Here is a 122,500-nt window from a genome sequence, read left to right on the forward strand (position 1 = left end):
CCTTCCCTTCCCTTCCCTCCCCTTCCCTCCCCTTCCCTTATCTTCCCTTCCCTTCCCTTATCTTCCCTTCCCATCCCTTCCCTTATCTTCCCTTATCTTCCCTTATCTTCCCTTCCCTTCCCTTATCTTCCCTTCCCTTCCCTTCCCTTATCTTCCCTTCCCTTCCCTTCCCTTCCCTTCCCTTCCCTTATCTTCCCTTCCCTTCCCTTCCCTTATCTTCCCTTCCCTTCCCTTCCCTTCCCTTCCCTTATCTTCCCTTCCCTTATCTTCCCTTCCCTTATCTTCCCTTCCCTTATCTTCCCTTCCCTTCCCTTCCCTTCCCTTATCTTCCTTCCCTTCCCTTCCCTTCCCTTCCCTTCCCTTCCCTTCCCTTCCCTTATCTTCCCTTCCCTTCCCTTATCTTCCCTTCCCTTCCCTTCCCTTCCCTTCCCTTATCTTCCCTTCCCTTCCCTTATCTTCCCTTCCCTTCCCTTCCCTTATCTTCCCTTCCCTTCCCTTCCCTTATCTTCTCTTCCCTTCCCTTCCCTCCCCTTCCCTTATCTTCCCTTCCCTTCCCTCCCCTTCCCTTATCTTCCCTTCCCTTCCCTTCCCTCCCCTTCCCTTATCTTCCCTTCCCTTCCCTTCCCTTATCTTCCCTTCCCTTCCCTTCCCTTCCCTTCCCTTCCCTTCCCTCCCCTTCCCTTATCTTCCCTTCCCTTCCCTTCCCTTAGCTTCCCTTCCCTTCCCTTCCCTTATCTTCCCTTATCTTCCCTTCCCTTCCCTTCCCTTCCCTTCCCTTCCCTTCCCTTCCCTTCCCTTCCCTTCCCTTCCCTTATCTTCCCTTCCCTTCCCTTCCTTTCCCTTCCATTCCCTTCCCTTCCCTTATCTTCCCTTCCTTTCCCTTCCCTTCCCTTCCCTTCCCTTCCCTTCCCTTCCCTTCCCTTCCCTTCCCTTATCTTCCCTTCCTTTCCCTTCCCTTCCCTTCCCTTCCCTTCCCTTCCCTTCCCTTCCCTTATCTTCCCTTCCCTTCCCTTATCTTCCCTTCCCTTCCCTTCCCTTATCTTCCCTTCCCTTCCCTTCCCTTCCCTTCCCTTCCCTTATCTTCCCTTCCCTTCCCTTCCCTTCCCTTCCCTTCCCTTCCCTTCCCTTCCCTTATCTTCCCTTCCCTTCCCTTCCCTTCCCTTCCCTTCCCTTCCCTTCCCTTCCCTTCCCTTCCCTTATCTTCCCTTCCCTTCCCTTCCCTTCCCTTCCCTTCCCTTCCCTTATCTTCCCTTCCCTTCCCTTCCCTTCCCTTCCCTTCCCTTCCCTTCCCTTCCCTTATCTTCCCTTTCCTTCCCTTCCCTTCCCTTCCCTTCCCTTCCCTTCCCTTCCCTTCCCTTCCCTTCCCTTCCCTTCCCTTATCTTCCCTTCCCTTCCCTTCCCTTCCCTTCCCTTCCCTTCCCTTATCTTCCCTTCCCTTCCCTTCATTTCCCTTCCCTTCCCTTCCCTTCCCTCCCCTTCCCTTATCTTCCCTTCCCTTCCCTTCCCTTCCCTTCCCTTCCCTTCCCTTCCCTTCCCTTCCCTTCCCTCCCCTTCCCTTATCTTCCCTTCCCTTCCCTTCCCTTCCCTTCCCTTCCCTTCCCTTCCCTCCCCTTCCCTTATCTTCCCTTCCCTTCCCTTCCCTTCCCTCCCCTTCCCTTATCTTCTCTTCCCTTCCCTTCCCTCCCCTTCCCTTATCTTCCCTTCCCTTCCCTTCCCTTCCCTTCCCTTCCTTCCTTCCTGCCTTCCTTTCTTTCTCTTTCCATCTTTTTCTCTTTCTTTCCTTCTTTCTCTCTCCCTCCCTTCATTCCAGCCTCCCTCTCTTCCATCCTCTTTCTCTCTCTATCTCTTATGTATTACCACCAGAGTTATAGCAGGGGCTCCATGACATATCCACTTCCGGGCGGCCATATTTTCTGACTTCCTTCTTTCCCCCTTTTTTTTTTTTTTTTTTTTGCTTGATAAGACAGAGAGAAATTGAGAGGTAGAGATAGAGAGGAAAGGAGAAACAGAGACACTTGAAGCTTCATGAAGCTTCTCCACTGCAGGTAGGGACATGGGGTTTGAACGTGGGTCCAACACAGCAACATGCTTGCTTAACCGGGTGTGCCACAGCCCAGTCCCAGAGTTTGTCTTTTCAGTCTTTTCTCTCTTGTATAATTTTCTCAGCAGTAACGTACCTGCTGTGATCGCACATGATCTTAGCTACTTACTCACAAAGCCTTTGCTCATCAAACAATGGCTGACACCGTAGTACCTATATGCTGCACATCTATAATTAAGGTTGGAGCTTCAAAACTGAGTAGGCTAGAACATTCTCCTAATCTGTGCTTCTTCCATTTAAAACTGAAAGATCATTAAGTTGCTTTAGTTGGTATAAATAGTATGCATGATAAAGACCCTGTTAACATTGGGTGTTTTTTTTTTCCCTGTATCTATCTTCTTTTCCCTTTCTTTCTTTCTTCCTTCCTTTCTCCTCCTTCTCCTTCTCCTTCTCCTTCTTCGTCTTTTCTAAATAACAGGTACCTAGTAATTTTAACTATCTGAAACATGTAAAAACAATGGACTGCAGTTGTAGTTTTCCTATCTTCTGCATATGCACTTTGAAATTAGGTTGCTCACTTCACTGTTAGATTGTAAGACACCCAATGAATTAACAGCTGAAATTTCAAAGAAATAATCCCCCAACAATTTAATAAATCTAAAATCCCCTAAGGTTCAATAAGGGTACCTGGCAGAGAGAAAGGAGATTGCCAAGTCTGTCTGCCTGAGCTATATTTTTCTTAGGGCTTCTCTACTTTCTTTCTTTCTTTTTAAATTTTATTTATGTATTTTCCCTTTTGTTGCCCTTGTTGTCTTTTTATTGTTGTTGTAATTATTATTGCTGTTTTTACTGATGTCATCGTGGTTAGATAGGACAGATAGAAATGGAGAGAGGAGGGGAAGACAGAGAGGGGGAGAGAAAGACAGACACCTGCAGACCTGCTTTACCACCTGTGAAGCGACCCCCTGCAGGTGGGGAGCTGGGGGTGGGGGGACTTGAACCAGGATCCTTAAGCCTGTCCTTGTGTCTACTTTCAAATTATTGCTGCAAATTTACTTCCCAACACCTACTGAGTTCTTCAGATATTAATTTCAGCCTTTCCTCTTATTATTTACATGGGAACCAAAGATCTTTCCCTCTGATTGTTAACTGGCAAAAACTGAATTCCTTTGGGATCTCTCTTTTTTTTAGCTGAATATTAATAGAGGACAAGGGGAAACCAAATTAAAAAATGTGGAAGAGAAAAGTTTTAGCCCTGATAAGATAGAAGCCATTCATGTTTACCATATCTATCATCCCTTTGAATTTGTTAATCTTATCTTGCTGACCAGTTAATTAGCTCTAGAAGCTATCTAGGGTAGTGATACCAGTGGATAACTAACCAGAAAGAAGAAGTGGGTGGGTAGGACATTTAGGTAGGTATTGCTCCTACAGTCTTCATCTCTTTTATTTATTTATACTTCTGTGTGAGTTGGCCTCCGAAGAAAATTCTCATAAGCAAAGAATTTTTAGTCTTTACACAGACCATGAAGAGCTAGCTGTTTTCTGGTTCATATGTGACCAAATACCTGCCAGGAGTATTGCTAATTATGTGTAAATTCCACAAAAGAAAAAACTTTTGGGGGGCTGGACGGTAGCACAGGGGGTTAAGCACACATGGTGCAAAGTGCAAGGACCGGCGTAAGGAACCTGTTTTGAGTCTCCAGCTCCCCACCTGAAGGAAAATCGTTTCACCAGCGGTGAGGCAGGTCTGCAGGTGTCTATCTTTCTCCTCCTCCCTCTGTTTTCCCCTCCTCTCTTGATTTCTGTCTGTCCTATCCAACAACAATGATAGCAATAACAACAGTAAGGATAAACAACAAGGACAACAAAAGGGAAAAAAAAATAGCTTCCAGGAGCAGTGGATTCATAGTGCAGGCACCGAGCCCCCGCAATAACCCTGGAGACAAAATAATAATAATAATAATGATAAAATAAAAAAGAAAAGAGATTTCTGTATTATAAAACCACTTCCTGATTCCTCATAGAATCTCGGAAGTCTTCTTAATTCAGAAGTTCACCCAAGAGGGAGAACAAAAAAGAAGTTCACCCAGTTACTTTAGTAGTATAGTATTGGAACTTTCATTTGGAATAATGAATAATCATCTACTGTCAAGCTTTTCTTAGTTCCAGATTCCTCTTGATGTGCATAAGAGCATCTTGGTCCTTGAGAGTTCTCCCTAGGGTTTCATTTCTTCTCTTTCTCTAAAGAAGAGAGTCTAAAAGTTAATACCACCACCACAATTGCTCAAAAAATCATCCTGCTTTTATCAACTTTTTGTGTTTGCTACATTCGTTTCATCACAAAGTTCTTTGTGATGTGATTCCTGTTGCATAGGCTATGAAAAATATTTCTTGCCTGGGAAAGCAGCTTAATAATCATGCAAATGATTTTCATGCTTGAGTGTCCAAGATCCCAGGTTCAATCCCCAGCACCACCATTAGCCAGAGCTCATAGGTAAATAAATATGTAAATGAATAAGTAGAAAAATGTCATGGAAAAAAATTACTAAGAAGCTATAAGCAAGTACACTTAGAAAACAGAAAATGCATTATCCTGGGGTTTGAGCGGTGGTGCAGCGGGTTAAGCGCATGTGGCACAAAGCACAAGACCGGCGTAAGGATCGCAGTTCGAGCCCCGGCTCCCTATCTGCAAGGGAGTTGCTTCACAGGCAGTGAAGCAGGTCTGCAGGTGTCTTTCTCTCTCCCTTTCTGTATCCTTTCCTCTCTCCATTTCTCTCTGTTCTGTCCAACAACAGCATCAATGGCAACAATAACAATAACAACAGTGACAACAACAAGGACAACAAAAATGGAGAAAAATAGCCTCCAGGAGCAGTGGATTCTTAGTGCGGGCACCGAGCTCCAACAAATAACCCTGGAGGCAAAAAAAAAAAAGCAATAAAAGAATAATAAAAAGAAAAAAGAAAATGTATTGTCCCTTGTGGAAAAAAAAAAGATTATAGGTAAGGAAATATTCTGAGAGGTGCTATATAAAAGTCATCTAGTTTAGTTTAATAAAGCCTTTGTCAGTCTTATTTAACCCCCACCCCCAAATAACTTTTACCGTATCATATTTCAGTAAGTCCAGGAATGAATTTTGGGGAATATTCCAATAATTTTCCTAAAACATTTTTTCCCCTTCAACTCATTCTATTTTCTGCCTCTAGAATTATTTTTCTAAAATTATATGGTTGATTGTATCATGCCTGTGCTTGAAAATCCTAAATGGTTTTGCATTACCCATAAAAAAAAATGCCAGCTTATGGTTATTGTGTTAAATGCTTGAAAATTTCTCTGCAATTTCTCTTTATCAGTTGCCCTGGTGAAGTGGAGATCAGTTCTGTGCACACAGTAAGCACCGCATGAATGAATCCTCTCCTCAGCCCTGAATCTCTGTTTCTTCTATATTCAGAGTCTCAACTTAGCCTGATTCCCTTCCTCTTTTTTTTTTTCCACCAGGCTTATCTGTGGGGCTCATTGCCAGCACTACGAATCTACCACTGCTGGCTGCTATTTTTCCCCCTCTGACTTTCTCTTTCTTTTCATTTTATGTTACAGTATACAGAAAAATTGAGAGGGAAGGGGGAAATATAAAGAGAGAGAGGAGCTGGGTAGTAGTGCACTGAGCAAAACGCACACAGTACAAAAACAAAGGAGCTACTCAAGGATCTTGGGAGTCCCTGGCTCCCCACCTGCCTGGGTGGGGGATGTCGTCTCCACAAGTAGTGAAGCAGGTCTGCAGGTGTCTTTCTCTCCCTCTTTCTGTCTTTCCCTCCTCTCTCAGTTTCTCTCTGTCCTATCCAATGGGGTGGGGGGTGGGGGATCCCCAGGAATAGTGGATTCATAGCACTAAGCTCCAGAGAAAGAGAGAGAGGGAGAGAGAGAGATCTGCAGACCTGCTTCATCACTTGGGAAGCATCCTCCCTGTAGGTGGAGAGCAGGGGCTTGAACTCTGGTCCCACACGTTGATGTGTGCTCTTAACCAGGTGCACCAACACCCAGGCTCCCCATTCCCCAGTGCCTTTTCAACATCCACACAACTCCCCTGGTGCTGGTGGTGTGGCTGCGGTGCTCCCATATGGTCCCAAAGCTCAAACCCAGGGTATTAGAGCAGCAAAGAACCCCTGGGTGAGTTCCTGGATTCAGCATAATTAAATTGTTCTTATTCGCCCCTTGAGGATTTGAATGCAGTTGTCACAGGAGGAAAAAAAAAAAAAGAAGTAACTAAGATGTTCTTAAAATGCTGTCACTTGGGAAATCTTGTGAGCATAATTATTTTCTAATTTTAGGTCTATCAAAGTCAAAACCTGAGAGGATTCAGGACAGATGTTCCCCACTCCAAGATGATCTAGTCCTTCCCAGTCTGTTTCTCATTTCTAGGAATTTGTTATTCAAAACTTGTCTTTTGTTTTGCTCTCTCTCAAGTGTTCAGATTTGGTGAAGTGAATACACAATTGAGCCATTAAGACTTGCTAACTGCATTGATTTGTCTTTCTCTTGCATTAATGATACATTGCAACTTGTCTCCAGAGAATTAAAAGAAAAAAATCTTTTAGGAAGGGGAAAAAAAAAAAAAAAGGAACCCTCCTATTTTATTTCTCAAACAAAGACTTGTCGTGTGGCCTGAAGATTCATCAAAGTCATAATTACATTTCATGCGTCTGTGTTGAACTGTCTGACATCTGTAAGCATTTGAGCCTGGCACGTGTTTTCCTGAATTTGTACTCTTCCCACACCCCCACCCCCACCTTTTTTTTTTTTTTTTCTGACTTGCTTTCTAGTCTCAGAGGATTCCTTGGTGAGGATAAGCTACATTTGATACTCTGCACCTTTAATTGTCCTGGCCACATAACAAGGTTGCTTCTAACTTGGAGCTGTCCCCAAGCCAAAATAATGATGGAACTATTTTTATTTTTATTTACTAAACAAGCTAAGAGATAACACTTGCCATTAACCTTGGCATTTGTCAGATCCTCCAGCAACATCAGCAAGTTATTGTGCCTTATTCACAAGTAACCAATTCCATTTTAGATGGGAAGGATGGATTTGAGAGGTTTAAAAACACCGGGATGATAGGCTCTTTATCTGAACCTTATCTAAATGATCTGGACTTCCTTTCGAGTCTCAAATCTCAATGACTGGACTGAAAACCAGAAAGCAACTCTCTCCCTATGCTTTTTTTTTTTTTTTTTTTTTTTTTTGCCTCCAGGGTTATTGCTGGGGCTCAGTGACTGCCCCTGCAGCTACAGACAGACTATGACCCACATAGTCAACGACTGCCACCTCTCCAGATTCAAAGGAGGTCTCGAAACTTTACATCAGGCTCAACCTGACGCTGTTGACTGGCTAAGGAAGAAGGGCAAACGCTAGAAGAAGTGCCTGCACCATGAATCCACTGCTCCTGGAGGCCATTCCCCCCCCCCCCCCGTTTTGTTGCCCTTGTTGTGGTTATTATTGTTGTTGTTGATGTCGTTTGTTGTTGCATAGGACAGAGAGAAATGGAGAGAGATGGGGAAGACAGAGAGGGGAGAGAAAGATAGACACCTGCAGACTTGCTTCACCACTTGTGAAGCGACTCCCCTGCAGGTGGGGAGCCAGGGGCTCGAACCGGGATCCTTATGCCGGTCCCTGCGCTTTGTGCCATGTGCGCTTAACCCGCCGCGCTACCGCCGGACCCCCTCACCCTAGGCTTTTTAACCTCAGAGTTTTTAAAGAAAACTAATTGGCTCAGGGTTTTTTTTTTTTTTTTTTTTTTTTAAATGTGAGCTTTTGGTATTTAATTAAATCACAGCCAACAGATTCTCCCTTGATTTTAAGATGACATGTTCCTCTGGGTCCAAGAGAAAGCATAATTTAGGAACCATCTTTATGCCCTATATTAACACATGGCAGAACCCCCAACTAAGAAGCTTTAGCTAGTTTTATCACACAAAAAGCTGAAAATTAAATTAAAAGGGAAAAGGCAACATTTTCTACGTTCCAAGTTAGGGTGAGATGTGGCAATCAATGACAATTCTTCTCATTTTATCATAACCTCAAAGTAATAGGAAGTGAAAGCACATAGAGTCAGACTCTCCCTGCCCCGTTTTCAGATTTTTTTTTTTAAGATTTTATTTATTTATGAGAAAGATAGGAGGAGAGAGAAAGAACCAGATATCACTCTGGCACATGTGCTGCCGGGGATCGAACTTGGGACCTCATGCTTCAGAGTGCAAAGCTTAATCACTGCGCCACCTCCCAGACCACTCAGATTTTTTTTAAAGACGCATAACGCTTGTGCAAATTCACTTTCTTGCTTGCGAATCTTAGTTTCCAGGTTCAATTCTGCTGGTGATCACCACAAGCAGTGCTCTGGTAAGAAAATAAAAGCAAGAGGGGCCGGGAGGTAGCACAGTAGGTTAAACGCACATGGCACAAAGCCCAAGGACCAGCGTGAGGATCCCGCTTCGAGCCCCTGGCTCCCCACCTGCAGCGAGTCGCTTCACAGTGGTGAAGTAGGTCTCCAGGTGCCTTTCTCTCCTCCTCTGTCCTATCCAACAACGACAGCAATAACAATAAAAACAACAATAACAACAACAACGATAAACAACAAAGGCAACAAAAGGGAAAACATAGCCTCCAGGAGCAGTGGATTTGTAGTGCAGGCACGGAGCCCCAGCAATAACCTTGGAGGGGAAAAAAAAAAAAGCAAGCAAGAAGAAAATTGAGGAGTCATACCAAACTATCCTTGAGTTTCAGCAAAATACTTCTCTTACTTTATTTATTTCCAGTTTTCTTTGTCCTCTTGCCTCCTTGCCATTGTTTTCACTTTGTAGACATTGTCTAGAGTGTGTTTGATATGTCAGTTACTACCTTTGCATTCATGTTGAAAATAGTGGTGTGTTGTTGTTTAGTATATTGTGTCAGATTTGCTGTAATTACTCTGCCATTTCTCACCCGTTCTCCTGATGCTTTTGAGATGTCTGTCTATTATTTCTGATGTGTATGCTTAAATCCTTTATAGAACCCTAGCATCTCATGAAGATAGGGTCTATGGCTGAATGTTTTCAAGAACTGCTTTCCAAACAGACTACTCTGGTTTATTCATTCACCAGATTATACAGCCATGTTTGTTTCTCCACTTCCTCAAGCAAATACAGGTATATGAGCAAATGAATACACAGAAACATCATTAAAATAAGACTTTATCTGGTTATTTAATTAAGAATTTGGGTTTTTGTGGGATTAGGATTTGAAATTTCTTTTTTTTTTTTTTTTGCCAATTGTCTATTTCAATATTTTTGATCATTTGAATTGTTTTTTTTTCTCTTTGAAATATGAAGTTCATATAAATGAATTTGAAGTTCTTTGATAAAATTCTTGACCTCAGGAGAACTATTGCAGTTTCCAAAGGAGGGGATGGGGCACACAGAACTCTGGTGGTAGGAAGTGTGTGGAGTTATATCCCTCTTCCCTCGTAATTTTGTAAATCGATATTAAATCACTAATAAAAAAAGAAAGTAATTTTAGATAATATCCATTATTCAGTGACCATTATTTTTTTCTTTTGTAAAAGGTGAAATATTGATGCGATCTGAACAGGAACCAGAGTATCATTTTTTTTTTCTCTTGTGAAAGCTAGAGATAGAGCGAGAGCGAGAGCGAGGGAGAGAGAGAAGTAGCAATACATTCAGTACTGATGATAAACTCTCTTTAAGACTCCCAGAGGGTTAAAGAATAGGAAAACTGTCAGGGGAGGGGATGAGATACAGAGATCTGGTGGTGGGAATTGTGTGGAGTTGTACCCCTCTTATCCGATGGTTTTGTCAATGTTTCCTTTTTAATAAAAAAAATTTTTAAAAAGAAGTGTCATTATGTACATGTTAGGGTTGGGTGGAGGCACTTCTGGTAGATTAGATGTGTTACAATGTACTTGGGGTTCAAGTGCAGTCCTTATCTGAAATGCCAAAGAGTGATAGATGGTGAGTCATTTCCCAATTCTCCACATAACTGAGAAATGTGAACAGGGGTAGATGGCATAATGGTTATGCAAAGAGACTCTTATCCTTTAGGCTCCTAAGTCTCAGGTTCATGGTGAATTTACCTTCCTTATGCCATGGATGGAGCTCAAAGATATCATGGTAAGTGAGATTAGTCAGAAACAAAAGGATGAGTATGGAATGATCTCACTCATAGACAGAAGTTGAAAAACCTGCACAGCAAAAGAAACTACTACCCAAACCAAGAGATCCCTCACAGAATGGGAGAAGATCTTTACATGCCATACATCAGACAAGAGTTTAATAACTAAAATATATAAAGAGCATGCCAAACTCAACAACAAGAAAACAAATGACTCCATCCAAAAATGAGGAGAGGACATGGACAGAATATTTGCCACAGAAGAGATCAAAAGGCCGATAAACATATGAAAAAATGCTCTAAGTCAAGTCATTGATTGTCTAAGAAATGCAAATAAAGACAGCAGTGAGATACCACTTCACTCCTGTGAGAATGACATACATCAGAAAAAATAGCAGCAACAAGTGCTGGAGAGGTTGTGGGGACAAAGGAACCCTCCTGCACTGCTGGTGGGAATGTAAATTGGTCCAACTCCCGGGGAGAGCAGTCTAGAGACCCTGCAATTCCTCTCCTGGGGATATATCCTAAGAAATCCAACATACCCATCCAAAAAGATTTGTGTACACATATATTCTTAGCAGCACAATCTGTAATAGACAAAACCTGGAAACAACCCAGGTGTCCAACAACAGATGAGTGGCTGAGCAAGATGTGGTCTATATACACAATGGGATATTACTCAGCTATTTAAAATGGTGAATTCACCATTTTCAGCCCATCTTGGATGGAGCTTGAAGAAATCATGTTAAGTGAAATAAGTCAGAAACAGAAGGAGGAATATGGGATGATCTCACTCTCAGGCAGAAGTTGAAACACAAGATCAGAAGAGAAAACACAAGCAGAACCCAGACTGGAGTTGGTGTATTTCACCAAAATAGAAGACTCTGGGGTGGGTCAGGGGGAGAGTATAAGTCCTGGAAAAGGATGACAGAGGACCTAGTGGGGGTTGTATTGTTATGTGGAAAACTTGAGAAATGTTAATGCGTGTACAAACTATTGTATTTACTCTTGAATGTAAAACATTAATCCCCCAATAAAAAGAAGATGATGCAGAAGAAGGAGGAGGAGGAGGAGGAGGAGGAGGAGGAGGAGGAGGGGAGGAGGAGGAGGAGGAGGAGGAGGAGGAGGAGGAGGAGGAGGGGGAGGAGGAGGAGGAGGAGGAGGAGAGGAGGAGGAGGAGAAAAAGATGTTGAAAAACAAGACCAGAAAGGAAAAGTAAGCAGAACTTGGACTGGAGTTGGTGGGGGAGAGGGTTTAGGTCCCAAAACATGATGGCAGAGGAGGACCTAGTGGGGGTTGAATTGTTATGTGGAAATGTTTTGTATGTACAAACTATAGTATTTTACTCTTTTTTTTTTTTTTTTTTTGGTCTCCAGGGTTATTGCTGGGGCTCATTGCCTGTGCTATGAATCCACTGCTCCTGGAGGCTATTTTTTCCCTTTTGTTGCCCTTGTTGTTTATCATTGTTGTTATTATTATTATTGTTGTCATTGTCATTGGATAGGACAGAGAGAAATGGAGAGAAGAGGGGAAGACAGAGAGGGGGAGAGAAAGATCTGCAGACCTGCTTCACTGCCTGTGAAGAGACTCCCCTGCACATGAGGAGCCGGGGACTTGAACCGGGATCCTTACGTAGCTGCGCTACATAATTGTATTTTACTCTTGACTGTAAACTATCAATCCCCCAATAAAGAAATTCAAAAAGCGATGGTCAGTGCTGCCAGTATCTATCATTTTCTTCCTCTTTCCCTTCCCAATTTCTCTAGCCTCTGTCCTACAGCATTTTGGTTGAAAGCAAGTTTTCTGGGCCCAAGAGACTATGTCCTTGACCTGCTACTTCTTTTTTTTTTTCTAACTATTTCTTTTTTTTTTAAAAAAAATTTGTATTATCTTTATTTATTGCATAGAGACAGCCAGAAATCAAGAAGGAAGGGGGGTAGAGAGAAAGAGGGACAGAGAGACGCCTGCAGCACTGCTTCACCACTCATGAAGCTTTCCCCCTGCAGGTGGGGACCAGGGACTCGAACCTGGATCTTTGTGCACTGTAACATGTGCAATCAACCAGGTGCGCCACCACCCGGCCCCCAGACCTGCTACTTCTTAGCTAAAAGTCACCTTTGGTCTCTGGGCTAAGTTTCTTCATTGGTAAGTGAAGATTATGTTAGTGCTGATCTCATTAGGACACAGTGATGTTGAAATGAGTTAAAATGGGCAGCATCTGGTATGGAAGCATCTGGTATCAAACCGTGACAACTCCTTTTTTTTATTAAAAAAAATTTTTTTTTTTTTTGCCTCCAGGGTTATTGCTGGGGCTGGGTGCCTGCACTACAAATCCACTGCTCTTGGAGGCTATTTTTCCCACTTTGTTGCCCTTGTTGTTGTCATGATAACTCTTATTGTAATTGTTAATATTAGGAAATGGGAAGTCATTAAAGATTCTGATGTGGTTTGCCCCAGGTCAGAAAACAGGTCGGCAATATAGGTGAGAATAGACTTAAGGTTTCCTGATGGTTGCCTAGAAGTGCCTCAGCTTTTATTGCTTTGTGGAAACTTGTTTGAAAATTTTTTCTTTCTTTTCTTTTCTTTTCTTTTCTTTTCTTTTCTTTTGAAATGGCCTTTCCTGCAGTGTTTTTACAAGGCCCATTTAATGTCAAGCCAATGAATCCTATAGTGGTCTTAATGAATGTATTGGCATCGTACACTCAAATGCTATTTGCATATATTTTAAAACGCAGGGATGTTTGTGCACCAAGCACCACATTTACATAAAACACCATGAGGTAATTTAGAGCTTCTCGATTCTGTCAAGTGACATTAATGCACATTTGCTGCTTTTTTTTTTTTAAATCTGGTCAGATATGCTACCATGTATTATTCTGTGAAGAAAGGGCAATTCTTCATTAAATATTTAAACCACAGAAAAGAAGATGAGGTACTTCTAGGAGTTGTTGGTCTCTTGGAAACTAAGAATAAAATAAAGAAGGATTCACAGAGAGGTTTATTAACCCTCAACAACGTAAACAAGGATTTTTCTCTCCCTTCCTTTCTCTCTCTCTCTCTCTCTCTCTCTCTCTCTCTCTCTCTTTCTTTCACCACCAGACTTATCGATGGAGCTCAGTGCTTGCGCTATGAATCCATTGCTTCTGATGGCCACATTCTTATTTTATTTTATTTTTTAATTTGATGAACAGAAAGACTTTGAGAGCAGAGGGGAAGTTAGAGAAGGAGAGAAGAGAAATACCTGCAGCATTGTTTCACTGACCACGAAGGTTTCCCCTTGCCGGTGGGGACCTGAGGCTTGAACAATGGTCCTCCTGCTTGATAACCTGTGCTCAGTTGAGTTTACTACTGCATACCCTCTTCTTTCTCAATTTAAGTTTTAATTTAAGTCCTACCTGCTGGGCCAACTCCCAGTACTGTGTCTTTTTCAACTGAAAATGTATTAAAATATACATTATTTTGGCTTTTCAAATGAGAACCAGGGACGTCAATAACATTTGCTCACTTTTGGATATCATAATACCTCAATGTGCCTATAAATAAATTATTTTAAAAGTGAAGAATTAGGGGTGGGAGCTGGGTAGTTGTACACCCATATCCCCACCTGCAGAGGGCAAGCTTCAAGAGAGGAGCAGCTGGACTGCAGGTGTCTCTCTTCTTCCACTACCACTCTCTCTTATTAAATACAAGAAAGAAAGAAAGAAAAAAGAAAGAAAGAAAGAAAGAAATTAAGAAAGAAAGGAAGAAAGAAAGAAAGAAGAGAGAGAGATATGGAGAAAGTAGTTGATTTATAGTGAAGCACAGAATCCCAGAGGTAACTCTGGTGGAAATACAAAAAAAAAAAAAAAGGTGAAGATTTGGGCCTGACAAAATAGCCTGCTTCCCAACCAGGAAACCCAGGTTCAAGACCAGCTCTCACTGCACTGAAGGGAACTTGGGTACTGTGGCCTCTTTCACATGCATCAATCTCTCTCTGCTTCTCTGTCTCTAAGAGAGAGAGAAAAAAGAAGAATTGATAAGGGGTTTTTCTTTGCTTCAGACTTTGTTCCTTTTTGAGACAGATGCAGAACTTGCATCACAATTTGACCCATTTGGAGGACTTCACATCCCACCCACTGTGTGGCTCTGTGTGTGTCAGGTCTGTGGATTACGGACCTCTTTGAGGACAGGAAACTGCGTGGCAAACCCTCAATCAGAACTGGCCGGTGCCAAGAAAAAAAAAAAAAGCCATAAGAATTTGTGTTCAGTGAAAAATAACTAAAGTTCTTGATTAAAGAGGCGCTAACGTTGTTAAAGATTCAGAGAACATAAGAAAGGCCTTCCAGAGGACCACTTCTTAGGAGAATCATGGGAAACGTGTGGGTCGAAAGAGAGGCTGTCTAGTGACAGTTGGTTTGCCGGTCTGTCATATGTGGCTTTGAGTTGTTTAAATTAAAAGGTAAATTATCTCATTAGGTCTAACATCACACCCCCACCTCCTAAAAAAAAAAGTTAGGGTTTTACCAATTCATTTGTTCTGTTTTCCATTTATACCCTTCAAATACTGAATGCAAACTACACAGCCCCCCTACCCTTCATACTGACCCAGTATTAATCTTTTTTTTTTTTTTTGCGGGGTGTTTCCTTCAAAACATTGACAACATAAAGAAGGCATTGAGAGTCTAAATTGCTTGCTTTGAGCATTGCAACACAAACACAAAATACCAAAATACCTGCTGCCCCAGAATTCCCTTTGGGCCTAATTCTAGGACCTCTATTATTTGGGTTATGACTCCACTTTGGCTAGTAACTATTGAATAGTACAGAAATAAAAAGAAAATATAAAACCAATTCATATATATATATATATACTCCCTAAAATGTATGCTTTTTCTATTTATTTATAAAAAGGAAACATTGACAAAAACCATAGGATAAGAGGGGTACAACTCCACACAATTCCCACCACCAGATCTCTGTATCCATCCCCTCCTGTGATAGCTTTCTTATTCTTTAACCCTCTGGGAGTATGGACCCAAGGTCATTCAGGGATGCAGAAGGTGGAAGGTCTGGCTTCTGTAATTGCTTCCCTGCGGAACATGGGTGCTGACAGGTCAATCCATACTCCCAACCTGTCTCTCTCTTTTCCTAGTGGGCAAGGGCTCTGGGGAAGCAGAGCTCCAGGACACATTGGTGGGGTTGTCTGTCCAGGGAAGTCTGGTTGGCATCATGCTAGCATCTGGAACCTGGTGGCTGAAAAGAGAGTTAACATATAAAGCCAAACAAATTGTTGACCATTCATGGACCTAAGGGCTGGAATAGTGCAGATGAAGAGTTGGGGGGGGGGTCCTCCATTTTGTAGATAGCTAGTAGGCATATTTTAGTTATATTCCAAAGGGCCTGTGGCTATACTAGTTTTTTTTTTTTTTCCCTGAGCTTGAAATCTGATAGGCTGGTGGATCCAATTTATTGTCTGGGGAGATGATGTCATGGCTATCAAAGGACCAGAAAGCTGGATCAGGGAAGAGAGTAGCTCCCTTATATGGGAAAGGGGTATAAATATTGTTGACTGTAAACCCCATTGATTTGATGTGACCTGGGGCACATAATTAGTTTAGGAGCCTGTGTGACCTCTGCATCCCTGTAGATCTGAGCTCACATTCTGTGGTCATGAGTAGGAACATTCCAAGCTGCCCCAGTATTGACCCATCTTCCTCAGGTGTAGCATAGAGTATGTTGTCCATCCTCCCTTCCAAGTATGGAACATTCTTTACCGTTGTTGATCCAATAAAATGTATGTTTTAATGGTTTTGAAATCTAAAGGCCAAGGTCCACTTATTTCTTCCTTTTTTTTCAGATTCTGCATTTTTCCCAATCTTTTTTTAAAAAATTATTTATTTATAAAATGGAAGTATTGACAAGACCATAGGATACGAGGGGTACAATTCCATATAATTCCCACCACCAGAGCTCCTTATCCAATCTCCCTTTATAGCATTCCTATTCTTTATCCCTCTGGGAGTATGGACCCAGGATCATTATGGGATTCAGAAGGCAGAAGGTCTGGCTTCTGTAATTGCTTCCCTGCTGAACATGGGTGTTGGCAGGTTGATCCATACTCCCAGTCTGTCTCTCTCTTTCCCTAAGGACCATTTATTTCTTCTTCTTTTTTAATTCAACTTTAAAAAAAAAATCAACTTTTTAAAAAATTCAACTTCCTTTTTTGTACTTCAACCAGAAAAACAAACTATAAGTATGCAAAAATTTATCTCAATCTGATTGTTATGAGAACATTAGGACCAGAGAGAGCCCTGAAACCCCCATTACATAAAATCGGTTTCACTTGGTCTAATACTTACTTAAAAAATTAATTCAAGAAAACAACAAATGTCTAAAATTTTCTATGCATGTCATTTTAAGGACCTACAGTATAATTACCACTGACCATATATATTTTTTCAACCAGCAAATTCACAAACCAAGTTTTAGGTATTTTTAAAGGTAGAACTTAAAGTATTCATTTCCAAACTAAAACAGATTTAATAAAAAAAAAAATCTCATTAAACCTGGAAAAAAAATAGAGTGTTCGTTGATAAATGCTTTTGTTCCAAATGGATGAAATAAACCCTGGTTTTGGCTCCAGTATTCAGTAGCTGGCATCTAATTAATTAGTTATAAGGGGTGGAATGACGCGGCAAAGCAGCTTCCTTTCCTCCTGATTATGGCTTGCATTCTGATGACTAAATTGTTGGTTGTGTGCTCCTTTAATGACAGACTGTGTGTGATTAATGTCTCACATCTATTTTTCTTTGTCTCCTTCACATAAAAGATGTCACAAAATCAGTAGCACCAGTCAACATGTAGTTTCTACTACATGTTGACTGAGAGGGAGGAAGAGAGGGAGGAAGAGAGAGTGAGAGGAGAGAGAGAGAGAGAAATACCCTCCACCGTTCATTGTTGTGGTTGATATTTTTTGAGTGTACTTGAACCTTAAGAACAAAATGAAAGGTCATAGCTGCAATTATCTGTTACTACCAGTTCAACTTGAATTGTAACTACACATTTTGAGCTTACCAGTACGTCACCCAGATGAGACCATTTGCACGGAATAGTCCACTCAAACTACTTGCTTCTTAACAAAACACTGCTGAAAGATACATTGTTTTCTGTAATTGACACAAATTACAGCTATTTAATGGCAGTCCTGCACATTGTTGTGTGTTGATACCCTCAGGCAAACGCACCTGATTTAAGGAACATTTGTTGAAATGCATGAGGAAGTGACATTCCTTTATACAGCTAATATAAATATAACCTTATGGTGCCCTTGGCTGATAACTTTGTTAGATTAGCTTGTTTACAAAGAAAAGAGATTAAATTACCTTAAAAAAACTGATTTATGGACAGCTTGGTATGTTTTAGGAAGCAAGCCTTCTCTGAGGACCTTGTTTTATTATCACAATTTTTGTGCTGGACTCTTCCTCCATTTTCATCCCCTTGGAAATCAACTGCCACACTAATTCCATAGAGCTTTCTATTCCTTGAAATGTCTGTTGTCCGCTTGGCCCTTCATAGCCACCTCTGCCTCAGCTTGATTAGCCAAGGAGATGGTGCAAGAGTAAAGCACACTATTTGCACATGAAGTTCTGAGTTTGATCTCCAGTCCCACATATTTTTTAAATTTCTTTTCTTTTTCTTTTTTTTATATTTATTTATTCTCTTTTGTTGCCCTTGTTGTTTTATTGTTGTAGTTATTATTGCTGTCATCGATATTGGATAGGACAGAGAGAAATGGAGAGAGGAGGGGAAACAAAGAAGGGAAGAGAAAGACAGACACCTGCAGACCTGCTTCACTACCTGTGAAGTGACTCCCCTGCAGGTGGGGAACCGGGGACTCGAACCGGGATCCTTAGGCTGGTCCTTGGGCTTTGTGCCACCTGTGCTTAACCCACTGCGCTATGGCTGGACTCCCTCAGTCCCACATATTTTATAGTGATGCTCTGGTTCTCTGTTGATCTTCTGTATTAATAAATAAGTAAATATTAAAAACAAAACCATTTTTTTTTGCCTCCAGGGTTATTGCTGGGGCTCGGTGCCTGCACTATGAATCCTGAGGCCATGTTTTCCCCCTTTTGTTGTCCATCATCGCTGTTGTTATTATTGTTGTTATTGCTGTTGTTGTTGTTGGATAGGACAGAGAGAAATAGAGAGAAGAGGGGGAGAAAGGTAGACACCTACAGACCAGCTTCACTGTGAAGCAAGCCCGCTGCAGATGGGCAGCTGGGGGTTCAAACCGGGATCCTTGACCCTGTCCTTGTGCTTCGCACCATGTGCGATTAACCCACTGCACTACTGCTCGACCCCCAAAAACAAATTCTTTCTTAGCTGGTTCATTCTTTCTCCAAGCTACCAGGTGTGCCACCACCCGGGCTGGACTTTATTATTATTATTATTATTATTATTATTATTATTATTATTATTATTATTATTTACATCTAGAGATAGAAAAGTGGTGAAGTGGGGCTACAGGTGGCTCTCAAATTCTCTCAATTTCTGACTGTGTCTATCCAATAAATAAAGAAAGATATGAAAAAAATTCAAGTGTTACAGGAGGTGGTGCAGTAGATAAAGCACTGGACTCTCATGCTTGAGGTCCTGAGTTCAATCCCCGGCAGCACATGTAACAGAGTGATGTCTGGTTCTTTCTGGCTCTCCTCCTGTCTTTCTCATGCATTAAAAAAAAAAATCTTTTTTAAAAAAAAAAGGAAAAAAAAATCACTGAATTTGGAATGGGCAAACCCAGTTCTGAGTTTGACTATATATATCCTTGTCTATTTCTTGTTTTTTTTTTCTTCTTTTTTTTTGCCAGGGCTCGGTGCTTGCACCAGGAATCCACTGCTCCTATGAAACTATTTTTTCCCCTTTTGTTGCCCTTGTTGTTTTATCATTCTTGTGGTTATTATTGTTGTTGCTGTCATTGGATAGGACAGAGAGAAATTGAGAGAGAAGGGGAGAGAAAGACAGACACCTGTAGACCTGCTTCAATGCCTGTGAAGCGACTCTCTTGCAGGTGGGGAGCCAGGGGCTGGAACCTGGGTCCTTCTGCCGGTCCTTGAGCTTTGTGCCATGTGCGCTTAACCCACTGTGCTACAGCCCGACTCCCAGCCTTGTCTATCTTATGCTATCTTATGCTCGTAGATTTTGTATTTGTCCAGTAGAGATAATATTGCACAATATTATAAATAATATTTTAAGTTACTAGCCCGTATTTAGTCCCACTTTTTCCAGAAATGAAACTAACCGTAAAATCTATGGGTTTTAGTATTCCACATCCACTTACCAATAATGTGGTCTGGGATTTTCTGTGAATTACTGCTTATCTCAGGAATGTAAGCCAGGGTTCACGAGGCAGAAGTTGCCATTGAAAAGGAAAAAAGCAAAGAATAGTTAATAGGGTCCAGAGGTTTTATTTTTGGAAGACCTGCAAATAACATATACAAAAAGTCTAGTCCTGCATCTTAAGATTAATCTATGTAGACAAAATAAACCAGAAACATAAGTAAGTTCCCATGGTGGGAAAGGATATCTGGATAATTGTGTCTTTGCTTTTCTCATCTTCTAAAACCACAGTAGCTGATTTAAATAGGGGACAAAATCAATTTTATGCTTCGCTTTTATAGAAAGAGGGTACTTGCTTGCAGGGTGGGGGGTGTCTAAGAAAGTAATCTATAAGGAAAGAAAACCCTCTGATATAATTAACCACTCCTCCTTCCATTTTTTGGATAAAGGAAAAGGTTAGAAAGAAAAAAGCAGAACGTAAAGTTCATTTAGTGAATGAAACTATTCAGGTTTTTTTCTATTAGTCCATCGTTATTTTAGCTAGTTGCATAATATCAAGTTTCTTAATTATTTAGGTAGCTTGAATATATGCTTTATTCTCTTATACACAATAACTTTCTTCCTACACACAATAGACCAAACTAATTCTTGATTTATAGCTCTTATTTAGACCAATAACCACCTCTGTAGAACTCTCTTCCCTTTGAGTAAAATCAAGCTTTAAGAATGATAATTAACCCGTTCTTTCAATAGCTGTACATTGTTCAAAGGTAAGGTTAGTGTATTGTCAGGATTCGAGGCTTCTTGTTCACCCTTTCTCTGAAGGACTGGAAGTATTGTATTGTATTTCTTTTAGTATTTTGTCAGAGGGGGAAAACAGTCCCTTTAAATGCTGAGGAGCTTTGAATGTTTAAGAAAATGGAGAAATCTTGAGGTTACTGGCTTAGCTATGAGTGAGAAGGAAGACAAAAAAGCCACAAATTGAAAGGATGAATTTTAGAACTCAGTTCTATTTAGGAGATGATTCTTGAACACATTCTGTGCCAGCAACTTGGTGAATACAGGGGGATATACTGAAAGGAGTGACATTTCTGAGAGCTGAGCTATTTATTTATCTATCTATTTATTTATTTACTTATTTATTTATTTATTTTTTCCTCCAGGGTTATTGCTGGGCTCGGTGCCTGCACCATGAATCCACCGCTCCTGGAGGCCCCTTTTTTCCCCCTTTTGTTGCCCTTGTTGTTGTAGCCTCGTGGTTATTAATTATTGTCATTATTGATGTAGTTCATTGTTGGATAGGACAGAGAGAAATGGAGAGAGGAGGGGAAGACAGAGAGGAGGAGAGAAAGACAGACACCTGCAGACCTGCTTCACCGCCTGTGAAGCGACTCCCCTGCAGGTGGGGAGCCGGGGGGCTCGAACTGGGATCCCTACGCCGGTCCCTGCGCTTTGCGCCACATGCGCTTGACCCACTGCGCCACCGCCCGACCCCCAGAGCTGAGCTCTTTAATGTTGAGAAGTTTAGGGTAGGTTAGTGTAATAAAAGAATCTCCAGGCATCAGTGTCCAGACAATCTACTGCATGCACACTTTCCTAAGATTAATCTTCCTAAAATTAGACAGGGTATAACACCTCTCCACCTCCTGATTATAGCTGCTCCTATTCTACATGACAGGGGAAAGCATTCTCTCCAGGTTTCCTTTTTCTTTCTTTCTTTCTTTCTTTCTTTCTTTCTTTCTTCCTTCCTTCCTTCCTTCCTTCCTTCCTTCCCTCCCTCCCTCCTCCTCCTCCTCCTTCTCCTCCTTCTTCTTTCTTTCTTCTTCTTCTCCTTTACTATTTTATTTATTTATTTTCCTTTTTGTTGCCCTTGTTGTCTTTTATCCTTGTTGTGATTCATGTCGTTGTTGAGAAATGGAGAGAGGAGGGGAAGACAGAGAGGGGGAGAGAAAGACAGACACCTGCAGACCTGCCTCACCGCCTGTGAAGCGACTCCCCTGCAGGTGGGGAGCCGGGTTCCTGTTTTGAGCCATGGGTGCTTAACCCGTTGTGCTACCTACCACCCGACCCTTCTCTCCAGGCTTTTATTCACCTCTAGGTAACAATGATCGTAAGAAAAAATGACTGAGGACCCAGTAACAAATTCATTTCCAAGTCTAGTGACGCTCAGTGACCTGCTTAAAAATGAATGGAATTCTCAATGAGTGGAAGGTGGGTGGGTTATGACAAAATTATTTTTGGATGTACATCACTAATATTTATGGGGTGTGAAGCACAAAAATGGGTCTCCTCAATTTTTTCTGAAACTCACAAGAATTTAGCAGTAGTAATAAAATCTCGGTATTATGTGAAGGAATCTGGGGAGTGAGGACAGAGAGGGGGCTGAGGAGAGGGTTTGGGGGCCCTGGTGTATAATGGTGGAAAAGAAATTAAGTTGCAGGGGGGGTATGGTGGTGCCCCTGATTGCACATACACATTATAATGCGCGAGGACCCGGGTTCGAGCCCCTGGTCCCCAACTGTATTAGGAAAGCTTTGGGAGTGGTGAAGCAATGCTGCAGGTGTCTCTCTCTTTCTCTCTCCCTATCTCCCCCTTTCCTCTCAATTTCTGGCTATCTCTATCCAATAAATACAAATAATAAAAGAACTTACGGCAGTCAGGAGGTAGCGCAGTGGGTTAAGCGCATGTGGCCCGAAGCGTAAGACCATGTAAGGATCCCGGTTCCAGCCCCCCGGCTCCCCACCTGCATGGGGGTCGCTTCACAGGCAGTGAAGCAGGTCTGCAGGTGTTTGTCTTTCTCTCCCCCTCTCTGTCTTCCCTTCCTCTCTCCATTTCTCTCTGTCCTATCCAACAACAATGACAGCAATAACAACAAAACAACAACAATAAAACAGCAAGGGCAACAAAAAGGGAAAATAAATTAATTAAAAAAAAGAATTTACATTGGGGGTGACCGCGTTTTGTGATGGAGATGAGAAATTATACCTGCGTATCCACAACTGTACAATAAGCCTTTAACCCTCAATAAAATGATTAAAAACATTTAAAAAATCACAGAAAAGCATATAAAAATAAGAATGAGAATGACTTTGTTACAATAATAACACATAATTTTTCATTCTTTGAATTTCTGCTTGTATAGATAGTTCTTTTTTTTTTTTCTATTTCTTTTTCTTTCTTTTTTTTTTTTTTTACCAGAGCACTGATCAGCTCTGGCTTATGGTGGTATGGAAGATTGAACCTGGGACTTAGGAGATTCAGGCTTGAGAGTCTCTTTGAATAACCATTATGCTATTTCCTCCACCCAATAACACACAATTAAGCCTTGTATTATTTCACCAACAGTGAGCAGTCATTCATAACATACACATTTAGGAACATAACAGATTAAAATATTCCAGTCAATTTTTTTTTTGCCTCTAAATTTATGTTGGGGCTCCATGCCTGCACCTCCTCCTGGAGGCCATTTTCCCCACTTTTGTTGCCTTTGTTATTGTTATTATTATTTTTGTTGATATTACTGTTTTTGTTGTTGGATAGGACAGAGAGAGATGTGGGGGGAGACAGAGAGAAGGAGAGAAAGACACCTGTAGACCTACTTCACGGCTTGTGTAGCAACGCCCCTTGCAGGTGGGGAGCCGGGGGCTCGAACCGGGAGCATAAATACAGTCGTCACATCTGCCTCTTTGCGGCCCCTTTGGAGTGCGGCACTTGTGACCAGCAGCAGCCTGCCACTGGGCCCCTCCCAGGTGACCTCTCCCTCAGAAGCAGCTGCGTCCTCAGAAGAGCCTCTCGAGCGAGACACCTGCAGCACTGCTTCACCACTTGCGAAGCTTGCTTCCTGCAGGTGAGGACGCGGGGCTCCTACCTGCATCCTTTAGCACAGCAACATGTGTGCTCAACCAGGTGTGCCACCTGGGCCCTGACTTCCATGGTTTTTGGACTTGTGGAGCTCTAACCTGCTGGGCTAACTCTCTCTGACTTAGATGATCACTCAGTTTGGCCTCAGGCCACGGGTCTTTCTTCTTCAAATCCCACTGATGGGTGGGTGTCTTAGGCCCAGGCCCTAGTCCAGCTACCTTCTGGCCACAGTTTTTCCTGCTAATTGCAATGAAAGATGGTAAAGGCAGTAGCCCCCCGGGGGTCCCCGGGACCACATCCCACAGTCTTTTACATTGGTGCAATACACCATATCTTGTAATTTTGTAAATGAATATTAAATCACTAAAAAAAAAATCAACCTATTTCTAAGTGTTTTCTCTTAGTTATGAAGTCTCAATGTTTGCAATAATAGCAATGATGATTATAATAGTAGCTATTGTGATGTCGCAAATCCAATGCTTGGTATCATCTAGAGTCTAGTCCTTAATATATGCTACAATATAATTCAATAATTTGTCTCTCATATTCACTCCTCCTGGCTCTTTATAGAGAAGTTGAGTCCTGGTAAAAGAAAATATAATTTCTTCCATAGTATTACTTCCTAGGGCTGTTAAAGTCTTGATGATTTTCTTTAGTACTTTACTTTAAAAGGATTTTTTTTTTTTACCTTTTTAGTGTATCAAATGGCTTCTAAAATTATCACAGATTCTAGACTGACAATGAGCAAAATAGACACTGGTCTTGACATCAAGTGCTTATAACTTAATTTGGTTAGAAGAGCATGTCGTGTGGCCAGGAATTTGTCGAGAAAGTGAAGTCAAGGCAACATTTTTGGAGCCTGCTTTTTTTTATGGTGGCCATAGTATATGGAGCCATTCTTTTCATTGAATTCTTCCACTTTTGGGAGAATGTGTTGCTGCTATTTCTTTTACGAAGTATGCCAGGAACACTTCAGCTGACTGCACCCTTACTGGCTCCTACTGCTGAGTGAAACCTGGTAAAATAGTTAAGATGTGGGAGTCGGGCAGTAGCCCAGTGGGTAAAGCTCAAGGACCGGCATGAGGATCCCAGTTTGAGCCCCCGGCTCCCCACGTGCAGGGGAGTCGCTTCACAGGCGGTGAAGCAGGTCTGCAGGTGTCTGTCTTTCTCTTCCCCTCTCTGTCTTCCCCTCTTCTCTCCATTTCTCTCTGTCCTATCCAACAATCAATAATAACTACAAGACAAATCAGTGGTAAGACAAATCAGTGGTAAGGAGAAGATTATTTTTCTCAGACTGAGGTTCTGAAATTACCGGCTTCTTTCACTCATCTGAAATCCAGTCAGTTTCAATCAATGGGCTTCAGATTCCAAAATGTGCATGTTATTATAGGGATGACATCTCAGACTAGGAAAAACATCAAAACAGCCCTGAAAGATTCAGCAGGGTGACATGGGACAAAAATTTTGGTCCTAAACAGGTATCTATTTAGGCACAAGGTTTTCTTTGGATTCAATCAATTTAATTATCTGGCTCCAATCTCTTAGTCCTCTCCTTCTACCCGTTGCTTTTACTCTATTAAATTGACTTCCTGATAAAGAAATCTGAGTAATTAGACAGCGTTATTCACCAACACAGTGTCAGGCGAGGACAGATTCTTCAGCCAATCAATTAGCATTCAGCGAACACACAGTGTGGGAGATTTGAGAGTTGTCTTAGACAAGGCCAGTGTTTTCAAGAACTCACCATCTGCTTTTGGAAAACACATTTCATCTCAGCTAAGATAAATAACACAATGTGGAAATGGTTAATACAGATAAATACTCCAAGAAGTTGCAATCCATCCTCAGCTCCAGCAGTCTAGTAAGAGGTCATCAAAACAAAGTTCACGTGATCTTTTAGTCAACTGGATTTTAAACTGTTGTAAAATAATAATTGGACATTCAATATGAATGCGTAGAAGACTCTAATTTGCTTATCAAAAGAAAAAAACATACAGTATAGAAAGAACACTTAATCTACAGGCCATCGATTTAACTGAGGGCTAGCTTTAGACAGGCTGAAAGATAGTTATTCTAACTTGCCTGACCACTAGGTCTGTTAATGCCAAACTATACCTGTGATATTTTAACTGGAAGAATTTGTCCTTGAATACCGGCTATGAGAGTCAATATTTACAGCTAGGCAACTAGCAGTCCAAGAGAATAGAAAGGTGTTATCTAAAGACATTCAGATGGAGGGGAAAGTATGGAAGATAACTCACTCTGACTTTCTTGGAAGAATGGGCAGTACGGAGATTTCACCCTCCCACTCCGATGATGATACTGTGGAGTTTGGGCTGTCTAGCGTCACCTCTGACTCCCCTGAACGAGTTCTGTCAGAATTACTATTGTAGTCCAAGCATTCACAGGGGAACACCAACACAGGCAGATTGGTGGCTTGTATCATGCTGGAAGTCAGCCACTGTTCAGAGGGTTAAGATTTTCCAAAAAGCAGGAAATGATTTGACAGTACAAACTTTCTGAAGAAGTGTGTGTGTGTGTGTGTGTGTGTGTGTGTGTGTGTGAGAGAGAGAGAGAGAGAGAGAGAGAGAAAGAGAGAGAGAGAGAGAGAGAGAGAGAGAACATATAGAGCTGGGACCTTTTATGGGTACAATTTTAAAGTTCTGACCTAATTTTTTATTCATTCAGGTAGATAGAGGAAGAGATATAATGGCAGTGAAGATTGCCCAGTACCATGGTAACTCACATGAGAAAATAAACTAGGCCCCAGGACAGGGGTAGAGAGCATAATGGTTATGCAAACAGACTCTCATGCCTGAGGCTCCAGAAGTTCCAGGCTCAATCCCCCGCCCCACAGTAAGCCAGAGCTGAGCAGTGCTCAGCAAACAGCAATAGCTTTTGTGCTATCTCTTCAGTCCAGAAGAAACATTTTTTTTTTCTTGAATTGCTATGAAATCTGTGGATATTAGCAAAGAAAAGGAAAGAAACCAGGGACATCTACATCTGGGTATTTCCCCATAAGATACTCAATTCCTAGACTATCTACTATCTGTCTTTAGATGCTCATTGATTTCCACTTATTATTAATTATTATTTTTCCAGTGGGGCATGTTAAACTAAACTCCTCTGTCTCTGTTCATGCCTTTCTCATTCCTCAGAGGAGAATAATTTATCAGAATGTTGAATTTGAGGGAGAAAATCTAGGATCACAGGGAATCTCCTCTTTCTTATTTCCACTTAAAAACGACGTAGCTCACAGAAAGAAGACATGTCCATCTGGACCTCATGGTCCTTGTCTGACAAAACAGACCCCAGTACTGGGAAGCCTGTCTTTGTCCTGTGCTGTGGGGGTTAGGGGCATTCGACTCATTCTAGGCTCACTATTAGGAAGTCTGTGGTAATCACATATCTAAGCCACATTCTCCAACCCAGTTTATCAGTACACAGCAGTTATTTTATCTCTACTTTCCGCACTTCATTGTTTCTCTCTTAATTGTGAAGTTTTCTCCTCAGTAGATAATTATTACTATTTATTATTCTTTAGTCAACAGGGTTATCCCTGAGGTGCTATGTCTGAACAGTATCACTGATCTTTTCCTTTCCGTCTTCATAGAGGGTTAGAGACACACAGAAAGAAAAGAGAAACAGACAGAAAGGAGAGACACCTTCAGCACTGTCCATTACTTGTGAAACTTGCCACCTGCGCCTGGGGCTTCCTCATGCATGACTGCATAGGCTTTATGTCTCCATCACTGAGCCCCAGTTGCTAGATATTTACACTTAGGTTAAACTAGCAGTGGGATTACAGAGAGATGGCATTCTGTTTGAGTGAAGAAGAGCCTCAGAATACCCTCCCAAAAATGTCACTACTGTCAAAGCCTTTGTCGGCACAGGATAGAAGTTACTGTAAAAGTTGGACGCGTGATAAAAACAGCTTCTGTCTCCTCCCTCAGCATGATCTGATTCCCAGGTCAAATGCTTTAAACAAAGACTGGCATTGGAAACCAGCCAAACTATGATTTCACAGACTCAATTCTACACACAATGGGAATTGTTTTCTACTAAGGAATCATTCTTAAGGGGGTCGGGCAGTAGCGCAGTGGGTTAAGCGCACGTATTGCCAAGCGCAAGGGCCTGCGTAAGGATCCCGGTTCGAGCCCCCCAGCTCCTCACCTGCAGGGGAATCGCTTCACAGGCGGTGAAGCAGGTCTGCAGGTGTCTGTCTTTCTCTCCCCCTCTCTGTTTTCCCCTCCTCTCTCCATTTCTCTCTGTCCTATCCAACAACGAACGGCATCAACAACAACAATAATAACCACAACAAGGGCAACAAAAGGGGAAAAATGGCCTCCAGGAGCAATGGATTCATGGTGCAGACACCGAGCCCAGCAATAACCCTGGAGACAAAAAAAAAAAAAAAAAATCATTCTTGAGACAATTATGTGATCACTCAAAGCTACTGGCCTTTACTTTATCATTAGAAAACTCCAAACAGGCGAGTCGGGCGACAGCGCAGCAGGTTAAGCGAAGGTGGCGCAGTGCAAAGGACCAGCATAAGGATCCCTGTTCGAGCCCCCAGCTCCCCACCTGCAGGAAGGTCACTTAACAGGTGCTGAAGCAGGTCTGCAGGTGTCTCTCTTCCTGTCTTCCGTTCCTCTCTCCATTTCTCTCTGTCCTATGTAACAACAACAACTTCAGTCATAACTACAACAATAAAACAACAAGGACAACAAAAGGGAATAAATAAATACATATACAAAATTAAAAAAAAACAACCTCCAAACAATGCATGGGACATCAAGTAAAGGAAGCTTTCCATTTCTCATACCACAGGGACTGGCTTGTATTTCATTATTGTGATTTAGATGAGTCACAGAAAGATTGGTATATGGTTTGTGATTCAAAATTCACACTATACTGGCTGCCCATGACACATTGTGGACATTACCTCTGGGGTCACTGGGAGTGGTCCTAATTATAGGGGAAACATCCTCACTTATCCGGGGTGCCACAGAATTACGTGATTCTAAGGACTCCGAGACACGGGAGCACAGCGTTTTCTGTCACCGGGGATGACAGTACCCTGTTTCCTACCAGATGCTTCCTGCTACAAACCCAGACCTTCCTCTTGGTATTTCCCGGGACTTGAAACCATTACATTCTCATTTCATCTCCTCAGTTTATGTTGTCTTCTCCACAATCCTAATAGGAAAGCCCCATGATCTAAAAGGAAAAGTCAGAGAGTTACATACGCAAGGTAGGGTAATTATTATAAGCGCTACTCATCAGACTCTCCGGTCCACTGAAAAGAACTAGGATGACTGTTAAAAAAAAATCTGTCCGTTTCTATCATTTACCCCACCCATTAGCTTGTAATCCCAACAATTAGGCTTTTATTCTGTTTCAGGGCATGGGCATTTTCATTTTTTTTTGAACTGTGACAAGAGTACCAGACAACAGATTTTCAATCTGTCAGCCCACTGCATTTTATTTTCAAACTGTAATCATTTCACCAGCTCTTCCCACATGTCTGGGGGCCCAGATGGTGACATGTTTATTTTTATTTATTTATTTATTTATTTATTTAATTGAAAAAATATATATTTATTCCCTTTTGTCACCCTTGTTGTTTTATTGTAGTTATTGATGTCATCGTTGTTGGATAGGGCAGAGAGAAATGAAGAGAGGAGGGGAAGACAGAGAGGGGGAGAGAAAGACAGACACCTGCAGACCTGCTTCACCGCCTGTGAAGCGACTCCCCTGTAGGTGGGGAGCCGGGGGCTCGAACTGGGATCCTTACGCCGGTCCTTGCACTTCACACTTTGCACCACGTGCGCTTAACCCACTGTGCTACCACCGGACTCCCAGTGACACATTTATTAACTGAGTAGTCATTCTCTGGAGATAACTTTTGTAGTTCCTTGTTAGAGCATGGATCTTGTCTTTTTTGGGACTTCTAGACCAGACCACTGTCTGCCTTTGCTAGATGTTCTTTTTCTTTCTTTTTGGAAAATAAAAAAAAAAAAGCATGTATGTTGCATGTATGCTGAGGAATAGTAGTTCTAAGAGATTCTCTTTTTGAAAGAGCGTCTGCCAGGTCATCCTCACAGAAAAAAAAGATCTCAGGAGACAAGTGTCCTTGTATTCACGAACCAGAAACCATTTCGGATTTCCAAGGCTTCATAAAGTCAAAATGTCACAACATAATTCTATGCTTCTTTTTGTACCCAGATAATGACTTCTACTTGCCAAAATGCAGGATAGACATCCTATCTAAATGTACTTACTGCATTTTCACGCCAAGTGAAATGAAAAGAAAGCATATTTTTCTGGTGACTGATGCTATTCTAGATGGCGGTAAGTGTAGCATTTGTAAAATACGGTGGCAGGCGCTTGAATTTTTTTAAAAAAATATTTATTTATTATTTATCCCCTTTTGTTGCCCTTGTTGTTTTATTGTTGTAGTTATGATTGATGTCATTGCTTTTGGATAGGACAGAGAGAAATGGAGAGAGGAGGTGAAGACAGAGAGGGGGAGAGAAAGACAGACACCTGCAGACCTGCTTCAATGCTGCACTACCGTCCGACTTCCTAGAATTTTATAAATAAGAGTGAAGAACGATAGAGATTAATAGATAGTGGTCAATTTCAAGTTTTATCCATTAGAGACATTCACAAATAGTAAATACAAAAGAGGAAACAGCTAACATCATCTGTAATGTTTCCTGAAGACAGGGCATTTTTGTACGGAAACGGTCAAGACATTTATAGTGATATTTCTTTGTATTCAGTACATATAGATAGTGACTCGAATTAAATGTATTTGAATTTATGGATATTGCTTTCATTTTTATATGGGAGATTAACATTTTTAACTATGTGCTACACATAGATTTTCAGTCTGTGCTTTGGAACATCGTAAATTCTAATTCTCCCTAGTCGAAACATAAGTAAATTCTTGATTCCTAAGCTGAACCCACATCATTTAGAAACTGACGGGAGGTGGAGGCACAGCACTCTAAGTGCACGTGGTGCAGAGGGCAAGGATAGGCTTAAGGATCCAGGTTCGAGCCCCGGCTCCCCACCTGCAGGGGAGTCATTTCACAGGTGGTGAAGCAGGTCTGCAGGTGTCTGTCTTTCTCTCCCCCTCTCTGTCTTCCCCTCCTCTCTCCATTTCTCTCTGTCCTGTGCAACAACGAAGGATGTCAACAACAACAATAATAACCACAACAAGGCTACAATAAAAGGGGGGGGGGGGAATGGCCTCCAGGAGCAGTGGATTCCTAGTGCAGGCACTGAGCCCCAGCAATAACCCTGGAGGAAAAAAAAAAAAAAAAGAAAGAGACTGATTGCCTTCATCTCGGACACTTCAAGTGAAAAGTGCAGTGGTACTTTTAATTACTTTAGGTGGCCAATAGAAAGCATATAATATTGGGGGCCAGGCGGTGACACACCCAGTTAAAAATAAACACATAGAAAGCATACAATATTAAAAAAAAAGTCTTTTAAAATTCTGTTTGGTAGTCTAAAATTTTTGAGTTCCTGTCTCCCTTATATACACACTGTTTTGAAAAAAAGAAAGATAGAAAGAAAGAAACTTATCTGCCTTAGAAAAATAAGAGAAACAACTAGTCAGCTCTCACTTTTGATACTTGAAAAGCAAATTTAGTTTCTGGAATCCTCATGTTCCAAAACCATTTTTCTTTTTCTCTTAGGGGAATATAAATGGGCCATCCAAACAATATGGCCACGTTGGTGGGGAATCTTAAAGCTAGAATTTAGTGAAATGCTTTTTGAAAATATCCACTTTCTTGGTTTACTCAGTGGGTCACCACTTCCAGCCTTTCTAGGGACGGAACACCTGACCTTTTAGTAATAACAAGATCCAAAGGACAACAGGTAATTTTTTTTTCTAGCTAGTAGACTTTCTTTATGGTCTGACTTCTTTTACCTGTTCTTTTAAAAAAATATATGTTGCAGTGTTTCATTTGGCAGAAAACAGCTATTCCAAATTTGTTGCAAATTACCCATAGAGATAAACATATTGAGGGCATTTTATTTGAAACTGCTGCCTTTCCAGTTTCTCAAGCTGAATTGATGCTTGAAGAAGAGGAAACAGCCAACTTAGTTTGAGAATTGGCTAAAAGGATACACACGCCAAGGTTCTAGGAGACTTAAACATTTAAAAACACATTTTTTTTACAAGATTCATATCCAATGCATTTAAAATAATGCCAATGGGTCTTAACTTTGTAGTGAATTCTCAAAGCGCAAGGATTAGCGTAAGGATCCCGGTTTGAGCCCCCGGCTCCCCATCTTCAGGGGAGTCTCTTCACAGGCGGTGAAGCAGGTCTGCAGGTGTCTGTCTTTCTCTCCCCCTCTCTGTCTTCCCCTCCTCTCTCCATTTCTCTCTGTCCTACCCAACAACAATGACATCCATAACTACAACAATAAAGCAACAAGGGCAACAAAAGGGAATAAATAAGTGAATATTAAAAAAAGAGTGTGATTACATCATATTTGACCAGACTTATCAATTCTGTGTCACATCCCCCCTTCATTTGCATGGCACTATGTCTTTGCTGCTAACATTCGCTATGGTTCTTCTCTTGTATTTATCTATTTATTCATATGGCTGATCTTTTTAGTGATATTTGAAGATCTTGAATGGTTTCAGCCTCTCATAGGAACTTCAGAATTGAATTTGTCTGTCACAAACTTCAATACAGTTTGTGTTCCTGTCTTTACTTTCCCCCGAGGCTGTACTATATAGGAATAGTTGGGGGAGTAGGGGTTAAGATTTAGATCTCCAATTCTCAGACATCACATCCCAAATTATGCAAACATCTCTGAATTGGAGATCTAAATCTTAACCCCTACTCCTGCTTTCTCTAAGTAATGTCTCACCCCATGGGAGCAGAAACCGTGTGATAGAGCATGGTGACAGTGAGCTTTTACTGAATCCTGCTTTGATACACACATTCACACAACTCTTTCTATACATCAGATAGATGAATCCTCATATTTTCAGTGACTTCAATTCATGAATTAGACTATTAAGGATTAAAGTTCAGAGAGATTAATATCGTGTGTATTCTCTACCCAGAAGGTTGACTTGAAGCAATTTTGAATTATAGATTTTTTTCTTTGTAATCATAATGAAGATTTGAAGAATGAGATATTAAAACTCACCCCCCCACACACACACATGCCTTCCTGACTTCTGTCAGATGCATGTGGAATCAGAAAACACACAAAGCTAAAATAGCATTCTGTCTTTGGTAATCTCTATAATCTGCATCTGTACTTCATTTCAGTGATCCAACTCAACCTCTTTTTAAAAAAAAAATTGAGAGAGGGGGCCTGGCAGTAGTGTTAAGAGCACATAGTGGGAAATTTAAGAACCCTCTCCAGGATCCTGGTTCGCGGTGTCCCAGGCTCCCCACCTTCAAGGGAGCCGTTTCACAAGCAGTGAAACAGGTCTGCAGGTGTCTGTCTGTCTCTCTCTCTCTCTCACACTCTCTATCTTCCCCTCCCCTCTCAATTCCTCTCTGTCCTATCAAATACATTTTTTTTTTGAGAGGAAAAAAGACAGAGAAAGATCACTGCTCAACTTTGGTTTACAGCGGTGCTGAGGATTGAACCTGAGGCCTTGAAGCCTCAGAGACCTCAGGCATGGAAGTCCAGTTGCTACGTTTTCACTTTGCTACTTACAACTCACTTTTACACACCTGCTTTTAGACTTGCTGTATCCTTAGATTTGCTAGGGGACTTACTGGTCTCATAAGCCAAATCCTTCTTTTTTTGTTATCTTTATTTATTTATTGGATAGAGATAGCCAAAAATCAAGAGGGAAGGGGGTGATAGAGAGGAAGAGAGACAGAGAGACACCTATAGCCCTGCTTCATCACTTGCAAAGCTTTCCCCTTGCAGGTGGGCAAATCTTTCTTTTAAAATGTTTATTTTTATTTATCTATTGGATAGAGACAGGCAGAAATTGAGAGGGAAGGGGGTGACAGGAAGGGAGAAAGACAAAGAGAGAGAGAGACCTGAAGCCCTCCTTCACTACTTGCAAAATTTTCCCCTTGCAGGTGGGGAGCAGGGACTCGAACCCAGGTCCTTGTGCAATGTAACTTGTGCTCAATCAGGTATGCCACCACCCGGCCCTACCTAACCAAATCCTTCTTTATTCTTCATCTTCCTTATTTGCAACAGAGCCTCGTCCTGCACTGGAGTGTGGCTTAAGAAAAAGTTCTTCGTGAATCGGGTGGTAGCTCCGTGCATTAAGCACAGGTGGCAGAAGGATCCCGGTTCGAGCCCCCGGCTCCCCACCTGCAGGGGGGTCGCTTCACAAGCAGTGAAGCAGGTCTCAGGTGTTTGTCTTTCTCTCCCCCCCTCTGTCTTCCCCTCCTCTCTCCATTTCTCTCTGTCCTAACAACAACGATGACATCAAGAACAACAACAATAATAACCACAACAATAAACAACAAGGGCAACAAAAGGGATTAAATTAAAAAAATGTTCAAAAAAGTTCTTCTCCTTAAATAAATATATAAATGGAAGGAAGAAAGAAAAGGGTTATTCTTGACATCTAGTTTTCCAGTCTTAAAAACAGGTTGAGGTCTCCTAATTTCTTTGCCTTTCCCTCAGCCCTAACTGCTCTCGCCAGCGTGTAGCCCCAGGCTTCAAGGAATAATAGTGAAATATATACTTTTGTATCTGTGCTTATTCTATGCCTCAGCTGAAGGGATTGGCTCAAATTTTGACAAAATGAGTATAAGTTATAACTTATCCAATTAAACTGTAAGGAAATGCATGTCTTTCAAGAATGTTTAAATAGCAAATCTAGGCAAAACTCTACCAAAAGAATAGAACATTCCTCACCCAACAAAGACTTAAGAAGCATTTTTTTTTCTTTGAACAGAGAAATGGTTTTTTATTCTAAAACACATCGAACCTCAAGCTGTAAGTCATTAAGTCAACACAAATTGAAAGCGTTAAAATGTCCTTCAGTTTGATCTGTCATTTGTTGAATTTGGAAAATATGCTACTGTTACTAAATTTGTTTTAGGATAAAAATCCAGGAAAAAGTAACCAACATTTTCCACTTGTCTATTCCATTAGCCCATGTTAAAATAAAAGTAAAAACAAAGGGGGAAAAAAAACACAACACCCTCACATTACCAGTTTTTCAGCCAAAAGAAAACTACTCACATAAGGAATATGAACATTTTCAAATGCTAGAAGAGGGATTTTACATTTTGGGAAGGGTGTTAAGGTTTATGCTTTACTTCTAAATATAGTTGAGCCTGGGCTCTTGTAATTAATCTCTGAGTTTCCTGAAGATATCCTCTAATATCTGGGGGGAAAAAAAGTATTTCCTGTACTCCAAGTATTTTAATAGCTCTTCTAGTGAACAAAGAATGGTCACTATTATTTTCAGTGCAATGTGCCAGTATTTTGGGAAAGTTGTTTCTCATTGTTTCAGCATTATGTCAACATCTGAAAAAAAAAACAGACTTTTTTTTTTTTTAATTAAAGGATTAATATCCAAGTCACGGGTAATAGAAATCTCACCAGTATTTGGGTGCCTTGGGCTTATGACATTGAAACAAGTAGCTCTATTCATTATTAATAAAACTACATGGGTGTACTTAAACAAAATATCAAAGTCCTGGTTGAGTCTTAAGGACCTAGTAGTTCCATGATATAAGGCCCCTCACTGCCCTTTTATGATTTTTTCTGCAGAACTCTTCATAGAATTTACAGCCTTGTAATCAGTAGGGTCCTATAGATCAAGGTGTAAGCAGAGTAAAATATGTTATGTTAAACAAAAATAGTGAAACCCTCCATTGTGGCATATAAATTACTACTTCTCCCCCACTTTTCTGCTTTCAAAATTATAGCATTTATCTGACACCAGTTTTTATATGGGAGAAATCCAATTACTTACATTTATTTAAAAGAGAGTTGTGGCTTAAAAATATCATTACTCTGGCGTTAAGCTTATGAAGTCTACTGTGGCCGCCCTTGAGCATTGTGGGAAATGTTGGCTGTCCAGCATGTTAAAAAAAAATATTTTCCTGGGAGTCTGAGTGGTAGCACAGTGGGTTAAGCGCACGTGGCGTGAAGTGCAAGGACCGGCTTAAGGATCCGGGTTTGAGCCCCCGGCTCCCCACCTGCAGGGGAGTCGCTTCACAGGCGGTGAAGCAGGTCTGCAGGTGTCTTTCTCTCCCCCTCTCTTGTCTTCCCCTCCTCTCTCCATTTCTCTCTGTCCTATCCAACGACAGCAACAACAACAACAACAATAACCACAACAATGATGGGACAACAAGGACAACAGAAGGGGGAAAAATGGTCTCCAGTAGCGGTGGATTCTTGATGCAGGCACAGAGCCCCGGCAATGACCCTGCGGGCAAAACAAAATCATTTTCCTGCGATGTGTTTGTGAAGAAATTAACAAGGTAATGGGTGCCATTTAGTAAAATTTATCATAGCGGTAGAGTTAAGTTCCACTTCATTTAAAAAGTTATCTTTTATTTATTTTGATTTCAATGACCATAGACAGAGAGGGAGAGAGAAAGGGAGGCCAGGCAGTGGCACACCTGGGTAACTGGACACAGTACATTTTGCTAGGACCCAGGTTCAGGCCCTGGTCCCTAGCTGCCAGGGGAAAGTTTCTTAAGTGGTGAAACAGGGCTGCAGGTTTCTCTCTTTCTCTTTCCCTTTTGATCATCTCCGGTCTAAATTCCTCTTTCTTTTCATCAAATAAATAAACAAATAAACAAATATTTTTAAAAAGAGAGTGACTTGCAGTAATTGTTCATCCCTTGTGAAGCAAGCAGGTAGAGACAGGGTGCTTGAATGTGGGTCCTGGCACATTATAACATGCACTCTCGACCATGTGCACTACTGCCTAGTCCCCCATTTCATTAAAAAATTTTTTAAAAATATACACAGCAGAAGTTGCTCCTCTTTTTTTATTTTTTAATACTTATTTTCCTTTTTGTTGCCCTTGTTGTTTTATTGTTGTTGTTATTATTGATGTCCTTGTTAGATAGGACAGAGAGAAATGGAGAGAGGAGGGGAAGACAGAGATGGGGGAGAAAGATAGACACCTGCAGACCTGCTTCACCGCCTGTGAAGGGACTCCCCTGCAGGTGGAGAGCCGGGGCCTGGAACTGGAATCCTTACGAGGGTCCTTGCACTTCGCACCACGTGCCTTAACCCGCGGTGCTACCGCCCTACTCGCGTTTTTTGCCAGGTTTTAATGCCGTTTTCTAATCAGCCAAATGGACTTCAGCTTTGTTGTTACTGGTAGCTATTCAACATCAGGTTCTTGATATCTTCCAATAAAACAATGCTTGATAATGTTTAGCATTGCTTTTCTTTCTTTTTAGATTGAACTTTCCCCAACTTGTGTAGCTTCAGTTAAATTATCCTCAGAGTAACTTGATTACTCTGAGATTAGAGTAAGGAGAAATCTTGGGTCCGTCTCTTAAGAATGTTCAGGCCACCTCAACATGCTTCACCTCAGACTGTGTCCAGAGACTTCACGTGTGGAATGACAACCTTTCAGCTTCATTACTCGGGTGAGACCTTTCCTTTTATAGTATACTCTAATTTCATCTCAGGTGGTTCACTTTCTAACAAAGTCCCAAAACCTAGATATACACCAGTTTCTGTGAGAGAGAGCATATGTGCACAGGTATCCATAAACTACTGCAAAATATATACCTGAAAGCAGAAGTACACTAGAGTTTGCAGTGAGTACCCCCCTAACACTTCCTCTCCACTATTCCAAGCTTGGGATCCATGATTGCTCAACAAATTGTTTGGCTTCATATGTTAACTCTCTTTTCAATCACCAGGTTCCAGATGCCACCAGGATGCTGGCCAGGCTTCCCTGGATTGAAGACCCCACCAATGTATCCTGGAACTCAGCTTCCCCAGAGACACAACTTACTAGGGAAAGAGAGAGGCAGACTGGGAGTATGGACCGACCAGTCAACACCCATGTTCAGTGGGGAAGCAATTACAGAAGCCAGACCTTCTACCTTCTGCAACCCTCAATGACCCTGGGTCCATGCTCCCAGAGGGCTAGAGAATGGGAAAGCTATCATGGGAGGGGGTGGGTTATGGGGATTGGGTGGTGGGAATTGTGTGGACCCTCCTACCTTATGTTTTTGTTCATTAATCCTTTCTTAAATAAAAAATTTAAAAAAAAAAGAATGTTGAGGAAGGAACTGTGGGTCGATTAAGCATCTGGGCTTCTGTTTCCGCCACTACATTGGGCATTTGACATCATTTGTACTTCAGAAGAAGCTGGTTAGAAAGGTGTCACTGACTCATTTAAAAGAAAACTCGGATTCAGAAGACTTGACTCAAAGCTGCCTAGGTGAAGGCAAATCTTGATTACCTAACAGCGTAGGTCCTTTCTGTGCTGTGTTCTTGAGAGCGCACTCAGTGTCACACAACATCGATTACCTGTTGTTTCATTTTGCTTGTTTTTATTTTGCTATTGTTTATTTTGTTGTTTTTATTTTTTTGACTTTGAAAAGTATTGGCAGGATAGAGACTGTCTTATAATTCAGTCACAGTGTTTTGATTCTCTGTTAAGTGGTTTAGTACAAACTCAAGTGCATTATATGCTGAAATGAATCTCCCCCATGCTATAGAGCAAAGTGTTTCAGAGAATTCCATAATTTTCCCCATTTTTTTTGCATCTCTGTAAAGACAAGAAGATTTCATTGATTAACATAACTGATCATAAAAATCCACCACTGTGTTGTGTTATGAAAATTTTGCAGAGCAATATTGTCCATGGCTGACTTGTCATGCGTTGGCAATACCTGTCCTGGGAATAAGATATGAGAAACAGCCAGTAAAAGAAAGATGACCTATCTTACCTCTGCTATTAGTAATAGTATTCAGAATGCCTAACAGTAATTAGAAATCGGTGCCCCAAGGCTCAGACTAATTAGGTGTTCTCTCACATTCTAACAAAGGGCTCTGGAACAGTTTTTCTTTTGTTCATCCTATGACTTTTGCAAGTTTATCACTTTTGTTCAAGGAAACAAAAATACTGTGAAGGAGGTTAGTAGAGATTGGGTTAGTGCACATTAAATCCACTCAAGTTTATATTTAGGACATGGTTGTTTCCTGAGTTAGCATGAACCTTATTTTTCTTCCAATGCCATTTTCATTTTTGCCAGGAACTCTAACAAGCTGAATAAATATGTAACGGGGGAGGGTGGAGAATCTTGGAAGTGGGTGGACAGACTAGTGACTCATGACAGGGTCAGAGGCTCTGCTATTTTTTTTTTTAGAAACAGATCTCTCTTCCCTGGCCGCTGGAAGGAGGAAGTGATGATGGAGGGCAGTTAGCTCCAGAGCAACAAGGTCTGGGCAGCGGGAAGGTCAGGGGTTAAACATGTGTTATCTCAGCTATGCTGGGTGCAATAACATCAGGCATCAGCAGAATGATCTGTCGAGGCAATTAGTCAAATGGGCCTGGTGGTAGCCCAGATAGGAACAGCTCTGTTTGCAGTTTTGTTTGTCAGTTTGAGATAAGAATTCTTGTGAACCTTTTTGTTACCTTGAGAAAGTAGACACCTGGAGAATAAATATAAGACAAAGATATCTTTAAAAATGGATATTAGCACTGCTATATACAAATAATGTCAAAAGACATAAATTATGGTGATGTTGTGTATGATATAGCAAATCCTAACAAAGGGATTTTTTCAAAGTTAAACCAATTGACAAATAGTATGATTATAGCAATAACTATCCATAGATAATTATTGCCTTCTTAAACCCTAAGATAGCAGGAACCTCCTGCTTCTTCTATAGAGCCTATATGTCCCCCAGTCCTAGAACCTCTAGAATGGGGCTCACTTTCCTGCATGTTTCTCTCAATTCATACCAAATGATATTACATTCGCTCATCCTAACCTAATCAACACAATGGTACCACCTCAGCATGCTTCACTTCAGACTGTGTCCAGAGACGTCAGGCATGGAATGTCAGCCTTTCAGCCTCATTACTCGGGTGAGACCTTTCCTTTCATAGTATTCTCTAATTCCATTCCAGGTGGTTCACTTCCTAACAAAGTCCCAAAACCTAGATATAGACCATGTCCCATGAGATAGAGCATATGTTCACATGTATCCATAAATTAGGGCAAAATATATACCTGAAAGCCTAAGTACACAATAGTCTGCAGTGAGTCAGTATAAAGTTCCTAATGAAATCTTGTCTACTTAGACTTAGATACCCTCCTCACCTACTTCCTATTACTCTTCCCTCAATAAAACAATAGCAAAAATGGATATTAGAAAATGACTGTTGTTACCAGCTGGGATTATGACAAACTTTATTTCTGAGATTAAAGAGAAAAACATTATTTATTTTCCTTTATTTGTGTTTATTATTTTAGTTTATTCTTCCAAGATTAAAAATCATAAAATTGAACTTTTTATTTGGGGGAGGGGTTCATCCGTGGAGCTTGACAGGGATGCTATTGGAAGTGGGGAAAATGGTGTAATTGATTGTGTTCTTTTTAGCTTTGCTGTTCTTTCTTTCTTTCTTTTTTTAAATTGCATTTAGACATGATCTGGGAACTGAGCAAGATAGTCCAAACATTAGTTTCTCTTGATTCCTGTTGACATCTTTTTTTTTTCCTCTGATTTCAAAATCCTGGAAAATACTGACAAAACCTTTCTTTTGTCTTATTGCTAACATACTAAATCAAGCAAGAGTCATAAACTCATGAGGATTTTTCCAAGAACTATCTATGACTACTCTTACTCATTATAGAAACTCAGAGTCGGAAACTTTCCAAGTTATGGTTGAAGACCTGACATTTTCTATGCACTGAGGATATTAATGTGAGTATGCAATGAATTTTCATTTTTATCCAGTAGAGTAGAAGTTTTTATGGCCTTATGTCTTTAATCTGCGTAACTTCTTATTAAAGAAATCTAGCATATTGGAGATGTTTACCCAATAAGTGTATGTTGAATGTATCATATAATACATGTTGTATTAGCATCAGTAGAAAAATAAATTACAAACTTCTAATTATTTACACCAGCTTTTATAGATATATAAAATGTTACATGCTATAACCAGAGCCATAGGAACTTTAAGAGTTTTGAAAAAAAAATAGTATAAAATGAAATCCAATAAATATATTTTATCTTCAAAATTGATTTTACTGGTGATTAGAAAATTATATTCTACTCTGGGTAAAGTAATAAGTTTGAAATCAATTCATGGGACTTTATTCTTTTCATCATAAAAGTTTAATCATCTGAATTTTTAAAAGTAATAAATAAGGGATTGGAGCATTTCCCCTTTTGCCCTCAGCTTAGCTTCTTAAAAGAATTGAGTAGAATCCAAATTTCACTTGGATCTGAACCACACTTATAGAAAATAGCAATAAAAACATCAATAAGTATTCTAAATACTTTAGTCTTTGCCTACAAACTGCCATAAAACAGCTCCATTAATTTTTGCTAATGGTTTATGCTTTACAGCTATGGTGTCAGTAATCTATCAAACATAACAAACTTTCTGTAAACACTGTCTGTTCTTAATGTGATAAAAAGCGCAAAAGACAAGAGCTTGAAAAGCCTTAACAACCAGCTGCTTTCAGCTTTTTCTGACTAAGGCTAATGAACTATTTCATAGGAATAATTAAAAAAAGAAACCCTGCTAAAAGTAGATTTTAATGCTGGTAGGTAAAAATATTTCACTACACATTTAGGATTGGGCTGGAGAGATTGTGTAATAGTTATGCAAAAATGTTTTTATGCTGATAGTACCAGAAGTCCCAGGTTCAATTCCTAGCACCACCATATACCAGAACAGAGTATTTCTCTGGTAATAAACAAGTAAACAAACAAATAAATAAAATAAAACAAATGAAAATAATTAGGATATGTTAAATTGCTCATAGGAGAGCAGATAAGGAAATACTCATCAAAAAAATCTGACTTTTAAAATGCTTTGGGAGCCGGGCGGTAGCATAGCAGGTTAAGCACACATTGTACGAACTGCAAGGACTCACACAAGGATTCTGGTTTGAGTCCCCGGCTCTCTACTTGCAGGGGGGTCGCTTCACAAGTGGTGAAGCAGGTCTGCAGGTGTTTCTTTCTCTCCCCCTTTCTTCTTCCCCTCCTCTCTCAATTTCTCTCTGCCCTATCCAACAACAATAGTAGCAATAATAACAGCAATAACAATAGGAAAAAAAATAGTTTCTAGGAGTGGTGGATTCATAGTGCAGGCAGCCGAGCCCCAGAGATAACCCTGGAGCCAAAAAAAGTGCTTTGACATCTAGATTATTCCAGGATACTTTGTAATCATTATTTTATAGTGTGTGTAGACTGTACCATACTTTGAGATAGGTTCTCATGATCTTAACATTTAATTACTAGACAGTGTTGTGCATAAAATGAGTAATAACAAAAGTATTGGTTCAAAGTGGCCTGAACTAATCTTAAGATAACATAGGAAGAGATTTTAAGATGATGGATGGAGCCTGAGGACAAAAAACACAGTGACAGCCTGGATAAGTTGGCTAGTGATCAAATAGTGATATCTGGAAAAATCAGATAGGTATAGGAGACACTATGAATTAGTGTCCCAAGGCTAGGAGATGATCCAACAAGGGAAGTGTCTACATAGCCACAATCTTATAAAATAATTAATCAAGAAGCTTTGGAATATAGGTTACTGAAATACTAACTTGTCATCACTATTCTACATCTACTTCCCTTTATAGAGGGAACTCTAACCATGGCAACTTTAAGCCAAATTCAAATTTTTCAGAAGGTATGGGTGACCTCAGTTTGCTGAACTGATCAAGTGAATCTGAAAGTTAATTTTCTTTCTTTCTTTTCTTATTTTTTTTTCCTGATCTTATCTTCATTATATTTAATGGACAGAGACCGCCAGAAATTGAGAGAAAGTGAGTGGTAGAGAGGGCAAGAGAGACAAAGAGACACCTCCAACACTGCTTCACCACTCACAAAGCTACCTCTCTTCAGGTGGGCACTGGGGGCTCAAACTTGGGTCCTGCATCCTGGTAACATGTGTGCTTAACCAGATGTGTCAGCACTTGGCCCCTGAAACTTAATTTTTTTTTTTCCCCAGATAGCTTCAATCATATGGGTATTAGTATATTATGTCTTTATTCTCTCTCTCCCCCCCACACCTCTTTTTCCATATATACATATATATATATGTATATTCATGACCTTATTTTTAAGTTACTGATGTGATTTACAGAATATGCCAGACCTTCCTATAATGTTTTGGTTTCTCAGGTTTCCAAGTATAGATAGCTATACTTTTGTAGATCAAAGTATCCATGTTATAATAAGGAGTTTATAGTTGCAATAAGATTCTAGGGTTAGAAATGTACATAAATTCATATCTAGCTTATCTCCTGAGTTTCAGGGACATCTCTAAGGTTTGGAACTTGAAATACATGTACTATTTTTCCTAGGCCATCTGAAAAATAGAAACATTCCTAATTATTTCAAGCCATACAGTGGTGTAGAAGTGTAATTAACTCAGATGTGGTTTTTCACACCCAGTTAGAGGATATTTTAGCACCAAGATAATTGGACCTAGAATCACTTGGGGAGTGTAAGCAAACACGTTTATTACAACATGTTATTGTCCTATATACATAAAGAGGATGGTCAAGACATCCAGGAAAATGTTTCTCATTATTGAAACTATATATCAAGGCTCCATCAAGGCTATTTCTGTTTAAATTTCCTAACCCTTTGCTATGACCTCTGTTTTTTTTTTTTTTTTTTTTTTTTTTTACTAATGATTTCTTCATTGTTTATCAAGATAATTTCCATTCACTTTCCATGATAGTTAATTATGGCTTGGGGATTGATTGTAAAAATAGAGATGGAGGTATAAACCCCATTCTGGATTTTTCAAATACCACCAACCATTGATTCTAAAAACTCCCTCAAGAAGATTGAGTTTAAAAGAATGGTCAGAGACCCTGAAGACTGGGAGCTTTAGAGAAATGAAGATTCTCATATCCCTGGCCCAGAAGTATTGACACTACACTTCAAATGTATCCTAGATAAACAGTACAACATCATGTGAAAGAATTAAACTGGTCATTTATCTCATGCCCCCCACACAAATTAATTCAAATAAATTAATGACTTGGAGGTCAGATCTGAAGCGATAATACACATAGAAGAAAACACAGGTGTTATGAATATTGACATCAGTCTCAGAAATGTTTGGTAAATAGACTCCAAATGATAAGAAACACAAAAGTGGGAATAAACTAATGGGACATCATCAAAGTAGAATTTTTTTTTTTTTTTTGCATGTGGAGAGAAACTTGGGTCAAACTCAAAAGGCATCTACCGAATGGGAGAAGATATTTGCATATCAACCACTGGACAAAAGCTTAATATCAAAAAACACAAAGAATTAATAAGATCCAGTTAAATGATACAACCCAGTCAAAAGATATGGAAGACCTAAAAAAAAAAACCAAAAAACAAAAAACACTGATCTAAAGAAGATACAGCAGGCAGTGATCAATAACTTCCTATAAGCAATTTATTGTCTCTTTTCATAAGGCAATTGCTAGAAGAGGGAGAGAGAGAGAGTGAGAGAGAGATAGATAGATAGAGAGACAGAGACAGACAGACCACTATATATATGAATGAGACCCTTTAATGCTTGTTGCTGAGAATGAAAATTGGTGTGATTGTTTTGGAAAACAGCATCAAGATTTTTCAAGAACAGAAATGACATGATTCTGCTGTCCCACCTCTGGATACTGACACTTCAACTACAAAAACACTAGTTAGAAGAGATCTATGCGCACACGTGCTTGTAGCAGCACTGTCAATAGTATCCAAGGACTGGAAATAACTTTAATGTGCACCCCCCATGAATGGATGAAGGTGTTGTATGTATGTTTATTCATGCAATATATATATATATATATATATATATATATATATATATATATATATATGGTATTTACATGTACATGTCTCTATACAATAGATCATATTTACACACATATAACTACATACAATTCTTCTTCTTCTAGCATTTGCCCTTCATACAATGAAATGCTAGAAATGTTACTGAGTCTAACACAGGATCATTGACCTTTCTGAGTGACTAAGTCTTGGTACTGCTTTCAAAGTTCCTATATTCCAGGCCTGGGCAGTTGAGACATAGAGGAACGGTTAGGAGACAGGAATAAGAAAATCACTCATAAGAAAATGTGCTATCTCTCTCTCTCTTCTTCTCTACCTCTCATTTCCCTCTCGATATCTGACTGTCTCTGCCCAATAAATGAATAAATATAATTTAAAAATTAATAATGAATAAAATATGCTCTATACTTAATTTGATTTAGATAGCCTCATGGTCATGCTTTTCAGAACATGAGGTAGCAAGAAACTTTATTCAAGGTAAGTCTATCTTTTTTTTTTTTTTTGTCCCTCCAGGGTTATTGCTGGGCTCGGTGCCTGCACCATGAATCCACCGCTCCTGGAGGCCATTTTTTTCCCCCTTTTGTTGCCCTTGTTGTAGCTTTGTTGTGGCTATTGTTATTGCCCTTGTTGACGCAATTCGTTGTTGGATAGGACAGAGAGAAATGGAGAGAGGAGGGGAAGACAGAGAAGGGGAGAGAAAGACAGACACCTGCAGACCTGCTTCACCGCCTGTGAAGCGACTCCCCTGCAGGTGGGGAGCCGGGGGCTCGAACCGGAATCCTTACGCCGGTCCCTGCGCTTTGCGCCACATGCGCTTAACCCACTGCGTCACCGCCCGACCCCCAGGTAAGTCTATCTTGACAAAGCACTCTACAAGTCTATCTTGCCTGGTCCCTAATATCTTTCTTGATAAAATTGTCTACTTTTCAACAAGATTATACTATCATAACTTCATTTAAAGATATTTAATACTCTCTACTTGGTGATTACATTATTATTACTGATAATGATTAATAATAATTATTAAACAAATTCCCTGTAGTAACTTAAGTATAAATTAGCAAGTTCATGAAAAAGTTCTCCATGGTTTGCCCCACTTTTCCAGCTTTACAGAAAGCCAAAATAATATTTTTCCAAGCGTTACAGATTTAATTTTCAATAGCACATATCATTTCTCAGTAGAAGAAAAAAGGAGAAAAGCAACCAGGAAACATGCATACGGTTTTGGGCTTTGGGACTCACTGAGGAGAAATCAAAACTTCTAAATATTGATCTTCATTGTTAATCTCCTAACTATTGATCGCAGTTTTTCTGTCAGGAGCTTGCAATGATGCCATCCCAGACTGATCTCGGCCAGCATGATTTCATATTTAATCAGCTCTTTGATGTAGAAAAGTGTTAAAAGCTTATTATTGAACCCAGATTCCTGGGGTTTTCTCTCCTACTCTGGACTTACTTTCCTCCACAATTGCAGAGATTATTAAAGCCCCTGGAAGGCACACTTCCTTCCTTAGTTCTATGACTTTTGTCATTTAAAAAATTATATTTATTTTCCCTCTTGTTGCCCCCCTTTTTTGATTGCTGTTGTACTTATTGTTGTTGTTAATGATGTTGTCGTTGTTAGGACAGGGAGAAATGGAGAGAGGAGGGGAAGATAGAGAGGGGGAGAGAAAGATAGACACCTGCAGACCTGCTTCACCACCTGTGAAGCGACTCCCCTGCAGGTGGGGAGCCGGGGGCTCCAACTCGGATCCAACCTGGATCCTTCTGCTGGTCCTTGCGCTTTGTGCCATGTGTGCTTAACTCGTTGTGCTACCGCCTGACTCCTTGTCTTTTATTTTTTTAATTATCTTTATTTATTTATTGGATAGAACAGCCAGAAATTGAGAGGAAGGAGGGTGGATAGAGAAGGAGATAGTCAGAGGGACACCTGCAGCACTGCTTCACCACTTGTGAAAATTTCCCCATGCAAGAGGGGACCCCAGGCATGAACCCAGATCCTGGACATTGTAACATGTGCTCTCAATCAGGTGCGCCATTACCAGGCCCGACTTTTGTCTCCATTCCATGCCTTCCTCAACCAGTCAAGAGCCAGAGCAAAATTTTAACATCTTGACCCTGTTTGAACGACACAAAACTAATTGTCATATAGCATTGGGGAACTAGCTGTCGTCTTATGACTTCTCTCTTTGTCACTCAAGGCATGAACTTCATGTTTGGGAACCCATTCTGGGACACTTCTGTCTGCAGCAGGTGAGGTAAGACATACAAAGGGCACCTCAGAAATGAAACACAGAGTAGTTTGATTCTTAGAACCCAATCCTCATGAAACTATAGAATTTTATTTGACTGATTAATTTATTTTGAAAAGCCAAAGCGTCATACGTGGGTGATTTCATCTCTTCCTGGGTTCCTTCTCTAGTTAGAGGCAGTGAGACACCACAGCACCAAAGCTTTTTTCCAGGGCACTGCCATGTGCTGTCTGAGTTCAGAACTGAGCTGTGTGTGTATGGCGAGTCATGAGTCTTACCCACTGAGACATCTCTCTGGCAGGAAAATAGGGATTTTTAATGTGTGACTCAGTAAAAGACTCTTTGAATACTTATTCTTTGATCTATTCCTCTTAGTCTGTGTGTAGCGGTGTGTACCTCTGTTTTGTTATTATCGTTGTTGTTACTGGGGGATGAAGCGTTTCCAATAATAAGTAATTCTAGAATAAAACATCCCTTAGAAAAAATGCAGGGAGCACAGGTAATGACGGTTTTTTAACACAAAAGGGAAACATTCCACAACAGTGTAAGACAGATAACTTCTCCATTCCCTTTGTGAAATGTTACGACATATTGGGGTCTTGTTCTTCAAGAAAGCTCATTGGTAACAAGGCAAGTATCTTGGGGTTTCTATCATTAGATGTACAGCTGTTTAAATAGAAGAGGCTTGGTCTAGTGGCCTGGAGAAACACTTGCTCCCCACAGGATAAAACCAGTTTAACTTCTTAGGGCACCAAAATAAAAACCCAGTGGTGAAGGGTAGACATGCAGCTTCCTGGGCCAGTGGGGGGTGGGAGTGGGCGGGAGGGATGGGTCACAGTCCTTTGGTGGTGGGAATGGTGTTTATGTACACTCCTAGCAAAATGTAGACATATAAACGAGTAGTTAATTAATATGAGAGGGGGGAAATCAATTGTATGTCTCAAAGTTTCTCAAAAGACAAACTGAATCTTTTTAATATGTAGGCTATGTATTTGATATGCGGACTCTCTCAAAAGCCTAGACCAAGTAGATCAGAAGCATCCAATAGCACAGCTATATACAAGATACTGGATACTGTACAGCAAACCATAACAAAGGGACTTTTCAAAGTTAACCCAATTAACAAATAATGTGATGATAACATTAACTATCGATTGTCTTTTGGAACCCTAAGACAGCAGGAACCTCACATCTCCACTATAGAGCCCCTACTTCCCCCAGTCCTGGAACCCTTGGATAGGGCCCACTTTCCCATATGCATCTCCCAATCCAAACCAAATACTATTGCATCTGCCGATCACAACCTAACCAATGCAACGATTGCCACCTCAACATGCTTCACCTCAGACTGTATCCAGAGACTTCACGTGTGGAATGACAACCCTTCAGCTTCATTACTTGGGTGAGACCTTTCCTTTTATAGTACACTCTAATTTCATCTCAGGTAGTTCACTTTCTAACAAAGTCCCATAACCTAGATATACACCAGTTTCCGTGAGAGAGAGCTTATGTGCACACGTATCCATAAACTACTGCAAAATATATACCTGAAAGCAGAAGTACACTAGAGTTTGCAGTGAGTACCTCCCTAACACTTCCTCTCCACTATTCCAAGCTTGGGATCCATGATTGCTCAACAAATTGTTTGGCTTCATATGTTAACTCTCTTTTCAATCACCAGGTTCCAGATGCCACCAGGATGCTGGCCAGGCTTCCCTGGATTGAAGACCCCACCAATGTGTCCTGGAGCTCAGCTTCCCCAGAGACACACCTTACTAGGGAAAGAGAGAGGCAGACTGGGAGTATGGACCGACCAGTCAATGCCCATGTTCAGCGGGGAAGCAATTACAGAAGCCAGACCTTCCACCCTCTGCAACCCTCAATGACCCTGGGTCCATGCTCCCAGAGGGCTAGAGAATGGGAAAGCTATCATGGGAGGGGGTGGGTTATGGGGATTGGGTGGTGGGAATTGTGTGGAGTTGTACCCCTCCTACCTTATGTTTTTGTTCATTAACCCTTTCTTAAATAAAAAATTAAAAAAAAAAACAGTTTAACTTCTAAGGAAGTGGAAATGAGCTTCAGGAATAGTTTCCCTAGCAGTGGGAATTGACAGAAAAACGACAATGCCAAACAGATTTCAGTACAGGCATCCTTAAGATAATAATGCTTCTTCTTCTTTTTTTCCTGTTCAGTTTTCTTCTGCAAGCTCACCTGATCCAGCAAGTGCACAGCTTGCAAAAGTACAAAATAGTTCATCAAATTTCTGTGAAAATAACCTCTCTTGCCCTCATATCACCACCGATTCCCTTAGTTCTTCGTTTTTTTTTTTTTTTTTTTAAACCCACGAGATAAATCTTGGGAATTTTCTCTGAGTCCCTGGAGCTAGTTTAAATCTATGCTTCTGTGAAGATAATCTGATTTTACTGTAGCACTTATTGTGTCAGTCTTCAGAAGGGATAACTCAACAAATACGGTTGACTGTAAATGGATAGAAGCATCAGTGTAGTGAGGTTTCTGGCATTTGGCATATTTGTTCCTGCTTGTTTGAGAGTGAGCGAGCCATCTTTCCTCATTGGTTTTTTGAATCTCTTGGCTGCTAAACACCTACATGATGCTACTCAGTTACATTTTTCCAACTTTATAGGTCCAATAGACCTTAGGAACACAGCTGAACAAGGTTAACTTTATGTCACATCCCTTGTTTTTTGTTTTGTTTGTTTGTTTGTTTGTTTTTGCTCTCAATGCTTGTTCTAGTTGCTTAAGTCTTTTATTGAGTCTTTCCTCGTCAATGTCCTTCACTTTTCCTGGAATCTGAGGAAACTCCATAGTGACTGTTCAAATTTGTGCAGCATACTAGTCTTGAATCTTAAATTTCATAAAAGTTACTTTTCCGGGAGTCGGGCTGTAGCACAGCGGGTTAAGCGCAGGTGGCGCTAAGCACAAGGACCCACATAAGGATCCTGGTTCAAGCCCTGGCTCCCCACCTGCAGGGGAGTCGCTTCACAAGCGGTGAAGCAGGTCTGCAGGTGTCTGTCTTTCTCTCCCTCTCTCTGTCTTTCCCCTCCTCTCTCCATTTCTCTCTGTCCTATCCAACAACAATGACAACAATAATAACTACAACAATAAAACAACAAGGGCAACAAAAGGGAATAAATAAATAAAAATAAATATAAAAAAAAATTAAAAAAAAAAGTTACTTTTCCCTGTCTACTGGCTACTTAAGATTTATAGATATTTCTTAAGGAACAATGGGAGTATACATTCTTGAGGTGTTTGTTACAAATAATTCCAACATTAGAAGATACATCAGGGGCAGGGCTCAAGTTACAGTGTGCGAGGACACAGGTTCAAGCCCACGGCCCCCACCTGCAGGGGGAAAACTTCACGAGTGGTACAGCAGGGTTTCAGGTGCCTCTATGCCTCTGTCCCTCTCTATCACCCTTCCCCCTCGATTTCCCTATGTCTCTAGCCAGTAAATAAATAAAGTTAATTTCTTAAAAGCTATATCAATTGCAGTTAACCTTGCAATATTTCTACTTACTTAGCCTTGTAAATATTCCAATCATATTCTTGTATACAATTAAATCAGGTGAAGTAGGTCTGTTCTCTCCCCCTCTGTCTTACCCTCCTCTCTCCATTTCTCTCTGTCCTATCCAACAGCAATGACAATAACAACAACAATAAAACAACAAGGGCAACAAAAGGGAATAATAAATAAATAAAATTAAATCAGTAGAAATTATATACTAGGACATTAATAACTTGGAACCCAATTCATTTATTTATACATCAGAACAATGAGATGTCCACTGTAATAGTATGTTCTAGAAACAGTCAAGAAAGACTCACTTTATTAATAGTTAGCTACGGGAGTCGGGAGGTAGCACAGCAGGTTAAGCGCAGGTGGTGCAAAGTGCAAGGACCAGAGTAAGGATCCAGGTTCAAACCCCAGCACCCCACCAGCAGGGGAGTTGCTTCACAGGCTGTGAAGCAGGTCTGCAGGTGTCTGTCTTTCTTTCCCCCTCTCTGTCTTTTCCTCCTCTCTCCATTTCACTGTCCTATCCAACAACAACGTCAATAACAATAATAACTACAGTAATAAAACAAGGGCAACAGAAGAAAATAAATAAATAAATACATATAAAAAAAGTTTGTTACAAAACATGAAGATTACAATGTGTAGTCCCATACCACACCCACCATGAAAGTGCTGGATCCCCACTCTTGAACCTCCCACATTTCCCATTTGTCTTTCCCTGATGTTGTGTTTGGCGGGTATCAAGAATATTGTGTCTGAATTACAATGTCTGCGAGAGTCTTTCAAGTTGGTCTTGGTTCACCAACATTGGGCCACGCTGCTCTATTTTGCTCTCCTTTTCTGTGTCTGGTTTTCCCTTGTTGTTGTTCTTGGTTCTACTCTACTATAGATCATCTCCTTCAAAGTTGCAATTCCTTAGCTAATTCTTTTTACATTTTGGTTGAGCTTTCAGGTGATTCTTGTTGCTTTTCCTAGTTGACTGGGGAGAGTAAACATGGCTACCTTTACTCTATAGCCTTGCCTCCGGAAGTATCTGAGACTTCCTTTAGTATGTCCTGTAAAACTCACATTAGTACCAATCTATGTTTCTAGCTGTACCTCATGTGACGTCATATGGTGAAATCTTTTCCAACAGGGGTTCTAAATCATTTGTTCTCAACAAAATCAAATTAGTAGAGTTTTACATGTATTTTTTTTGAGTATACATTAATTTTGCTTTGCCATGAAGCATACCTCAGATTGAACTTCTCTTTTAGAATATGACAGTACAAAATATTTTCTTTCAAATGTATAATAGAGTACTTTCTACGGAATAGATTTTAAAAATAATTCTTTTTTTTTTTTCTCCAGCTGCCAGAAAGCTCCGATTCAAAAGTCAAGTGAGTGACAATATTACTTTTGTTTTCCCTAGTGGTTGGAACATTTGCACCATTCTTTATAGCTTTAATTTCCTGTACTTATTCTAATGAGAATTTTCTTGTAAATCTAAACTCTTTTAAGAGAAAGGAACTATAAAGAAATAAATGAAATCAGATCATAATGTCCCAAACACTTCCTTTTGCCACTCAATGGCTTTATATTGGTTATTAACATCTGCATGAGTTTTCAAAATATTTTAACCCACTGGGTAGCTCAATACTCTTGTACCTCAAGGCACTTCAACATCCAGTAAACTTTCACTACTCCATCATTCTGTGAAATAAAAAGTCAGAGCTGAGAAGCATAGACAAAGGTAAGAGAAAGACAAAGTTAATTCCTAAAACATGATTTTCAATTTCAAACATAGAAAGCAAAAAAAAAAAAAAAAAAAAAGCACCAGAGATCTATTAGTAATTGATTTGAAATGAACTGGGGTCAGTTCTGCTGAAGAGGTACATGTCACATGGAGAAAAGATGAAAGAAATCCTCTCTGGTTTGGGGTTTATAGCTCTGCTTTTGTAACTCAGAGAAAACGCATCACAAACCGGGCTGCCAGTTGTTTTGTGTTTCACGTGGCAATCGATAATTCAGGTAAACATTAACTCAGAGTAAAGCCTGTATCTTGGTACTTAACACGTCTGCAAGGCTGGGGAGGGCGGTCTTTTCCTAGGGAAGACAAGATCTGTTTTTATCAGTCCTCTTAACAAAGTAAAAGCCACCTGGTACATTCCCATTGAGTCCTCTTGTGTGCCTGCATCTGTCCTGATCAGATCAGGGGGCTGACACTGTCCTCTCTCTAGCACTTGGGTGACCCCCCAGTCACCTGAGATCAACATCCAATTCTGTTATGAAACACATTTTCAACCTTGGGAAGTGGAGAGGGCCCCATTCCTTGATTAGATGCCACCAGTAAAGCAATTTACAGGGAGTTAAGTGGATTGACATTTTATTTTGAAATAAAATTAGATTTCTAAGATAAGAGTTGAAAACATGAGTTGAGTTAATTTTTTTTTCTTTTTTCTTTTCTTTTCTTTTTTTTTTTTTTTTGCCTCCAGGGTTGTTACTGGGGCTCAGTGCCTACACTGTGATTCCACCGCTCCTGGAGGCTATTTTTTTCCCCTTTGGTTGCCCCGGTTGTCTTATCCTTGTTGCAGTTATTATTGTTTTTATTGCTGTCGTTGTTGTTGGCTAGGACAGAGAGAAATGGAGAGAGGAGGGGAAGACAGAGAAGGGGAGAGAAAGACAGACACCTGCAGACCTGCTTCACTGCCTGTGAAATGACTCCCCAGGGGCACGAACTGGAATCCTTCCACCAGTTCTTGCACTTGGCGCCACGTGTGCTTAAATCTCTGCGCTACCGCCGACTCCCAATTTTTTTTTTTTTTAATCACATCCTAACTCTACCTTTTGCTATGTTTAAAAACAGCTATATCTGCAAAGGTTTTCTGTAGTTGCTGCTAAATAGAGGCAGATATATGACTGCTATTTCTTCAATCTTGTAGTTTCTGTCAGTATCTACCATTCTCAGTAATGAGAAGCAATCCAATCTGCTAGCTGAAGTTTCGGGAGAGAAAATGAGGTGTCTTTTGAACACATCAAGTATTTGCCGAAATGCAAATAGAAATACAAAGGGGATTTGCAGAAATATTTTCTCCAGATTAATATTTGTAGTAAAACTCTTGACACAATTGTGCCAAGCGTATCATGCTCTGATTAGCTATTTGTTAGGTGTTATAATCTGTATTTCCTCCTTTCTTTTCCCCAGTGTATAGAGAGGTGGGGCATTTCCATTGGGTTTACCATAAATTTCGTTCAATGATTTTGCTAAAATCAACTTTGCTTTAAGTAATAATAGTTTTCTTTACTAATCATTTTTTAAAAGACTATTTATTTATGATAAAGATAGGAGAGAGAACCAGATATCACTCTGGCACATATACTGCTGGGGATTGAACTCGCGACCTCATGCTTGAGAGACCAAAGCTTTACCACTGCGCCACGTCCCCCCACCACTACTAATCATTTTTTATTGAGTCCAAGCAGTTAAAGGATTATATAAGTTCTAGCTCTACCTTGTCACAAAAAAGTGAGACTTTCTATTTTTAACATGCCTACAATTTTTATCGGCTTTTTCAATCCAATCAAAATTGATATGGGGGCTGGGGCTGCTTATGGCGCCTATAGGAGAATTCACATTGGGAAGAATTCACAGTGGGAGCTGGGAACTGGTTTAATCAATACACGGTTTATTAGGGTGAAACAGGGAGAAGGCAAAATCAGCACTTAGCAAGGGTTCAGCATATACTCGGTCTATCTTCTTCTAGCTTTTGCCCTTCTTCCGTAGCCAGTCAACAGCGTCAGGTTGAGCCCGATGTCAAGTTTCGAGACCTCCTTTGAATCTGGAGAGGTGGCAGTCGTTGACTATGTGGGTCATAGTCTGTCTGGAGCCGCAGGGGCAGTTCGGGTCGTCTCTGGCTCCCCGCCATGGAACATAGCGGCGCACCGGCCATGGCCTGTTCCATAGCGATTGAGGAGGGCCCGATCATAACGTGCTAGGTCAAAGCCGGCTTGATGCTTGCAGGGGTCTGTGATGAGGTGTTTGTTCTTGACCTCAGCTGACTGCCAGCTCTGTTTCCAAGAGTCTGGAACAGAGAAGTTCAGTGTAGGCGTAGGGGACCAGATTGGGTGACGAGACGTCAAGCGCTGGACAGGGTGGGCGAAGATATCCGCGTATATTGGCAGGTCCGGTCGAGCGTAGACGTGGGAAATGAACTTAGATGATGCCGCATCCCGACGAATATCTGGCGGGGCGATGTTGCTAAGAACTGGCAGCCATGGAACCGGGGTGGAACGGATGGTTCCAGAAATGATCCTCATGGAGGAATATAATTTGGAATCGACCAATATAATTTGGAATCGACTTCATAGACTCGGTCTACGAAGTCTGAATATGGTGATCAAAGCTTAATCCCATAAGATCAACCATGATCAGCAGGGTCCCACTGGTTCAGTTCCCAGGAGAGGCAGACATGGGTGTATGTATGTATGTATGTATGTATGCATGTATGTATGTGTATGTGTGTATGTATGTATGTGTGTGTGTGTGTATGTATGTATGTATGTATGTATGTATGTATGTATGTATGTATGTACATATGTCTGGGGCACCTCCCAGGAGAGGCACCGACCAGGAGAAGAAGCCGCAGCCAGAGCCCGAGACTTCCAGCCGCTGTCCTTTTAAGCCTATTCAGCCTACCCACAATGCTTTGCACACCGGCAGTCTGGATTGGCCTCCAGCCCGCCGTGCGCCTGCGCAGATCACTGCCCACGCCGTCAGCCTCCTGTCGCCAAAGTGACGTCAGCGCCGGGCGGCGGCCTATGGCGTCACCACATTGTCTGAGTTCAGTTTCATGATTTTTAATACAACTAGCGAATGTACAAGCATCACCACAATCCAGCCTTAGAATGTTTCCATCAAAAAACTAACAAACAAACTAACAAACGGTGTCCATCACCGTCCTCATGCTTCAGCTGTAAGTGAATGGAAACATTTCTACATTCTTCCAGCATCCCCTGGACCCCTGTAGTACGCTCGGTATACAATATCGAGGCATGTACGAGGAGCAAAATGAACAGAGTGAACTTGCGATGAACTGGAAGAAACAGAAGGAGAATTGTGAGAATTATGTCTGATTGATAATAAGTAAGCATTCAGAGGGAGACAGGCAGGGCTGTGACTTCATGGGGCACACAGGTGACAATAATGAGAATAAATATCTTGGTGCTCTGACCACTTTAACCACTGAGAATGGACTTACAGCTGTGAAATCCGTGCCATTTATTTGGGTTATTTTTGCTTAGTGTCACTCTGAGTACTACTCTTAGGGTTCAAAAGCGTGGTGGGGCAAAATGACAGCTAATGACATTTTGCAACAGAAATCCATTACTACAAGATTATTGGAGTACTTTACCTATATTTGGATTGAGTTTTAAATGATTGATTTTATTTACTTACTTATTTTACATTTTTTTAAAAAAAATTTTCTTTTTTAAAATGTTTATTTATTTTCCCTTTTTTTTTGTTGCCCTTGTTGTTTAATATTGTTGTGGTTACTGATGTTGTTATTGGATAGGACAGAGAGAAATGGAGAGAGGAGGGAAGTCCGAGAGGGGGAGAGAAAGACAGACACCTGCAGACCTGCTTCACCGCCTGTGAAGCGACTCCCCTGCAGGTGGGGAGCCGGGGGCTCGAACCGGGATCCTTCCGCTGGTCCTTGTGCTTTGCGCCACCTGCGCTTAACCTGCTGCGCTACCGCCCGACTCCTTATATTATTTTATTTACTTATCTTTATTGCCACCAGGGTTATTGCTGGGGCTTGGTGCCTGCACAACAAATCCACTGTCCTCGACAGCCATTTTCTCTTTATTGCCTTTATTTGTTTTTAATCTTGTGGGAAAGACAGAAATTGATAGTGGAGGGTGAGACAGACATGGAGAGGGAGAGAGAGAGACACCCACAGACAGGATTCACTGCTTGTGAAGCTTCCTCCCTGCAGGTAGGGGACAGGGGACTCAATCTTGGTTTCTCAAGCACGTTAATGTGTGAGCTTACCTGGGTGTGGTACACTGGTCCTCCTCAAATGTCATTAATTTTAACTGTTAACCTTTGTCTCCTCTTCCTCCTCCTCTTCCTCTTCCATCTTTCTTCCTTCTTTACCGATAGAGTTACCACTGGGCTTTGGCTCCTGCATGACTCCATTATTCCCATCATTAATTGTTTTTTTCCATTTTCTTTTGATATCTTGGAGTTAGAGAGAGTGTGGGAGACAGAGAGACATCTACAGCACCACTCAATTAAAAAATATTTACTAGCTAGAGATAGAGAGAAATTGAGAAGGGAGGGAGATTGAGAGAGGGAGAGAGGAGAGGGAGAGGGAGGGAGGAGACGGCGATGTCTGCAGCCCTGCTTCACCGTTCGTGAAGCTTTCCCCCTGCAAGTGGGGACTGGGGACTCGAACCTGGGCTTGGTAATAGGCGCATGACCACTTCATCACTCTTGATGTTTCCCTCCTGTAGATGGTGAATGGGAGCTTGAACCCTGGACCTCACTCTACCAGGTCAGTTACCACCCAGCCCTGTACATTTAATCATTTAATTAACTTATTCACGTTAGTATTACAAATCTTTAAAATGGATCTCTTTATGTCATACCTAATAGCCTTGTGAGACAGTAACCTTCTAATCTCACTTCATAGACGAGGAAACTCAGGCCCCAAGAAATAAAATAAATAAGCAGACAAGAGACAGGACCCAGTTGGACATCCAGGGGGTCTGGCTAAAATCCAAGAGATAGTTCACCCAGTAGGGTGCATACCTTGGCCAGGTGTGTGACCAAGAACCCAAGGGAGTATCATGACGGCAGCAGGCTGAGTGCAGGCGCTGTGGTGGTCCTTCATCTCTGTGATTCCAAACCCCAGATGTTCTGGATGTAGTGTTACCCTCTTGGTTTTAAAATTTGAGAGAGATTCTGATCTAAATGAAAACTTAGACCCAGGAGAGGTGGAATTGTGTACACATGTGAAACTCTAGACTCCTCAAAAAAAAAAAAAATACTAATGAAGTGAATTAAATCATAGTACAATGCAGTTCACGTGGTCACTGAATTCTATATACTTTTCCCCATCTATGTCACTTGGCTTACAAGATCTGACTAAATAAGAGGTTAACATTTTTGTAAATGTTACCAAGGGGTTCATAGTGGTTAAATGGTATGGGACCGGAAGAGAGACACCTTTATGCTCAGTCCGTCTCAATCTGGATGCCCTACCAGTAAAGCAAGTCAAAGTGTTGGTATAAAGTGCAAGATTTGGGTGAGCATGAGAGGAAAGGAGTAAACAGGGGCTATGTGCACACATGTGAGTCTGTATTTTGAATGTATCTTTTATGGCAAAAAAAAAAAAAAAAAACGAAAAAACAAATAGCATTTGATTTCTGCTAATGAATTTGCATGCCTGTTAGTTTAATATTTTTCCCATTCCCCTTTTTTTTTCCTTTAATGTTCTCAATTAATATTTTCCTTTCTGGGCTTCCTTTACTACCATGTTCACCATATATTCTTTTTCCATATGTGTGACAACTACTTCTTGGTCTCTAAATAGATATGAGACTAAACATTTAATAGCCATGTTTTTAGAAGTCCAAGGAGACTTCTGTGGGAACTACCCCGTGGTAACTTCAGTTTTAAGTCTGACAATCTATCCTGTCTGCTTTGCAAACTTGTGCATTTCCCAGAATCTAGGGTCAAAATGGGAAGCACAGCTAAGGCAGTTGCTTTCTTGGTTTTAAAAGTTGAGAGATTCTGAACATTAAATGGTCTCTGTAACAGTAAGCTAGGCAAAGGGAGCCCCACAAGTAAATGCATGTCTATGTTTTCATCATCCTGGGTGACTAGCGTGATTTTGGCAATAGTGTGTCAAGTCTCTGACATATATGCTATTTAGTGAGTAAAAAGAGAAAATGAAAGGAAGTTGTAATATTATTGATGACAACAAGCAATGTATATTAAGACTATCTCATTGCAACGGTATGCCAGCTTGAAAGATCTAGTTAATGTGAATGGATTTGTCCATAATAAATGACTTAGGAACATCATAACTAAGATGTATTTCTCATGAAAAGACAGGAAAGAGGATACATTTAAGTTTTTTTCCCCAAAAAAATATCTAGTTCTTATTAACTTTTATCTATAAAATCACGTGTTTAGACAATGTTGTGTTTCTTTTTTTAAATTTAATTTAACTTCATTTTTATTTTATGTACTTATTATTCCCTTCTGTTGCCCTTGTTGTTTTACTGTTGTAGTTATTGTTGTTGATGTCGTCGTTGTTGGCTAGGACAGAGAGAAATGGAGAAAGGAGGGGAAGACAGAGGGGGGAGAGAAAGACAGACACCTGCAGACCTGCTTCACTGCTTGTGAAGTGACTCCCCTGCAGGTGGGGAGCCGGGGGCTCAAACAGGATCCTTGTGCCTGTTTTTTTTTTTTTTTTTTTTTTTCCCTGAGCCTGAAATCTGATATGCAGGTGGATCCAAGTTATTGTCTGGGGAGATGATGTCATGGCTGGGAAAAGGAACAGAAAGCTGGATCAGGGAAGAGAGTAACTCCCTAATATGGGAAAAGGGTATAAATATTGTTGACTGTAAACCCCATCGATTTGATGTGATCTGGGGCCCATAATTAGCTTAGGAGCCTGTGTGACCTCTGCATCCCTGTAGATCTGAGCTCATATTCTGTGGTCATGAGTAGGAACATTCCAAGCTGCCTCAATATGGACCCATCTTCCTCAGGTGTAGCATAGAGTATGTTGTCCAGCCTCCTACCATTGTTGATCCAAGTGAGCCTTTCTATATTGAGAGGAACTTGTTGAGTAAATGTCCATATCATTTCACTTTCTCTCTCTCTCTCTCATATCCAGGGTTATTGCTGGGGCTTTGTGCCTGCACTCACAATCCACTACTCCTAGAGGCCTTTCCCCCCCATTTTTTTTATTGGATAGAACTGAGAGAAATTGAGAGGTAAGGGGAGGATAGAGGAGGAGAGACAAAGGTGGACTCATGCAGCCTGTTTCACTGCTTGTGAAGCATTCTGCCTGCAAGGGGGTGTGGCGGAGCCAGGGTCTCGAACCTAGATCCTTGCACAGATCCTTATGCTTACTGTTATGTATGCTTAATTGGAGGCTTCCATTTCCAGGCTTTTTGAGAGAGAGAGAGAGGGAGAGAAAGAGAGAGAGAGAGAGAAAAGAAGAAGGAGGAGGAGGAGAACAAGGAGAAGAAGAAAGAGGAGGAGGAGGAGGAGAAGGAGAAGGAGGATAGATAACACCTCTTAAACTTGCCCAGGTGCCATGGAGGCCTAGGCATCCAGCTTGGCCCTTGGCCCATGGGCATGGCACCCAGGCACCCTCCCAGGTTTGCTACCTTATAGACTCATCATTCCTTAACTTCAAATATGTCTTCATAAGCAACTTTGAATTCTTTATGGAACTTCTTTGAGATCTTCCAAAAAACTCAAGAGTTCATTTAGTCTCTATTTGGTTTATGCCTAGAGTTTCAAACAGCTTTGCTTACCTCTAAATTTCTCATCATTAAAGGCCAGAACCTCATCCTGAAGGCCTTATTAATCAACTAATGCTTCTTCTTCTTCTTCTTCTTCTTCTTCTTCTTCTTCTTCTTCTTCTTCTTCTTTCTTTCTTTCTTTCTTTCTTTCTTTCTTTGTTTATTTATTTTACCAGTTCTATTGGTGGTGCTGCAGATGGAACCCAGAACCATTTTAATCCCCAGTTCCCCCATCAACTTTGACTTGCACCCTTTGCATCTTGGCTTGATGTTGATACTCTCTTCCAAAAGCTCTATTATAAGGCGCCAGCACTTTTATGATCCTTGTCCACTATAGTAGGTGAAAATGGACTGTGAAAACCAACAGTTCCCATATCTCAAATACTACAAATGAGAGAAGATGGATTAGTCTCAGTGCTGCATGACAGTTGATTGGAAATTGTACTCCACATCACCTCACTACAAAAGTCTGGTGGACTGTGAACTACTTACTGAAGTATTCCAGTTGGGCAGACAGATCTAAGAGCTCTGAAGAACCTTGCACTTGAACGTAGACCCTACCTCATACACAAAATGTGGAGAGCAGAGAATATTTGCTGAATTACTTTCAAGACAACTGCAAAGACATCCACATTTGGGTTTGACTGGAAGTTTTCAGACTTATTAAATGATATGTCTTACCCTTAAGTAGCCCAGTTCTCTTGAATTGCTCTTTGATCGTCCTCATCTATAGAAATACAGTCTTTTTTTCTTTTTTTTCTCCAATGGTTTCTAGTAAGCAATCATTAACCACAGAACTAATCTCATAGTTTCTGCTCGGATACCTTACTAGTCTTACTGCAAGATTTTTGCACTATTTGTCCTCAGATTAATGAGCATTGCCAGGAATTCAGGGTTAAGAGCTGCCAAGTCCCATGCTACACCTCTGTAGGCATACGGCAACCAAGTTGACTTCTAGTCAGGGTAGGGTGAACCCTTCATTTTAGTGTTGTTGACTTAGGCTGACTTCAATACACCTATTGCTAATCTACACAGCAGAACCGACCAGATTAAATATCACCCCCCTCTTGAATCTTTCTGCACTTGCTCAAGCTTTTTGTGTGCCACAGACCCAGCAATTTTGTATGCACCAAAAGAACAGTCTGGGTCATAAATAACCATCATTAATTGAGGCTGCTTTCATATGTAGTTTGCGGTTTCTCATCTCCACAATTTAGACAATGGGAATTCTCTAACCAGATGTGAAATTTTATTGCACTTCATGGGACTATTTATATTGAGCTTTACTTTTAAATATCGGAGATTGTTCTCTAGATTAACATTTTCAGCCATCTTTAAGAGGCACGTTACAATATTTTCTACTGCAGGTGAGGAGAGTCCATTCCAGGACTTGTACACTGTGGGCCATGTCCAGTTATCCGTAGGTCTTGGACCAAGATGATTTTGACCTGCATAATTATTGGACTGTTGACTGGGTTTGGACAACTAGTTAGAGGTGGGAGGTGGGCCTTTTATTTCTGAGAGTCAAAATTGAACTACTGATGGCAAAATAAAAGGCCCACCATTCCACTATAGAAAACTAGGAGTTAGGGCTTTGCCAGTGGTGCACCCAGTAGAGTAAATGTGCTATAATGCCCAAGGACCTGGGTTCAAGTCCTCAGTCCTCACCTGAAAAGAGAAATCTGTATACACAGAGAAGCTATGCTACAGGTATCTCTCTCCCCATCTCATCTTTCTTCTCCATTTATCTCTGTTTCTAGTCCAATTAATTAATTCATTAAGAAGAAAGCTAGGATCTAGGAAAAGCTATGGATAATTCTGTAATTCTCAGCTTGGTTTCCTGCAAGCTGGTCCCTTGTGTATTCTTCACAAGAGACTCACCACTGTGCTTTCCAATTGTTTCAGGTCGCTGTGTCTCTGCCACACTGCCCCCTCTGCTAGGAAAGTCTGCCTCCATCTCCTCTTCCAACTAACTCTGAATCATCCAAGTTGCAAAGCTCAGCTCCAGCCACACCCCTTCCAGAAAGTCTTTCCCAGAACTTAATTCAATTTCCCAGTTCCATGTTCTAATAGATGGTGAGGTAGAAAGCACCTATCAATGATTTATGGGTCTGTTTGTTTTGCTATAATGCTAGATCCTAGACAACACGTCCCATTAATTATTTAGCTCTTCAAGTCCAGTTCTTGCCCATGGGATGGACTGTAAACAGTATTTCCCAAATAAATCCTTGTTCAATGAATGAATGGCTGTCACAGAAATATGACTATGTTCTAAATATCGTATTCATGAATGTTAATTCTTAGAACATATAGAATACATTTTGTGTGTTAGGGAAGTGTGCTTTGCATCATATTTATTGTAACACGTAACATGTCCAGAAGCCTGATCTGATGTATTCAGGTGATACCCCATTTTAAAGACAAGAAAGCCAAGGAAGAGAAAAAAGTAACTTGCACAACAACACAAATATCAAGAAGTGAGGCCAGCATGCAAATCCAGACAGCCTAACTCTAGAGTCCTACAAAGAACAATCCTACTGCTATTTCTCATACTGTACATTTCTAATGGTCAATGTAGGGAAGAGGCTGAAAACAAAATTCCTGCTGCCTGTTCTTATTTCTTGTGACTGTCTGTCTAAACTTACATAGAAAATAAAGCAATGTCATGTATCTTTATTTCTTACAGCTCTCCTAATTTCAGCTAGTAAATTTGCTTGGGGAGCTCTTAGTGTTTAAATATTAACCAAAGCTATAGAATCTTCCAAGAAACTTCTGTCAGAGGGATACAACATTGGTTAGACTTTTACTTGCTGAACAAGATAAAAAAAAGTAAATTTATAGAAGCTTTCCTGCCTCCTGGAAAGATGTGAAGTCTTGAAACCTAATATGGAATTCAACTGAAAAATTTAGCACCCAGCTCTAGAGCAAAGATATGTCAAAATCAGCAAATAAATAAAAAGTGATGGTCTTCTTTACTAAAGATTTATTTTAAAAAAAACAATGTTTTTTTTCTATGTATTTTTGTAACTGTTTTCAGATACACGAAAATTTCTCCAGGTTTAGATAAAAGTGATTAATGGATCCAACTCATGACCTCTTTATAGTGATCTCTCTGGGAAAGTCCTTGCAGACCTTTTCTTGAGACTCCCAAAATATAATAAATTAAATGAATGGAAAAATATTATTAAACTATGTTAGGGGCCAGGTGGTGGCACACCTGGTTAAGCACCTATACAAATATCCCAGTTGGAGCCCTCGACTCCCTACCTGCGAGAGGGACACTTCATAAGCAGTGAAGCAAGTCTGCAGGTGTCTTCCCCTCTTCCCCCCTCCTTTCTCAATTTCTCTCTGTCTTATCCAAAAAAAAAAAAAAAAAAGGAAAAAATGGAGAAATGGCTGCTAGGAGCAGTGGATTCACAGTGCCAGGACCGAGCCCCAACAATAACCCCGAAGACAAACAGATAAACAATGGTAGATTTCAAATGTTTACGATGATAAATGGATGCATTTAAACACGCACAGTGATACACTTGCGCTTCCCCCCAGATTAGAACTGAATTTATCAGCATGTTACTTTTTGAGTCTACTTTGCTAGTCATTTTTTAACAAGTGTTGATTTATTTGATGGAAACAAATGTTGAAGGAAGGAAGAAGGCAATTGCTGTAGCACTGCTTCACTGCTTATGAAGTCTCCCCTTTGCAGATGTGGAGCTGAGACTTGTACCCAGGTCCTGATGCATTTTGTTATGTGCCCGGTGGACTACTACCTGGCTCCTTTACTTTGCTAGTTATGACTTTTTGGTTTCGTATCATTAAAAGTGCTTCTAAAATTTAGATGGATAAGTACACTACCAGTAAATAAATCAATAGGACTCTATCAAATTAAAAAGCTTCTGCACAACAAAAGAAACCACCACCCAAACAAAGAATTCTTACAGAGGGGAAGATCTTTTACATGCCGTATATCAGACAAAAGGTTAATAACCAAATATTCATAGAGCTCAACAAACTCAACAAACAATAGCAACAAAATGACCCCATCCAAAAATGGAGAGAGGGTATGAACAGAATAGTCACCAAAGAAGAGATACAAAAGGCCAATAGACATGAAAAAAAATGCTCCAAGTCATTGGTTGTCAGAGGAATACAAATAAAGACTACAGTGAGATACCATTTTATTCCTGTGAGGATGTTATACAACAGAAATGATAGCAATAATAAATGCTGGGGGAGGTTGTGGCGGTAAAGGAACTCTTCTACACTGCTAAATGTAATTTGGTTCAGCTTTTGCGGAGAACAGTTTGGAGAACTCTCAGAAGACTAGAAATGGATCTACCCTATGACCCTACAATTCCTCTCCTGGGGATAGAGCCTAAGGAGCAAACAGACCCATTTTAAAAGATCTATGTATAGCTAAGTTCATAGCAGCACAATTCTAAAACCTGGAAGCAACCCAGCTGTTCAAAAACAGTTGAGTGGCTGAGTAAGTTGGGTATCCATATACAATGGAATACTATTCAGCTATTAAAAAATACTGAATTTACCTTCTTTGCCTCATCTCGGATGAAGTTTGAAGGAATTGTGTTAAGTGAGATAAGCCAGAAGGAGAAGGATGAATATGGGATGACCTCACACATAGACAGAAGTTGAAAAATAAGAACAGAAGGGAAAACACAAAACAGAACTTGGACTGGTTTGGTTGTCTTGTACCAAAGCACTCTTGTACACTCTGATGGGACATGATGTTGGAGAAGGACCGATGCAGGGCATTAAAGTGTTTTGCAGAAAACTGAGATATTTTACACTATATGTACTATTGACTACAAACCATTAATCTCCTCAATAAAGAAGACAAAAAATGAAACCAAAAAAAAAAAAAAGACTTTTCATGTTATTTGGCTTTTGATTACTTTGATCAAATATTTGATTTCTCTTCTCTCTTTCCTTTATTATTATTTTTTCTTTTTTTGTTTTTAAAGAAATTTATTTATTTTCCCTTTTGTTGCCCTTGTTGTTTTATTGTTGTAGTTATTATTGTTGTAGTTATTATTGTTGTAGTTATGATTGATGTCGTCGTTGTTGGCTAGGACAGAGAGAAATGGAGAGAGGAGGGGAAGACAGAGAGGGGAGAGATAGACAGACACCTGCAAACCTGCTTCACCATCTGTGAAGTGACTCCCCTGCAGGTGGGGAACTGGGGGCTCCAACAGGGATCCTTATACCGGTCCTTGGGCTTTGCGCCACATGCGCTTAACCCGCTGTACTACCGCCCAACTCCCCTTTATTTATTATTCTTATTAATAATATTTTTGTCTTCACTGGGGATTCAACACTTCAGGCTGACTCTTTCAGAGACAGGGAGACAGAAAGAGAGAGAAGGATAGCACAGAGCCAAGGCATCCCACAATTCACTAGGGGCTGGATCCAAAGCTAGAGTATAAGGAGAAGGAAGCGCTCACCCAGGTGAGTTAGCTCCCTGGCTCCTGACTCCTTCTCTAAACTGTAAAACAGAGATAACAATATCATCCTTTTAACAAAATCAAAATATTTAGAAATACGTCCATCAAGAGCAAGTTCAATAAATTGCTGCTACTGGCTTCAGACAAAGTGATTCCATATATGGGTGAGCATTTGAAAAATGACAGGTATCTTTTTTTTTTTTTAAATCTATCCATTTATCTCGTCTGATCTGTTGTAGCAGAATATCGCAGACTACGGGACTTAAGCAATAGAGGTTTATTTTCTCATACTTCTGGAGGCTGAAAGAAGCAGTGTGGTTGGTTTCCGGTGAGGTGTCTCTTCTTGGTTCCTCCCCTTTTATCTTCTTGTTGTATTCTCTTAACCATTTTTCTCTGTGTGAGCACGTTCGGGTGTCTTTTCCTTTTCTCATTAGGACAGCAGTTTCAGTGGATCAGAGCCCCACACTTAAGAAACCCGTTTAATTACTTCCTTAAATATACTTCTGCAAATACATTGAAACTGACACCTAGGGATTTAACATACGGGTTCTGCTGGGGGTACAGTTCAATTTATAAGAAGGTAGAGTATGGACAAAATTATTATTTGAGGATAACAATAAACGTCTAAATTTTAAGATCTTTATTTAAGTCCTTTAAAAAATTTTGTGTATTATCGGGAGTAGGGTGGTAGCGCAGCGGGTTAAGTACTGGTGGTGCAAAGCGCAAGGACCGGCCTAAGGATCCCGGTTCAAGCCCCCAGCTCCCCACCTGCAGTGGAGTCGCTTCACAAGCAGTGAAGCAGGCAGGTCTGCAGGTGTCTATCTTTCTCTCCCCCTCTCTGTCTTCCCCTCCTCTCTCCATTTCTCTCTGTCCTATCCAACAACAACGACAACAATAATAACTACAACAATAAAACAACAATGGCAACAAAAGTGAATAAATAAATATTAAAAAATATATTATCTTTATTGCATAGAGACAACCATGAATCAAGAGGGAAGGGGGAGATAGAATGGGAGAGAGACAGAGAGACACCTGTAATACTGCTTCCTCACTTGCAAAGCTTTCCCCCTGCAGGTGGGGGCTGGGGGCTCAAACCCAGGTCTTTGCACATTGTAGTGTGTGCTTAACCAGGTGGGCCACCGCCCAGCCCCCTTATTTAAGTCCTATTCTGTTGTAGAGCCAGATGTTGTAGTGCGCGGGCCGCAGAGAAGAGAGAGAGAGGGGGTCCGGAGCGAAAAGGAAACACAAATCTTTATTCGCGCTGGCACCTCAGAGTTGGGTGTTAGAGAAGCAGGTTGGGCCACGTGGAGGTAGAGAAAATGGCCGCCTCATGCAGTAACCTTTCCTGCGTATGAACACCAGAGTGGAGCACTGGCAAGAGAGAGCGAGGTGCGGAAAACGAGGGGTTTTTATAGGAGCAGCTTTCGCGAGAATGGGAAGGGGGAGGAGTAAGCATAGCACTCCAGGATAGGATGATAACTCTCATGAGAATGGGAGGGGGGAAGAGTAACCAGAGCACTCCAGATATCGCGGGGATATAGACAATGTCCTGAGGGCACAACATGGCTGAACAGGCACTCCGAGAATGTCCCAACTCTCGCGGGAACTAGCAGTAGCCTGAGGGGACAACATGGCAGATGTGACTGCATTGGCACAATTTCCCAGCACTATTCAATTATCCTCTGCTTATCCAAGAAGTCATAGGGTTTTTTTTTTTGTTTGGTTTTGGTTTTTGTATTGTATTGTTTTGTTTTGTTTTTCTTTTCTGGTTCCAGAGTCCCATGCATAAACAATTCCACCAATTCTACATATATATACTTTTTTTCAGTTTTTTAAAATTTACTTTTTTATTTCAAATCAAGAGGGAGATGGAGAGTGAGAGGCTAGAGAGAAGGAGGGAGAGAGGGGGAAAGGGTGAGGGAGAGGGAGAGGGAGATGACTTTATTTCCTGTTTAGATTTTTAATATTTGGTCTCCTGAATTGAATAACTCCATTAAATTCATTTATCCTGCCTAGATATTTCTTTGGGGGACTTGGCTTCATTAGTAGGCCTTCAATATGATCTCAACAGAAATGTCCATGGTGTCTCTATAGATTTTAACTTACTTATTTTTGTATGATATGGTCGAGATCTCCTACTTCTCAGGAAGAAAGTGATTGGGAGAGAGACTGAAGTGCCCATGTCTGGACATGCCAGCAGCCCTGAGCATGGCAAGAACGTTGTTGGGATTATCTTTACCATCGTGAAAATGGTTTTACTACCATACATACCTCTTTCATTCGATGAGTCTGAAATTCCTAGGGTTTTAAAATAGTGGCGATATAGTAGTTTTCCCAAACCAAGTCTCATCCATGATGACACTAAACAGGAATTGGATAATGATATTTCAAATTGAGGCTCAAGTGTCCCTGACCAAAAAGTCATAATGACTAATGTCACACTGTGAAATTAGGTCAGTAAAAACCTAACTATGTCTTTATCCTCCTCATTCTTTGGATGATAACTGGCCGGTGTTTCTGTTTGGTTATGATGGCAGTTTGTAACTCTATGTAATATTAGCAACTCAGCACATACAGTGGACATATACAGAGAATATATATATAGCTAATTTTCTGAAAGTCTTCTAGTAAATACTGAATTATGGGGAACGTCTTACTGTAACTCACTTTAGGAAACTTCGCTTTCACCTCTCAGGATTGCCAATTAATTTTTTTTTTCTGCCAGAGCACTGCTCAGCTGGCTTATGGGGGTGTGGGGGATTGAACATGGGACTTTAACCCCCAGGCATGAGAGTCTCTTTGCATAACCATTATCCTATCTACCTACACCCAATATTTTCTCTCATGTCCATATGTTTCTGGTAAACCTGCAATGAAACTATCATTTTATTTTCTTTAATATGAATGGACAATTCCATTTTTATTATTTTATTTATTATTAATAGTACGTTACAAGACTGTAAGATTACAAGGTATAGTTCCACAACACATCCACCACCCAAGGTCTGTATCCCCACTCTCCCACCACCTAAAGATAACCAACATAGTTCTCACAAGTCCTAGAAATAGTTTCCTTTCTTCTTCTCCTTCTCCTAATTCTGTTTCTGCTTCTACTTCTTTTTCTTCTCTTTCTTCTTTCTTTCCTTCCTTCCTTCCTTCCTTCCTTCCTTCCTTCATTTCTCTTTCTTTCTCTCTTCCATTCTTTCTTTCTTCCTCCCTTTCTTCCCTTTCTCTCTCTCTCTCTCTCTCTCTCTCTCTCTCTCTCTCTCTCTCTTTCTCCCAGTTCATTTGAATCAGGTCTCTAGGTTATACATATGAGTGAAACCATCTGCTAGCTGTCTTTCATCTCTTTACTTATTTTGCTAAGCATAATCACCTCCAGTTCCATCTATTTTGTCCCAAACGACACAATATCATCATTTTTGATTCCGGAGTAGTATTCTATGAAACATATATCCGCTAACTTCTTTAGCCAGGTCATCTGATGATGGGCATTTAGGCTGCTTCCACTCTGGCTGTTGTGAATAATGCTGCTATGAACATAGAGGTGCATCTGACATTATTTTTTTGATGTGAAGTGTGGTGTGGATAAGCCAAGTCCTTTGGGCTTAATGGTATCTTCCAGCCTCTAGTTCTACAGGTAAATAAAACAGGACAATGATTATCTACTGTCCATAGTAAATTCCTCGCTGACCACATTTAAAAAAAAGAATTTATTCATTTATTAATGAGAAAGATATGAAGAGAGAAAGAACCATCCATCACTCTGGTACATGTGCTGCTGGGGATTGAACTCAGGACCTCATGCTTGAGTCCAGTGCCTTTGCCACAGCACCACCTCCCCGATGACAGCTGACCACATTTTTATAAATACAGAATAATAGCTCTACTGAAACAATATTGTAAAGTAAAGGCACCAAGGGGATTTCTCAGTTCATAAGAAACAGGACTTGCAAGCCAGAGCTCTGGATTATTTCGTGAAATCAATCAATAATTTTTAAATGACTAAAATATAAGAGCGAATTAAAGGAGTAAAAGGTGGGGCTCTAGCTAAGCGTAGACAAATGTTGCGAGGGAAGTCTAATTAGTGAAAATATAATGCTGGAATGTTATTACTGGCTACTGTTTTAAAGATTAATTTAATTTAATTTAATTTTAGAGAAAGAACTGAGCTATCTCGTAGGACACCATGATGATTTGTAAGTTTGTTTTATTGTTGTCATTGCTATTGTTTTGTTTAGATGGGAAGGGAGGGAGGGAGAGGAAGAGAAAGAAAGATCTCTTTAAGGCTGTGGGAGCCAGACTTGAACCTGGGTCTTGCACATAGCAAAGAAGCACGTTACCTAAGTGAGCTACTTTCCTGGCCTTTTGTAACGGTTCTTACATCTTTTTCATAGAGAGCTCTTGGCTTTCCACACCAGACAGGCCTCATAAGTATCATAAAGTAATGCCAGGAAATTTATGGAAGCCTGGTGTTCCAAGCCCTAGGGAAACTGAACCTATGTTTGTCTTTAAGTAAAGATGAGAGGAGGAATTATGTGTAAGAAGATCCATGCTGTCCCAAGTGTAATTCTGGCCATGCGCAAACTAGTTTGGCTTCTCACTGTGAAGACTCATTGGTTTTATTTATCTATTTATTTTTTGCTCACAATCCAATGGCTAAAAATCCAAGACCTGCTTTCCCTGGGGTTATGATGTCTTGCCCCTCGTGTCTTTTTCCACATTGATCTATCATTGAGCACTTGTTCTAGCTGATGCTTTAAAATTCATTTCTTCTGCCAAGCAATCATGTACCTCCCAGATGCCTGAATCAGTGTTTCAAGGCACAATATCTGTAAGTAATGATGATCCTTGAAAAATAATGAGTGGGATGACCAAGCAGGGGGAATGTCTGGCTCAGGAAGTCTTCATCCTTTGGCAACTGTTAGATGATGACTCGCTGTCTGGCTACACCTCTCAGACAGATTTAGGAGAGCCGGAGAGGAATCAGCATTAAGACTTATTCACACCAGCCTGGATCAGCCAAGCCCCATTGGTACATGGGAAAGGAAAAATATCTGTGGTTTTTCGAGGCGAATCCTATGTTTATCCTATTTGAAATGTCATCAGTTTAAACTTCCTATGAAATGTCAGGGCTGTCGAGATGTATACATGACTGAATAACTAAAATGTAGCTCCTATCATCACATATTTCCTTGCTCTTTCACTCTGTATTTGTCCCCCTTCCCTCCTTCCTTCCTTCCTAAGCACATTTTATCTAGTTTTCAAAGTATTGTACTTGGGGCCAGGTGGTGGTGGCACACCTGGTTGAGCGCACATGTAACAATGCACAGAGACCCAAGTTTGAGCCCCCTGGTTCCTACCTTCCTGGTTTTCAGGAAAACTTTGCAAGTGGTGAAGCAGGGCTGCGGTTGCCTCTCTGTCTCTTTCTGTCACCCCATTTCCCTCTCGATTTCTGCCTGTCTCTACCCAATAAATAAAAAATGATAATAAAAAATAAAAAAACATTTATTTATATAGAATAGAGACAAAGAGAAATTGAAAGGGAAGAGAGAATTCAAAAGGGACAAAGTGATAACTGCAGCCCTGCTTTATTTACTGTGAAGCTTCCCTACCTGCATGGGAAACACAGAGGACTGAACCCAGTTTCTTGTGAATGATAACATGTGACTCACTTTCTCTCTCATCTCTGCTCTGTGCCTCCCTCCCTCCCACTCTCTTTCCTTTCCTTCCTTCCTCCCTCCCTCCCCTTTCCTTCTTTATTTCCTTCCTTCCTTCCTTCCTTCCTTCCTTCCTTCCTTCCTTCCTTCCTCCTGTCCTGTCCTGTCCTGTCCTTTCCTTTCTTTCTTCTTTTGTCTTTGCCACTGTCATGGCTTCCTCACTAAGGTCATCTTTTTCTTAGGGGATGGAAGGAGGGAGGGGAGAGAGAGGAAGAGGGGAGAGTGAGAGGTAAAGAGACACCAGCAGACTGAAACTTTCCTCAGTGCCAAGGGATCTGGAATCAAACTTGGGCCATGTCATGGCAAAGCAGGTGGTTCCTCCTGTGAGCTCTTTCTTTTTCACTGACCCTATATGCCTGTTTCTTTCATTTGTTAAATACTTGTAATGTGACAGTGAGGTCTTTGTCATGATGAAGAAACCTTCGGCTTTATTTGGTAAATGAACAAGTTGAAGCCTACAGAGTCTCAGTGTCTTTTAAATTAAACAATACTACTATTCTATGCCATACTATGCTTACTATCTTTTTGTACATTTCCCATTCAATGCTTAGCCTATTTTGTTTGTTTGTTTTTGTTTTTAGTTTTGCTGTGTAGTATCAGAGACAGCTAAGAACACCAGATGCCTTGTATGATCTAGGCACTGTTTGTCTGACTTGTGTCTGAGATTAATTCATGCTGCAAATATCAGGGTAGGGGTAGTGGTGGAAGCTGAAGGAAGCTTTGAGAACAGCACTGATTTAAAACAACCTTGGAAACACAGACACTCCCCCACCCTCGTCCCTTGACATTCAAGACAGTTACTTGTCTTCATTGTTTATTTAAATTAATCATTTGACTTTCCTGTGTTTGTAACAACAACAACAATAACAAACACTCAACTGCTAGGCGAAAATAACAAAGACAGAGGAATAAGAGGTAAAAGTGAAATAAAAATTTTATAGCTGTCTCCCAAAAATAAACTCGTGCTGAATTCATTCCAGTTGGCAAGACAGAGAAGTAGGGAGAGGCTCTGCTTTGGGTTTATATTATGTGGTTTACTACCAGAAATACTTTGGGATCATTTTAAATTATTCACTGTATAACACAATGTCCAATATAGGCATCGTAAAACAGTCTTATAGAGGGCGGATGGTAGAAGGACCAGATTCTGTCTCTAAGAACATATAGCCCAGGCTGGGCCTAGGAAGACATCATGTGATATGACCGGATTGAGTTTCTAATTCCTCACTGTGAAAGAAACAGCATAAAACTGAATTTCATTGCATTTTCCATATGAGGACTACTTTGTAGATATCTGTTTCCAAGGAGACCAGTATTCACTCATTAATACTAGGTTTATTCACTAAGAAGTTTCCACAGAATGCAAGATAAGATGTGTTATTGCAAGGGAACCTATCTATTGCCACTAATTAGCATTATAAATGGATCAATTTTACTGTAGTAAAATTAGTACTTTTGAAGCACTGTTCTCACTTATCTTCATCTCTTACTTTTAACCTCTTAACCTTGTGAGATGAGACTTCTCTTTTCCCCTCCTTACAAGTTAGGAGCTTGTGGTTTGGAGTGGTGAAAGAACTCACTTAACATTTTTTCAATATTTATTAATTTCCCTTTTGTTGTCCTTGTTATTTTATTATTGTTGTAGTCATTGATGTTGTCATTGTTAGATAGGACAGAGAGAAGTGGAGAGAGGAGGGGAAGACAGAGAGGGAGAGAGAAAGACAGACACCTGCAGACCTGTGAAGCAACTCCCCTGCAGGTGGGGAGCCAGGGGCTTGAACCCGGATCTTTACACCAGTCATTGTGCTTTGTACCACATATGTTTAATCCACTGTGCTACTGCCCCGACTCCCAGTAACGGTGATTATTAAGGGAGTGAAAATTTCTATAGAAAGAACTTTTGGTAAAATATAGTTGTTCTCAAGTTGAGATTAAAATGCAGTTGTCATAGGGAACAGAAATTCTTTCTTATGTCATACCCTTGCTTTAATTCAGCTCCAAAGAAAACTAATAGTAGCTACTTGCATATATAAAAAGACATATCTATATTTTCTATAGATACTATAAAGAATTACCATTACTTGTCTCTCTCCAGAGTACCTTCGTGAATGTTTTAACTTACTGTTTACTTTGTGTAATAGCTTTCCCAAACCATTTGCTATGCTTCTTAGTATACATACAGTTTTTCTAGTATATCCCAAGACAGTAACTAGCAATCATGAAATTATCCTGCTTTTTAAAAACAAAAACATGAGTGAATATATTTTCCTTAGTGAAGCAATACTCTCTTGTTAAAATACAGAATTTTGTATTAAATGTGGCTTCAAGTCACGTTAATTCTAGAAGAGACTAGAAAGCGTTATTGTGGGTTTCAAACAAAGATTTGTCTATCAATCTTCCTGAAGACTGATGTCTTTGTCCTCTGTATCTCAAAGCCTTGAGCAGTGCTGCATGGTAGGTGCTGATTATCTAACTATACTAAACATATACTGTTATTGTTTTTTTCAGAAAAGTTCTGTCTATGAGTGAGATCATTTGGTGCTGGTGGGCAGGCAGTTAATGTGCGTGGCCACCTCTTTGGAGTCTGATAGTTCTTTCCCTCCTTCCTCCCGCCCCCTCTCCCCTCCCTCCTCTCCCCTCCCTTCCCCTTCTCCTCCCCCTCTCCCTCCCCCTCCTCCTTCCCTACTCCCTCCTCCTCCCCCTCTTCTTCTCCCATCCCCATCCCCACCCCTCTCCTCCTCTCTCTTTTCTCTTTCCCTCTCCTCCTCATTCTTCCCCTTTCTCTCTCTCTCTCTCTCTCTCTCTTTCTCTCTCTCTCTCTCTCTCTCTCCCTATAGCTCTATCTCAAATACATTTGAAAAAACAGAACCTTCAGCATCAAATCCCTCCTTTTCATTACCTATATACCTTTACTGTCTTTTAATCCTTGAATTCCTGCTAACACACAGGATTCAGAGACAGATGGCCATCAGAGTGAGGAACCATTGTTAAAGTCTGAAGAGAGGCATTCAAGTTTACATACTACACTAGCGCTTTCTCCTTTACCATGCAGTTGGAGGGGCACTTGCATTGTGATTGTTTGAGTTAATTGAGCAGCCTGCTGTAATCACAAAACACCACCGATTGGGTGGATTAACTGGAATCTGTTTCTCACAGAAGTAGAATTGAGAAGTCCAAGAGCAAGGTGACAGGATGACTATGTTCTCGCGGGGAACTAACTTCTCCTTATTGCTCAAAAGGCTCCTTTTACTCTATCTTAAGATGGTGAGAGTGATCTCTCTGAAGAATCTTTGATGTGGGCACTAATCTCTTTGGAAGCCAGGCGCTGACTCACCTGGTTGAGTGCCCATGTGACCCTAGTTCAAAGCTCCATCCTCACCTGCAGGGAGAACACTTCACGCATAGTGAAGCAAGTCTTTTTTCTTTTTCTTTTTTTTTTTTTTTTTTGCCTCCAGGCTTATTGGGCTATTGCACTTCCCCCCTTTGTTGCCCTTGTTGTTTCTTTTATCGTTCTTGTGGTTATTATTACTATCGATGTCATTGTTGTTGGATAGGACAGAGAGAAATGGAGAGAGGAGGAGAAGACAGAGAGAGAGAGAGAAAGATAGACACCTGCAGACCTGCTTCACCGCCTGTGAAGCGACTCCCCTGCAGGTGGGGAGCCGGGGGTTCCAACCAGGATCCTTCGCACCATGTGAACTTAACCCACTGCGCTACCGCCCGACCCGTGAAGCAAAGTCTTCAGGCGACACTCTTTCTAATTCTCGCTCTTTCTCCTCCCCTCTCTCAATTTCTCTCCATCCTATCAAATAAAGCAGAAAAGAAAAACAAAGGAAAAAATAGTCCCTGGGCGTGGTGGGTTCTAAGTGTCCCAGTGATAACCCAGGTGGTAATAAGATAAATAAGTAATAAGAATAAATACAAACCAGGGCTCTACTCTGTTCCATCAGGTTTTTACTCTCATGAAGTAAGCATCTTGAAAAGGTTCTGCCTCTACCTTCATGACCTTTGAGGGCGAAAGCTTCAACATAGGAATGTGTGGGTGTGGGTGTGGGCCACAAACATTCAGGTGATAGCTGATACCAACTCTTTCTGGATCTACAATGCATGCCTGGGGAGTTATGAAATTAGAGGCATTTGGACTTCGCCAAATCCATTCATAACAATTGTTCTAGTAATATGTTAATATTCAATCTGCAGCTGAACTGTATAATGCCCTTAAAATTGTGGTAGCAGAAGAGGCAAAACCAGTAGCTTCTTAAGCTCACTGAGTCTCTGTCTTTATAGACTTAATAGACTTTTTTTTTTTCACAATATCCCTTTGGAATTTTAATTAGTGTACTTTGCTCATGTTCTGCTAACAAGCTCATGGTCTCATTTGGTATATATATTAAGGTAATATAAATATGATCAAATGTTTACTTATAATTACTGAATAGTTAATTCAATCTTGCTTACAGTTTTTGAAATTCAAAAAGTTCAGACTCTCAAATAACAACTTTCTTGAGTTACAACATTGCAATAAGTCCCAATAGTCTATTTTGATAAAAAATTAGATTCTGAGGTTTAGTATTTTTTTAGTATTGCTGCTACACATATATGCTCTGGGGAGTTGGGTGGTAGCATAGCAGGTTAAGCGCATGTGGCGCAAAGCGCAAAGACGGGCATAAGGATCCCGGTTCGAACCCCCGGCTCTCCACCTGCAGGAAAATTGCTTTATAAGTGTCAAAGCAGGTCTGCAGGTGTCTGTATTTCTCTCCCCTTCTCTGTCTTCTCCTCTTCTCTCCATTTCTCTCTGTCCTATCCAACAACAATGACATCAATAATAACTACAACAATAAAACAAGGGCAACGAAAGGGAATAACTAAATAAATACATAAACCTAAAAAAGATATTAAAAATATATATGTTCTGAATTGGAATTAGGAAATATTGTCCCAGTATTTCAAAATAATAGCTTTCTGTTTTCCTAATATCTAAGTCCTTGACTACCAAAAAGAGATCATTCCTACCCATTTTTCTTATTTTCCTCCAATAAAAAAGGAACTATATTTTAATCTTTATTTCTCCAAAAGAATAAATTCCACATAGATCAAAAGAAGACTTACATTATATAAAATTGAGTATTCTGGATTGAATCCTCCAAGGCTAAGTAGATAAGTACATTATCTCTGTGTTTTTGTGATCACAGATGGGATAATATCTATCTGGTCTGGAAGAGAAAATTCAGAAAGGAGATATAGAGTGAGAGACTTGTGGGGCTATCTGAAAAGGGGCTCTCTCTCTCTCTCTCTCTTTTTATTATCTTTATTGATTTTTTGGATAGAGACAGCCAGAAATTGAGAGGGAAGGGGGTGATAGACAGGGAGAGACACAGAGAGACACCTGCAGTACTGCTTCACAACTCTTGAAGCTTTCCCCTTGCAGGAGGGGACCAGGGGCTCGAACCTGGGTCCTTGTGTTGCTTTCTGTTTGGGTTAATGATGACCTCAGCCTTCTCCCTGAACTATAAGTATATCTGCTAGCTTTCAGTCCCTCAATAAACAAGGTGACCCTCTGAGGCTCTCCTGGAACTGACTGTCTCATTGTCTCTCTGCACACTTCATCCTTGTCACATGGAGTCACACTAGATCTCCCAGGGGGGACGCTTCACCTTCCCTCACCTGTGGCCAAGGAGGTGGGGGACCTGGAAGGAGCCCGCAGCATTCAGTGTAGGAATGAGACCTGCAATGGTTCTAACATGTCCATTTACCCCAAGTGGAGTGGAAGAGCATGGAGATTTCACGTGTGTTTTCTCAAAATGCCAAGGGATCTAAAAATAGCTGAGGAATGGTCACCTTGCTGAAGATAATACAGGGTAATCATTCCAGTGACAGAACAGAGCCTGAAACGATAATCACAGGCAATCAGATGCTTCATCTGGGCAAGATATGGGGTGCAAAGAATGGAAACCAGATTGGTGATACCCACTTCAGTAGATAAGACTTCATAGCAGAGGCTGGAGACGCTATAATCCATGGAATCTAGATTAGCAACTCTCTGTAGGATGAATGGTAACATGTGTAGGTATCTGGTTTACCAACAAACTGACTTAAGTTGGGTATTTTTGATTAAAACAATAAACTCGTGAAGGTAGACAGCATTTAAATAATTATAAGTAAAGCTACACTCCCACTGACAGAATTCAACTTGTGGTCTGAGATGTTCAGTTTTAAATGAAAGAGTGTGTTATCATTTTATCAAGGATTATTCATCATTTATGCCTGACAAGCCGTACATGTTTGATAATCTTCTGCACATGGCCTCACAGTAATAAAAAAGCCTGCTATCAGGGACTGGGCGGAGAATTCACATTTCTTCTTCAGCTCCATTATTTTGGAGGATTATAGATCTTAGAAAATATTTCTGATTGCATAGCTCATAAGTTATTGTAAGCAGCTGTTTTAATATATTAGCCTTTGTGCTTTCATCAAAGATTCCTATATCACCTTTTATTCACACTTTTATAATTTAGTCTGATATGCTCTTCAGTGATTAAACAGAAATGCTTGCCCTTCCCTCCCTTCCTTCTTTCCATCTTTCCTTCCCTCCCTCCCTCCCTCCCTCCTTCCTTCCTTCCTTCCTTCCTTCCTTCCTTCCTTCCTTCCTGCTTCCATAGTCATCTCTTTCCTATTCTGTTTTAGTTTGGGTTTAAAGACAGTGAAAAGACACCTGCCCAGCCAAATTCATGAGCTAGGCACTCCACATTAAAAAATTTTAAATGCTGCAAGCATGTTGAGACTCTATAAAAAGCCTTTAAACATTCCATCTCCATGCCATCCCATCAAACTCACAAAAAAAGGAGCAAGGAGCTAGACTGCTGTGCCCCTTTTATAGTAATTATGACCAGACAAGACCTTGCATAGCAGCAGTATAAGGATGGAAAACAAATGGATTACAAATTTTGAAAGGGCCTTGTACAGAGTTGGGGGGGGGGGGCAGAGAGTTCCATCCTCAGCCTTCTCCCTTTTAGTCTTGCCAGACAGTTCCTTTGTTCTATTTTCCATCTCACAGAGATTAAAGTGCTGATTTTCCCCTTTTTGAAAATGATGTCACTTTTTTTTTCTTCTTGCCTTGGCAGAGAGCAAGTTCATTACAAATCTGCTCTGTGACTGATGGTTTTGAAGAGATAAGGAAGAGGGGGGGAAACACATTTGGGAAAGGTATGAAACTCAATAGACAGGTTGACAATTAAACTGGCAGTAAGAGAGATGATGAAGGATAAGGAGAAACAGACTGGGTGTAAATATCTCTTCTATATCCCCTTTCCCAGCCACTAGAAAATGAATCTGTTTGCCTGATAGTTTTCTCCTGAAGCAATGCTTTGGGCTAAAATTCATTTCATGTTTTTCTTGATGAGATCCATATACTTCTGACAATATTATTCCAAGCAGGTCATCCTGGATGTATTTGATGTTCAAGGTGGAGAAGACGAAAGGAAAAACACTTGGTCTGGATCTGATTTACTGTCAATGCTGACCGCTGATCTTTGGGGCAGTTTGTATAGCAAATGTTTCCTACATGAGGCCAGATTGAAGGCATAAAGTGCGTTCCAGTGTAATTTACAATTAATGATCACAAAGGCAGAGTTTATGAATCGAAGTATCTTTCATTGACCAAGTCTAATCATGGAGGAGGCCGTGGACATAGAACAGGTTGCCAAAGTCTATCTGCTGAGGTGTCTACCATCTTAAGTGCACGTGCACAAAAACACACATACATACACAGCCACTAATGAGGACGTCCACACTTTAGAAATAACAGGGTCACCTTTCTATCTTTGAATTAATATTAAAGTTGGAAATCAGCCCTTCAGGCACAGATATCGTGAGACCCAGGGATGTGTGTGTGTCCACTTTGACAGTTTGGGTTCCAGCTGGGATAACATTCATTTATTCAGTCAGAAAGCCACTCGAGTTCCTACAATGTTGATTTCTGCTGTGATAATGAGTGAGATCCTTCCTGTGGAGAAGATGCATATTCCTGACAGGGCTCCCAGCAGCCTCATAATGACGCCATCTTCATCACCTCTTAATCAGTTCACGGGTGGTTCAAGAGCACTCGTAAACGCTCATGGCAAAATCTGTGGTGTGCACTGTAGACATGGCCAATACCCAATGAGCAAGTGTCACATTCTTGAACACATGTAGAAACTCAACTGCGACGCATTTATTGCGGGATTTTATGAGTCATGCTGCTGAATTCATAACAGGTGCTCAATATGTATGTGTGGATTCAGTAGTAATAATAGTTGTAATTACAATTGTTTACCAATCTTCTGACCTTCCTTGCAAGAATCTCATTGTGCAAGTCTTATTCCAGAAGGCCTGATGGCACCCCCTACGTCAAGCTGGGGTTTGTCTGTGCTTACTGCAGACTTACCAAGAATTCTGTATTTGGTCTCTGTGACAATGTTAAGGAGATTTACAGACAAATCACAAGCAACACTCATATAACAATATGTTCTCTAACTTTTTGTTCTGCTGGGATGACATCCCCTGGTCAGTACAGTTTTCTGAGACCATTTTTTAAATGTGACATTGAAGTTAGTCAAGAGATAGTATTAAAGACCTTCAATGAATGTCAAAGAATAAACAAGGCAATTCCTTAGTCAAGAAATCTTAAGAAAATGAGGTCAGAGAGAGAAATCCTTGTATGCTATTAGAAGCAGGGATTTCTCCAGGAAACTGCAGTTTTACTGTTAAAATTCAATCTAACCAGAAGCAGATAAAATTGATGTTAGGTATTTACTATCTCCAATGATTGCACAATTTATGTCTCCCTTCATCTTGAGTTCCCCTTGCTTTTATTTCTACTTTTATATGTGCATTTATATAAGCCATATCAGATTATTGTTTTGGTAGGAAATAATAGTTAATTTACCAGAGAGCTCATTATAACAAAACTCTTAGGCAGCCAGAGATGCTTAGGAGGAAGCAAGGCTTGTCTTCTATGATGTCTATTTTCTTCTCTTTTAAACATAGATGAAGACTCAGCCTATAAATTCAAAGACACCAATAAGCCTTGTTAATGGGTGTTGTAAAGACAGTCTGCTTGTAAGGATATTGTCTTAGATTAGATTTCGAGTAAAATCGCACGTATCTTTTCTTTCATGTCTTCTGTTTTGTTTTTAAAAACAAAACAAAAAACCAAAACACAACCATGCAGATACAACTGTTTTTCCTTGTAACAGAATAAAAGGAAGGATGAAGTAGAATCTCCTTCGCTTTTTTCTTTTGTTTTCTTTGTTGTTCTGATAACCCTTTGTTGTCCCTGTTCTGAAAGACACAGAAATACCTGAAATGTGTCTGTGACTGTGCCAGTAGAACAAGCAGGCTCCACAAGGGTGCTGAACATTTAATTAGCCCATTTCTGGTTTTTTTTTTTTTTTGCCTCCAGTGTTATTGCTGGGGTCCAGTGCCTGCACTATGAATCCACTGCTCCTGGAGGCCATTTTTCCCATTTTGGGACCCTTGTTGTTGCCCTTGTGGTCGTTATTGTTATAGTTGCCATTGGTGTTGTTGTTGCATAGGACAGAGAGAAATTGAGAGAGGAGGGGAGACAGAGGGAGAGAAAGACATCTGCAGACCTGCTTCACTGTTTGTGAAGCAGGGGGGCTCGAACCAGGATCCTGTCCTTGTGCTTCGTGCCATGAGTGCTTAACCTGCTGTGCTACCGCCTGACTCCCAGCCTATTTCTATATTCTAGTGACAGGAAAAAGAAAAAAAAAGACATATATAAGGAAAGCAGGCCTCAGTTCTCAGCCCTTTCAAATTTTAAACACTAGTGCCGGCACTCTGACCACTGTTAGTACCGACCAAGCAAGCAAGTCAGGAAATACACACGAGTCTGTGACATTCTGAACATCAAGAATGTGGTAAGACATACATTTTGCAATACTCTTTTGAAATAACCACAAATCCAGGCTTCCATTAGAAACAGTAATTGAACTAAGAAAGAAACGTTTCCATCATCCGTATCAGTGAACTGGATACCAAAATAACTCTACAGAAGAAATAGCGGGTTTTTGTTTGTTTTGCCTCCAGGGTTTTCTCTGGGGCTTGGTGAATGAATCTACCACTCCTGGTGGCCATTTTCCTCCTCCTCCTCCTTCTCATTCTCGGTTTCTCCTCTTCCTCCTCCTCCTCCTTCTTCTCTCCTCCTCCTCCTTCTCCTCCTCCTCCTCCTCCCCCTCCCCCTCCCCCTCCCCCTCCCCCTCCCCCTCCCCCTCCCCCTCCTCCTCCTCCTCCTCCTCCCCCTCCTCCTTCTTCTCCTTCTTCTTCTCCTCCGCCTCCTTCTTCTTCTGGATAGGATAGGGAGAAATTGAGAGAAGACAGAGAGATAGAGAGGTCCAAAGAACTGCTTCGATGCTTGAGAAGCATCTCCCCCGGCAGGTGAGCAGATGCTGGAACCTGGATTCTTGCATGGGTCCTTGTAATTAGTATAAAAGAAACATCTGTTCATGTACCATTCATTCTTTTGCACAAACTGGTGGGGTTGGAGATTCAGATTTTGAGTAGTAGGTCAGGGAAATGGCTGGATCTTCTCCACTACTTTATGTTAGAGATGACCAGTGCTCTGGTTCTCTCTCTCTCTCTCTCCCTCTTGTAGTAAAATACATACATAAAGAAATGAATCATTTCTTAAAAAAGAAAACAGAGAGATAGCTCACTTAGTAGAGTACATACCTTGCCGTGAGTGTGGCATGTGTCCAGCCCTCAACAGGATATAGGAGGCAGTGGAGCACCAGGGAAAGCTTTCATGCTATGGTGACTCTCTGTCTCTGCCTCTTTATTTGAATGAAACGGTGGTCCGCAGACATACAATTACACAGGCTAGTCTCTGAAGAAAGAAGAAAGAAAGAAAGGAAGGAAGGAGTGAAGGAAGGAAGGAAGGAAGGAAAAGGAAAAAAAAGGAAAAATAACAGATTTTTTTTAAAGCATTTACTTAAGAGGCTCCATCTGTAATGTCATGTATCTTAGGGAGAATGTTATATTTCTTTTCTAGTCGTATTTCTGAAATGTGTCACATATGGAGAGCTTCAATTTTTCAGCAGAATTCTTATTTATTCTCAAAGACAGCTTTTGTGAGGAAAGCAACACTTCTTTTTAGACAAACCCAATTTGTTTGCATATAAGATATAATGTGAAAATTAATATTGTACTATGTTTGCAATGCTGTGAAAATAATGAAATGTTACTTTTACTAATTACACATCTTAACATATTATATAATCAAACATTTAGCTGAGACGGACTCTTGCTCTGCACTTTCTTTTAAAGTAGAGGTGTGAGCTTCTCTCTGTTGGATATGTTCCAATTCATGCAGTACAATCACATTTTCTTTTTTAAAAGTTGTCTGCATTGAAGATATCTTTCTATAGTTCATATTCATTCTAGTAATGGTTACTGCTCAAAACGAGACAATATCCTACAATGATAAATAGGCTTTTTTGAATTTAAAAACAACACATATATAATAATAAATATATTTATAGTATAAATACTTTATACACGACAATTTTTATGAATATAATAGTATCATAAATATATCATATATACTCATATATCTAATATATATATATATATGAATGTGATGTCACGGAATGAATTATGGAACTCAATCATGCACAATAACATTATTTATTTATTAATTATTTTTTTATTTATAAAAAGGAAACATTGACAAAACCATAGGATAAGAGGGGTACAACTTCACACAATTCCCACCACCAGAACTCCATATCCCATCCCCTCCCCTGATAGCTTTCCTATTCTTTATCCCTCTGGGAGTATGGACCCAGGGTCACTGTGGGATGCAGAAGGTGGAAGGTCTGGCTTCTGTAATTGCTTCCCTGCTGAACATGGGCATTGACAGGTCGATCCATACTCCCAGCCTGTCTCTCTCTTTTCCCTAGTAGGGAAAGGCTCTGGGGAAGCAGAGCTCCAGGACACATTGGTGGGGTTGTCTGTCCAGGGAAGTCTGGTTGGCATCCTGTTAGCATCTGGAACCTGGTGGCTGAAAAGAGAGTTAACATATAAAGCCAAACAAATTGTTGACCAGTCATGGACCTAAGGGCTGGAATAGTGCAGATGAAGAGTTGGGGGGGGGTCTCCATTTTTTAGATAGCTAGTAGGCATATTTTAGTTATATTCCAAAGGGCCTGTGGCTATACTAGTTTTATTTTTATTATTTTTTTCCTTTTTCTTTTTGCCCCTGAGCCTGAAATCTGATATGCCAGTGGATCCAAGTTATTGTCTGGGGAGATGATGTCATGGCTGGAAAAAGGACCAGAAAGCTGGATCAGGGAAGAGAGTAGCTCCCTAATATGGGAAAGGGGTATAAATATTGTTGACTGTAAACCCCATAATGTGATCTGGGGCATTATTTATTTTTTAACTAAATCTGAATATATCTTATATACTTACATATAATGTATATAAATATTAACTACAGTCCCATGTGCCAACTCTACCCTGAAGACTCTTTATGGTAACCTCAAGTTAAGAACACCTTTTTTAATAATTTTATTTTTATTATTTGAAAAGGCTGCATTTTTGTAATCAATGACAATATAATTTTATGAAAAAATTAAAATGATTGCACTCGAATATGCAACATTCTTCAGTCTGGGGGAGTGGCTTAGTGGATCAACTTGAATGTGTAGTGATTTCTAGATATTGAACATCACAAGTGGATCTAAGTTGAAAAGCAATACCATGAAAACTATATAACTATCCTGGAATAACTACTTTGTGCTAATTTAGCAAATATCACATCATTTGGTGCCAGGATATTTTCCTGTTGTTCAAGATAAGCAAGCACTGTCAGAAAAGTGATTTGAATCCAGACCCTGGTTCTGTCTGCGGTGTTTTCATGCTGTTTTGGGGACTTCACCATGATGATCCTTTTAGATAGGGAGAGACAGACTGAGGAAAAGAGAGAAACAGATTGAAAGTCCACAGCATGAAGTTTAAGAACAGCTTTTGATGACATGTGTTGCTGGCTTTGAAAGTGACTGGGATCCAGGTGGATTCAGTCGGCTAGAAAGAATCGTCAGTTTCCCCAATGAATGGGTACTCACAGGATGCACCACGAGAAGGTCGATCCAATGCATCAGCTGAGGTCAAGAACAAACACCTCATCACAGACCCCTGCAAGCGTCAACCCGGCTTTGACCTAGCACGTTATGATTGGGCCCTCCTCAATCGCTATCGAACAGGCCATGGCCGGTGCGCCGCTATGTTCCATCGCTGGGGAGCCAGAGACGACCCGAACTGCCCCTGCGGCTCCAGACAGACTGTGACCCACATAGTCAACGACTGCCACCTCTCCAGATTCAAAGGAGGTCTCGAAACTTTACATCAGGCTCAACCTGACACTGTTGACTGGCTACAGAAGAAGGGCAAATGCTAGAAGAAGAAGAATGACATGTGTGTCCTAGGACATCTGGGTTGCTTCCAAGTTTGTGTTATTATAAACTGGGTTGTTATGAGCATAGGTGTACATAGATACGTTTGGTTAGCTATTTTTCTTTCAGCTGGATAAATCCTCAGGAGAGAAATCGCTAGGCCATAGAGTAAATCCATTTCTAGTGTGCTAAGTTATCTCCAGACTATTCTCCGTGAGGGTTGGGCCAGTTTACATTCCTACCAACAGCTGAGGAACATGGATGGGTAGGGAGAACAGAAAATGTAACTGGGATTGAGTGTGGTGTTGCAACAAGCCAAGGGACTCTGAGGAAGGAGGCGAAGTCATGGGGTAGATAGGACCTTAGGGGGCTGGTACATGATGAATGCATTCCTCAGACTCTTAGCACAGGGAGCGGAGAAATTGTACCCCCGCACCAACAAATATACCATAAACCACAACCTCCCCTCATAAGATGATTAAAAAATAAAAGATAAAAAAATAAACACAGGGAGTTGGGTGGTAGCCCAGCGGGTTAAGCACATGTGGCTCCAAAGTGCAAGGACCAGCGTAAGGACACCGGTTCGAGCTCCCGGCTTCCCACCTGCAGGGGAGTCACTTGTCACAGGCCGTGAAGCAGGTCTGCAGGTGTCTGTCTTTCTCTCCCCCTCTCTGTCTTCCCCTCCTCTCTCCATTTCTCTCTGTCCTAACAACGATGACATGAATAACTACAATAATAATTACAACAATAAAACAACAAGGGCAACAAAAGGGAATAAATAAATAAATATTAAACAATAAATACAGCTTTTAAATTGTAAGTGAGTAAAAGAATCTATTTCCTAACACATAAAAACTACAAGGTCTTTAGTTTTTCATGTCCCCATATAATGTATCATGTATATGTATACTGCAAACACACACACACACACACACACACACACACACATTAGTTACAGAAGCGAAGTAAAATGTAAGATGCAAATTATCTGGCTTTCCAAATAACAGTTCATAAATTTTGAGCTTTTTATTTTGCTGAATCTCCTCTAAATATATACAGATATATAACCTCTCTACTATAAATACATAGATCTAATGAAGATCTCTCTAATTTATCTGTCTAGGATCTATCTAGTATGGATAGACTATATATATACATATCTATATGTATATATATATAAATATAGCATTGATCTGACATATCCTCTATGATTAACTTCATATATATGAAATATATAGATGTATATACATATTCTACTTACCTATCTATACTTACCTATCCAAAGCTTTACATATCCAAATCTATACTTACATATATAAAGCCAACTATGCTATTACTGTAGCTACATATATAACTATTCATTTATGCTATCCTTCCATTTTATATTCACATCTATCTCGGTAAGAATGAAAAAAAAATACAGTATGAGAGAGAAGAGGAGGAGGAGGAGGAGGAAAATTTACCATTTAAGAAAAAAAAAGCTTAACTTCCATTTAAACTCAAATTCATTTGGACATTTTGATTCTACTAAAGAGAAATAGATTGATAACGATAGGAACTATCTTCCTGAAGGGTACTTCATGTAAAGGCAACTTTACATTAGCAAACATTATACTCCACCTTCTGATTCATGAAGACCTTCACACTGCTACCTCCAGGCAAAAAGGTGTTCTGCCCTTCAGACACTGAAGTTTAAATAAACTATCTCTTTTTTTTTTATTTCTTTGTTGGGGAATTAATGTTTTACATTCGACCATAAATACAATACATGCATAACATTTCCCAGTTTTCCATATAGCAGTACAGCCCCTACTAGGTCCTCTGTCATCCTTTTCGGACCTGTATTCTCCTCTACACCATCCCAGAGATTTTTGGACCTGTATTCTCCTCCCCAACCACCCCAGAGTCTTTTAATTTGGTGCAATACGCCAATTCCAGTTCAGGTTCTTGTCGTATGCTTTACATTGGTTTGTTCTAGCCCTCCCCTGCCAAGAGAGTTGGATCAGTCCTATTAATTTCGCGGGCCTGCTTGGCCCCGCCCCAAGGAACCCGGAGAGAGTGGTTCCGGAGTCCGAGAGTTCCTGAGTTCCGGAGTTCGAGAGTTTCAGGGTTACAGAGTAAGAGAGAGTTCCACAGTGGAAGAATTTCAGAGGGTTCCCGAGTAGGAGAGTTCAAGAGTTCCAGAGTTGGAGAGTTCCTGAGTTCAAGAGTAAGAGGGAGTGCTTGTGCAGCCGCAAAGAGACAGCAGAGTTCTGTTTGGTGATTAGTTTGTCTTAGTTTATGAATCGTTGTTCGTGAATAAAGAAATACAGCTTCCCTGCCCAGCCGTTGTCTCCGCGTCTCTGTTACCCGCCCGTGAAGCTAGCCCGGCCAGCTGGAGCCATTCGAAATTTTAACAACAGGTTCTACTTGTGTTTTCTCTTCTGATCTTGTTTTTCAACTTCTGCCTGTGAATGAGATCATCCCATATTCATCCTTCTGTTTCTGACTTATTTCACTTAAAATGATTTCTTCAAGCTCCATCCAAGATGGGCTGAAAACAGTGAATTCACCGTTTTCAATAGGAAAGGAACTGCAGGATCATAGGGTAGGTCCATTTCTAGCCTTCTAAAAGTTCTCCAGACTATTATCTACAGAGGTTGGACCAATTGACATTCCCACCAGCAGTGCAGGTGTGTTCCTTTGACCCCACAAACTCTCCAGCATTTGCTGCTGTTACCTTTTCTGATGTCTGACATTCTCACAGGAGTGAAGTGGTATCTCATTGTTGTCTTGATTTGCATTTCTCTGACAATCAAAGACTTGGAGCATTTTTTCACGTGTTTCTTGGCCTTTTGGATCTCTTCTGTGGTGAATATTTTGTCCATGCCCTCTCCCCATTTTTGGATGGGGCTGTTTTCTTGTTGTTGAGTTTGGCAAGCTCTTTATATGTTTTGGTTATTAGCCTCTTATAAAGTCTTTTTTAACATGCCTTTTTCCCCCCAGCCACCACACAAGCTCACATAACCTCATAAAAAGCTTTGAATTTACTGTGTTTCTAAAAGGATACAGTTGGTGCAGTAGGTAACTGTCACATTCTATATAGCCTTGGCTGAAATATATTCACAGAGCAAATCAGTCATTCCTCTCTTTGCCCAGAGATGGAAAATCATTCAATCACAGAAAAACTCTATGATTTTATTTTATGCCTGTATAGCTGGAAATATAAAGTTCACTGTTGACTTTGGGATCCGTTACTTTTAAATTGTCCTTCCAGTAATTCTAACAGCAGAAAAGAGCTAATATTTAATCACAAAGTTATAACCACTTTCTTGGACTAGAACATCACTGTAAATGGAACTTTTGCATTCTCCCTCTGCTTGCCTCCTCCTCCTTCTCCTTCTCTTTAAAAAAAATAATTTGTTTTTTTTTATTTATTCATGAGAAAGATAGGCAGAGAGAAAGAACCAGACATCACTCTGGCACATGTGCTGCCTGGGATTAAACTCAGGACCTCATGGTTGAGAATCCAGTGCTTTATCCACTGCGCTACCTCCCAGACCATGCTCTATGTGCCTTCTAAGTACTTTCTTCTGTTTGGTACAAGCCTTCTAGTTACATATTTTATAATTTAATCCACCTATCATGTGGCCTTTTTGTGTAATGATGAAACAGAATTGGGAGTTGGGTGGTAGCGCAGCAGGTTAAGCGCACGTGGCACAAAGGACCAGAGGAAGGATCCCAGTTTGAGCCCCCGGCTCCCCACCTGCAGGGGAGTCACTTCACAGGTGATGAAGCAGACCTGCAGGTATCTGTCTTTCTCTCCCCCTCTCTGTCTTCGCCTCCTCTCTCCATTTCTCTCTGCCCTATCCAACAACGAAGGCATTAACAACAACAATATTAATAACTACAACAATAAAACAAAGGAAAGTAAAGGGAATAAATAAATATTTTTAAAAAAGAGAGTCAGAATTTGTGAGGTTTTTTTGGGGGGAGAGGGTGTTAGGACCTCACATATGCATGACCCCGGCTGATTTCCTGATCTTTATTTTAAGTATAGAGAGACAGAAAGCGTCAGAAAGATACCACACCACTGGAAATTTCCGTAGTGTCTTGGTACTCTGACGTGGTGCCAGGGTTAAACCTAGAAGGTGAAAAAAAAAAAAAAAGACTTATACTTAGCACAGCGAGCTGCATTTTTACCCCTCCTCCCTTTTTTCCACTAAATTAATCTCTCCCAAATTAAAGTGTAATATTTGGAGCAACTTTCCAGCTATAAATAGTATGTAAATTTCTATCATTTAAAAAAATAATTGTCCTAGTACTTAATTCAGGCATTTAACTATTACTCAATAATTTTTATGCAATGACACTGAGGAGTTTAAAAGGCAATTTCAGGTAAAAAATTTAGCTAAAATAATCACATCTCATGTCTGTCTGAGGCTCCTCTGTAGATACACTTATATGATAGCAGGGCTGGGGGCGGGGTCAGTTGGTAGTACAGTATTAAGCACATGGTGGCGGAAAGTGCAGAGACTGGATCAAAGATCCCTGTTCGAGTCCCTGTCTTCCCAGCTACAGGGACTTCGCTTCATAAGCGGTGAAGCAGGTTTGCAGGTGTGTATCTGTCTTCCCTCCTCTCTCAGTTTCTCTCTGTCTTATCCAACAACAGTAACACCAATGGAAACAATAACAATAATGACAACAACAAGGGCAATAAAAGGGAAAAAATGGCCTCCAGGAGTAGTAGATTCCTAGTGCAGGCACGGAGCCCCAACAATAACCCTGAAGGCAAAAATAAATAAATAAATAAATAAAAAGATAGCAGGGATTCTGAAATTATTGCATGTATTGTGTGCAGTTAGTAATTTTGTCTGTGTTCAATTACTTAGTAACAAAAATATATTCTGTAGGTTTGAGGGCTCAGTGTTATTTTTAAGGAGTTTAGGAGAAGGAAATGGAGGAAATTAGAGAATTTCTCTTTTCAGAATATTGTCCAATGCTGAGAAAGACAGAATTGCAGACTGGGGATGTCACTGTGACATGCCTTTTCCTCCAGTCAGTTCTACTCATCTCATCTCAGAGACAAGCACTGGTTGTCTTTCTTAACTCTCCTAATTCTTTTCACTCATCTCTTCCACTCTACCCACTTGCATTGGAGAATCTCTTTGAATACAGAATAATTGACTCTTATCAGTAAGCTGTCAGCCCCTTATTACTGGGGGGGGAAAAAAGCTGGACAATTTGCTTCACTGTAGAATACCAAAATAGGTAGAAAGATGTCAGAAATGATTCTTTCTAGTACATAGATCATCTTTCTTGCGCTTTTAAACTGGAAACAAGTTACATGTGCTATTCCTTAAAATGAAATTAATTGTTAAGAAAGTAATGCTTAAGAAGAAAGGGTAAGGGGCCTGGTGGTGGCGTACGTGATTGAGCGCACATGTTGCAATGTGCAAGGACCCAGGTTCGAGCCCCCTGTCCCCACCTGCAGGGGAGAAGCTTTGCAAGTGGTAAAGCAGGTTGCAGGTGTCTCTCTGTCTCTCTCCCTCTCTGTGTCTCCTCATCGATTTTTGACTGTCTCTAGCCAATAAATAAATAAAGATAATGAAAAATTTAAAAAATAATTTAAAAAATAAGGGGTAAGAAAAAAATATATACATATATACGTATTTCTCCTCCAGGGTTATTGCCGGGCTCGGTGCCTGCGCCATGAATCCACCGCTTCTGGAGGCCATTTTTTTCCCGTTTTGTTGCCCTTGTTGTAGCCTCGTTGTGGTTATTATTATTGCCATTGTTGATGTTGTTCGTTGTTGGATAGGACAGAGAGAAATGGAGAGAGGAGGGGAAGACAGAGAGGGGGAGAGAAAGACAGACACCTGTAGACCTGCTTCACCGCCTTGTGAAGCGACTCCCCTGCAGGTGGGGAGCCGGGGGCTCGAACCGGTCCCTGCGCTTTGCGCCACGTGCGCTTAACCCACTGCGCCACCGCCTTACCTCAAGAAAGTATATTATTGGAGTTCTCACATAGGATAACCTGAAAGGTTATCATAACATTATGAAACCTAAAAGGTAATATTATTATTATTATCTTTAAAAATAACTAATTTAAAAAAGTAAATTAGACTGGAATAACTGTTGATTTAAATACACATGAAAAAAATAACACAAAGTTTTGTACTATGCTTGTTTTATTCCATAATACAGCTCAGCTCTGATTTATGTTGGTGCTGGGAACTGAATCTGGGATTTCAGAGTCTCAGGCATGAAAACTTTTTCCATGACCATTATACTATTTTCCTGGCTCTGACTGCATATGTTTTAATAGTGCATTTATTTTTCTTATCAAATTTTATCTATATTTATAAAGTGTGTGATTAAAAAAACAACCTCTAAATATTATTCTTACTAAGTTCTAGATGTATAAAAATTATAGCTATCACTGCTGTGCTATGCATTTAGAATAGCCATTTATTAACCATACACACAATATTCTTGCTCAAATGCTTTGAATTAAAAGACAATTTTCAATTCATACTTGTATTTGGATAACAGAATCTTTAGGTCGGTTATGACTAAAAGCACCATAGACTTCTAAGATAAATTAGTTTCATTTTTATTTTTATTACCATATTGCCAGCTTCTCTTCCAAATTACATTTTTAATACATTTGATCTATAACCATTTTGAAGGGTGAAAGCCCATAAACACATCTTTCTGCTTTAATTGCCTTTATAAAGCACTTACTCACTTAGAGCAGTTTTCTTTCCAATCACACCACCCGTTTTGATAAGTGAATCTGCCAGCCTCAGAAAGAAGTGAAGTTCTTTGCTGAAAATGAATCCTATACGGTAGGGTGTTCACGTGTTCATTCTTAACTTTGTATTTTCAAAGAGAAAGCAAGACGAAAATCGTCTCCTCAAAGGGTTTGTGTGACAATCACAAGTAACAGACACAGGCCTTCTGATTTCTTCCTGTCCTATATGCTATAGTCTACAAAGCATCATCCCAATTTCAGATCTCGACTGTCTGAAACTTTCAGGTACTTCAAGACCTATAACTTTTGTTACAGAACAGCAGGCTCAGTCAGGTTTGTCACTGGGCACCAAGCCATATGTTGTTCTGCTTTTTCCTATTTAAGTGCTCACGCCTCCATAGATGATCTCACCCAGAGTCATGAACTTAACATTCCATCACACGCCCATGCCTCTGCCCTGATCTCCCCTTAAATTCCAGTATGCAGAACCCCCCCCCCCCCGCTCTCCTCCTTGAATGTCTTATTAGAGCTCCAAAGCCAGCTCTTCCAAAGCAGAACTCTTGAGTCCAACATATCTTTGCATCTCAGTCCATAGCCCCAACGTCTACTCATTAGGGCTCAAAGCTTGAGAGGAATCCTTAACTCCTCTTTATCTTCTGCATTCCTCATGTAATCTATTAGTAATGCAGGTGAGCTCTCCCTCCACAAGACAAACATGTCCACGCAGACTCTGACCAAGTCCCAACACCCACTCTAACACCCAGACTCAGCCACAATCATCTCTTAACCTCAACTGAAATGCTGCTGCTGGCCAGATGCCCTGCCTGTCGCCCCATTCTCCAAATTCTAGCTATTGTGAAACGCGACTGTGTAAACTGGATCACTGACCAGTTTCACTCAGAATTTGCCAGTCGAGCTCCACATTCTCAGAATATCTAAGTGGCAAGTGTCACAGTCTCTGACAGGAGTGAGCGGCTATGTCTGGTAGCTTGCCTCCTGTCCTCTGTCCCACTCCTCTATGGCTCTCCATGCTTTCTGGGAATAAGCCTCACCCATTCTTGCCCCGGATCAAATGAACATAATGTGGGATTTTCTGGAGAAGAAAATGTTGCCAATTGGAGCCTGCAGGGTACAGTTTATGACTTTGGGTGGGTGGAGGTAAGTAAGGGTATTTCCAGAATGAAGGGTTGAAAGAGGACAGACGCAGGTGTTCTGAAAGCTGGACATCAGGACAAGTCAGAAAGGGAGTTTCAGATCCCAGATCTGCTTGGTGGACTTTTCTTCCCAAAGGAAACCTGATCTTGTAAGATCTCAGGAGCTGTTGAGACTGGCAGGAGAGTCTTGGGATGAAAATCTCCTGGGAGGGGGTCAGGCGTGAGCCTAGCGGGTTAAGCGCATGTGGCAAAGCTCAAGGACGGTGGGAAGGAACCCGGTTCGAGCCCCTGGCTCCCCACTGAATTTGTGCGCCCCTTAAGCCACATGTTGAGATCCTCGTCCCTAATGAAGGGTGATGATCCATCCTCTCTTTCCATCTGAGGAAAGTAGATCTGATCCTACGACTATCTGGTATTTAATATATTTAATATATTGGTATTTAATACCAATAAAAAGGATTGGTATTAAAAAGCAGAACTGTACTAAGGAACAAATTCTACCTATTGTAAATTTTGTCATAAAACAAACTGGAAGTTTATTCTATTTTTTTTGGGGGGGTCATTTTATCCGCTTTGTTTTTTCACTTCTGTACCTTCTGGAACTAAAACAAAACAAAATCTGTGCCTTAGAAATCAAAATGTTGACACCCTCTCACTAGATTAAAAGATAAGGGATTATGCCCCCACGCAAATCCTCCTGTATGTTCTTCCGGGATTCTTCAAGGATGTGAACATTCCAGGTGCGTCCCAACAGGGAACTTTGTGTGAGACTGTGCGTCCGACTTACACAGAGCTGCCAAGTCATAGAACAGAACAGTTAACTGTTTGTTTAATTATGCAAGGTGCCAATGACGTCTCTGGAAAACAAAAAAAGAGAACTCAAATAACACTTGATCTAATTTAATTATGTATTCTTCAATAACAGCTATTTCCCTTACAAGGATTCTAGCTCAATTTTGTAGCTTGGTGTTGCGAGCATGAGTTTTCAGCATACAGTTTCGGTCCTAAGCATTCCGGTGGTCAGATAGAAGCTACACATTATATTGTAGGAGATTCTCTTTAAAGTGATGAGTGAGTACAAGTCCTGCCAACATTTCCTTCTTTCCTTTTTTTTTTTTATTTTTTATTAGTTGCAGCCTCATACTCTACGGACAGACAATGCACTCATCCTTCACCTGTAACAGCAGCCATATAATGATATTTCCCTTTCTTTCTTACTTTTATGTCTTTGTTTTGAAAGGCAATGGCATATAGTTAAAAGCTTAGATGTCAGATGGACAGTGAGTGGAATTTCGGCTTTTGACTTTCAGTGAGTTATTTAACTGACATAATTCTCAGTTTCCTAATTTGTGGCAGGGAGACAGCGCTGTGTTTTTCGGTTTGGTTGCGTGTGTTGAGGAACTGAAGGAACAGAAATCATCTGTTACTGTGAGCAGCTGCAAGATTCCTCTTAATGTATCATACTCCCCCCCACACACATTTTGTTGTGGATTTGTCACATATTTTTGCTCATCTCTTTTGCTTTCAAGACTTCCAGAATGGTTTCAGATGCATGAGATATGAGAGTCTCTTCGACTTATGGCTGTCTCTCTTTTTTCATCTGTGAGAAAACATTCTTTCAAATTGGACATTTTTTTTTCTTAGAGAAATTCTGAAGATTTCATAAGCAAGTGCATAAAAAGAATTCTACCTCGTCTTCTTATCAGTTTCATTTGCTTTCCGGTTTCCCATTCGTGCTGATTGTGGCTCTTTAATGTTCCTCTGCATTCCTAGCTGAAGAGATCTATCACCTTCCTGTAAGAATGTCTTGACCTGAATGGTGTAACATAACCTTAACTGTGCTTCCATTTAGCATGGAACCCCATGACGCAAGATTGCATTGTTTGACTCACACCTTTTATCAGACCAGCATCTTTTCTGGCAAAACTATTTTTTGCATTTATTCTTTTTATTGGGGCATTAATGTTTTACACTGGATAGTAAATACAACAGTTTGTATGTGTATAATATTTCTTGGTTTTCCATATAACAATACAACCCCCACTAAGTCCTCTGACATCATGTTCCAGGACCTGTACTCTCCCTCACCCAACCCCAGAGTCTTTTACTTTAGTGCAATACACCAACTCCAGTCCAGGTTCTTCTAGCAATCTATTTTAACCAGCACTAAGGGATACAATTTTTAAATATTTATTTATTTATTCCCTTTTGTTGCCCTTGTTGTTTTTTATTGTTGTAATTATTATTGTTGTTGTTGATGTTATTGTTGTTGGATAGGACAGAGAGAAATGGAGAGAGGAGGGGGAGACAGAGAGGGGGAGAGAAAGATATACAGCTGCAGACCTGCTTCACCGCCTGTGAAGTGACTCCCCTGCAGGTGGGGAGCCGGGGGCTCGAACCGGGAACTTTCTGTGGTGCTTGCGCTTTGCACCACCTGTGCTTAACCCTCGCCTGACTCCCATGATGCAACTTCTATGTCTTCCAACCTTTCCAAATGTCCTTTAAGTCATCATCCTAAGTTTTCTACACTGTTAACCAATTCAATCTTTAATCTTTTTATTATCTTTATTTATTGGATACAGACAGAAATCAAGAGGGAAGAGGGAGACAGAGGAAAGACGTGGGGAGCATGGTTGTTCATAATAGCAGGATCTGCAGATAGCCTCTTGTCTTTGCTTTTTCAGCTGCTCTTATTAAATGGATCTAAAGCTAGAGGTGTGTTCGCTGCCACTAATTCTTTTTAGCTTCATTACTTTTTTGACTAATTCCTCTAGAATTCCCTCTAATATTTCTCTAGACTTTGATATCCTGACAGAGGAAGGAAATCATTCTCACCTTGCTATTTCCTCTGGTATTTGAACCTTCTTCCTGTTCTATAAGAACGTCTTCTCTAAGGTATTCAGCGCTTAAGGAAGTTATTAGAGAGTAAGACTTAGAAAAGGAATGTCTTCTTTCTTATTTCTCAGACATAGTGACCATCCTGTAGCTCACTCGTCCTTTTAGGTTCTTGATTATTAAACTGTTTGCTCTGCTTTGTATCTTAATGCTTTTCAGCCACCAAGTTGCAGATGCTACCATGACGCCAACCTGACGTCATGAGACAGATGACCTCTCCAGTGGACCCTGGAACCCCACCTCCCTCGAGCTCACTAGGGAAAGACAGAAACAGAATGGGAGTATGGATCCATCTGCCATTGCCCATGTGCAGCAGAGAAGCAATTACAGAAGCCAGACCTTCCACCTTCTGCACCCCATAATGACCCTGGGTCCATACTCCCAGAGGGATAAAGAATAGGGATGCTTCCAATGGAGGGGATGGGATACAGTGATGGTGGAAATTGTGTAGAATTGTACCCCTCTTGCCCTATGGTCTTGTTGATCATTATTAAATCAATAGAAGTAAAAGTTATATAAAAAAGAAAGAAAAAAATCTATTGTACACCTAAAGCAAGAGAGAAAGAAAGGAAGGAAGGAAGGAAGGAAGGAAGGAAGGAAGGAAGAGAGAAAGAAAGGTGTTGGACTAAAATGAAAGCTACCAGTTTTGTTTGTTTGTCTGTTTAAACAAAACCAACTGTATCAGAGTTTTTCATTTGATAGACTTATCACCTGTAGTGATGATAACGACATGAAAAAGATGAAAATCATTTGAAGAGAGGAACAAGCAAATTCTTTTTTAGAAGACCCCTTCAATTCTTTGCTTCTAATGCTTGTCAGTAATTGATTTTTGTGTTTAAAGCTCACAAGAATAAACAGTTTTTTCCAGTTGTTAGAGTCCTTTCTGTCTTCAAAGGCAGCGATTGTGATCAGGGTCTCAGGTCTGACTTAATCTGAGGAATGATTATTCCTTACAATATAAAAGCCAAGAAGAGCCTGGAACAATGTGAATGCTTCCTAACCACTATTTCAATGCTTCTTGAATTGAACTCACTATTTTCCTCTCAAAATGTGCTTTTCTTATCATATTTTTTTTGTCTCTATCAATATCAGTCTGTTACCTTTCTTTTAGCCACTAAACCAGACAGTCCTGGATTATCCTTGATAATTTCTTTCTCATCAGTTGTGTTCTGGAAACTCTTTCAAACCTTCCCTTTCTTACTACCACCAGTCAAGACCTTTGTTATCTATTCCTACAGCAATAATCTTCTCAGGGGACAAACTCTATTTACAGTAAACCACTGGGTCTATTCTTCTAAGACCTTTACTTTTGCTTCCCAAGTTACAATAACTTCATGAAGTATTTTAAAACTTCCATCATAGCTGAATTTCAACTGCAGTTTGCACACACTAACCCTGGCTGATAGGCACCGGGGTCCCTGCGCATTGTAACATGTGTGCTCAACCAGGTGCGTCACCACCCGCCCCCCATTAATCCTATTCTAATGCCATGCTCCCAGGCACATTAAAGTTCTTTGTAAGCTTGGTTGTTTCTCCTTCGCATTCATCTTCATTTATCTTCTCTTGCCTGTGTCAAACTGCTCTCTTCTCTTAAAAATACATACAGAGGGAGTCGGGCGGTAGCGCAGTGGGTTAAGTGCTTGTGGCGCAAAATGCAAGGACCGGCATAAGAATCCCTGTTCAAGCCCCCGGCTCCCCACCTGCAAGAAAGTCCCTTCACAAGGGTGAAGCAGGTCTACAGGTGTCTGTCTTTCTCTCCCCCTCTCTGTCTTCCCCTCCTCTCTCCATTTCTCTCTGTCCTATCTAACAACGAAGACATCAATAACAACAACAATTAAAAAAAAATACAGACTGTTTATAGTATAGTGTTGCCACAGACTGTTAAGTGTATTTTTTTTTATTAGTTGTTATCTTAAACAGAACCTTTAACTGTATATATATATTCTTTTGTAGTGACAGGAACACAGAGAGAAAGAACCAGAGAATCACTCTAGCATATGTGATGCAAGGGATCAAACTCAGGAACTCACGTTTGAAAGTCCAATGCTTTATACACTGTGCCACCTCTAATGTTTTTACCATTTGAGATATTTTACTAGCCACTATCCTTGGGATTTTTTTTTTTCTCACTGTTGGCCTCACCAGACAGAAAGGATTACTTTCTACTACAGACTTTTTGCCTGTGTTCCAGGCTAATTTTTCCACTTTTGATGACAAATTTGGTTTACAGCTGCTCCCTAGGTTTTTTTTTTTTTTTTTTTTTTTCTATCTCTGACAATTTGGTCTTAAAACAAGACTAGGAGACTTGCAATTTCAGTCGAAGTTTGTAGTTTCTCCCCAAACTAAGAACCAATATACGATAAGAAGAGGTAGTGCATCGTCGTTCATCACAAAATTGATAGACCTGAGAAACTGTGTCTGTCCAGTCAAGTACTCTTGTGAGCGTAGTTTAAAAATACATCCTTCTGGGAATTTTGAATCAAAACCCTAGAATTACACATTTAAAGATGCTGTGAGTGCTGAAAACTTGTAAAGAAATGGCAACAGCAAGTATTGAGTGTAGAACCTATTTCCTTTGAGAACTGAAAGAGATCACTTTTATTTTTATTTTTATTTCCAGCCTCAATACTTCTCATAAGAAAGTAAACTCAAGAGTAAGTGAGAACTGAGTGGCTTCCTTCTGTCAAAACATATTTGCTACTTACAGGCTTAGGGATACTGCCAATAAGATATTTTTTCAACCCCCAATGTTCTATAAGAATAGACTCTTGGATAAGATTATTGTTAACAGAACAAGTGTTGATACAGCCACGAGTTAATAGCTACTGGCAAACAGCAGCCTTTTTTGTTCTGTATGAATAGTTCTTCCTCTACTGCTCTGCCAAACTAAGCACATTTGGTGTGTTTTCAAAGTGGTCCACAGCAGGTCGATTCATTAATCATTCTCAAACAGTGGGAAACAGAGACTCCTGTCTTGGAAGCCACTGGAAATGCAGATCTTTCTGTTTTCATTTCTAAGCTGGTGGGTGATATTTTTCCACCGGAAAATTCCTAGATTCTACCTTGTCTCATTTCCTTGAAGACCTGTATATTTCTTATTTTTATACATTAATTTTATTTCACGAGAGAACTATATATGACAAGAAGCTTAATAAAGGGAGACAAGTGAAAGAGATATCAAAGTAAGATTGTTGGAGTCTGGCGGTAGCACAGTGGGTTAAGCGCACGTAGCGCAAAACGCAAGGACGGGTGTAAGGATCACGGTTCGAGCCCCCAGTTCCCCACCTGCAGGGGAGTCGCTTCACAGGCGGTGAAGCAGGTCTGCAGGTGTCTATCTTTCTCTCCCCTTCTCTGTCTTCCCCTTCTTTCTCCATTTCTGTCTTATCTAACAACAATGACATCAATAACAACAATAATAATAACTACAACAATAAAAAAAGGGCAAAATAAGGGAAAATAAATAAATAAATATAAAAAAGGATTGTTACAGGCAGCGCTAGGGTTCAAGTCCGGTGCTGTACCAAATGAATCTTTTTCTGGCTGCCATTTATTTTCTTTCTTTTTTTAAAAATTTTTAAAAATTTTACTTATTTATTTATTTCCTTTTGTTGCCCTTGTTCTTTTATTGTCATTGTTATTGACGTCGTTGTTATTGGATAGGACAGAGAGAAATGGAGAGAGGAGTGGAAGACAGAGAGGGAGAGAGAAAGATAGACACCTGCAGACCTGCTTCACCACCTGTGAAGAGACTCCCCTGTAGGTGGGGAGCCTGGGGCTGGAACCCGCATCCTTTGTGTGGGTCCTTGTGCTTTGTGCCACGTGCGCTTAAGCCGCTGTGCTACCGCCCACTCCTCTGGCTGTCATTTCTATCTCTCTCTGTTAAAATCCATATGATTGCATAGACAACTAAATGAGAGTGGGATAAAAGAGAACATTTAAAAGTTATAGCTTTTTCTATTCACTCTCAGTGTATAAAATTAAAGTTTAAATTTGTCTTTTCAGTATTCCACCCACTAAGTAAGCCCCTCCTTTGGTATCCTTGGTATGTTTGATATTTGGTAGTGGCATAGCTTTGTTAAGTAGCTGGGACAGAAGTGAAATTGATTTTAAAAATTTCTTGGTCTTCGAGCTTATCTTGCAAATACAGGATTTAGTGTCAGATTGACTTGGATGAGAAATCTGACTTTAGTTATTGATAACTGAGGGTATGGGGAACTTGCACAACTTCTTCAAGTCTTCTGTCAAATTTTTCTCTCCAGAATTTCTCTAAAATGTTTTCAAGCAGAGAACCCACTTTTCAAGGAGATTATGAGGCTAAGTATGATAATATATGTAAAAACGTCAACACGGGGAAGAAATTTATTTCAAATGTTCTCTCTTCGTTTCCTCTTCCTTCATTTTCCTGTCTTTCCCTTCTTCCTCTGCTCTTCATACTTTCTGCCTTCATTTTTTAAAAAAATAATTTATTTAAAAAAGGAGACATTAACAAAACCATAGGATAAGAAGTGTACAAATCCACACAATTCCCACCACCAGAACTCCATATCCCAACCCCTCTCCTGATAGCTTTCCTATTCTTTATCCCTCTGGGAGCATGGACCCAAGGTCATTGTGGGATGCAGAAGGTGGGAGGTCTGGCTTCTGTAATTGCTTCCCCGCTGAACATGGGTGTTGACAGGTGGATCCATACTCCCAGCCTGTCTCTCTCTTTCCCTAGTGGGTCAGGGCTCTGGGGAAGCAGAGCTCCAGGACACATTGGTGGGGTTGTCTGTCCAGGGAAGTCTGGTCGGCATCCTGCTAGCATCTGGAACCTGGTGGCTGAAAAGAGAATTAACATATAAAGCCAAACAAATTGTTGACCAGTCATGGACCTAAGGGCTGGAATAGTGCAGATGAAGAGTTGGGGGGGGGTCTCCATTTTTTAGATAGCTAGTAGGCATATTTTAGTTATATTCCAAAGGGCCTGGGGCTATACTAGTTTCCTCTAAGCCTGAAATCTGATATGCATGTGGATCCAAGTTATTGTCTGGGGAGGTGATGTCATGGCTGAAAAAGGGACAGAAAGCTGGATCAGGGAAGAGAGTAGCTCCCTAATACGGGGAAGGGGTAGAAATATTATTGACTGTAAACCCCATCAATTTGATTTGGTCTGGGACCCATATTCAGCTTAGGACCCTGTGTGACCTCTGCATCCCTCTAAATCTGAGCTCACATTCTGTGGTCATGAGTAGGAACATTCCAAGCTGCCCCAGTATCGACCCATCTTCCTCAGGTGCAGCATAGAGTATGTTGTCCATCCTCCCTTTGGAGGATGGAACATTCTCTACCGTTGTTGATCCAAGTTGAGGGCAAGGTCCTATGGGGTTGGGTCTGCCTTCCATTTTATTGGTCACACCGGAAACATCTCTTTACTTTGCTTCTTTTTGTGAATTCTACCAGGAAGTTGCTGGATTTAATTTATACTGGTCTCTAAATAAAAGACCAGGGACTACTTTGTCTAGACTGAATTTATTTACACTAAAAATAAACTCTGTGTGTGTGTGTGTGTGTGTGTGTGTGTGTGTGTGTGTATGTGTGTATTTGTGATATTTTCCTGAGGTTTCTAATTTTAAAAGGACTCCAGATTTTGGATGACACGGATGCAGCTGGCTCTTTTGTCTGTTTGAGGGAAATACATATCTGAACATCTACTGTAATATCACATGGAACAAAACAGCTATTCCCTCTGCTGTCTGAATTGCTGTAAAATATCCTGTTTGCTTTGAAGGTCAAAGAGAGTTCTGAGCAGTAATTGAATGCAGGGCCTATAATGTTTGCTTACTTTTGATTTGAGGCCTCCAAAGCAAATCAGACAGCCAATCTCTAACATTTTATTTGTTTGCATGAGACTTTAAAACTAAATCATCTAATTGATTCTGAGCCTCTACAATATATAGCTTTATCATTCTGTATAAGTGTTGTCTATCCAAGTCCCACCTATTTTCTGAGCATCCAGTTTCCCTGCTGTTCTTAATCATCTTGATCCTTTACTTAAACCCGAATAACATTTGTGCAAACCTTTGTAAGCTCATTTAAAACAAATAAGCAAAACTGAATTGCCTGGGGTGTTTCTCTCTCTCTACCTCTTTCTCTCTTTCTCTCCTAACTTATTTCCATCATCCCTTCATATAGATATTTCTATTTTTTCAAATTTCCTTGATTGTCTTCACCTTGGTAATCTATGCATGGTCTTAATTCTCAAAAATCTAACTCTGACTTCTCTTATCAATTTCTCTTTTCGCCAAAGCACCTAGTATTCCTTCATGTTTGAGTTTCCTCCAGTTATTCAACTGAATAACTCATGTCTAGTCTGCCTTAGGTGTTAAGGACATTGCCTTTTCCATTTCCCCAAGGTTTTCTACACATATTAGGTGAGGTTCTATCTTCTGTGTAATAACTGGACACCATTGTCAACACTCGTACCCAAGAGGCCTGACCCAACCTTTCACTGCTCCAGGATTTGACTCAACCTTTCACTGCTCCAGGATCTGCTCTCATTCTTCACTTGTCTTTAGGTCTTCCCAAAGATTTTCTTTCTTCTTCTTTCTTTCTTTCTTTCTTTCTTTCTTTCTTTCTTTCTTTCTTTCTTTCTTTCTTCTTCCTTCCTTCCTTCCTTCCTTCCATTCTTTCTTTCTTTCTTTCTTCTTTCTTTCCTTTCTTTCTTTCCTTTTTTTGATAGGACAGAGAGAAATGGAGAGAGGAGGGGGGAAGACAGAAGGGGAGAGAAAGATAGACACCTACAATCCTGCTTCACTTGCTTATGAAGCAACTCCCCTGCAGGTGGGGAGTGGGGGCTTGATCCAGGATCCTTGTGCAGATCTCTGAACTTCATACTGTGTGTATTTCACCTGGTGCACTACGACCTGACCCCCCCCCCCATTTATAATTTATTAAGGTATTTTCATAACACTAGCAAACACAAGTTGAGATTTCTTAAATTCCTGGAACACTGGATGGAGTCCTATCCTTAGTTGAATTACATCTAATTTTATAAGTGGTTGGAATTGGGCACATCCATGCACTGAAATAACATTTTGATAGGTTACAAATGTGTCAGCCAAAGACTGGAGAATGAGATTCAGCCTCTGTGAAGATATGTGAGGGAAGTGAAACTGACTTATTCAGAATTTGAAGCCCACCCCAAAGAGCTCATTTTCCCCAGAGGTATTCCTCAGATGTCCTTGGAGTTTAGACTTTCACACCAACTACAGGACTTTGAAGAAGATGCTTGTCAACCATGGACTTTAATGTTTCCATACATACAAAGATAAACATTTCACAAGCTGGTGAAGCCCTTTACAGGACTGCATGGACAGTCCTTAAATACAAACGGAAGTACCTTATGATCCGGTAATATCATACTGCAGGTCTTATCCAACCTGGAGAGCACGTGCCCAGGAAGAAACACCCTCAGTGTACGGCAGTAGGTGTGGTGTGGAGTAATACCATGCAATATTACGATCTTTTAAAAAATGTTTATGATCTTTACTTATTGAATAGAGACAGCCAGAAATAGAGAGGGAAGGGAGTGGTAGAGAGGGAGAGAGACAGAGAGACACCTGTAGCCCTGCTTCACCACTCGCAAAGCTTTCCCCCTGCAGGTAGGGATTGGGTGCTCCAACTCGGGTCCTTACAAACTGTAACGTGTATGTTCAACCAGGTGAGCCACCACCCAGCCCCAATATTACAGTCTTGTAGACCTCAGTCAATCATAAACAAAACTGAAAATGGTAGGTATTATAACTATATAAACTACACAATTTCCTTGAGAGAGCCTTGTGTGTTAATGTTTGATGTATTGACCTCTGGGTTAGTATATGAGAAACATTAGTGGCTAGGGATAGTAATCACACTCTATATTAGTTTTTGTCATTATTAATTACAGTAATTGGACTCTTTTATTTATAAAAAGGAAACAGTAACAAAACCATAGGATAAGAGGGGTACAACTCCACACAATTCCCACCACCAGAACTCCATATCCCATCCCCTCCCTTTATAGCTTTCCTATACTTTATCCCTCTGGGAGTATGGACCCAGGGTCATTGTGGGATGCAGAAGGTGGAAGGTCTGGCTTCTGTAATTGCTTCCCTGCTGAGTCATCATTAAAGTATGCCAGTCTCTTGCCCTTATTCAGCTTTTACAGTCCTTGCTTTGAAAAGGATAGCTTGGGAGTGAGTGAAGTATAATAAGAAATAAGTGAGGAGAGTATCTAAGTCTAAGTAGACACTATTTCATTATGAACTTCATACTGACTCACTGCAGACTATTGTGTACTTATGCTTTCAGGTATATATTTTGCCCTAATTTATGGATACATGTGAACATATGCTCTATCTCATAGGACCTGGTCTATATCTAGGTTTTGGGACTTTGTTAGGAAGTGAACCACCTGGAATGGAATTAGAGAATACTATGAAAGGAAAGGTCTCACCCGAGTAATGAGGCTGAAGGGCTGACATTCCATGCCTGATGTCTCTGGACACAGTCTGAAGTGAAGCATGCTGAGGTGGTACCATTGTGTTGATTAGGTTGGGATCAGCAGATGCGATATCATTTGGTATGAACTGAGAGAAGCATGCAGGAAAGTAAGTACTACTCTAGAGGTACCAGGGCTGAGGAAATTATAGGCTCTATAGAGGAAGCGGGAGGTTCCTGCAGTCTTAGGGTTTAAGAAGGCAATAGTTATTGCTATAATCACATTATTTGGCAGTTGGTTTAACTTTGAAAAAATCCCTTTGTTAGGATTTGCTGTGTCATACACAACATCACCATAGTTTATGTCCTTTGACATTATTTGCATTTAGCTGTGCCATTGGTTGCTTCTGTTCTCCCTAGTCTAAGCTTTTAAGAGAATCAACATATCAAAGATTCAGTCTATGGTCTATGTATTAAAAAGTTTGAGATATTCAATCAGTTTTCCCCCTCTCATATTAATTAACTAGTGATTTATATGACTACAAATTAATAGGAGTGTACATAAACACCATTCCCACTACCAAAAGACTGTGTCCCATCCCCCTCCCCCATGAAGCTGAACATCCACCCTCACCCTCACCCCCAACCCAGGGTTTTTACTTTGGTGCCCTAATCCAAATTCAGTCAAATCCTGTTTTGAGTTTCCCTCTCTGTTCTTCTTTCTCAACTTCTGTTTATGAAGTGTCATCACTAGTATCTTTATCTTTCTGACTAAACTCACTTAACATAATTCCTTCTAGTTCCATCCAAGATGGGTCAGAGAAAGTGTGTTCATTGTTCTTAGTAGCTGCATAGTATTCCATTGTGTATATAGACCACAGCTTTCTCTGCCACTCATCTGTTGTTGAACACCTGGATTGCTTTCAGGTTTCAGCTATTACGAATTGTGCTGCTATGAACATAGGTGTACACAGATCTTTTTGGTTGGGTGTTATGGAGTCCTTGGAGTATATCCCCAGGAGAGGAATTACTGGGTCATATGGAAGGTCCATTTCTAGCCTTGTGAGAGTTGTTCAGACTGCTCTCCAGAGAGGCTGGACCAGTTTACATTCCCACCAGCAGAGCTATGCTCTGTCCCTACAGCCTCTCCAACATTTGTTGCTGCTGTCCTTTTTGATATCTGCCATTCTCACAGGGGTGAGGTGGTATCTCAGTGTTGTTTTTATTTGCATTTCTAGTAACTGGCCTCTTATATATGCTGCCCACATAAGCAGAGATGCATGCTTGGTGAAGACCTGCAGCTCAGAGGTGGGAAGAGCTCTAACTCCTGCTGCCAGCACATGCCATTATTGTCCGAGTTCAAAGCAACCACACAACGTATTTACTATGAAAAGCATGCATTTCATTTAAAGAAAGATTTGTACCACTTGTACACAGTAATACTGCCCAGCCTCTCCCCACCACGTTCTTTTTTTCCTGATAGGAAATAGCTCTAACGTTCTCACTGGACTTCACACATTGCAGCAGAAACTAGATCTGATAAGAAACCATACCCGTTCTGGGGACTTCACATTCTTCTGAATAAGTGTCCCAGAAACAATTAGCAGAGTCAAGGGCATTCTTTAAGTGGGATGAAGCTGGAATGAAAATATCTCTGTGCTGCTTGTGTGGTCCTTTCATTTCTTGAGGCTTCTTTCTCCGGAAGACTTGCAGATGCTATTTTACTGTGGGGAAAGAATTCACAGGGTGGCATTTACTTCCCTAAAATGTGTCCCCAAATTTGCAAGTGATAAAGTGAAAAACAATTCCTGTCTTTCCAATTTCCTTTTTCTAGATGAGAGTCCTCCATTCTGCTGTTTATCCAGAAGGTGTTGATAACTGCATTCACTTACCTGTCCACCAAGTATTCACTGAGAATCCATTATGAACCCAAGAATACCAAAATACAGAGTAGAATTAAGAAAATCAGTTATAAAGTCCCTTGTCTTTAAGCTGTGTAAGTGGAAAAACACACTTATGTAACTGAAGAATAATGTGCAAATATTTAAAATATACACTATAAGGGAAGTACATAAGTGTGGTGCTTTCCTGAGTCAGTCAAGGATGGGATGGAAAAAAAACCTCAAAACATTTTAAGACAAAACAAACAAACAAACAAAATACACAGATAGAAAAGACTGAATTGAGAAAGGATAAAAGCTGAGTCTAAAGGGCACATTTGAGTGGTTCAGGAGACAGAGCTGTACAGCTAGACCAACTGCCACGTATTTCTAGAAACTTCACTGCATGTACTCTTAATAAAATTAAATTAAAGCTGAAGCTAAAAAATAAAAATAAAAATAAAAAACCTCCCGTAAATGAGTCTGTAATGGAAAAACTTCAACTCCCAAGTGAAAGTGTTTGAGGGGTTTTGCAATTATACAATGAAAAACAAAGACTTTTCCATAGGTAAAAGAGTGAATCTACTTTTCATCTTTGAAACAGTCTGGCAAAACAGGTTTGATTCTGAGGTGTGTGTGTGTGTGTGTGTGTGTGTGAGAGAGAGAGAGAGAGAGAGAGAGAGAGAGAGAGAGAGAGAAAGACAGGGGGGAGGAAGAGATAGGATGAGAGAAAAAAATCTCAATGGACAGTAAATAGTCAAAACAATGATGAAAAAGAAAACATCTGGCATTCTCCCATATCCTGATTCCAAAACTCACTACAGAGCTACAGTCATCACAGAGCAGTGTAGTAACAACATAAAGACGGGCATATGGACGAATTAAAAAGTATTAACAACCTAGGAATGAAACCCATTGTAGCATCAAAATCACAATGTAGGCAGTACACGAAAGAAACCAAATTACTTAACTTCTTTAATCCTCTATGTTCTCCTCAGTAAAAAGGATAAAACAACAATATTGAGAAAATGCTAGTTTACAGGATTGTTGTTGTCACTGGGGCGTATTCCCCCAACATATGTTGTTCACTTTTATTTCAGCCACCAGGTTCCAGATGCTACTATGATGCCAATCAGACCTCCCTGGGTAGATGACCCCACCAAATGTGTCCTGGAGCCCAGTTTCCCCAGATCCCTGCCCCACTAGGGAAAGAGAGAGACATGCTAGGAGTATGGATCGACCTGTCAATGCCCATGTTCAGCAGGGAAGCAATTACAGAAGCCAGACCTTCCACCTTCTGCATCCCACAATGATCCTGGGTCCATAATCCCAGAGGCTTAAAGAATAGGAAAGCTGGGGGCTGGGTGGTAGTGCAGTGGGTTAAGTGAACATGGTGCAAAGTGCAAGGACTGGCATAAGGATCCCAGTTTGAGCGCCCGGCTCCCTGTCTGCAAGGGGTCGCTTCACAGGCAGTGAAGCAGGTCTGCAGGTGTCTATCTTTCTCTCCTCCTCTCTGTCTTCCCCTCCTCTCTCCATTCCTCTCTGTCCTATACAACAACAACAATAACAACCACAACAACAAGAGCAACAACAAGGACAACAAAATAGGAAAAATAGCTTCCAGGAGCAGTGGATTTGTAGTGCTGGCACCGAGCCCCAGCAGTAATTTTGGAGGAAAAAAAAAAAGAATAGAAAAACTGTCAGGGGATGGAATGGGATATGGAGTTCTGGTGGTGGGAATTATGTGGAATGTACCCCTCTCATCCTATGATTTTGTCAGTGTTTCCATTTTATAAATAAAAACTTAAAAATAAATAAAAGAAACCCTCTTTTATTTGACACATGTCCCCTTAATGAAGGACTTGGTCAATGCTTTCTTGTCCACAGACCTTCGGAACACCTTCGTCTTCTCCTTCTCCTTCTCCTTCTCCTTCTCCTTCTCCTTCTCCTTCTCCTTCTCCTTCTCCTTCTCCTTCTCCTTCTCCTTCTTCTTCTTCTTCTTTTTAACCATTTATTTATTTATTCATGAGAAAGATAGGAGGAGAGAAAGAACCAGACATCACTCTGGTACATGTGCTGCTGGGGATCAAATTCGGGACCTCATGCTTGAGAGTCTAGTGCCTTAGCCACTGTGCCACCTCCCAGACCACTGGAAACACTTCTTTATGGAGCTGTGTATTCTGCAGAGGACACCCTCTTCATGTTCAGAGTCTACAGTCACACTCCTTCTATTTTTTATTTTATTTTATTTTATTTTGTTTTTTTTTTCCTCCTCCAGGGTTATTGCTGGGCTCGGTGCCTGCACCATGAATCCACCGGGCTCCTGGAGGCCATTTTTCCCCCCTTTTGTTGCCCTTGTTGTAGGTGCGTTGTGGTTATTATTATTGCCCTTGTTGACGCAATTCGTTGTTGGATAGGACAGAGAGAAATGGAGAGAGGAGGGGAAGACCGAGAAGGGGAGAGAAAGACAGACACCTGCAGACCTGCTTCACCGCCTGTGAAGCGACTCCCCTGCAGGTGGGGAGCCGGGGGCTCGAACCGGGATCCTTACTCCGGTCCCTGCGCTTTGCACCACCTGCGCTTAACCCACTGCGCCACCGCCCGACCCCCACACTCCTTCTATTTTAAGTCTTAGGTAATATGGGAAAAAAATTACTTAGACTTCCAATTCAGGTGAACCAGCTGTCACAGCATATATGTAGGCACATAACATGGACAAGATTCTTCATATGAGAGAGTTGTCTTATTTCATCTGTGAAAAGAAGATGGAATTGTAACTACTACTTCAGTGGGTCTTAGGAGACTGGTATGACACAAATTTCTCAGATTCTCTGTGTGACACATGCCAACTTCCTTCCTCCCTTCCTTCCTTCCTTCCTTCCTTCCTCCCGCCTTCTCCCTCCTTCCTCTTTGCCTTTTCCCCTCCCTCCCTCCTTCCTTCCTGCCTTCCACTTTTGTTCCTTTTTTTTTTTTTTGACACCTGCAGACCTGCTTCACCGCCTGTGAAGCGACTCCCCTGCAGGTGGGGAGCCGGGGGCTTGAACCGGGATCCTTACTCTGGATCCTTGCGCCACGTGCGCTTAACCGCTGGGCTACCGCCGACTCCCTCCTCTTTTTTCTTTAACCTCCACCCCTCATCCCCTGTCTTACCTCTCACCAGGACTGTGGTAGAGATTATATTTGATTGTAAATGCAGAGGAAGCAGTAACTTCAGCGAAGAGTGGTTTACTATTTACCATTTGCCCTAGGGGTAGGTAGGCAGAGACAGGGAGGGCTTGGAGATATGGCCTCTGATTTCTTGGCTGTCCTTCGTACTTGTAGTGGACCCTCACAGTCTAGCCACACCGAAAGAAGAAAGAAGAGTTGCTGTTTGTTTAAGGAGGAAAAAGGATTTTAGAAAAAATACTAATAATCCCCAAGGAATCTGGAAGGTTGGCTTTCAGCTGTTCTCGCTCCCTTCCTTGTAGAGAGAGTGAGGAGAGACATCCGGTGAGAGTCCTGTGAAGCAAATCAACCTGTGATTTTCTCCAGAAGGTTAAACTACAAAGTCACTTTTTCTTCCCTGATCTCTACCCATTCCGTCCCCTCTGTGATTTCAGTTAACAAAGAACTCTTATCACTTGCCTAGATGTGTCTGAATAACCAGTGTGAAGTCAGGTAGCTTGGCTTTACGTCCTGTTGCTTTAGAAATTTCACTCCCTCTCCTGTGATGAAAGCTGGTGTTTTCTACAGTTAGCACGTAGGCTTAATACTGAACGCCTGATAATGTGATTTAAAATGTGCCTATGTAAACAATAAAACACTCTGATTTTAGTTTCTTTGTAGAATTATTGCGTGGAAGCCTGGTACTTTATATACAAGCTCTGGGCAGGCTTTTGCCTCCCTTAAGAAAGAGACAGAGGTAAGTGGGAGAAGAAAGGGAGAAGAGAAGAAAAAAGAAAGACACTGTCAGTGCTGCTTCACCACTCTGTAGTGTAAGCTTCCCCCACTGTAGGTGTGGACCAAGGACTGACCCATGTGGTAACTTGTGTGCTGTACCAGCTGGTCCACTGCCTGATCCCCTAAAAATTCTTATTGAAGTCACAGAAATCAATATCTACTCATGTCTTCTTCATAATTATAATCAATATTAATGTAGCTAGATCTTCACAACTCTAAATTTCCATCTATTTCTGTCGGAATGAACATCTTAACATAGAGCATATTATGGGAGTCGAGCGGTAGCGGAGCGGGCTAAGAGTAAGTGGTGCAGAGCACAAGGATCGGAGTAAGGATCCTGGTTCAAGCCCCTGGCTCCCCACTTGCAGGGGGGGTGCTTCACAGGCAGTGAAGCAGTTCTGCAGGTGTCTGTCTTTCTCTCCCCTTCTCTGTCTTCTCCTCCTCTCTCCATTTCTGTCTGCTCTGTCCTACCCAACAACAACACCTATAACTACAATAACTAAAAAAAAAAACAACTCCAAAAAACAGCATATTGCAATAGCAGGAAGTATTCTTTTTTAGAGAAATTATAGGTTTTACTTTGCAATATTTTGTCTCTTTTGAAACTTTCCCCACCTTTTTGTATTTGTGGTTTTGATTTTCAAGTTACGTAAAAATCTGTGCGTGACTTAAAAAATATATATTTAATCAGTATCTGTTAACAAATTTATATAGCACATCCAGGAAATGGTGAATATTCTTGTTCATTTTCAACCATCTCACATTTCATAGTTTTATTTATTCTCTATTGTGTATGTAAATGTGACAAAGCAGAAGATAGATATAAAGAGAAACACATAGCTCAGAAACAGTTTGACATACAAAGTACTCTCTAACTTATGGATCCTGTAAGTAATTTCAACTGTTATATGACCACAAATAGTCTTCTGATAATGTTCAACATAAATATTGTAAGGAAACTTAGGACTCCTGAACACAGCACTTTGAAGCATGTTCAAAGATCCACCATAATTTTAATTTTAAGTGATACCAAAACTAGAGTCAAGAACATCTGTTTGGGGCAGTTTTTCCATCAAGGACTGGCCCTTTTATGAGAAGAAATATGAAGAAAACATGTGCTTGCCATTACATCAGACTACAAATTTTCTGCCTTCTGTAAGGTACAAGGTTATATGAGCTTAAACCATTCTAGGATATTATCAATAAAAGTTACATCATTACTAGAACAGCTGGCATTTCCAGAGATTGTCTGTTTAAGGAAGAACATCTCTTGCAGGCCTATACAACAACAGCAACAAAATACTTTAAAATAAAAATACCAAATAGAATCTCTCCATGTGTGCCTCCACTAACCAGTCACTATTGGGGGGATAGGGGCTCAAAATAAAACCTAACCCCAAATGTAAAATAAAGAGATCTAACTAACCAATTGGCTTGAAAAACGATTCTCAGAACCATGTGCCACTTAAGCTAGGGTGTGTTTCTTCCAAAAAGGACACTCCACAGAACTTTACAATAGGTATAAAGATAGTGTCACTCCCATTTTGAGAGAAAAGCCAACTAATGATGAGTCTTAGGTATAAATAGAGTATCACAAATGTGCCTGTTCTTGGAATTTGGATTCCTACTCTGTCAGCCCCCCCCCCCCACTCTGCTTCACGCTCCATTGCTGACACAACAGTCTATTTACATAATCATTGTTTTGCCTGAAAGATCCCCACCACATTATCTCCTCAGGGTGTTGCTAATTCAGTTAAAACTATCACAATGGTTGCTAAGGACACTTCCACCTTCCCAGCATGCTTTTTGCCTCTCTCCACCCCCTTTCCTAGCCAATCCCATTCCCGACTTGCCACTTCCATTTTTACCCTATCAGCCCGCTGCTGTTCCTGGTTTCACTCTCTTTCTCTTCTGCGTCTCAACCTGGAGAAGACCTGGAGAAGGGCTGGCATGCATAGCGGGGAGGCAGCCATTTTGTTCGCTCCATGTGGCCTAAACCTGCTGTGCTCACAACTGACTCTGGAGCTTCAGCATCTATAAAGAATTGTGTTACCATGCCACCATGGGTTCCTTGTCTCTCTCTCTCCAGGGAAGCTAGCCTGGCACTACTTCACACTGAATTATGTGTTGAAATAATTTAAATTATTTAAATAGAAATACTTTAAATTTTTTAAAAATTATTTATTAATGAGTAAGATAGCAGTAGAGAGGGAAAGAACCAGACATTACTCTGGTATATGTGATACCAGGAATTGAACTCAGGACCTCATGCTTAAGGGTCCAGTGCTTTATCCACCTCCAGGGCCACTAAACTGAAATAATTTAAAGTGTCTCAACATCTAGCTGCGGGAGCTAAAAGGTAAAAGAGGAACACTGTGATACCCGGGTCATAGGCTGTTCCACTCTGAAAGGCAAACTGTGATGTGTTAAATAAATGCTTTGTGAAATGTCAAAAAGCTTCTACAATGACGACTTTGCAATTTTGTTTTTCAAACGAACTATATAAATTGAACAGAAGTAATTTAACAGGGACCTGGAGCTAACTGACTCAATAGAGTGCACACCTAGCCTTGGAAAAGGATACAGACTTGAGTCCCTGGCCACCATATGAGTTAATCCTGAAAAGAGGAAGTTTCATAAGTGGAGGTGGCTACTGTAATATTTCTCCTCTGTCTCTTCTTTTCTACTTCTCATCTTCTATCTTATCTGGGAGAAAAAGAGAGAAAAAAAAATCTGCTTAAATATTTTTGAACCACAAAATAAAAATCTGGATGTCACACTTAGACTATATATATATGGCTTGAAATAGTTGTTTTTTATTTTTGTTCCATATAAAGGGACTGTGTTTGTTATACATTCGTAAATCCCAAATAAAAGAAGGGACTCTATTATACTGCTGGTGGAAATACCAACTAGTGCTCTGTGGAAGACTGTGTGGTGAGACTTTAAATAAAAAAGGAACAACTACTTTGTTTACCTAAAGGATACGCTAACCCCAAACCAAGGGAACCCTATATTATCCACCATTGTTGTAATTTAAAACTTAAAGGGGCTTTGGCTTCAGCACATAATGGATGCAGCTGAGAGATGGCTGGGAGTAAGTTTAAAGGAATCAAGGTTTTAATAGGGCAGTAAAAAGGTATGGGACATTATTTTAGGTGCTGAAAAATAAGCAATTATCACCAGGGGTTAAGAATCCATCCTATCCAACAATGATGACATCAGTAACAACAACAATAATAACTACAACAATATGACATGGGCAACAAAAGGGAATAAATAAATAAAAACTTAAAAATATATATATAAAGAATACTTTAGGTCCATACCCACAATGTTTTGCACACTTCCACAGACCAGATCCATCCACAGAATTCATTGTGCATTTGTGCAAATCTCTGTGTGCTCTGTTGCCAAGGCTGATGTCATCTTAGTGCTGTGCCCGAATTCCTGGTTGACTGGTATCCTGCTTCCCAACACACCACAGGCAATGCCGTGAATGGTTAAAAAAGTCATGGAATCTATACTGTATGGTCAAATAATAATAATAATAATAGGGACAAAGTAAGCAGAACTGGGAGTGATTATGTTTAGTGAAATAAGTAAAGAGGTTAAAAACAACTTGCCAGATGGTTTCACTCCCATGGGGAATCTAGAGAAATGGAATCTACATGAGCCTGAACAACCTTGTGGGAACTATTGTGGTTACCCCTGGGAGGATGGGAACAGGAATCTTGGTGGTAGGTGTCGTACAGAGATACATCTTGAAACTCTACAACCTTGTAACCTACTATAAATAACAACAACACAAAACCAATAAAATAAGTTCTACTCTAAAATATTTTTGTGCACTTCCTTAATTTAGTATGATAGTATGATAACCTCAAAATAAACGTTCCTAAAGACAGAGAGAGGTAGGAACTTAGCCCACTAAGTCATTTGAGAGACTTTCATCAGGCACAACCCTTTATAATATGATAGACAAATACCTAAGAGGAAACATTTAAAAAAAGTAAATAAAAGACATTGCTTTCCAAGTCAAAGATCTACCAGAGGACAAATACCAAATGATCTCATTTATAGTTGGAACTTGGAAAATAATGACAGAGGTGAAAAGCACAATGCAAAACTCAAACCGGAAGGGGTGTATTGCACAAAAGCAAAGGACTCTGCGGAAAGGGTGAAGAGAACTTTGGGGTCCTCCTTCGTTCATGATTGTGGAAAAGAAGCCAAGCTCTGCAGAGAGTGTTCACAGGGAAATGAGGGTGTCAAAAACAATACTGAAAACTATTAATCCTCGTGCTCCCCATACAATAATAAAATAAAATTAAGGGAGTGGGGGAAATAGTTCAACCTGTCAGAGCACCAACTTGTTTGCCTGATACCTGAGACGTTCCATGTTCAAATCCTTAAGCCAGACTTCAGCAGTACTTAATTTTATTTTATTATTAAGACCCGGGTTCGAGCCCCCAGCCCCCCATCTGCAGGGGGAAAGCTTCACAAGCAGTGATACAGTGTTGCACGTGTCTCTCTGTCCCTCCCCCTCTCTCTGTCACCCCCTTTCTTCACAATTTCTGGCTGTCTCTACCCAATAAATAAATAAATAAAGATATTTTTAAAAGAAATAATTTATTGTAAAATAAATAAAATACATTATCAAGTATAAAAAGCAAAAAAAAAAAATCCCTCATGACTTCCCAATGTTTGATATTTCTTTTAGTCTCTTTCTACATGTCTGTCATAATTATTTTGAGAAAGAATGTTTAAGAAGTACCAATCATATTTATATATTTATATCCAACAGGCAGAAATTGATTCTTCGAGTATTATACAGTGGCCGGGGAGTTGGCACAGTGGATAAGGTATCAGATTCTCAAGCATGAGATTCCCAAGTTCAGTCGTCAGCATCACATGTGTCAGAGTGATGCTCTAGTTCTTTCTCGTGAATGACTGAATAAGTAAATATTGTACAAATAATATTCTGCAGTCCTTTTTCTATATCACTTTATTGAGGAAATGTTGATTTACAGTGTTACAGTGTCATGCAGTTTCACTCCTTTGCCTCCAGCTAGGTGTAAATACATTCCATGCTCCACCAAATTTGTCTTCTGTCTCTGTCACAGGCCCTGAGATCCCCAATGGCCCCTCAGAGGGCTCTTCTTCCTCCATTGAGTCCCTAGATCTGTCAGCAAAGACGTCATTTCATTTCAGTTTCACTCTGTATTTCCCTTTGCTGTGTTTCTTAGATCCCATGCATGAGTGAGGTTGTTTTACAGTCTCAAAACAAAATGAATCTTATTCAAAATCTTATTCAGGGGACATTTTTTTTTTAAAAGTTATCTTTATTTATAGTGAATAGAGACAACCAGAAATTGAAAAGGGAGAGAGAGAGAGAGAGATATGCAATCCTACTTGACTCGCTAAGCTTTCCCCCGGCAGGTAGGGAGCTAGGGCCCGAACCCAATTCATTGAGCATTATAACATGGCCACTCAACCAGGTGTGCCATCATCTGACCTTATTTATTTATTTTTAAGTGAGTATTTCTTATGCTACTTTATGTAAGGTTTAGCTACAGGGAGATAAATTCTATAGCAGCTGTAAACTCAGGGAACTTCCGTATCTAGTTTATATGATAACACGATAGGTGTAAAATATCATGCCGAATCATAACAATTAAAAGCCCATAAATAGAGAAAGCATAATGGTCATGCAAAAGATTACCATACCTGAGGCACAGAAATACCAGGTTCATTCCCTAGTACCACCATAAGCCAGAGATGAACAGTCTGCTCATGTCTTTCTGTATCTCTCTAAATGAAATGAAATGAAATGAAATAAAGTGAAGTGAAATGAAGTGAAATGAAATGAAAACCTAAGATTTAAAAAAAGAGTTTCTAGGTTAAGTGTTATGAGTGACTGCAATTATAACATGAACTGCCATGTTGATTATTAAAATATATACCCATTCTAGTAAAGTAAATTTTACAAAAGAATGAACCATCCTTCTCTGTCTCATTCTGAAGAAGAGTAGGGCGATCTCCACAGAATGCAATGCTCTTTACTTTGCCATATGTTTCTTACATGGAATACCTAATGAGTTTCCTTTGAGCTCATGGATGATCTAACTCCTGGCTCATCTTCTCATGAAGCATATAAAGCAATAGATACGCATGTTAGCAAGTGTCTAAACACATTGGGTAAGCCTATCATTATGCTCAGTATGAGAATGTTAACATAACATTATGAAAATATGAAGAACATTGCATTTTAATGAAATTCTTTTGTAGGAAACATTCACAGGCTGAGGAGTTGTCTCTAGTTTAATTGATTCAAGCCACAAATGGGGAATCTGATTTGGAGAAACGTGACCAGCAATATCTTTATTTCTAGATCAAATGCAAGTTGAGGGTCTTTATACTGTTTGCCAAATGACCACCAAAAGAACTCATTCCTTGAGAGCTATTTTTCATAATGCTGGATCTTTCAGTTGCTTAAATGACTAGAGACTTGAAGCTTTCAAACCATGTGGGAGCCATATCTCCTACTGGCATGGAGATCGTAAAAACCTTATTCTTTCAGCATCTGACCAGCAGGCCTTGCAATGGTTTCACTGAACTAATGCTCAGAGAAAAAAGCATTAGCCAAGAAAAACACCAAACACTTAATTTTTGTATTTCCCTCTTATCTTTTAATAAACCCACATTAGAACCAATTTTTAACAGCAAGTACACAATATTAAATATTAATTTAGAAGAACTTGAGGGAAATTGTATTACCTTTTCACAGTAAATTTAATTTAACATTTAAAAGCAAATGTGTTCCCAGTACACTGTACTTGCCTTTTTGGAAACTGGAACACACACATGGAATCACAGTTTTTGTTAAGCGACTACCTGTAATTGCAGGATTCTCACAGAAATAACAAGGAAAACCCACACAACATGAGAAATGGACATGTCCTTTATTATCAGTAATTAATTTTCCCAAGGCTTGCTAATCATTTCACTTAACAGCCAATTGAATCTATTTAACTATAATTTCCCTTTGCAATACTTCATGGAGAAAAGAAAATAATAGCTCTCCAAGTAATAGTGAACAACAACAACAGAAGATGTCTTGGCAATCAGTCAGATGCACAGTCTCATTTTTACAAAATGGGGAGGGGAAGCAGATCATTCCCATTCATATATATATATATATTTTTTTAATTTTTATATTTATTTACTCCCTTTGTGTTGCCCTTGTTTTATTGTTGTAGTTATAATTGTTGTTGTTGTTGATATCATTGCTGTTGGATAGGACAGAGAGAAATGGAGAGAGGAGGGGAAGATAGAGAGGGGGAGAGAAAGACACCTGCAGACCTGCTTCACCGCCTGTGAAGCGACTCCCCCTGCAGGTGGGGAGCCGGGGGTTTGAACCGGGATCCTTACCCTGGTCCTTGGCTTTGCGCCACTTGCGCTTAACCCTCTGCGGCTACTACCCAACTCCCCTCCTGCCATTTTATATTTTATCTTTTTGTTTTAAGTAGTTGAGTCTCAGCATTTTGGCTTGCCGGTATGCTTTAATGTATTTTTCTAATAATCCTCAAGACATGAATTGACAAAGATTTTAATTTAGAAATTCCTCGTTTCGGAGGGCAGAAGACTGTTGGAAAGGATGACATGGCCATAGGTTTTTGAGCAGAATTGAACACTGATGAGACTGTGATTCAAAACACATACAAAGTATTGCTAACGGGGACTTTCATTTGCTGGCTTGTCATTGCTGAGTAGCCAGGACATACACAATGTAATTGCTTTAGTGATCCCATTCAAAACACTCAAACCTTTGGCACATGAACACAGCTTCAGATTACTTATGGTTGACCACTCAAAACCTCACTTTTGTATATTTTCATCTATTTAACCGGCCACTACAGCAACAACCACTAGTGTTCTTAAACTGTGTGATTTGGAGTACAGTCTCTTTAAAATCACTCAAAGTAATCATGCTAATTTGTTAAGGCTCCTTAGAAGTCTGGAGGACCTTGATTGTTTTAACTAGTGACAGAGCCTAGGTTGATAGTGATGGTCACTGTCCATTACTTAATGCATTAGCCCCAGTGTGAACCCTTCCTGTCCCTGATTCTACAATAGGGAAGTGAAAGTAGAATTTATGTCAAACTAAATGTTGGCAAAGTATCGCTGTGATTTTAAACAACCCAGATAAGCTACTAATACTAGTTAATTTCTCTAACCTCAAAAATATGTATTGATCTTCATTTAAAAAACTGAAAAATCGACTTATTTAATAACAAATGATAAAAGGATATCACAGTAGTACATTCAACTGAAACAGGAAACAGGAAATAATTTTTAAAAATTTGATGTAAGAGATAGACTTAAATGAAACCACAGTGTTTCCTTTTTCATTTTTTATTAGTGATTTAATATTGATTTCCAAAATTATGAGATAACCAGTCCCATCACCAGAGTTCTGTACTTCATTTCCCTCCACTGGAAACTACTGTAGTTCTTCCAAGGTCACAGATATGACTACTATTTTTTTAAAAAAATATTTATTTATTCCCATTTGTTGCCCTTGTTGTTTTATTGTTGTAGTTATTGTTGTTGTTATTGATGTCACTGTTGTAGGATAGAACAGAGAGAAACTGAGAGAGGAGGGGAAGACAGAGAGGGGGAGAGAAAGACAGACACCTGCAGACCTGCTTCACTGCTTGTGAAGTGACTTCCCTGCTGGTGGAGAGCTGGGGGCTTGAACTGGGATCCTTACGCCGGTCCTTGTGCTTTGCGCCACCTGCACTTAACCCGCTGCGCTACAGCCCGACTCCCCGACTTTAGTCATTTTTGTCTGAGCTTGGTGGCTAGCATATAGGCGGGCTATAAATATTCTCTGGGAAGATATACCCACAGTTTAATTTTAATAATCCCTCCATAAAATGTTTTTTTATCTTACAAAAGGATCGTATTCAAATGAATTCCTATAAATTAATAGGAATTAGAGTAAAATATAGTCTCTACCCAATAAGCAAGGAAAATAAAATAAAATACTTTAATATTTGACTGTTTTCCAACTTACATTGGAAATCATTCTTCATAAGATGAATTCACCATGGGAACTGTTTCTTATATATACATCTGTAAATGTACACATACGTATACACACACACAATGTGCACATGCATGAACACACAACTGGCCATTGCAGCTATAGTCTGACAACTCCTATGGCCAGCTAATGGTATTGTCAACTTCAGTAACTACCGGAGCCAGCACAGGTCACTGCAGTAGCAGACAGCCCTCAGATAGCCATAACATGTTTTCTCTGTTATTCTCTGTGAATTTATAGTAAGTAGAAATGACCTCTTGGTTGATCAAACCCCCTGGAGTATTTTCTACACATCACACAGGCTGATGACTGGTATCTAAGTATTGAAAAAGCCCAGTGGTAAGGGCAGAATCATTTTCACAGGAATATTAAAGCTGTGTGAGCTTCATTTGTACCACAAGTTGGTGGAGCTATAAAAAGAGATTACACTTCTTTGATGACACTTTTAAAGATTTATTTACTAGTGAAAGAGTTATGGGGGGGAGAGAACCAGGGCATTGGTCTAGCATTTATGATGCCTGGGATCAAATTAAGGACCTTATGCTTAAGAGTCCATTGTGCTTTGTTCACTGCACCACCTCCTGAATCATACCCTTCAATGTTCTGTGAAAATTTCTCTGTCCCACAGAACATGACAATTTGTAATGACTTTCCAGAGTTCTCCTAAGAGTGTAGGGATAACCTAGTATCTAGATTCTCCTAAGAGTGTAGGGATAACCTAATGACTTGATAATTAGCTGTAAGTTAATTGAAGAGGAGTTAATTTGATAATTATTAATTTACATATGTAGACAGATAATTACATAAGGTTTACATGGAGATCAGAATACGAATGAATTCATTTATATAAAATATGTGGGGAATTGTAAGTGATTTATATAATGTTAGACAGTGGAATCTCACTGTAACATTGATATATTTTTTTTCATGGGATCCAGCAATTTTATTTTCTGGGTAGTTTTTTAAAAAATTTATTTTACTAATGATTTAATAATGATTTGACAAGACTCTGGGGGTAAGAGGGCTATAATTCTATACAATTACCACCACCAGAGTTCCATATACCCTCCCATCCATTGGAAATTCCCCTATTCTTTATCCCTCTGAGAATATGGACCAAAGATTCTTATGAAGTACAGAAGGTGGGAGGTCTGGCTTCTGTAATTACTTCTCCACTGGACATGGGTGTTGGCAACATTGATATTTTCTAATATGACCTAGAAAACAAATTGAAATAAAACAGGTGTCTTACACTAGGCTTTCGGTTAAGTTATTCATCAGTGTAAAGATATAAAGATTGTAATTCTTTGCATTTAAGAATCAACATATTTCCCTTAATTTTGGAAAATATAAACTGGGTAAACAATACTTGTAGTATTTTTTTTAATTTAAGAAAGGATTAATTAACAAAACCATAGGGTAGGAGGGGTACAACTCCACACAATTCCCACCACCCAATCTCCATATCCCACCCCCTCCCCTGATAGCTTTCCCATTCTCTATCCCTCTGGGAGCATGGACCCAGGGTCATTGTGGGTTGTAGAAGGTCTGGCTTCTGTAATTGCTTCTCTGCTGAACATGGGCGTTGACTGGTCGGTCCATACTCCCAGTCTGCCTCTCTCTTTCCCTAGTGGGGTGGGTCTCTGGGGAAGCGGACCTCCAGGACACGTTGGTGGGGTCCTCAGTCTAGGGAAGCCTGGCCGGCATCCTGATGACATCTGGAACCTGATGACTGAAAAGAGAGTTAACATATGAAGCGAAACAAATTGTTGAGCAATCATGGACCCAAAGCTTGGAATAGTGGAGAGTAAGTGTTAGGGAGGTACTCACTGCAAACTCTAGTGTACTTCTGCTTTCAGGTATATATTTTGCAGTAGTTTATGGATACGTGTGAACATAGTCTCTCTCTCACAGAAACTGGTGTATATCTAGGTTTTGGGACTTTAGTATTTTAATAAATATTGTTAAAAGAAGCAGGTAAAATGTTAGGAACAAATAAACTGAAGGTTCTATTTTAGGATCTTTAATTGAACATTAAATCTATTTAATTATTTTTCTGTGACTTTGTTTTAGACATCTCTAGATTTTCAACTTTTACTCACGGCTTAGTGATTCCGTTTCTGTCCATCCCATTCATTTATTTTAAACCTTATTGTTTTTTTATTATCATGCTTACAGCTTTTTTCTTTATACCTTGATTAGTTCTAGTCATTCAGCAGTAAAATCTGCAGTCTTCTTAACATATAATGTAATTCCGATGCTAGATATTTTCCATTGAAATGCAAGGGTTGGAGATATTCGTTAGAATTTATTTGCAAAACTACTTTAAATGACCATATCTCATAAATTTATAATTAATGCAAGTCTTTGTATGTAAGTTACAAAGCTACATATAGGTAATAAAAATATGTTAAATGAACTTTTTAAAAATAGTAGCATCAGGGGCTGGGTGGTAGTACATTTTGTTCAGTGCACATATTACCATGTGCACTGAGGCTTCCCCCAGGAAGCTTCAAGAGAGGTGAAGCAGTGCTGCAAGTGCCTCCTTTTCTTTCTCCCTCTCTATCTTTCCTTCCCTTCTCAATCTCTCTCAGCCCTGCCAAATTCATTTATAGATTCATTCATTAATCAAAAGACAGGAAAACATTCATATTCCCTACTTCAATCAATTTAATAACTTGTGCACTTACTAATTATGTAATGTGCAAGTACAAACAGGACCCTAACAAAAAAATAGCAGATTCGCTCCTTAGGAAGGAATGTCAGGATTCTCATGCAGCAGAAAAAGCAGCATCACACAAATAGAAAAAAGAATAATGTCCATCTTGCCATCTCAAAAAGCCCAAGCCACATATGAAAACTCTCCTCGCGAATCCCTCGCGTTCTGCCCTTCCTGTCTAGGCCCTGCAGAATGGCTCCTGAAAAGAAGGGCGAGAAGAAGGGGCGAGAAGAAGGGGCGAGAAGAAGGAGCAGATCTGCCATGGACGAGGTGGCGACGCGGGGTTACACCATCAGTTTCTACAGACACATCCATGGCATGGGCTTCAAGAAACTTGCTCCTCGGGCACTCAGCGAGATGCGGAAATTCGCCATGAAGGAGATGGGCACTCCAGATGTGCGCACGGACACCAGTCTCAACAAAGCTGTCTGGGCCAAAGGAGTAAGGAATGTCCCCTACCTTATCCGGGTACGGTTATCCAGAAAACGCAACGAGGATGAAGATTCACCAAGCTGTATGCGCTGGTTACCTATGTACCTGTCACCACTTTCAAAAGTTTACAGTCAATGTGGATGAGAACTAAATATTAATTGTCAAATCATGTTACAAAACCAAAAAAAAAAAAAAAAGGAAAGAAAAGAAAACTCTCTTCACACTAAGAAATAGGTGTGCTTATTTTTTATTCTTCCTTAGGGTTATATGGGAATAGTTACCAAATCTCCCTAAAAGGATTGTTCATGGTAATGAGAAGTCCAAAGAGACAACCTTTACCAAGAATCTTTCATTATCTCCTGTCCTCTTGAATTTGTTCTGTGAAAAGAGAGAGAAGAGAGAGAGAGAGAAAAAAAGAGAGACTGATTGTTATGCATTATTAATTTGAAGGAGAAGATTATTAAAATCTATTTAGATATTCACCTGGGTGGGATGGAAAGGTGAATGATTGTTGTAAGAGAGAAATTGAGAATCACAGTCACCTAAGAATCACTTCCTATCCACACCCAGTTCCCAGTTGCTGATGTCAAGTATTTTGAAGGGCAGGAAAAACAGCATCATTTATTATCTTGTGGAAATGTTCATTTAAGGACAAAAGCATAATGTGGAACTTGGACTGGGTGTCCTGTATTGCACGAAAGCAAAAGGGCTCTGGGGAGGGAGGCAAAAAGCTGGGATGGAGGGGTACCTGCGTCCTGGTGCGTGATGGTGGAAAAAAATCTTTAGATGTGGGGAGAGAGTGTTGTGTACACCCGCCTTATCGGGGGGGGGGGAGAAAT

The 122,500-nt window shown here is 40.4% G+C and overlaps 1 long non-coding RNA gene and 1 pseudogene across 1 annotated transcript; both read left to right on the plus strand.

Annotated features, from left to right (window-relative positions):
- The first annotated feature begins 55,021 nt into the window (after positions 1-55,021).
- On the plus strand, positions 55,022-95,672 carry LOC132535401 (uncharacterized). Its single transcript, XR_009547179.1, has 3 exons — positions 55,022-55,131; positions 56,675-56,715; positions 95,285-95,672. It is a non-coding gene; the product is annotated as an uncharacterized LOC132535401 (long non-coding RNA).
- Positions 95,673-121,421: 25,749 nt separating this feature from the next.
- Positions 121,422-122,022, plus strand: LOC103110089 (large ribosomal subunit protein eL31-like; annotated as a pseudogene).
- The last annotated feature ends 478 nt before the right edge of the window (positions 122,023-122,500 follow it).

This window comes from Erinaceus europaeus, chromosome 22, assembly GCF_950295315.1.
Source record: "Erinaceus europaeus chromosome 22, mEriEur2.1, whole genome shotgun sequence".
Lineage (NCBI taxonomy): Eukaryota > Metazoa > Chordata > Mammalia > Eulipotyphla > Erinaceidae > Erinaceus > Erinaceus europaeus.